The 144,179-nt window shown below is 44.5% G+C and overlaps 2 protein-coding genes across 4 annotated transcripts in view; both read left to right on the top strand.

Annotated features, from left to right (window-relative positions):
- The window catches only part of tec (tec protein tyrosine kinase), a 422,823-nt gene extending 364,755 nt beyond the window's left edge, over positions 1 to 58,068 (top strand). For all 3 annotated transcript variants that reach the window (XM_085969866.1, XM_085969857.1, XM_085969875.1), the window contains exons 12-18: positions 2,131 to 2,205; positions 15,033 to 15,204; positions 28,458 to 28,674; positions 36,708 to 36,772; positions 50,306 to 50,424; positions 51,703 to 51,860; positions 53,256 to 58,068. In XM_085969866.1, the coding sequence (XP_085825992.1) occupies positions 2,131 to 2,205; positions 15,033 to 15,204; positions 28,458 to 28,674; positions 36,708 to 36,772; positions 50,306 to 50,424; positions 51,703 to 51,860; positions 53,256 to 53,327 (878 nt within the window). In that variant the 3' untranslated portion in view covers positions 53,328 to 58,068. The remainder of the gene's footprint in view (positions 1 to 2,130; positions 2,206 to 15,032; positions 15,205 to 28,457; positions 28,675 to 36,707; positions 36,773 to 50,305; positions 50,425 to 51,702; positions 51,861 to 53,255) is intronic.
- Positions 58,069 to 65,608: 7,540 nt separating this feature from the next.
- txk (TXK tyrosine kinase) lies at positions 65,609 to 129,236 on the top strand. The gene is made up of 15 exons (XM_085969845.1): positions 65,609 to 65,703; positions 80,536 to 80,584; positions 80,708 to 80,810; positions 82,895 to 83,100; positions 85,224 to 85,289; positions 90,175 to 90,229; positions 90,734 to 90,813; positions 92,374 to 92,507; positions 93,346 to 93,420; positions 94,162 to 94,333; positions 97,528 to 97,744; positions 100,437 to 100,501; positions 109,498 to 109,616; positions 117,189 to 117,346; positions 127,928 to 129,236. Exons 1-15 carry the CDS (start codon positions 65,688 to 65,690, stop codon positions 127,994 to 127,996), a joined length of 1,584 nt encoding a protein of 527 aa, XP_085825971.1. The 5' UTR covers positions 65,609 to 65,687; the 3' UTR covers positions 127,997 to 129,236.
- Positions 129,237 to 144,179: the final 14,943 nt, after the last annotated feature.

Below are 144,179 nucleotides of genomic sequence, written 5' to 3'. Positions count from 1 at the left end.
ATGGAAAGGCGCTGGGAGTACACATTCAATGGAAAGGCACTGGGAGTACACACTCAATGGAAAGGCGCTGGGAGTATACACTCAATGGAAAGGCACTGGGAGTACACACTCAATGGAAAGGCACTGGGAGTACACACTCAGTGGAAAGATGCTGGGAATACACACTCAATGGAAAGGCGCTGGGAGTACACACTCAATGGAAAGGCACTGGGAGTACACACTCAGTGGAAAGATGCTGGGAGTACACACTCAATGGAAAGGCACAGGGAGTACACACTCAATGGAAAGGCACTGGGAGTACACACTCAGTGGAAAGGCGCTGGGAGTACACACTCAGCGGAAAGATGCTGGGAGTACACACTCAATGGAAAGGCGCTGGGAGTACACACTCAATGGAAAGGCACTGGGAGTACACACTCAATGGAAAGGCACAGGGAGTACACACTCAATGGAAAGGCACTGGGAGTACACACTCAATGGAAAGGCACTGGGAGTACACACTCAGTGGAAAGGCGCTGGGAGTACACACTCAATGGAAAGGCGCTGGGAGTACACACTCAATGGAAAGGCACTGGGAGTACACACTCAATGGAAAGGCACAGGGAGTACACACTCAATGGAAAGGCACAGGGAGTACACACTCAATGGAAAGGCACTGGGAGTACACACTCAATGGAAAGGCACTGGGAGTGCACACTCAATGGAAAGGCACTGGGAGTACACATTCAATGGAAAGGCGCTGGGAGTACACACTCAATGGAAAGGCACTGGGAGTACACACACAATGGAAAGGCGCTGGGAGTATACATTCAATGGAAAGGCACTGGGAGTACACACTCAATGGAAAGGCACAGGGAGTACACACTCAATGGAAAGGCACAGGGAGTACACACTCAATGGAAAGGCGCTGGGAGTACACACTCAATGGAAAGGCACTGGGAGTACACACTCAATGGAAAGGCACTGGGAGTATACATTCAATGGAAAGGCACTGGGAGTACACACTCAATGGAAAGGCACTGGGAGTACACACTCAATGGAAAGGCGCTGGGAGTACACACTCAATGGAAAGTCACTGGGAGTACACACTCAATGGAAAGGCGCTGGGAGTATACACTCAATGGAAAGGCACAGGGAGTACACACTCAATGGAAAGGCGCTGGGAGTACACACTCAATGGAAAGGCGCTGGGAGTACACACTCAATGGAAAGGCACTGGGAGTACACACTCAATGGAAAGGCACTGGGAGTGCACACTCAATGGAAAGGCACTGGGAGTGCACACTCAATGGAAAGGCACTGGGAGTACACACTCAATGGAAAGGCACTGGGAGTACACATTCAATGGAAAGGCGCTGGGAGTACACACTCAATGGAAAGGCGCTGGGAGTACACACTCAATGGAAAGGCACAGGGAGTACACACTCAATAGAAAGGCGCTGGGAGTACACACTCAATGGAAAGGCGCTGGGAGTACACACTCAATGGAAAGGCGCTGGGAGTACACACTCAATGGAAAGGCGCTGGGAGTACACACTCAATGGAAAGGCGCTGGGAGTACACACTCAATGGAAAGGCACTGGGAGTACACACTCAATGGAAAGGCGCTGGGAGTACACACTCAATGGAAAGGCGCTGGGAGTACACACTCAATGGAAAGGTGCTGGGAGTACACACTCAATGGAAAGGTGCTGGGAGTACACACTCAATGGAAAGATGCCTAAGGGTGTTGGGGAACAGCAACACCTATGAGCGCAAATACATAATTCCCAGGAAGTGCAACTGCAGTAGATATATAGCCATAAAAAGGCAATTAGCATTTTGAGTTTTATAACTAGTCGCATAGAATACAAGTGCTAGGAAGTGATAAACGTATACAAAACAGAGTTAAAGTACTGTGAGCAGTATTGGGTGTCCCATTGTAGAAAAGACATTAACGGCATAGAGGGGGACAAATTGAACATTGTTGTGCATGTTTTTTGGATGAAAAATCAACATTGCCTAAGAAAGGTGTTGGGAACCTTAAGCATGTATATTGGGGTCCTAACACTAATTGCAGGACACTGAATAAAAGTATATACACATATGTTGAAGTAATGCCTTGATTAACATCATGAGGTATTGTCTTAGGTCTTGTCACACGACTGCGATATCCAGTAGGCCGTAAAGGACGATCTGCACCTACAACTGCTGGCTTTAGCTATGGTAATGTACATGCCTAACTTTGCAGTAGCCGAGAAGCTGCTGGATTTTTAAAAATTTGTTAAGTGTTCTCAGTGACTAACATATAATTAATGCTGTATTAATTTTTTCTGTCAATTGAAGCTTTTAGTTAAGTATTTGCAGATCATCTGACCCAATTCAATCAAAAGGAATGCAAACAGAACCCAGTCTATTTTCTAGAGCAGGTCAGGCAGCATCTGTGGAGAGAGAAACAGAGTTAACGTTTCAGGTCGATGACCCTTCGTCAGAACTGGAAAAAGCTGCAGATGTAACTGGTTTTTAAGCAAGTGTAGGGGCAGGGAAAGGGGGGAGGGGAGGAAAGAACAAAAGGGAAGGTCTGTGATAGGATGGAAGGCAGGAGAGATTAAGTGACAAAAGAGATGATGGTGCAAGGCAAAAGGAGATGGTAATGGGACAAGTTAAGAAACATAAGATGACTCTAGATGAAGTGTAAATGGCACTGGCTGAATGATCGACAGCTGCCGTGTGAGAGAGAGAAAAAGAAAATGGAAAAAAAAGATAGGGGCAGAGGTTATTGTAGTGTATGTATCTTTAAGAGAGAACGACTTTTACAGCTCCTGTATACTGTAGTACCGGCAGTGACCACACCTGTATATAAGCCTTGAGTATGCCTCTGTACCCCCAGTCTTGAGACTACCCTACTCCAGTAAACACCTGTTGATTGTTAAGTTACAGCATCCGTGTGGTTATTGAAAAACAGCATACTCTCAGAATCACGGATCTAACAGTGGCGACGAGTGTCGATTCGAATCTACCTGCAACTCTGCATTTCCCTTCGAGGATTCGCTCCGGGAGGGCGGTGGAAGAAAGTCGAGGCCAGAAGCACGGGCGTCGACCACGAGCAACCGCCCAGTCGTCCGGCAGAGAGTGAACATCGCAGGGGAGGCTGTGGAGAGCCGGGCTTGGTTCCCCAGCCACGACGATCAGCAACAGACTAACAACAGGTACAGTGCAGACCCTTCCCGGACAGCGGCGGCTGGAGCCGACCGACGGCAGAGAAAAAGCCGAGCAGTGTCGACGGGTTAAGAGAGGGTGAAGCGCACAGGTCGCAGCCGGGGGTTGAAAACCGAGCGGCGTCGAGGAAAAACAAAACGGAGAGAGAGAGGGTAAAGCAGCAGCCGGGTTCAGGACCGAGCGGCGGAAACGGGAAAGGTGCACAGAAAAAAAAAAAACGTGCAGAGCACAGCCAGGGCTCAAGGGCTGAACAGTGTCCGCGGGGAGAAGAAGGGAGAGCGCGGGAGACGCCATTGAGCCGCAGAGAAGAAGGAACAGCGCGGGAGACGCCATTTTTAGAAGCCGCAGCGGAGAAGAAGGGCGAGCGCGGGAAGAAAGGAAAGCGCGGGAGACGCCATTTTGTGCCAGCGGAGAAGAAGGGAGAGCGCGGGAGATGCCATTTTTGACAGTTAAATCACACCCAGGGATGCAGAAGAGTGGCAGTATCTCTATGTTCGACAATGAAGTCGAAGATTGGGTGACATATGTGGAACGTATTGAGGTGTACTGCAGGGCGAATGAAGTGCCAGATGCTAGGAAAGCACTGGTTTTGTTAAATTCCATGGGTGCAAAAACTTATGGGTTACTGCGAAACCTAATAACCCCAGAGAAGCCCGTGAATAAGAATTTCGAAAGCCTAGTAGAAATCCTACAGGACCACTTAAACCCCACACCGCTGCTGATAGCAGAAAGATTTAAGTTCCATAAAAGGAACCAACATAAAGACGAAAGCAATGCTGAGTACTTAACGGAACTGAGCAAGCTATCGAAACACTGCCAGTTTGGAGTGGGACTTGCAGATACGTTAAGGGACAAGTTTGTGTGTGGGCTTCAAAGTGAAGGAACCCAGAAACGGCTTCTATCAGAAAAGGATCTTACGCTGGACAAGGCTTTCAGCATGGCAGTATCACACGAAGCAGCCGCAGGGGGGCGCTGCAGAGATACAACGGAGACCGCAAGAATATGGCACCAATGAAATGTCCTATGGAACAGGGAAGTGTTATCGCTGCGGCAGAACAACACAAGACCAGAAAGATTGTTGGTTCAAGGACCAAGTATGCAGACAGTGTGGGAAAGCAGGACACATAGCAAGAGTCTGCAGGTCTGGGAAGAAAACCAACAGCAAGAAATCTCCACAGGAGAAGTACAAAAAGGTACATAAGGTGATGGACAGTAGTTCAGACGAACTGAAAAGTGATACAGACTCTGGAAGCAAGGAGCTGGGTTGTCTGAAACTACATAAGGTAACCAAAATGGAGGATCACCAGACTATCTGGGTTACACTCAAGATAGACGGAGTCCAAGTGAAAATGGAATTGGACACAGGATCAGCCCTAACAGTCATAAATCAAAGGGACTACAAGCGGCTATTTTCACATATACCCTTGAAAGCTACAGAGATTGTCTTGAAGACATACACGGGGCAAAAAGTCTACCCCAAAGGAAAAATAAGGCTGAAAGTGATATACAAAGGCCAGGAAATACCTAAAATGGACTTATATGTATTGCCAGATGGGGGACCACCACTACTAGGACGTGAATGGATCCGGAAGATACAATTAGATTGGCATCCCATACAGGCACTGAAGGTTGAGGCCAAAAAGGATGACGAAGTCACGCCTGGACGAATGTCAAAAATGCTAAAGAAGTGTTCCAGGAGGGACTCGGAACACTAAAAGGCATAACAGCAATGATTAAAATAGAGGAAAATGCAAGCCCAAAGTTTCTTAAGGTCAGACCAGTGCCTTATGCGATCAGACCAGCCGTCGAAGCAGAGCTGGAAGGGTTGGAACGTTCAGGAGTACTGTCCAAAGTAGACTGGAGCGAGTGGGCTACACCCATCGTTCCTGTAATGAAGAGGTCGTTGAGTAATACGCCTGGGGAACCAAAGAAGGTCCGCATCTGTGGGGATTTTAAGGTGACAGTGAACCCAGTCCTTCACACGGTACAATATCCACTTCCACGAATTGAGGATATTTTCGCCTCGCTATCTGGAGGTAAACGCTTCACCAAAATTGATCTAGTCCAGGCGTACTTGCAAATGGAGGTAGAAGAAGCCTCGAAACAATACCTCACGATCAACACTCATAAAGGTCTCTATCAATACAACCGGCTGGTGTTCGGGGTAGCATCGGCTCCGGCTATTTGGCAAAGGGCGATGGATCAAGTCCTGCAAGGGATTCCAGGGACCCAGTGTTATTTGGACGACATCCTGGTCACGGGTGAAAATGACAGTGATCACCTCGCCAACCTGGAGAAGGTGCTCACCAGATTAAAGGAATATGGGCTACGAGCTAATCGCCACAAGTGCGAGTTTTTCCAGAAGCAGATCTCGTATTGTGGCCACGTTATCGATGAAGAGGGGTTACATAAGTCCCCTGAAAAGATTGAGGCAGTAGTCAAGGCTCCAGCACCGGAAAATGTGTCACAACTGAGGTCGTTCCTCGGGCTGGCAAACTACTACTGTGGTGTATGTAACCTGTTCCACCTTAAGAGAACTTAAGCCTGTTCCACCTTAAGAGATGTACTACTTTCTCTGGCTGCTGTATACGTAATACCGGTGGTGACCACCGGTATATAAGTACTGTGTAGTGATATTGCTGTTAGTATAGCCCTGACCTCCAACTAGTAAAGACCTGTTGAAACGTTATTCTTGTAGTCTGTGTCAGTAATTAATCTTAAATACAACTAGAACACACAGACTTAACAGTGGCGACGAGTCCGATTCTTACCCCGCGGCAGTTTATATCCACGGCGGCTTCGTCCACAGAACGGGCGTCGAAGAGAGGCATCCACCCTCATCACCCTGCTGGAAGACACGTCGCGCGGCAGGCATCGAGAACCCTGAGTGCAGAAGATATCCTGAACTCGAAGCCTCCATCAGCAGCAGTCAGCTATCTTCCTTCTACCTCGGTGGTGGGTAAGCCGGTCAGCGACACGAGCAGAAAGTCGGCCGCGTTGGCTGTACAGACGGGGAGGGAAGACGGAGGAATAAGGGTGGTGAGATCGATCGCGACCGGAGATAAGGGCCGGGCCGCATTCGGGCCGAAAGGCGCAGCGCGGGGACATCGATCGCGGCTGGTGATAAGGGCCGGGCCGCATTCGGGCCAAAAAGGCGCAGCGTCTGGGGCGACTGAAGGCACGAGAGCCGCGGTGAAGGCGAACGCAGCCGGTGCTAATAACCGGGCTGCAAGAAGGGCTGCAAGGCGCGACATCGGGGAAGCGCGAATGCCCGAGGGAGCCGCGGTGAAGCGGAGACAGCGTCGGGGGAGTTACTAACCGCTGGGAAAGGGGAGCAACAGCGGCACGCCAAACGCCATTGCAGCCAGCGGGTGAAGAAGGCGAGCGCGGGAAAGACCGCCAAGCGCGGGAAACCGCCATTTTGTAGGCGGAGGACGAAGACAAGAGCAGGAAGCCGCCATCTTGGAAAAAGGGAAATCACTAAAAAAAATTGCAGCGATGCCTAAACATGGGAACATTAATACCTTTGATAGCGACATCGAAGTTTGGGCCACGTATGTAGAATGCATACAAAATTATTGTAAAACAAATAAAATCCCAGATGATGAGAAAGCACTAACTTTATTAAACTTAATGGGTGCGAAGACATACGGGCAATTGAAACACCTTTTATCACCAGATGAACCGGCGGAGAAGACGTTCGAGGAGATTGTTACTGCCCTGAGAAATCATCTAAACCCCACGCCGCTGATGCTAGCGGAACGATTTAAATTTTACAGCAGAAAGCAGCTGAAAGATGAAAGCAATGCTGAATATTTAATGGAATTGCGTAAGCTAGCAAAGTACTGTCAGTTTGGAACGGGACTAACAGATGCGCTAAAAGATAAATTTGTGTGTGGATTATTAAAAGAAGATACACAAAAGCGACTGCTCGAGGAGAATGAGCTGACGCTTGAGAAAGCGGTCACTATGGCAGCATCACACGAAGCCGCAGCGAGAGGCACAGCAGTAATGCAGCTACGGTCACCGGAACTCAGTACAAATCAATTGGTTTTGAGTAGTGTAAAATGTTATCGTTGTGGAAAGACAACGCACGATCAGAACCAGTGTTGGTTTAAAAACCAAGAATGCAGAACGTGTGGCAGGCTTGGCCACATAGCTAAAGTATGCCAGTCAGGAAAGAAGACCAGCAACAAAAAGTCACCGCAAGGAAAATACATAAAGGTACACAAGGTGACAAAGAACAGTTCGAACGAACAGAAGTCAGATTCAGACGCCAGCAGTAATGAACTGGGTAGCTTAAGAGTACACAACATTGGTAAGGATGCAGATCTCCAGACAATTTGGGTCACTCTTCAGATAGCAGGAGTTCAAGTAAAGATGGAATTGGACACTGGATCGGCATTGACGGTCATGAATAAGAAAGATTACAAAAGGTTATTCCAACATATTCCCCTACGGGATACGGAGATTATATTGAAAACATACACGGGGCAAAGAGTGTACCCCATCAGAAAGATAGAGGTAAAAGTGGTCCACAAGGGCAAAGAAAGCCAAGTAATGGACTTATATGTGCTACCTGAAGGAGGTCCACCACTACTGGGACGGGAGTGGATTAGGAAAATGAATATGGACTGGCACTCCTTAAAGGCACTAACGGTAGATTCCGGGGAAACAGATGTCAAACCTAAACGATTGTCCAGAATATTGGATGATGCTAAAGAGGTGTTCCAGCAGGGACTGGGAACACTGAGAGGAATTACGGCAAACATCAAGATTGATGAACATGCACACCCAAAATTTTTCAAAGCCAGACCGGTACCCTATGCAATACGACCTGCTGTAGAAGCGGAACTGGAAGCGCTAGAACGTTCAGGTGTACTGTCTAAGGTAGATTGGAGTGAGTGGGCTACGCCCATTGTTCCCGTTATGAAACGTCCTTCGAGCAACAAGCCAGGAGAACCAGGGAAGGTTCGCATCTGTGGAGACTTCAAGATCACCGTTAATCTGGTGCTTCACACGGTGCAGTATCCGCTTCCGTGGATTGAGGATATTTTTGCTTCGTTGTCTGGCGGGAAACACTTCACCAAGATAGACCTGGCGCAGGCGTACTTGCAGATGGAGGTTGAAGAAGAGTCACGCCAGTACCTCACGATCAACACGCATAGAGGTTTGTACCGGTATAATAGGCTGGTTTTTGGAGTGGCATCGGCTCCAGCAATTTGGCAGAGGGCCATGGAGCAGGTATTACAGGGAATTCCAGGCACACAATGTTACCTGGACGATATTCTGATTACAGGAGATGGTGATGAAGAACACCTCGCAAACTTGGAACTGGTGCTCAACAGACTGAAAGAGTATGGACTTCGAGTTAATCGGCAGAAATGTGAGTTCTTTCAGAAGCGGATCTCGTACTGTGGTCATGTCATTGACCGGGAGGGGCTTCATAAGTCTCCTGACAAGATAGAGGCAGTTGTAAAGGCTCCCGCTCCGGATAATGTCTCTCAATTGAGGTCGTTTCTAGGATTGATTAACTATTACCATAAGTTTCTACCTAATCTATCCACGGTACTGCACCCGCTGAACGCTCTTTTACAGAAGGGGGTACCATGGGAATGGAGCGAAAACTGTAAGAAGGCATTTCGCAAAAGCAAAGAATTGATCACCTCAGAGGAAGTGTTGGCTCACTTCAACCCGACACTGCCTATTCGGTTGGCTTGTGATGCTTCTCCATATGGTATTGGGGCAGTACTCTCACACAAGTTGCCAAATGGCACGGAAAGGCCAGTCGCGTTTGCATCCAGATCATTGACCTCCGCTGAGCGCAACTATGCGCAGATCGATAGGGAGGCTCTCAGCCTTGTATGGGGAGTGAAGAAGTTTAATCATTACCTGCAGGGCCAAAAATTCACACTTCTGACAGACCATCAGCCGTTGGTATCCATTTTTAACCCTAAGAAGGGTGTTTCGGTGATGACAGCACAGAGACTCCAGAGATGGTCCCTTTTCCTAGGGGCACATCAATATCAAATAATATTCAAAGGTACAAAGCAGCATGGCAATGCTGATGTGCTGTCGCGCCTGCCACTACCTGAAGAAGAAGAGACGACGAAAGTTGACCCTGTTGAGTTATTTCATTCGACCATCATCGAGTGTTTACCAGTCACCAATGCAAGTATTGAAAGAGAAACCAGGAACGACCCGACACTGTCCCGAGTCTACGAGGTGACAGTGAAGGGATGGCCAACACATGGTGATCCTCTGTTACCGGCATTCTCGGCAAGGCGAGACCAGCTGTCCGTCTGCCATGGTACTTTGATGTACGGGGCAAGAGTGATTATTCCTCCCAAGTTAGGGGAAAGGGTTCTAAAGGAACTGCATGAAGGTCATCTGGGGGGAGTTAAGATGAAAAGTCTTGCTAGGGCTTATGTATGGTGGCCGGGTATTGACCAACAGATAGAGGAGTTGACGAAAAGCTGCGCTGGGTGCCAAAAAGTGCAAAATGCACCTCCGATCGCACCGCTACACCCATGGGAATGGCCTTCAGCCCCATGGCAACGCGTACATATTGACTTTGCTGGTCCATTCATGGACTCCATGTTCCTAATTGCGGTGGACGCACATTCCAAATGGCCAGAAGTGATCAAGATGAATACCACTACTTCAGAAAAGACAATTGCGGTGTTAAGAACAATATTCGCAAGGAACGGATTGCCAGAACAGATATGTTCGGACAACGGACCACAGGTCGTGTCGGAAGAATTCCAAAAATTCTTAAAGAAGAATGGGGTGAAACATTATACCTCTGCCCCATATCATCTGGCGACAAACGGGTTGGCCGAGAGATTTGTCCAAACATTCAAAAAGGCAATAAAGGCCATGAACGATGATCAGATTCCGCTACAACACAAGGTGGACAATTTCCTAATGGCATATCGAAACGCCGCTCATGCAGTAACTAACCAAAGTCCTGCCATGATGTTTTATAACAGGAGGTTGCGGTCCAGGTTGGACTTGTTAAAACCAAATGTGCGGAGGGAAGTGGAAAACAAACAGTTCCGGCATATTAATAACAAGACCACTCGAAGTTTCGACGTAGGACAACCAGTGTTGGCAAGGGACTATGGAAATGAAAAATGGCAGTCCGGAACAATTCGGGCCAGACAAGGACCTCTGATGTACACAGTGGATATTGGTAACAATGTGATAAGGCGTCATGCGGATCAACTGGTAGAATCGAGAGCAAGGGTCGAACCCATGGTTGCGACAGAGACAACTGTGGAAGACGTTAATGAACCTGAAGCATCTACCTCGGCAGGGAATGTACCTGATGATGACGTCCAATACATAGGAAACCAACTAGAGGAGTCACCTCAGCAACAAGAATCAGAGACCACTGAAAGGCATTATCCAACCCGAATCAGAAGGCCTCCTGAGAGACTGAACCTTTGAACTGTTTATACCTGAAGTTATATATGTATATATGTTATTATGTTATGTTAAATGGGGATATGACTGTTAAGCTAAAAAGGGAGGATTGTGGTGTATGTAACCTGTTCCACCTTAAGAGAACTTAAGCCTGTTCCACCTTAAGAGATGTACTACTTTCTCTGGCTGCTGTATACGTAATACCGGTGGTGACCACCGGTATATAAGTACTGTGTAGTGATATTGCTGCTAGTATAGCCCTGACCTCCAACTAGTAAAGACCTGTTGAAACGTTATTCTTGTAGTCTGTGTCAGTAATTAATCTTAAATACAACTAGAACAAACAGACTTAACAACTACCATAAGTTCTTACCAAATTTGTCTACGGTATTACACCCACTGAACACCCTACTGCAAACAGGGGTACCATGGAAGTGGAATGACGAACGTAAACGAGCTTTCCAGAAGTGCAAAGAATTGATCACATCAAAAGAGGTGTTGGCCCATTTCAACCCAGCACTACCAATTCGTTTGGCATGTGATGCATCACCCTATGGTATTGGAGCGGTGCTGTCGCACAAATTCCCAGACGGGTTGGAGAGGCCAGTAGCCTTTGCGTCTCGGTCACTAACCTCAGCCGAGCGCAACTACGCCCAGATTGACAGGGAGGCCCTCAGCCTAGTATGGGGAGTAAAAAAATTCAACCACTATCTGCATGGGCAGAAGTTCACCTTGCTGGCTGACCACCAACCGCTTGGCTCCATCTTTAATCCAAAGAAGGGCGTTCCGGTGATGACTGCACAACGGTTACAAAGATGGTCCGTGTTTCTAGGGGCGAATCAATATGAAATAGAATATAAAGGCACGAAACAGCATGGAAACACTGATGGGCTATCGCGCCTGCCACTGCCTACTGTGGAGGAAGCACCAGCAGTGGACCCTATCGAGATATTTTATTCGTCAATAATTGAACGATTGCCAGTAACTAACGCGGATATAGAGAAGGAGAACCGCAATGATCCGACGCTGTCTCGGGTATATGATTTGACGGTGAGGGGATGGCCAACACATGGCGACACTGTTGCCAGCATTCTCATCCAGAAGAGAACAGCTGTCAGTATGCCAGGGGACAGTGATGTGTGGATCCAGAGTGGTGATTCCACCCAAGTTAAGGGAGAGAGTGCTAAATGAGCTTCATGAAGGCCATCTGGGAGGGGTGAAAATGAAAAGCCTTGCTAGGGCTTATGTGTGGTGGCCGGGAATCGATCAACAAATCGAGGACCTAACCAAGAGCTGCTCAGGATGCCAGAAGGTCCAAAATGCACCACCACATGCCCCTCTACACCCATGGGAGTGGCCCTCCTCCCCATGGCAACGGGTGCATATTGATTTTGCTGGTCCATTCATGGACTCAATGTTCTTAATAGCAATGGATGCTCACTCGAAATGGCCTGAGGTGATAAAAATGTCCTCAACCACTACAGAGAAAACGATTGCAGTCCTACAGACCATATTTGCCAGGAACGGCTTGCCAGAGCAGATTTGCTCTGATAATGGACCACAGTTTGTGTCCGAAGAGTTTCGGAAATTTATGAGAAGGAATGTGGTAAGGCATTACACATTCGCCCCGTATCATCCAGCCACAAATGGATTGGCTGAGAGGTTCGTACAAACCTTTAAAAAGGCGATAAAGGCCATGTGCGACGATGAAATTCCACTACAGCATAAGGTGGACAATTTCTTATTAGCCTACAGAAATGCGACACATGCAGTTACCAACCAGACCCCGGCCATGATGTTCTTTAACCGAAGGTTGAGATCTTGTCTGGATTTGCTCAGACCAAATGTGCGAAGAAATGTTGAGGATAAACAATTCCAGCACATCAATGAGAAGCCGACAAGGAGCTTCAACGTAGGACAACCAGTCTTGGCCCGTGACTACCGAACAGAGAAATGGCAACCCGGAACGATATGCACAAGGCAGGGGCCATTAATGTACACAGTGGATGTCGGGGAGAACATTGTGAGACGCCACGTCGATCAGATCTTAGCGTCACAGGAACGAGTCAACCCCATGTCTCGCGTACCTGGGGATGAACCCGACATACCGGTAGCATCTACCTCAGAACCAGTAGCAGTGGAAACCGATGAACTAACCGACGAAAAGGGGCCAGAATCGCCTCCGCACCAAGAACAAGAACCGCAGGAAAGGCGCTATCCCGAAAGGATCAGGAAGCCGCCCCAAAGACTGAATCTATAAATGGACTATTGTTGTTTAATGTGCATGTTAAAGTGTTAATTGTTATTTGAATATTATGGGTACTGCTAATCTAAAAGGGGAGGAATTGTAGTGTATGTATCTTTAAGAGAGAACTACTTTTACAGCTCCTGTATGCTGTAGTACCGGCAGTGACCACACCTGTATATAAGCCTTGAATATGCCTCTGTACCCCCAGTCTTGAGACTACCCTACTCCAGTAAACACCTGTTGATTGTTAAGTTAAAGCATCCGTGTAGTTATTGAAAAACATCATACTCTCAGAATCACGGATCTAACAGTTATGGTCTGAAATTGTTGAACTCTATGTTGAGTCCAGAAGGTTGTAAAGGGCCTAATCGAAAGATGAGGTGCTGTTCCTCGAGCTTACGTTGAGCTTCATTGGAACAATGCAAGAGGCCGAGGATGGAGAGGTCAGAGTGGGAGTGGAGGGGAGAATTAAAGTGACAGTCGTCTGGAAACTCGGGGTCACCCTTACAAACTGAACGCAGGTGTTCCGCAAAGTGGTCACCCAATCTGCGTTGGTCTCCCCAATGTAGAGGAGACCGCATGGCGAGCAGCAAATACAGTATACTAGATTGCAAGAAGTACAAGTAAATCGCTGTTTCACCTGGAAGGAGTGTTTTGGGCCCTGAACAGTGGAAAGGGAGGGGGTAAAAGGGCATGCGTTGCATCTCCTGCGCTTGCACATGAAGGGTGTTGGGGGTGATAGATGAGTGGACCAGGGTGTCGCGGAGGGAGTGGTCCCTTCGGAATGCTGAAAGGGGAGGTGAGGGGAAGATGTGTTTGGTGGTGGGATCACGCTGGAGGTGGTGGAAATGGCGGAGAATGATCCGTATGAATGTGGAGGCTGATGGGGTGAAAGGTGAGGACAAGGGGAACTCTATCGTGGTTCTGGGAGGGAGGGGAAGGGGTGAGAGCAGAAGTGTGGGAAATGTAATGGACACGGTCGAGGGCCGTGTCAACCACAGTAGAGGGGAATCCTCAGTTGATGAAAAAGGAAGACATGTCGGAAGCACTAGTATGGAAGGTGGCATCATCAGAGCAGATGCGGTGGAGACGGAGAAACTGGGAGAATGGAATAGAGTCCTTACAGGAAGCTGGGTGGGAGGAAGTATAGTCTAGGTAGCTGTGTGAGTCAGTGGGCTTATAGTGAAATGTTTGTTTCTTAACTTGTCCCATTACCATCTCCTTTGGCCTTGCACCATCATCTCTTTTGTCTTTTAATCTCTCCTGCCTTCCATCCTATCACAGACCTTCCCTTTTGTTCTTCTTCCCCTCCCCCCTTTCCTTGCCCCTACACTTGCTTAAAAACCTCTTACAACTGCAGCTTTTTCCAGTTCTGATGAAGGGTCATCGACCTGAAACGTTAACACTCTTTCCCTCTCCACAGATGCTGCCTGACCTGCTGAGTATTTCCAGCATTTTCTGTTTTTATTTCAGATTTCCAGCATCCGCAATAATTTGCTTTTGTATTTTCTAGAGCCATAGCCAGGTGTTCTTAATTAAGTCGCATGCTGCTACCTTCTGATTTGCTTCCTTAATAAACTTCCGTTTGGTTTCAACTTTTATAATCTTTGCTGAAGAACCAGAATTTTTGATTTTCTATTAAAAGAATTACGTACATTGAAATATGTGCTTTCTTACTGTCATATTGACTCATCTGAAGTAGGAAAATAAACCTTTACTGATTTTAATATATATTTGTTTAATTTGATAAGTAAGATATATACACTTTTTCAAGCCATGCTATGTTGCAGATTACATGGAAAGGTAGATATCAGTGCATGATTTAAAGTACTTTAAATGCTTTTGCTTTACAAAATATTGCTCAAGTACTGATCTTTCAATTTTTTGTGTCTGTATATCAACTGATATTTGTAACAAAAATATGTTTTTATTCTTTAAATGCAGGTTCCTGTTATTTACATTTTCTCTATGTTTAATGCATTGTTATAACAATGATTTTGACATACATGTCAGTACTTTATGACTAAGGCAACTAACATTGATAAAATTAAAGTTATACTGATGCACATAATTTTAAGCAGGTTAATTTTTCTGTTGTAACATTGAAAGCTACTGTTCAGTTTACTTAGTTGAACATGTTTGATTATTGTTCACACAGATAAATGGGAAATAAACCCATCTGAGCTAACGTTTATGAAAGAGCTGGGAAGTGGACAGTTTGGAGTGGTACGTTTAGGAAAGTGGCGGGCTCAACACAAAGTAGCAATTAAAGCAATTCGTGAAGGTGCAATGTATGAAGAGGATTTCATAGAAGAAGCTAAAATCATGATGTAAGCAACAATGCATTAAGTGTGGATTTCTGATACTTTTAACATTTCTGCAAATTATAATAGAATTGCTCCCCAACTGAATCCAGTAAGTTGTTGAACCATACAGTCTGGTAAAATCCCACATTTGATTCCTAGTCTATGCTAAGTTAGCTGATCTCAGCCAGGGTACTACAATTGCAAGTGAAAATCAGCCGGAGTTGTTGTTTTTGATAGCTATCAGATGATCCCTGCAGTGACTCAGTGTGTATGGATGGCTGATGAGGCCAGAATTGGGCTCAGCAGTCATGCTTCGCACAGCCTGCTTGCACATTTTTTTTTAAATTCGTTCAGGGGATGTTGGCATCGCTGGCATTTATTGCCCATCCCTAATTACCCTTAAGAAGGTGGTGGTGAGTCGCCTTCTTGAGCTGCAGAGGGCAGTTAAGAGTCAACCACGTTACTGCGTGTCTGGAGTCACATATAGGCCAGTCCAGGTAAGGATGGCAGATTTATTTCCCTAAAGGACATTAGTGAACCAGATGGGTTTTTACGACAATCCGATAGTTTCATGGTCACCATTACTAGTTTTTTATTACTAGCTTTTTATTCAAGATTTATTTAATTAACTGAATTTAAATTCCACAGCTGCCATGGTGGGATTTGAACTCTTTGGATCATTAGTCCATACCTCTGGATTATTAGTCCAGTAACATAACCACTATGCTACCGTACCCTTATAAACTATACTACTTGAGAGAGACACCAGCAGGTGTAAGGTGCCATGGAGCTCACTCCAGAAATGTCCACGCTTCTCCAGAAGGAGGAGGAGAGAGAATTGGCAAGTTGAAAAAAAGTAACGGAATGCACTTAATTATGTGTGTGTGCCATTATAAAATTTAACGATTGTAACACAAAATTTTCAATTGAAGGGATGCTCCAGGATAAAGATTTACAATGACAAAATCCTAGTTATATTGATAACGCTGCCCCATTTTACAAACCTATTAAAATAAAAATGTTAATATTCCATCAGCACACAGCTAACCACCTGAATTGAGTCGCTTAAGATAGAGTCATAGGGCTCAACTTTAACTCAGCCGTCAGGCGGGCTTTGAGGCGTGTGGGGGGTTAAAATCACAAAACCTGGGGGTCAGGACCCCCCCCCTGCCTGGTTCCTGACACCTAGCCATTTTAACCCAGGCGTGTCTGATGGTCCCGAATCATTCCCGCCTGCAACAGGCGGGCCTGGTCTTTAGGGCCCTTAAACATTGGCCTTTATAATCCCATTTTAACAGGCCCTTGCCTGTTTAACCCTTTTCCCACGTAAAACACGCCTGGCGGGGATCACGCCTGTAAAACCTGGCGTAAGCACTATTGGCTTGCTGACTATCGGCTGCAGGTCAACCATTAAAGAGGATATTTGATCAGTCATCATTTGCAGGTGGCAGGACTTTGTTGTCTCAGGCCTGGGGCAACTTTTACCAGGCGTAACCACACCTGTGGAAGGTTGGAGCCTCACACACTTCTCCAGTGTGACCTCCTGCGAAACCCCTCTCGCCACCCTCACTCAGCGCTTCCTCAACTGAGGCATCTACCAGAAGCATGGGAGGCCTTTTTTCCCTTCCCTTCTTGGCATTGGAGGACCGCCAGCCCCATTCGCGAAATGACACACACCAGAACTGCAGCAGTTGCTATCAGAATTTTTATGCAAAACAAACAACTGATGGCGTTTTTACAAAATACACAACATTTCACCCAAGTGACTACCCTTGTGACTATTTGTGCTTTATTTTCCTCTTATGCCTGCTCCTACATCGTGGTTCCCCTGTGGCTTCAGCAGATGTGGAGGCTCCTTGCTCACTTTTCTGCTGCTCCTGTCTCGACACCTTTGGCTGGCGTCCTCTGGGGTGGCGAGCCTGTAAGGGCTCGTCAGCAGTCTGCTGCTCCTGCGGCTATGCAGGGGTTGAGACATCTATCTCAGTTGGGTGTGGACTCCGGCGGGGCTCTGACCGAGGGCTCTGCAGTGGCATGGAAGTGTGAGCGCTTGGAGAGGAAACCCCACTTCCTTGAGGTCTGCCACCAACCTCCCTCTCATGGGTCAGGTCCACCTCAGTGCCTGCAAGTGGCTTGAGAGCACCTTGCTGCACATCAGGGGGGGCCATGGGAACCCGTATCTGCAATGGCAGTCCTACTCAGAAGGACTTCCATGAAGGTCTGGTTTCTCTGTTCAATAGATGCCCATCGCTCCTCAAGAGATGTCATTTTATTCTGAACACTCACCATGTTTTCCATACCCTGGTGACTACCCTCCTCTCCTCAATCGTAGTCCTCCTCTCCTCTACCGTAGCCAGCCTTACCACAGAGGCAGCAATCATTTCCACGTAGGTAGCCATCCTTTCCGTGTTGATGCGTTCATGCACCACTGTCTCCACAAAGGCTCTGCTCATGTTCGCTATGGACTCCTCCATTCGCTCCACACTCGCAGCGACCCTGGAGACAAAACCTGCCAGAGACTCCAGCATCTGTGCATGGAGTTCCATCACCTCTGAACTTACGGATGGACCCAGAGGCAGAGGGTCGACATGCAGCTGAGCCGAGCTGGCAGAGTCCTGCGCCCTCCGACGAGGACTCTCCACTGCTGTCCCTGTCTCCACAATTTGCTGATGCTCACTTGTGAGCTGTGATACACCAGCTGACAACTCTACTCTATATCCCGAAGGTCCCACTGAGGTGTGAGTGTCTGCGCTGGTGCTGGGTGCGCTTATTTCTGCTGATGCTGCGCCCTCAGAGGGTGCAGATTCCTCTGAGGAGTCTGGCATCTCCGGCTCTTCCTCCTGCACAGTGGGAATGGCGGCTCTCGATGGTCCTGTGGGGGAATCGAGGAAAAGTTAGAGATGTGATGCCAAGGTTACATGCACATTGCATTTTGCAGATTATCATAAGTCCATATGATGTAGCTTCAGAATCATTATCAGCAACTCATGCAATGCCAATGAGAGGGATGGAAAACTATTCTGTCACCAGCTTGCAGGGATGCACCTGTCTGTCCTTCCCCAACTTCCGCATCTCTGTCAGCCCCGACAATCTCCAGGACGGCTTCCTCTCAGGGGATGAGCTGAGCTAATGAGGGCGGCCCTCCTCCTGTCCTGGCTCACTCTCTCCTGTTGTGAGCTCTCTTTTCCTGCAATGAGGGAGACAAGTGGAGGTTGAGTGAGAATGAAGGAGTGAGTGCAGAGATTGCATAGCATAGATACTTAGAAGGAGACAAAGATGGAGTGAGGTTGCAAGACCAAGGGCCCTCCCTGTGTGTTGTCAGTTGTGTTCAACGCATCAGAGTGAGAGGGAGTGTGAGGGCTGCATGGTGGAATAGTTATGTGAATGTGAGCATAGAGAGAGAGGGAATGGGTAACGGTGCATGGATGTGAGTGTCAAGTGGGATGTGGAGGAAGAGACTGCTAAAGCTGAGTGCTGGTGAGGAAAGGCAATGGGGATCAGATTGAGGGTGATGGAAACTTCATACAGTACTTACTTTTCCAGTGCGATGAAGGTCATGGAATCTTTTCCTGCACTGCATCCAGGTGCGCCGTGTGAGACCCAAGGAGTTGACTTCACCAGCCACCTGTAGCCACACAGCCTTGGTCTGACTGGGAGGCCTCTTCCTCCCTGAAGAAGTGAACAGGACGTCCCTGTGGGCCCTAGCACCATCCAGCAATGCCTGGAGTGAAGCCTCATCAAATTACATAGAAACATAGAAGATAGGAGCAGAAATAGGCCATTCGGCCCCTCGAGCCTGCTCCGCCATTCAATGAGATCATGGCTGATCATCCAAATTCAGTACCCTGTTCCTGCCTTCTCTCCATATCCCTTGATCCCTTTAGCCTTAAGAAATATATCCAACTCCTTCTTGAATATATTTAATGAATTGGCCTCTACTGCCTTCTGTGGTAGAGAATTCCACAGGTTCACCACTCTCTGGGTGAAGAAATTCCTCCTCATCTCTGTCCTAAATGACTTACCCCTTATCCTTAGACTGTGACCCCTGGTTCTGGACTCCCCGACCATCGGGAACATCCTTCCTGCATTTAGTCTGTCTAGTCCTGTTAGAATTTTATAAGTTTCAATGAGATCCCCTCTCATTCTTCTAAACTCCGGCAAGTACAAGCCCAATCAACCCAATCTCTCCTCATACGTCATTCCTGCCATCCCAGGTATCAGCCTGGTGAATCTTCGCTGCACTCCTTCCATGTCAAGAATATCCTTCCTCAGATAAGGCGACCAAAACTGCACACAATACTCAAGATGTGGTCTCACCAAGGCCCTGTACAACTGCAGCAAGACATCCTTGTTCCTGTACTCAAACCCTCTCGCTACGAATGCCAACATACCATTTGCCTTCTTAACCGCCTGCTGCACCTGCATGCTTACCTTCAGCGACTGGTGCACAAGGACGCCCAGGTCTCGTTGCACTTCCCCTTCTCCCACTCTATTGCCATTCAGATAATAATCTGCCTTCCTGTTTTTGACACCAATGTGGATAACCTCGCATTTATCCACGTTATATTGCATCTGCCATGCTTCTGCCCAATCACCCAACCTGTCCAAATCATACTGGAGTTTCTCGGCATCTTCCTCACAGCACACACGCCCACCCAGCTTTGTGTCATCTGCAAGCTTGGAGATATTACATCTAGTTCTCTCGTCCAGATCATTAATATATATTGTGAATAGCTGGGGTCCAAGGACCGATCCCTGCGGTACCCCACTAGTCACTGTCTGCCACTCGGAAAAAGAGCCGTTTATTCCAACTCTTTGCTTTCTGTCTGCCAACCAGTTCTCTATCCAAGTCAATACCTTGCCCCCAATCCCATGTGCCTTAACTTTACACGCTAATCTCTTATGCGGGACCTTATCGAAAGCCTTTTGAAAGTCCAAATACACCATATCCACTGGTTCTCCCTTATCTATTTTACCAGTTACATCCTCAAAAAATTCCAGTAGATTAGTCAAGCACGATTTACCTTTTGTAAATCCATGTTGACTTTGTCTGATCCGGTCACTGTTTTCCAAGTGCTCTGCTATTACATCTTTTATAATGGACTCTATCATTTTCCCCACTACCGATGTCAGGCTTACCGGTCTGTAATTCCCCGTTTTCTCTCTACCACCCTTTTTGAACAGTGGGATAACATTAGCTACCCGCCAATCCATGGGTACTGTTCCAGAGTCTATCGAATTTTGGAAGATGACTAGCAATGCATCTACTATTTCTAGGGCCACTTCCTTAAGTACCCTAGGATGTAGATTATCAGGCCCTGGGGATTTATCGGTCTTCAATCCCATCAATTTCCTTAACACCATTTCCCTACAAATACTGATTTCTATCAGTTCCTCCCTTTCATTAGACCCTATGTTCCCCGACATCTCTGGGAGGTTATTTGTGTCCTCCTTTGTGAAGACAGAACCAAAGTATGTATTTAATTGGTCTGCTAGTTCTTTGTTACCCATTATAAATTCCCCTGATTCTGACTACAAGGGACCTACGCTTGACTTCACCAATCTTTTTCTCTTCACATATCTATAAAAGCTTTTACAGTCAGTTTTTATGTTCCTTGCAAGCTTACTCTCATACTCTATTTTCCCCCTCTTAATTAATCCCTTTGTCCTCCTTTGTTGAATCCTAAACTGCTCCCAATCCTCAGGTTTACTGCTTTTTCTGGCCAATTTGTATGTCCTCTCCTTGGATCTTATGCTATCCCTAATTTCTCTTGTTAGCCACGGTTGAGTCACCTTTTTTGTTTTATTTTTATGCCAAACTGGGATGAACAAATTCTGTAGTTCATCCATGCGATCTTTGAATGTTTGCCATTGCCTATCCACCGTCAACCCTTTGAGTGACATCCCCCAATCAATCCTACCCAACTCATGCCTCATACCATTGTAGTTTCCTTTATTTAAATTCAGGACCCTAGTCTCTGAGTCAACTACTTCACTCTCCATCTTAATGAAGAATTCTATCAAATTTGGGGACAGCTCTTGCCCTCCTGCTGGCCGTTGCTCCTGCAGGCTCCTGGGCCATTTTAATGGTAAAGTTTGGAAGCCTGCAGAAGAAGCAAGGCTTGCTGTGGACCTTAAAAGCAGCAGCAATGATGATGTCATATTCTGCGACTTTCTGACTGGAAATACTCAATTGTCAAGGCTTCCCATACGTTGGAAATCCATTGGCCAATTGAGTTAAAATTGCCTCAATCTGATCGACGCATTTAGAATCGTGTGGGAAACACTAAATTCGGGGAACCCGACAATTCCCCGCACCTGAGTTAAAATCGACCCCATAGAGTTATACACCAGAGAAAGAGGCCCTTCGGCCCATCATGTCTGTACCAGCCATCAAGCCCTATCTATTCTAATCCCATTTTCCAGCACTTGGTCTGTAGCCTTAGAGTCATAGTCATAGAGTTATACAGCACGGATAGAGGCCCTTCGGCCCATCGTGTCCGTGCCGGCCATCAAGCCCTGTCTAATCTAATCCCATATTCCAGCATTTGGTCCGTAGCCTTGTATGCTATGGCATTTCAAGTGCTCATCCAAATGCTTCTTAAATGTTGTGAGGGTTCCTGCCTCCACAACCCTTTCAGGCAGTGAGTTCCAGACTCCAACCACCCTCTGGGTGAAAAAGTTCTTTCTCAAATCCCCTCTAAACCTCCCGCCCTTTACCTTGAATCTATGCCCCCTAGTTATTGACCCTTCTACTAAGGGAAAAAGCTCCTCAGTATCCATCCTATCTATGCCCCTCATAATTTTGTACACCTCAATCATGTCCCCCCTCAGCCTCCTCTGCTCCAAGGAAAACAAACCCAATCTGCCCAGTCTTTCTTCATAGCTGAAGCGCTCCAGCCCTGGTAACATCCTGGTGAATCTCCTCTGCACCCTCTCCAAAGCGATCACATCCTTCCTGTAGTGTGGCAACCAGAACTGCACACAGTATTCCAGCTGTGGCCTAACCAGTGTTTTATACAGCTCCATCATAACCTCCTTGCTCTTATATTCTATGCCTCGGCTAATGAAGGCAAGTATCCCATATGCCTTTTTTACCACCTTATCCACCTGTTCCGCCGCCTTCAGGGATCTGTGTACTTGCACACCCAGATCCCTCTGCCCCTCCGTCTTGCCTAGGGTCTTACCATTCATTGTGTATTCCCTTGCCTTGTTAGTCCCCCCAAAGTGCATCACTTCGCACTTTTCCGGGTTAAATTCCATTTGCCACTGTTCCGCCCATCTGACCAACCCATCTATATCGTCCTGCAGACTGAGGCTACCCTCCTCGCTATTTACCACCCTACCAATTTTTGTATCATCCGCGAACTTACTGATCATACCTTTTACATTCATATCCAAGTCATTAATGTAGACCACAAACAGCAAGGGACCCAGCACCGATCCCTGTGGTACCCCACTGGCCACAGGCTTCCAGTCACAAAAACAACCTTCGACCATCACCCTCTGCCTTCTGCCACTAAGCCAGTTTTGTATCCAATGTGCCAAGGCACCCTGGATTCCATGGGCTCTTACCTTCTTGACCAGTCTCCTGTGCGGGACTTTATCGAAGGCCTTACTGAAATCCATGTATACCACATCCACTGCGTTACCCTCATCCACACACCTAGTCACCCCCTCAAAAAATTCAATCAAATTAGTCAGACATGATCTTCCCTTGACAAAGCCATGTTGACTATCCCTGATTAATCCTTGTCTCTCCAAGTGGAGACTAATTTTGTCCCTCAGAATTTTTTCCAATAATTTTCCTACCACTGATGTTAGACTCACTGGCCTGTAGTTCCCCGGTTTTTCCCTACTTCCCTTCTTGAATAATGGTACTACATTAGCGGTTCTCCAGTCCTCTGGCACATCCCCTGTGGCCAGAGAGGTCCTGAATATATGTGTTAGAGCCCCCGCAATCTCTTCCTTTGCCTCACACAGCAGCCTGGGATACATTTCGTCCGGGCCTGGGGATTTATCCATTTTTAGGCCTGCTAAAACCGCCAATACCTCCTCCCTCTCAATGTTAATATGTTCGAGCATATCACAGTCCCCCCGCCCTATTTCTATGTCTACATCGTCCTCCTCCATAGTGAAAACAGATGCAAAAAATTCATTTAGAACCCCTCCTACATCTTCCGGCTCCACACACACATTGCCACTTTTGTCCCTAATGGGCCCTATTTTTTCCCTAGTTATCCTCTTACCCTTAATATACTTATAAAACATCTTAGGATTTTCCTTTATTTTGCTCGCCAGTGTTATTTCATGGCCCCTCCTTGATCTCCTAATTTCTTTTTTAAGTATCCCCCTGCACTTTTTGTACTCCTCTAGGGCTTCCTCTGTCTTTAGCCTTTTGTATCTGCCAAAAGCCCTCCTTTTTTTCCTAATCCATTCTCGTATATCCCCTGACATCCAAGGTTCCCTGTGGTTTTTGGAACCACCCTTGACCTTTACGGGAACATGTTGCCATTGTATGATCTCAATCTCCCTTCTGAAAGCCTCCCATTGCTCTGATGCGGATTTTCCTACAAGTAGCTGATCCCAGTCCATTTTGGCCAGATCCTGCCTTATCCTATTAAAATCGGCCTTCCCCCAATTTAGAACCTTTATTTCCGGCCCATCCCTGTCCTTTTCCACGACCACCTTAAATCTCACCATATTATGGTCACTGTCACCAAAGTGCTCACCTACTAGCACTTTTTCCACTTGGCCGGCCACATTCCCTAGAATTAGGTCCAGTACTGCCCCCTCTCTTGTAGGACTTTCTACATGCTGGCTCAAAAAGCTCTCCTGGATGCACTTTAAGAATTCTACACCCTCTGAGCCTTTCACACTTTGACTATCCCAGTTAATATTGGGGAAGTTGAAGTCCCCCATTATTATTATTTGCACATTTCTCTGAGATTTGCCTACATATCTGTTCCTCTATCTCCCCTGACTGTTTGGAGGCCTATAGTACACTCCCAGCAAAGTGCTTGCCCCCTTTTTGTTTTTAAGCTCCACCCATATGGCCTCATTAGAGGAACCTGCAAATATATCATCCCTCCTTACTGCAGTAATTGACTCCTTAATTAATATTGCGACACCCCCTCCTCTTTTACCTCCCCCTCTGTCTCGCCTGAAGATTCTGTACCCCGGAATATTGAGCTGCCAGTCTTGCCCCTCCCTCAACCATGTCTCCGTGATAGCAACAATATCATACTCCCATGTGTTTATCAACACCTTCAGTTCATCCACCTTATTTGCAAGACTCCTTGCATTAAAATAGATGCCATCCAGCCTTGCCCTTATATATTTGCCCTGTCTACCAAGCTGACTTGTTTTTTTCTCTATAATTGGCAGCACATCACCCCCTATTTCAGCTCCCCTCTGTATCCCATCCCCCTGCCAAGTTAGTTTAAACCCCCCCCAACAGTGCTAGCAAACCTCCCCGCAAGGATATTTGTCCCGTTCTGGTTCAGGTGCAACCCGTCCGACTTGTACAAGTCCCACCTTTCCCAGAAGCAGGCCCAGTGATCCAGGAAACTAAAACCCTCCCTCCTACACCAACTCTTTAGCCACGCATTCATCTGCACTATCCTCCTATTCCTATACTCACTAGCACGTGGCACTGGGAGTAATCCAGAGATTACAACCTTTGAGGTCCTGCTCTTTAATCTGTTACCTAGCTCCCTAAATTCTTGATGCAGGACCTCATCCCCCTTCCTACCTATGTCGTTGTATGCTATGGTGTTTCAAGTGCTCATCTAAATGCTTCTTGAATGTTGTGAGGGTTCCTGCCTCTACCACCCTTTCAGACAGTGAGTTCCAGATTGCAACTACCCTCTGGGTGAAAAAGTTTTTCCTTAAATCCCCTGTAAACCTCCTGCCCCTTACCTTGAAACTATGCCCCCTGGTTATTGACCCCTCTACTAAGGGGAAAAGTTCCTTTCTATCTACCTTATCTATGCCCCTCATAATTTTGTACACCTCAATCAGGTCCCCCCTCAGCCTTCTCTGCTCTAAGGAAAACAACCCCAGCCTGTCCAGTCTCTCTTCGTAGCTGAAGCGCTCCAGCCCAGGTAACATCCTGGTGAATCTCCTCTGCACCCTCTCCAATGAAATCACATCCTTCCTATAGTGTGGCGACCAGAACGGTACACAGTATTCCAGCTGTGGCCTAACTAGCGTTTTGTACAGCTCCATCATAACCTCCCTGCTCTTATATTCTATGCCTCGGCTAATGAAGGCAAGTATCCCATATGCCTTTTTAACCACCTTATCTATCTGTCCTGCTGCCTTCAGGGATCCATGTACATGCACACCAAGGGCCCTCTGATCCTCTGTCCTTCCTACGGTCCTACCATTCATTGTGTATTCCCTTGCCTTGTTAGTCCTCCAAAGATTTACCTAAGAAAGCTGAAGTGCTGTACCCTGAAACCTCAGCAACTATTAAAGTCCTCCTTATTGCTTAATACCATTTCTATCTTAATAGCGTGAGAAATCACTGGAAACAAATTAGCTAAAATGATTTTAAATATTTTAAAATACAATCTGGGTACTAATACACATGTCTGTAATTCAAATTGTGAACAAATGCAATTAAACATTGGGTAGGCAGGTTTTTACACACTGTAAAATTTCTTTTGTATGCTACTATTTAATTACTCTGATCCAGATAAAGACAACTTTACTGCAGATAAAAGTCACAGATATTAGTTTACGCCCGAATTCCCAGCGGCAATTGTGAGCCGCTGTAAAACTGATAAAGAAGAGGACCATGCAAAATTGTTTCTCCTGCATCATCGGGACCTGACTGGGACCCGACAGGTGCTGGGAAAGTCAATTGTGCCCCAACAGGCATGTGCAGCGGTCACGAAGAAGATGAAGTTTGGCCGGCAGGTACAGGGTTGGTGAGATCGGGAGGGGATGGCGAGTGGTAGCTGGCAGCATGCCACAGTTTTAATGTGGAGCCAGAAAGAGCTGGAGAGGTCCTTCTGGCTGTACGTTCGGGTAAGTGCATGTGTGGTCAGTTGCAATCCAATATCGGAAAACGGCCTGAAATAGACGTTGGGCCACCCCATTTGATTCCTGTTCCTGATGGCTATTCAATTACCCTTACTGGAAGTACATGTGTGTGGACACCAGGTGAGGATAGCATGGGGCTCACTTGTGATATCCCTGTGACTGCATAGTCGTCCAACACTCTCTGTCAAGGGTCGCACATAAATAATGGTAAAAGCAAAATACTGCGGATGCTGAAAATCTGAAATAAAAACAGAAAATGCTGGAAATACTCAGCAGGTCAGGCAGCATCAGTGGAGAGAGAAACAGAGTTAGTTTTTAGGCTGATGACCTTTCCTCAGAACTGGAAAAAGTTACAGATGTAACATATTTTAAGCAAGTTCAAGGGCAGGGAAAGGGGAGGGGAAGCAAGAACAAAAGGGAAGATCTGTGATCGGGTGGAAGGCAGGAGAGATTAAATGACAAAAGCTTTGATTGTACAAAGCAAAAGGAGATGGTAATGGGACAAATAAAGAAATGAAAGATGGCTCCAGAAGAGTTGTAAATGGGAATGGCAGAATCATCAACAGTGGCCATCTGAAAAAATAGGGGCAGAGGGTCTGGTCTGAAATTGTTGAACTCCATGTTGAGTTCAGAAGGCTGTAAAGTGCCTAATTGAAAGATGAGGTGCTGTTCCTCGAGCTTACGTTGAACTTCATTGGAACAGTGTAAGAGGCCGAGGACAGAGGTCAGAGTGGGAGTGAAGCGGAGAATTAAAGTGACAGGCGACCGGAAGCTCAGGGTCACGCTTACGGACTGAATGGAGGTGTTCCGCAAAGCGGTCACCCAATCTGCGTTTGGTCTCCCCAATGCAGAGGAGACCACAATTGTGAGCAGTGAATACAGTATACTAAATTGCAAGAAGTACAAGTAAATCGCTGTTTCACCTGGAATGAATGTTTGGGGCCCTGGACAGTGGGAAGTGAGGAGGTAAAAGGGCTGATGTTGCATCTCCTGCGCTTGCACAGGAAGGTGCCATGGGAAGGGGAGGGGGTGATAGAGGAATGGACCAGGGTGTCGCGGAGGGAACGGTCCCTTCAGAATGCTGAAAGGGAGGGGAAGATGTGTTTGGTGGTGGGATCACGCTGGAGGTGGCAGAAATGGTGGAGGATGATATGTTGAATGTGGAGGGTAGTGAAGATGCAACACTTTCCCTTTTACCTCCCCCTTCCCACTGTCCAGGGCCCCAAACACTCCTTCCAGGTGAAACAGCGATTTACTTATACTTCTTGCAATCTAGTATACTGTATTCACTGCTCACGATGCGGTCTCCTCTACATTGGGGAGACCAAATGCAGATTGGGTGACCGCTTTGCGGAACACCTCCGTTCAGTCCGTAAGCGTGACTCCCAAGCTTCCGGTCGCCTGTCACTTTAATTCTCCGCTCCACTCCCACTCTGGCCTCTCTGTCCTCGGCCTCTTACACTGTTACAGCGAAGCTCACGTGAGCTCGAGGAACAGCACCTCATCTTTCGATTAAGCAATTTACAGCCTTCTGGACTCAACATCAAGTTCAACAATTTCAGACCATAACCTCTGTCCCTATTTTTTCAGATGGCCGCAGCTAATGATTCTGCCAGTCCCACTTACACCTCATCTAGACTCATCTTTTGTTTCTTTACTTGTCCCATTACCATCTCCTTTTGCTTTGTACAATCGAAGCTTTTGTCATTTAATCTCTCCTCCCTTCGACCCGATCACAGATCTTCCCTTTTGTTCTTTCCTCCCCTTTCCCCTTTCCCTGCCACTGCACTTGCTTTAAAATCTGTTACATCTCCAACTTTTTCCAGTTCTGACGAAAGATTATTGACCTGAGACGTTAACTCTGTTTCTCTCTCCACTGGTGCTGCCTGACCTGCTGAGTATTTCCAGCATTTTCTGTTTTTATTTTTGAATAATGGTAAGTTGGGTGAGGTGTTCAAGATTGTTGTTCAAGCTGTATCCAGCAAGGACTAAAGATCTTCAGGAAAATAGGGAAGTAAAAATACAGAAAAATAAGTAAATAAGCAGTGCAAATAAAATTGCAGGCATTATGATATATACCTTGCATAACTACTTTTTGGTATTCAACTTTCTAATGGTCTATATTAAACAAGTTGTAATGTTCCACAAGCATAATTATAGTGATGTAAAAATATAATTCACTTTTTGAAGTGTCAAATGTGCACTGACATGATTGATTTTGTCTGTAGGAAGTTATCTCATCCTAAATTAGTGCAATTGTATGGAGTTTGCACACAGCAGAAACCAATATATATAGTGACCGAATTTCTGGAACTTGGTTGTCTGCTGAACTACCTCCGACAAAGAAGAGGGCAGTTAAACATCGAAATGTTACTGAGCAGCTGCCAGGATGTGTGCGATGGCATGTCATACTTGGAAGCAAATGGGTTCATCCACAGAGATCTGGTAATTCTTTTAGTTACTTTACATAAAATAATGCAAATTTATACCAGAAAGCTGCGCGGACCTCCAGAATCTGATGCTGTGGCAGGCTTAATTTTCTTGAGGGAAAAAAATTATACAACATAAGTAAACAGCACTTAAAAAAAAAAGGGTTTGTAATGTTTGATTATATGTTAACGTTAGTCATAACATCATAGAAATTTATGGCACAAAAGGAGGCCATTTGGCCCATCCTGTCTGTGCTGGTTGCAAAAGGGCTATCCAGCCTAATCCCACTTTCCAGCTCTTGGTCCGTATCCTTGTTGGTTATGACACTTCAAGTGCATGTCCAAGTATTTTTTAAATGTGATGAGGGTTTCTGCCTCTACCATCCTTTGAGACCGTGAGTTCCAGACCCCCACCATTCTCTGGGTGAAAACAATTCTCCTCAACTCCCCTCTAATCCTCTACCAATTACTTTAAATCTATGCCCCCTGGTTATTGACCTCTCTGCTAAGGGAAATAGGTCCTTCATATCCACTCTATCAAGGCCCCTCATCATTTTATTCTCCTCAATTAAATCAACCCCTGCTTATGCAATCTTTCCTCATAACTAAAATTTTCCAGTCCTGGCAACATTCTCGTAAATTTCCTCTCTAGTGCGACCACATCCTTCCTGTAATGTGATGACCAGAACTGTACGCAGTACTCTAGCTGTGACCTAACTAGTGTTTTATACAGTTCAAGCATAACCTCCCTGCTCTTGTATTCTATGCCTCAGCTAATAAAGGAATGCCTTCTTAACCACCTTATTTACCTGTCTTGCTACCTTGAGGGATCTGCGGACATGCACTCCAAGGTCCCTCTGTTCCTCTACACTTCTCAGTATCCTACCATTTATTGTGTATTCTCTTGCTATGTTAGCCCTTGCAAAATGCATTATCCCACACTTCTCTGGGTTGAATTCCATTTGCCACTTTTCTGCCCACTTGACCAGTCCATTGATATCTTCCTGCAAGCTACAGCTTTCTTCCTCATTATCAACCACACGGCCAATTTTTGTATCATCTGCAAACTTCTTAATCATGCCCACTACAATGAAGCCTAAATCATTGATATATACCACGAAAAGCAAGTGACCCAGTACTGAGCCCTGCGGAAACCCACTGGAAACAGCCTTCCAGTCATAAAAACACCTGTTGACCCATTGCCCTTTGCTTGCTGCCACTGAGCCAATGTTGGATCTAACTTGCCACTTTCCCTTGGATCCCGTGGGCTTTTACTTTTCTGACCAGTCTGCTATGTGGGACCTTATCAAAAGGCTTGCTAAAATCCATGTAGACTACATAAAATTCGCTACCCTCATCGACCTTCCTTGCTACCTCCTCAAAAAATTCAATCAAGTTAATCAGACATGACCTTCCCTTAACAAATCCACGCTGACTGTTCTTGATTAATCCGTGCCTTTCTAAATGATGATTAATACTGTCCCTCAGAATTTTTTCCAATAATTTGCCCACCACCGAGGTTAGGCTGATTGGCCTGTAATTACTTGGTCTGTCCCTTAGTCCCTTTTTAAACAACGGTACAACTCTAGCAGTCCTCCAGTCCTCCGGCACCACACCTGTGGCCAGAGAGGATTGGAAAATGATGGTCAGAGCCTCCACTATTTCCTCCCTTGCTTCTGTCAACAACCTGGGATACATTTCATCAGGCCCTGGTGATTATCTACTTACAATGATGCTAAACTTCTAAATATTTCCTCTCTCACTGTTTATCCCATCCAATATTTGCCACTCCTCCTCTTTGACTACAATGTCTACATTGTCCCCCGTTTTTGTGAAGACAGATGCAGTGTATTCATTAAGGGCCATGCCCACGTCTTCCGCCTCTACACACAGTGATCTTAGAAGGTTACCTCTATTATCATCCAAGACACTTTTTCCTGCATTATTTTTTTCTATATTTTGCGGTTGTTTTTGCTGCATGTTACGTGGAATTACGTAGAATATGCAGCACAGAAACAGGCCATTTGGCCCAACTAGTCTGTGCTGGTGTTTATACTTCACACGAGTCTCCTCCCATTCTATCTACCTCATCTCAGCCCTTCATCATAACTTCCTATTCCCTTTTCTCGCATGTACTTGTCTAGTTTCCTTTTGAAAGCATCTAAGCTATTTACCTCAACCACTGCCTCTGGTAGCGAGTTCCACATTCTAACCACTCTGAGTAAAAAAAAAAATGTCCTTATCTCCCTCATGGATTTATTAGTAACTATCTTGTACTTATGGCCCCTAGTTTTGGATTCACCCACAAGTGGAAACATTCTCTCCACAGCTACCCTGCCCAACCCATTCATAATTTTAAAGACCTCTGTTAGGTCACCGCTAAGTATTCTATTTTCTAAAGAAAAAAGCCCCAACCTGTTCAATCTTTCCCAATAGCTGTAATCTCTCAGTTCTGGTACCATCCTTGTAAATCTGTTTTGCACTTTCTCCAGTGCTTCTATGTCCTTTTTATAGTCTGGAGCCAAGAACTGTACAGTACTCAAGTGCAGCCTGACCAAGGTCCTAAAGAAGTTTAACATAACGTCACTACTATACCCCAAGTAATAAATCCCAGTGCTTTGTTAGCATTTTTAATTGATTTGCTATCCTGAGATGCTGCTTTTAGTGATTTGTTCACCTGTATCCCTAGATCCGTTTGCTCTTCTACCCCACTCAGTTTCTTATTTTTTTATGGTGTTGGTGATGTTTCTATTTTTCCAACCAAAGTGCATCACCCCACATTTATCTATGTTAAACGTCATTTGCCACTTAACTACCCAGTCTTCAAGTATTCTAATGACTTTTTATATTGTGTTGTATTCTTCCTCAGGGTTCGCTACGCCCCCCAGTTTGGTATCATATAAATTTCGATGCAGAGTTACGTGTTCCTAAGTCCAAATTATTAATATGAATTCTGAATAACCGTGGACCCAGCACTGATCCTTGTGGAACACTGCTTTCTACCTTTCTCCAATCTGAATAACTACCCCGTACCCCTACTCTCTGCTTTCTACCTTTTAGCCAATTTGCTACCCATTCAGCTATTTATTCCTGCCAGATTCCCCATGCCCTAACCTTTGTCGTGAGCCTACCGTGTGGTACCTTATCAATGGCCTTTTGAAAATGCAAGTATGTGACTTATTTTGCATTATCCTTGTCTACTCTTTCCATTACCTCTTCAAAAAGTTCTATCAGGTTAGTTAAGCATGACTTAGCCTTTTGGAATCCATGCTGACTTTTTAATTATATTTTCTGTCTCTAGATGCTCTTCCATCACTTCTTTTAGTATAGACTCCAGTATCTTTCCTACCACTAACATTAAGCTGACTGGTCTATAGTTCCCAGGTTTTGTTCTACCTCCCTTTTTGTATATTGGAACAACATTAGCTGTCTGCCAGTCATCTGGCACTATCTCCTCTTCTATGGAACTTATAAATATAAAATGTATATGTATGTATGTATCTTGAACCTTACTATGCTGTGAACAACTAAGATGCTCTCCTACTCTTACTACTTCTATCTGTTCTGGTTCATTACCCATTACAAGATCCAGCAGTGATTCTTTTCTTAAATAACAACAGAAAATGCTGGAAACACTCAGCAGGCCAGGCAGCATCCGTGGAGATAGAAACAGAGTTAACGTTTCAGGTCTGGGACCCTTCATCAGTACTGGAAAAAGCTGGAGATGTAACAGATATTAAGCAGGTGCAGAGACGGGGGGGGGGGGGTTGGTGGTGGGGTGGTGAGTGGGAGGGGAGGAAGGAATTGAAGGAACATACTGTGCTGAGGTAAGAGGCAAGAAAGATAAAGGCCTAGAAATTGGGTTCTGGTCTTGCCAGGGTTGTAGCGCCAGAAAGTTTGCGCCAGCGGTAATGCGTCAGCGCCCGACGAAAATTCGGGTGCGCCGGGCCCAGACGGCGGCGGGCGCTAAAACCCTCCTTTAGCGCCTCAAAACGGGCGTGAACTTGGGTTTCCCGGCGCTAATCCCCCGCTGCGGCACCCGATGCGGTGCGGCAGGCGGGGGAACTGCAGGCCTCCTCCTCCTGTTAAGGAGGAGCTGCCTGCAGCCGACAACTGTCCGGCGGATTGACCCGACGTCTGAGCCCGGCACTTCGGGGAAGTGCCGGGCTCGCATGAGACACTGATCAGGGCCGCGGGGGGGGAATGCAGGAGTCCGGGAAGGGAGGTGCGGGCAGGCGGCCGCCGGGAACGCGGCCGGCCGCCGCTCCACCTTTATGCGCCGGCGCACACTGGGGGAAGACTCTGTTGCCAGAGTCTTAGTTGCGCATGCCACGGGCGAGGCGGGCGCAACTGAATTTCGGCTTGGGGCCGGGTTACCACGGCAACCGGGACGCTGTGCACACCGATGACGTCATCGGTGCCGGCGCAGCGCTACCGGTCTACCGCCGCGGAAGGGCCCCAGGCAATTTAGGAACCGGCGCCAATTGCAGCGCTAGGCCCTCTAGCGCCGCAAAATCAGTGCTAAGGGCACTGAATTTCTAGGCCAAAATGTTGCAAATGGGAATGGCAAAATCATACAGCATGAAATTTGGGAGCAGGGGTTATAGTTTGAAATTGTTGAATTCAATGTTGAGTCCAGAGGCTGTAAAGTGCCTAATCGAAAGATGAGGTGCTGTTCCTCGAGTTTATGTTGAGCTTCATTGGAACAATGTAAGAGGCCAAGGACAGAGAGATCAGAGTGGGAGTGAAGCGGAGATCTGTTTGTCCCTATGCCAATTTGCACGTGGCTTGGGTAATAGTCCCAAGATTATTATCCGTGAGGTCCTACTTTTCAATTTAGCCCCTAACTCGTGATACTCCCTTAGCAGGACCTCTTCCTTAATCTTTCCTGTGTCGTTGGTTCTGACATGATACATATGAACAAGTTGGAGGTAAAGTAGCATTATGCAATTTTAATAATCTTAGTTGCAATGGTTAGCAGGTTTGTTATTAATATTGAACAGTACAACAGCAACCCCGAGAAGTGAGAATGCACCAAAAAGTATGGAAACAATGCCATTCTTTATTCCATGACTATATTCTGTAGTGGTTAACTAGAGCTGTGGGGAAGGGTTTAAACTGTGGAGGCTGAGTCAGTGAATATATTCAATGCGGAGATAGACAGATATTTGAGCTACAGGAGAGTCAAGGGTTATGGGGAGCGGGCAGGAAAGTGGAGTTGAGGCCAAGATCAGACCAGCCATGATCTTATTGAATGGCAGAGCAAGCTCGAGGGACCGAATGGGCTACTCCTGCTATTTCTTATGTTCCTATGTTATGTAAACTAATATGATAGGGGGAAGGGTAAATAAAGAGAGTAAAGTAGACTGCTTGGAAGAGAAAGTAAACAGTAGATGCATAGGTAATAAGTCGAAAGATTGAAAGAGATTTAACAACCGAAGATAGTAAAAAAAAAAGGAAATCAGGATATGGAAAGGCAAAAGAAAAAGTTGCAAAACTAAGGGAATCCAATGTGTATATATTGATGCATAGAGTATAAGAAACAAAATTGAAAAACTACATTTGTTGATTAAAATAAAAAATCATAATATCGTAATAACTGAAATGTGGCAGCAGTTGGATCTGGATTGGCAATTAAATATACCTGGGATAAGACTTTCAGGAGGGATAGGAAAGGAAGAAAGGGAGTAGCAGTATTAATTAGAGACACTAATCAATGAGTGCAATGATTTAAATAGCGAAGTGATCTAAACAGTATCTCTTTGGATTAAGATGAGGAATAGCGAAGTGTGAGTATATTGTAGGCCACTGAACCGTAGAAAGGAAACTGAGGTAAAATGTGTTCTCTGTCAATATGTTGCTACTCCAGCAAAGAATGAATCAATACTTGACCTGGATCTGGGTAATGAAATGGTGCAAGTAGGTGACCTAAAAGTAGGGAAACATTTGGGAGCAGTGACCACAATATAACTAGATTCAGTGTAAGGATAAAAAAGAAAAAGTAAATGATAATGGTACTTGACTGGGGAAAAAGCAAATTATGGCAAAATAAAAGAGACCCTACCCAGATTAAATGGAAGGAAAGTTGGCAAATAGACCGTAGATCAGATGCAAGAGTACAAATCAAATATATTTCAGCATGGGTAAATCTTTTCTGTTAAAATTAAATTCTTTAGGGAAAATAAGCGCTGATAGCCACACTCCTCTTGGTCCCTTGGATTCAAAGCAATGTCTCCCACTGCTTCTTGGACTTGAAGTTAAATCTCAGAGTTGCATGGTTGGTAAATTTTGCCAGTCACTCAATATCCAGATAACAGCTGCTCATACTGCAGGACCCAGAACACAGAGTGTATGTAAAATCAGTTAAAAATGCCATATTGAATTTTAGATGGATAACTTACAACTAAGCTCTGACTTAATCGAGATTGCCGATAATAGGATTGCTGGTAATAAAGGTTCCACCACTGCATAAATTAAGGTGAATTTCTGTGTGTATAGATATATATATAAAAATCTCCCGTGGCATTGTACATGGTGGAAGAGGAAATAAGACCACGGGGGGAATTTTGCCAGGCCTGGGGAGGCGGGTTTGGAGGCAGGACTGCCGGGAAAATGGCAGAATCTGGGGGCGGGTACCCATCCCGCCCCCAACCCGCTTCCGTGCCATCTTCCCAGGAAGCGGGTAGCCAACCCATGCTGGGAGCCGCCTCCCCGAGGCGGGAAGGGGATTAGTGCCAATTAACTGCCTGTTAACGGGCAGTTTTTTTGGCTAATCCCTATTTTCAGCCCTGAAGTGTGGGCTTCCCGACGGCTCCGAACCTCGCCAGGGTCAGCGAGGCGAGCCGTGGGTCTGCGGGGATTGGAGGGGCCGAGATGTCCAGTGTGCAGGTGAGTGATGGGTGCATGTGTGCAGAGGTAAGCGTGTGAGGTGTGTTTAAAATGTTTTAATATGTTTTACCTTTACTTCTCCCTGCAGGCTCCCTCCCTTCAGGTCTCGGAATCCCTCAGCTCACCGGCACAGAAAGCAGAATGGCCGCTGAACTGTCAAAAGCTGCAGCCTCTGCTTTCTGCTCAGGAGAGATCTCTAACTGAGTCTGAGTGACAGGACTGAACTTGGAGGACAGATTGTCAATGTTTGACAGCTTCACAGAGCTATCAAACGATGACATTTCATCTGTCAAAAGCTCTTGACAGATGAAACGTCACTCGCTGACATCACTTGTAACCGGCTTTCGCTTAATTGGCCTGCTAATCCTGCTGGGCGGGCTTAACAAGGTCAAACAAGGGAAAATAGCGTGAGTTGGCCACAAGTCGATGGAGGTGGGACTAAAACCTGACAAGTTGGGAGTCCCACCTCCAAAAGCTCCCCATTGACAAAATCCAGCCCCAAGTGTAGTCTTCAGGTGGCGGGAGGGTGTAATTACAATGTGCCAAGTGACAAGTTTGCATAGGCAGTTTCCATGATCAATGTAGATGCAGGAATTTATTCATGGAAAAGTTGAAAGTAAGTGCATGCAGGCGTAATTTAACATTATGTAGGGTCAATTTTTGCTCGGTATCATTTTTATGCCACTTTATATATACACTCCTAAATAATCTATTGATAAAAGCTTGCGCATAGTTCTGACTTTATATGATGATATTGATAAGAAATAATGGCATTGAATTTTCATGGGGTTAGGACTAGTTTGCCTGTTCTTTTGGGGTTCTGCAGACATTCTGCTGAAATGATGGTGGATGGTGGAGCGAATCCCGTGTAAGTTCAACCCCAATGTATATAACACACTAGTTAAATTCAGCAAGGTATTACTAAAAAAGTCAATGCCATGTAAAAGTGGCCATAATGCTAATTATATGGAATGCTAAGTAAAGCAAGTTGGTAGTGATTGTAGATTAAGTTTAATGACATATTGAGTGGTGTTTTCTCTACTCACCAGCCCACGATTGTCACCTGTTCATGTCAGTAGTTGAAAACTATGGGCTGGTGAGTGCAAAACTGGAAAACCTTGACCCTATATTTTAAGAAATACGATTTTTTTTTCTGTTCAGGCTGCCAGAAACTGTTTAGTGAGTGAATCACACGTAGTGAAAGTGTCTGATTTTGGAATGGCCAGGTAAGATCAAACATCAGTATCAAGCCTGTTCTTAGTTATTGGCTATAAGAAGTCAAGTGGAACAAATCCATTAAAAGAGTGCTTCTTATGATTAAAGTCCTTCAGTTGCTTAAATGTGTGTAAAATAAAATGTACCTCCATACATACATAAATATAATTCCATTTGTGTGTCTTACATATGGCACATACTTCCCGTGTATATTAGCCTTGCTGCCTGTGTCTTGCTTTTATAATGGAGAATCTGTATATTAACATGTCACAATAGAAAAATCCTATGTAAATATTTATCATCAGAAAACCCTATATGAATATATCAATATTTCATTGCCACACATTATATTAAATCACTCAATCATTTATATTAAATCACTCAATCATTTAAAAAAACCTTTCATCCACTATTTTTCTCTTATTAACATAGTAATTTGTAATATCTAAAATAAGGCTTTACACATAATTAAAAATTTTTAAAATACATATTTCACAGTAATATTATTAAATTTACCCATTGAATTGTTTGTTTGTATCTTAAGTTTTTTTGTTTAAAGCCTCAATCTGTCTTAAAAGCTTGGGCATCAACTGGGTATTTTTATCTCAGTACCTTTAGGCAGCGCTTTCAACCACATCTGTGCATTCTGAGCATTTGCAGTTTGCAAAATTTCCCATTCCCAGAAAAATGCCCCTCAATTCCAGCTCAGCTTCACTCCTCTGTGCCAGACGTAGGCTCCAATTCTGCTTCTGCCTCACTCCCAGCACTTCTGACTTGCTCCCGCCTGCTTGTTGCCCCATTTCTCTATCCCAACATGTTGTTTAGGCCTACTTCCCTTCCCGACATGATCCCAAGGCACCCTAATTCCCTGCCAAGCTCCTTCTCATCACTGGAATTGGAAAACAAGAGGCAGAGAGAAAACAGTAGCAAATACACAATGGAGACAGCTAGAAGACCGAATCCTCAGACGTATTGTGCACAATGCACGAGAGATCATAATAATGTCTTCTTGTGGCCGATTTTATTTTAATTCCTTAAGTGAATTATTGCCTTGTTCCTCCCAACCATCCATAATGCACATCTCTATGTTAGTAATGGTGAATAGCAGTTGTTGGTGAACTGCATAGCCATTTTTCTGTGGTGATTTCACAGAGCCAGGAGACATTTCACTTGTGATACTCTTAAAATCACCAGTGCAAAGCAAACTACTGAAGAACAAAATTGCAAATCTTAAGCCTACATACGCTTCCTGTCTACCAAACTTTACTTGCTGTTGCCACTATTTCTGGTGCGCTATTGTGCCATCTTTCTCCATATATGTCCACATTTATAATGGAAACTACCTATGTAAACTCAAAACTATGTAATTGTACAGTCAGACCACGGACTTTTGATGCATTATCATTGCTCCACAAATTGCTCAAAATGCTTTCTGAAAATGATTCAACTGTTTTGTTCCTCAGTAACTGAAATTTCTCATGTCTAAAAATAAAAGCATAAACAAATATATAATTTAAAATAAAATATTACCCATTTCAAAGTAACATGATGACATGTATCCATTGAATTGTCCATTGTGTCTTTTAATACCTTCATTAAAGTTTTTACTTAAAGGTCTTAGTCTCCCTGAAAAGCTTGGACCTGATATTTTTGCCCAGATCTGACACTGTGGCCTGAATTTGAATGGTGATTTCTAAACATAGATAATGGCTAATTTCCCAGGTTGAACTAGTACTGTACAGTCAGCGGTACTGATAGAATATTTTTATTTAGTCTCTAGCAGTTTCTGCTCAGTTTTCAGAATTATTTCAAAAATAGCTAGACAGCTAGTGTTTGTTTTTAAACGAGGAGAAATATGTGTGTGCCTGTAAGAGAGAGAGAGAGAGAATGACAATGTACCTGATAAAATACCTGTTGGTAGCTTTTGAAAGCTTATAAAGTGATACATTCTGCATGAAAATATTTTTTCAGTTTTCAAAAAAAAATAGTTGAATTTTGAAGCCAATTGATCTCACCTGTATTTCTTTTAACAGTTAGACGAGGTAAATGTTCTCATTGCTAACGTGTAAGACAGGGAGAGAGAATCAGACACTGATCATCCTACCTGTTGAGGCATTGGCTTGCAAGGTTATCTGGAGCCGAATAGGAGGAATCCCTGTTGCTACTGCCAGATCTACCCCTCAAGCTTTCATTAGCTGATCCAGATTGGCTAGTCAATCACTAACAATATAACAGACCTGCGTGGTACAGGTATCAGATTACATAAATTTATTCCCTGGAATATAGAAGGTTAAGGGGTAATTTGATTAAGGATTTTTGGATTTTGAAAGGATTTGATAAGGTAGATAGAGAGAAACTTTTTTCTGCTGGGGAGTCTAGGACAAGAGGACATAACCTTAAAATCAGTGCCAGGCCATTCAGGAGAGAAGTTAGGAAACACTACTTCTCACACAAAGGTTGGTAGCAGTGTGGAACACTCCCTCACAAAAAGCAGTAGATGCCAGCTCAATTAATAATTTTAATATGAGATCAATAGCATTTTGCTAACCAGGGGTATAAAGGGATATGGAGCCAAGGCGGGAGGATGGAGTTAGGATACAGATCAGCCATGATCTCATTGAATGGTGGAAAAGGCTCGAGGAGCTGAATGGTCTACTCCTGTTCCTATGTACAGGGGTGATTTGATTACAAACATCTATCAGGAGGCATGAGCAGTGGTGTGCATTCAAGGAGATAGTTCACAACTTTCAAGAAAAATATATTCCACTGAGGAAAAAGGGGCGTAAAAGAAAAGACAGCCATCCGTGGCTAAGTAAAGTAATAAAGGATAGTATCCGACTGAAAACAAGGGCATATAAAGTAGCCAAATCTAGTGGGAGGATAGAAGATTGGGAAGCATTTAAAAGCCAGCAAAGAATAACTAAAAGATTAATTAAGAAAGGGAAGCTAGATTATGAAAGTAAACTAGCAAAAAATATAAAAACAGATAGCAAGAGTTTCTACAGTTATATAAAAAGAAAAAGGGTGGCTAAAGTGAACGTTGGTCCCTTAGAGGACGAGACCGGGAAATTAGGTGGGGAACATGGAGATGGCAAAAACGCTGAACAAATATTTTGTATCAGTCTTTACAGTAGAGGACACTAAAAATATCCCAACACTGGACAAACAGGGGGCTATAGGGGGGGAGGAGCTAAACACAATTAAAATCACTAAGGAGGTGGTACTCGGTAAGATAATGGGATTAAAGGCAGATAAATCCCCTGGCCCTGATGGCTTACATCCTAGGGTCTTGATAGAAGTAGCGGTAGGGATTGCGGATGCATTGGTGGTAATTTTCCAAAACTCCCTGGATTCTGGAAAGGTCCCAGCAGATTGGAAAACTGCTAATGTAACGCCCTTATTTAAAAAGGGAGGTAGACAAAAGGCTGGAAACTATAGACCAGTTAGCCTAACATCTGTGGTTGGTAAAATGTTGGAGTCCATTATTAAGGAAGCAGTAACAGGACATTTGGATAAGCATAATTTAATCGGACAGTCAGCATGGTTTTATGAAGGGGAAGTCATGTTTGACAAATTTGCTCGAATTCTTTGAGGACGTAACAATCAGGGTGGATAAAGGGGAACCAGTGGATGTAGTGTATTTGGACTTCCAAAAGGCATTTGACAAGGTGCCACACAAAAGATTACTGCACAAGATAAAAAATCACAGGATTGGGGGTAATATACTGGCATGGGTGGAAGATTGGCTATCTAACAGAAAACAGAGAGTTGGGATAAATGGTTCATTCTCGGGTTGGCAATCAGTAACTAGTGGTGTTCCGCAGGGGTCAGTGCTGGGACCCCAACTCTTTACAATCTATATTAACGATTTGGAGGAAGGGACCAAGTGCAATATATCCAAGTTTGCCGACGATACAAAGATGGGAGGGAAAGCAGTGAGTGAGGAGGACATAAAAAACCTGCAAAAGGACATAGACAGGCTAAGTGAGTGGGCAGAAATTTGGCAGATGGAATATAATGTTGGAAAGTGTGAGGTTATGCACTTTGGCAGAAAAAATCAAAGAGCAAGTTATTATCTAAATGGAGAGAAACTGCAAAGTGCTACAGTACAAAGGGATCTGGGGGTCCTGGTGCATGAAACACAGAAGGTTAGTATGCAGGTACAGCAGGTGATCAGGAAGGCCAATGGAATCTTGGCTTTTATTGCAAGGGGGATGGAGTATAAAAGCAGGGAAGTCTTGCTTCAGTTATACAGGGTACTGGTGAGGCCACACCTGGAATACTGCGTACAGTTTTGGTTTCCATATTTAAGAAAAGATATACTTGCTCTCGAGGCAGTTCAGAGAAGGTTCACTCGGTTGATTCCGGAGATGAGGGGGTTGACTTATGAGGAAAGGTTGAGTAGGTTGGGCCTCTACTCATTGGAATTCAGAAGAATGAGAGGCGATCTTATTGAAACATATAAGATTGTGAGGGGGCTTGATCAGGTGGATGCGGTGAGGATGTTTCCACTGATGGGTGAGACTAGAACTAGGGGGCATAATCTTAGAATAAGGGGCTGCCCTTTCAAAACTGAGATGAGGAGAAACTTCTTCACTCAGAGGGTAGTAAATCTATGGAATTTGCTACCTCAGAGAGCTGTGGAAGCTGCGACATTAAATAAATTTAAAACGGAGATAGACAGTTTCCTAGCTGATAAGGGAATTAGGGGTTACGGGGAGCGGGCAGGGAAGTGGACGTGAGTCTAGGTTCGGATCAGCCATGATCCTATTGAATGGCGGAGCAGGCCCGAGGGGCCGTATGGCCTACTCCTGCTCCTACTTCTTATGTTCTTATGTCATCCTGAGCTACCTAGACACTTATCCATTTATTGGTATTAGTTGAGGAATGAATATTGGCTAGAATATTGGGAAAATTGAATGCTCTTCTTCAAATAATGCCATGGAATTTTTAACATCCACCTCAACCACTTGAAAAGGCAGACAGGGCCTTGGTTTTAACCTCTTATGCAAAGAGTAGCACCTCTGACAATGCAGCACCCATTCAGTATTGCACTCGAGTGTCAGCCTAGATTATGTGCTCAAGTTCTGGAGTGATGCTTCAAACCACAACTTTCAGAGGTAAGAAGATGACCAACTGAACCAAGTTGGCACTGAAGCAGTTTGAGAGTTTTTTTTTAATTTTATGCGTTCCTGGGATGTGGGCATCGCTGGCAGGGCCAGCATTTATAGCCCATCCCTAATTGCCCTTGAGAAGTTGGTGGTGAGCTGCCTTTTTGAACCGTGGCCATCCTTGTGGTGAAGGTACCCCCATAGTGCTATTAGGGAGGGAGTTCTAGGATTTTGACCCAGTAACAATAACGGAACGGCGATATAATTCCAAGTCAGGATGGTGTGTGACTTGGAGTTGAACTTGCAGGTGATGATGTTCCCATGTGCCTGCTGCCTTTGCCCTCGGTGGTAGAGGTCGCGGGTTTGTGAGGTGCTGCTGAAGAAGCCTTGACGAGTTGCTGCAGTGCATCTTGTAGCTGGTACACACTGCAGCCACGGTACGCTGGTGGTGGAGGGAGTGAATGTTTAAGGTGGTGGATGGGGTGCCAATCAAGTGGGCTGCTTTTTCCTGGATGGTGTCAAGCTTCTTGAGAGTTTTTGGAGCTGCACTCATCCAGGCAAGTGGGGAGTATTACATCACACTCCTGACTTGTGCCTTGTAGATGGTGGAAAGGTTTTGGGGAGTCAGGAGGTGAGACACTCGCTGCAGAATACCCAGTCTCTGACCGCTCTTGTTGCCACATTATTTATGTGGCTGGTCCAGTTGAGTTTCTAGTCAATGGTAACCCCCCCAGGATGTTGATGGTGGGGGATTTGGCGATGGTAATGCCATTGAATGTCAAGGGGAGGTGGTTAGACTCTCTTGTTGGAGATGGTCATTGCCTGGCACTTGTGTGGCTCGAATGTTATTTGCCACTTATCAGCCCAAGCCTGAATGTTGTCCATGTAATATATGTGGATAGAACAAATGAAGGACAGAGACATGAGGAGCTGCTTGTTCATGTGCTTGCTTTACTAGGCCAGAGCGCACTGAGCATGCTCATACTAAACCATGTGACAAACCATGTGATAATACATTACACTGCTTTCCCCTTAAAAAAAAGTATGTATTCCCCTCTTGATACAACCTTGCTCACAAGACAATTCACTATGACAGTTATGGAATGGTTTCAATTCTGTGTCCATACACTGATCAGTCAATTCAATTCAATTCAATTCAATTCAATGTTATTTGCCATATGTAACTAGTACACTAGTACAATGGAATGCTTACTCCCCGTAGGGACACGTCAGCTATTCTTACAGCGCCGTGTTCAGAAAGTCAATTCAATGGCATCCAGTGGCAGTGGGAGCACGATGTCCCTCAGCCGCTCCGTCCTCCTCGTCACTGCGGCCTCCTCCTCACTGTTGCCGGCTCCACGTGTGGTGGCCTGCTTCTCCCGCTCACGATCCGACCTCTGGCCACCATGCCCGGCTCCCCTCCTCCCATTCAAGTCCATCCATTCAAGGTGTTTTCATACACTCTTCAGTACTGAGCCCATTTGAGTCTCATTTGCAATCTCCATCGCATTGACGGGAAAGTCTTTGTCAACTGCACCTAGCGTGAAAATCTCACCTTCACTCCCAATGCGAGTCCTCATGTGGCAACCTGGACAAGGCACCTGCGATTGCCTTTTGCTTTGAAGTGTGATATTCAATCGTGTAGTCATATTGTGACAATAACACAGCCCAACGTTGCATTCTTGATGCGGCCATTGCAGGGATGGCAGATTTGGGCCCCAATATTCCTAGGAGCGGTTTGTGATCAGTTATCAGGGTAAACTTTCTGCCGATCAGGAACTGTTAAAATGTCTTTATTCCTAACACTATGGCGAGTGCTTCCTTTTCAATTTGCGCGTAATTCCTTTCGCTCTTTCAGGGTTTGCGTTGAGAACGCAATTGGGTTCTTTTGGCTGTCATCCATTATGTGGATTCTGTCAGCTCCCACACCATAGCTAGAAGCATCACACGCCAACTTAAACTCACACTCTGTGTCGTAGTGCACAAGTAGAGCATCGCTAGAGAGACTTCTCTTACAAGCGTCGTAAACTTCCTGTTGTGCTTTCGTCCACTTCCACTGGACATCCTTCTTGAGCTCGTGCAATGGAGCTAACATGGTCGCTAACTCAAGTAAGAAACGCGTGTAGTATTGGACCATTCCAAGGAAAGATCTTAACTCAGACACGTTCTGTGGCTTTGGAGCATTGATGACAGCATCAACCTTCTCCTTTACTGGTTGCAAGCCATTTGCATCAACTTTCAGACCAAGGTACACAACCTCGGGCTGCACAAATGCACATTTGTTCCTTTTCAATTGACACTGTGGGAATTCAACCTTTGAAGCACTAAATCTAATTGAGATCAGCCATGATCTCATTAAATGGTGGAGCAGGCTCGAGGGGCCGAATGGCCTACTCCTGCTCCTATCTTCTATGTTAACACTTCTAGATTTTCTTCCTTGCTGCTTGTTGCGATCGGCACATCATCTTGATTGAATAAGCAATTTGGAACTCCTTGCAAAATCTTACCCATCGTAGCCTGGAAGATATTGGGGGCGGACTTTACACCATATGGCAGCTTGGTGTATGAGTACAGTCCCTTGTGTGTGTTGATGGTGAGATACTGTTGACTCTCTTTGTCAACATTCAGCTGAGCGTGAGCGTGCGACAGGTCAAGCTTGGAGAAAACCTTTGATCCTGAGAGTGCTGCATACAAATCTTGCGATGTAGGTAATGGGTACTGCTCATCGTCAACTGCTTGGTTGATAGTAACTTTGTAGTCACTGCACAAGCGTACAGATTTGTCTGCTTTGGGCGCAACCACAATCGGTGTAGCCCATTCAATTTTGTCAATTGTTTCTAGCACTCCATTCTCTCTGAGCTTCGCTAGCTCTTCCTCCACCTGACTTTTCAACACATAGGGAACCGGCCTTGCCTTACAATAGATAGGCTTCGCTTTGGACTTGATGCGGATATGGGTGTCATACCCAGTGATGCCCTCATAACTGTCTGTGAACATGCTTTTGTACTTCTTCAACATTGTGTCGAGTCGGTTCTTTGAAGCATCTATGTTGAAGATGTTTTTCAAGTCTTGTTTTAACTTTCTCAACCAGTCTTTGCCCATTCACAATATATATTAATGATCTAGACTAGGGAACTAGATGTAATATTTCCAAGTTTGCAGATGACACAAAGCTGGGTGGGCGTGTATGCTGTGAGGAGGATACCGAGAAACTCCAGTATGATTTGGACAGGTTGGGTGATTGGGCAGATGCATGGCAGATGCAGTATAATGTGGATAAATGCGAGGTTATCCATTTTGGTGGCAAAAACAGGAAGGCAGATTATTATCTGAACGGCAATAGATTGGGAGAAGGGGAAGTGCAATGAGACCTGGGCGTCCTTGTGCACCAGTCGCTGAAGGTAAGCATGCAGGTGCAGCAGGCGGTTAAGAAGGCAAATGGGATGTTGGCCTTCGTAGCAAGAGGATTCGCGAACAGGAGCAAGGATGTCTTGCTGCAGTTGTACAGGGCCTTGGTGAGACCACACCTTGAGTATTGTGTGCAGTTTTGGTCGCCTTATCTGAGGAAGGATGTTCTTGCCATGGAGGGAGTGCAGTGAAGATTCACCAGACTGATACCTGGGATGGCAGGAATGACGTATGAGGAGAGATTGGGTCGATTGGCCTTATACGCGCTGGAGTTTAGAAGAATGAGAGGGGATCTCATTGAAACTTATAAAATTCTAACAGGGCTAGACAGACTAGATGCAGGAAGGATGTTCCCGATGGCGGGGGAGTCCAGAACCAAGGGTCACAGTCTAAAGATAAGGGGTAAGCTATTTCGGACAGAGATGAGGAGGAATTTCTTCACCCAGAGAGTGGTGAACCTGTGGAATTCTCTACCACAGAAGGCAGTCGAGGCCAATTCATTAAATATATTCAAGAAGGAGTTAGATATATTTCTTGAGGCTAAAGGGATCAAGGGATATGGGGAGAAGGCAGGGACAGGGTACTGAGTTTGGATGATCAGCCATGATCTCATTGAATGGCGGAGCAGGCTTGAGGGGCCGAATGGCCTACTCCTGCTCCTATCTTCTATGTTTCTATGAGAGTTGGCCTGTTGTTGTAGCCCACTACAATAATAGGCAGCTTTACTGACTGGCCATTGTGTTGAACTGTACATTCCATTTGTCCACATATCTCTAGAATTTCTCTGGAGTAAGTTTTTCACTCTATGGTACTCTTTGTAAGTGGTATTTGATTAAACCTATTCTCATATGTGTCCTTACTCATGGTAGAGCAGTCCGCTGCCGTGTCGATACACATATCAATATATTGGTCGTTGATCAGAAGTTTTGTATGGAAGTCTTTTTCACGACTGCTAGCATTGCCGCTAGTCGCATAGATACTGTAGATGCCTAGTTTTTCAACATCAGGCATGTTCACTTCAATATTGTGAACTCCTCCCTTTTGTTGTCACTGCTTTGCATTGCCACTAGAATGGTTCTTGCTTCCTGCTTTCGATTCAGCTCTGCACGCTGTTGAAATATGGCCGTGCTTCTGGCAGTGAAAACACTTCACATTTCTGTATTGGCAGGTCTGTGGTGAGTGATTTCCATTGCAGCGATAACAATTCACTGAACTGCTCTCACCGACATGCTTTTGACTTGGTCTCAGAGTTTTAGGTTCAACGGTGGCTTTGTGACCAATCCTCAGCTGCACTAGTCACTTGAGTTGGATGGAGCTCCCTAGCATTCTTAGACACAATCTCCATAGAGAGGGCAATTTTGCATGGTATGTCAAACGTTAGGTTCAGAGTGTTCAGTAACTTGGACTGTGTGCGCTGATCCACTAGTCCACATACAAACTTATCTCGCAACGCACGATCCAATAATGTGCCGAAGGTACAATGCAAAGACAGGTTCTTAAGAGCTGCAATGTACTCACTGATGGTTTCACTTTCTTTTTGGTTTCTGATACCAAACTTATAGCTCTCTGCTATTTCTAACGGCTTTGGGTCGAAATGGTCCTCGAGTTTCTCGACAAGGTCTTCAAACGATGCATCCTTCACTTTCCCTGGCGTGATTCGGTTTGTCAACATTCCGTACACATCTGGCCCGATCTGCGTTAGAAAAATTGCTTTCTTCCATTCATGAATTACTTTATTTTGATCTTGAACATTCTCATCTACACCTTCGGTCTCAATGTTATCGAGCTTAAAAAAAAAAAATCTCCATCCGTGCAATGTAAGAACTGAATGGCTTGCGAGCTCGGTCATGCATGCTGAAGTTCTGGGTGAATCCTATAGGCACGGCCATGATTGTCCAGATCCTGTGGAACAGTGACTCAGCACATTGCCTGTGTACATGAGAGAATCAATGTGCTGTTGCTGTGTATACATACACGCGAAGGCGAAGCACAGACAATTCTGCATCAGCATTACCAGTAAAAAAAAAATCGCAAAAATTCAGATTAGGTGTTACAAAGTCACCGTAAACTTTTCCACTCGAAGTTTGAACACTGTGTCCTTCCATGATCCCTAAAAATGGCTTTGGGATCCCATTCTCGTCGCCAAAATGTAGTATATGTGGGCAGAACAAATGAAGGACAGAGACACGATGAGCTGCTAGTTCATGTGCTTGGTTTACTAGGCCAGAGCGAACTGAGCATGTTCGTACTAAACCATGTGAGAAACTATGTGATAATACATTACAGTCCAGGTCTTGCTGCATGCGGGCATGGACTGCTTCATTATCTGAGGAGTTGCGAATGGAACTGAACGCTGTGAACATCCTTACTTCTGACCTTATGATGGAGGGAAGGTCATTGATGAAGCAGCTGAAGGTGGTTGGGCCTAGGACACTGCCTTGAACACCTGCAGTGATGTCCTGGGGCTGAGATGATTAACCTCCAACAACCACAACCGTCTTCCTTTGTGCTAGGTATGACTCCAGCCAGTGAAGAGTTTTCCCCCTGATTCCCATTGACTTCACTTTTACTACGGCTCCTTGATGCCACACTCGGTCAAATGCTGCCTTGATGTCAAGGGCAGTCACTTTCACCTCGCCTCTGGAATTCAGCTCCTTTGTCCATGTTTGGACCAAGGCTGTAATGAGGTCTGGAGCCGAGTGGTCCTGGCGGAACCCAAACTGAGCATCGGTGCCGACGATACCTTCCCTCACTGCTGATGATTGAGAGTAGACTGATGGGGCGGTAATTGGCCGGATTGGATTTGTCCTGCTTTTATGTGCACAGAACATACCTGGGCAATTTTCCACATTGTTAGGTAGATGCCAACATTGTAGCTATGCTGGAACTGCTTGGTTAGAGGTGCGACTAGTTCTGGAGCACAAGTCTTCAGCATGACAGCCAGGATGTTGTCGGGGCCCATAGCAATTGCTATATTCAATGCGCTCAGCCATTTCTTGGTATCACTTGGAGTGAATCAAATTGGTTGAAGACTGGCTTCTGTGAGGAGGCCGATATGGATCATCCACTCGACACTTCTGGCTGAAGATGATAGCAAATGCTACAGCCTTGTCTTTTGCACTTACGTGCTGAGATCTGCCATCATTGAGGATGGGGATATTCATGGAGCCTCCTCCTCCCATTAGTTGTTTAATTGTCCACCACCATTCACGATTGGATGTGGCAGGACTGCAGAGCTTTGATCTGATCCATTGATTGTGGAATCGTTTACCTCTGTCTGTAGCATGCTGCTTCCGCTGTTCAGCATGCATGTAGTCCTGTGCTGCAGCTTCCCCAGGTTGGCACCTCATTTTTAGGTATGCCTGGTGCTGCTTCTGGCATGCTCTTTTGCACTGTTCATTGAAACAGGGTTGGTTCCCTGGCTTGATGGTAAAGGTAGAGTGAGGGATATGCCGGGCCATGAGTTTACAGATTGTGGTGGAATACAATTCTGCTGCTGCTGGCCCACAGTGTCTTATGGATGCCCAGTTTTGAGCTGCTAGATCTGTTCTGAATCTATCCCATTTATCACGGTGGTAGTGCCACACAACACGATGGAGGGTGTCCTCAGTGTGAAGTCGGGACTTCGTCTCCCCAAGGACTGTGCGGTCGGCACTACTGCCAATACTGTCATGGACAGATGCATCTGCGACAGGTGGATTGGTGAGGACGAGGTCAAGTAGGTTTCTCCCTTCGTGTTGGTTCTCTCACCACCTGCCGTAGGCCCAGTCTTGTAGCTCTCTCCTTCAGGACTCAGCCAGCTCGGTCAGTAGTGGTGCTACTGAGCCACACTTGGCGATGGACATTGAAGTCCCCCACCCAGAGTACGTTCTGTGCCCTTGCTACCCTCAGTGCTTCTTCCAAGTGGTGTTCAACATGGAGGAGCACTGACTCATCAGCTGAGGGAGGGCGGTAGGTGGTAATCAGCAGGAGGTTTCCTTACCCATTCTTGACCTGAAGCCATGAGACTTCATGGGGTCCAGAGTCAATGTTGAGGACTGCTAGGGCCACTCCCTCCCGACTGTATACCACTGTGCCGCCACCCCTAGTGAGTCTGTCCTGCCGGTGGGACAGGACATACCCGGGAATGGTGATGGAGGAGTCTGGAACATTGGCTGAATGATATGATTCTGTGAGTATGACTATGTCAGGCTATTGCTCGACTAGTCGGTGGACAGCTTTCCCAATTTTGGCACAATTCCCCAGATGTTGGTGAGGAGGACTTTGTAGGGTCGACTGGGCTGGGTGTGCCATTGTCGTGTCCGAAGCCGGTGCCTAGGTCGATGCTGGGTGGTCCATTTGGTATTGTTCTTATTATTGTTTCTCGTAGCGATTAGTTACAACTGAGTGGCTTGCTAGGCCATTTCAGAGGGCAGTTAAGAGTCAACCACATTGCTGTGTCTCTGGAGTCACATATAGGCCAGAACAGGTAAGGACGGCAGATTTCCTTCCCTAAAGGACATTAGTGAATCCCAATGGGTTTTTACGACAATCCAATAGTTTCATGGTCACCATTACTGATACTAGCTTTTTATTCCAGATTTATTTGAACTCGCGTCTCTGGATCATTTGTCCAGGCTTCTGGATTACTAGTCCAGTAACATAACCACTATGCTACTGTTCCCCTTATAAATACTGTAAATAGTGAAATGTTATTTCCACCAGTCAATGAATCAGTAACAAGGAAGCATAAACACAGGGTTAGAACAAAAAATCTAAAAGGTAAGATTAGAAGTATTTTTTCATGCGTTATTATATGTAATGCATTCACACAAGTTCCTATTGATACCATGTTAATCGTGAAATTTAAGTGGCAATGGGATGAAGATTTGAGAAATTATTAGAGTGTGGGGGAAGAGCAGGGAAATGGATTGGTTCGATGTGGAGCTCGCACCAATGTGCTCACAATGAGCCAAATGGCCTCCTGTGCTAAAGTTTCTATGATTTGTTAACATATATAACTTTATTTAATTGCATCATCTTTAGGTATGTCTTGGATGATCAGTACACTAGTTCTTCAGGTGCCAAGTTTCCTGTGAAATGGTCACCTCCTGAGGTGTTACTTTACTCTAAGTACAGCAGTAAATCAGACGTGTGGTCATTCGGTAAGAGAATAATTTAATTTATATGTGCAAGCAGATACCTTGAAACATATTTCTCATTCAGATTCATTTGGAAGATCTGTAATAACTCCAAGCCATTTTTGAGATGAACATTATAAACAAAGCAATAATGGCTTTAAAAAAACAGCTGCAACTTGTTAAATAGAGACTCTGTGGGTCGTACATTTACCTCCTAGATTTTTCTGTAGTTTTCATGATATTGAGTAAACCCAAAATCAAGAATTGCCTCAAAGATAGAATCGATAGAGGATGAAAGGGGCCTCAGCAGAAGGATGGCCTGTGCCTTATTTCTTCCTTTTGTACTTCTAATTTAATTAGCAAAGGTAAAAGCTGACTTTTATTTCCTTTATCATATATTCCAGGTTTGCACAGCATTCTAGATGTTAAAAATAAACATACGAACCATACCCCTCTGACCACACTTCACTCCAGGGCTGGATATCTACCCCCTTATCATTCTGACTGCAGTATATTTTTGGGGGTGTGAAAACTGTAAAATACCTCTGATGAAAAATTGCCGTTTTCAATTAGGAGAATTAGCACAATGTTTGGCATCAGTAGCAAGTCCTTTGTTTCAATATGTAAGTTTTACAATTGAGGTGTTATGTCGTTTGTATACCTGACATAAAATCCACAGGCAAAAAAGTCAAATACTTCACCTACCTACTGTAAATCTATTTTATTTTTGACAGTTAAAGGTCATTTTCCAAATTCGCACTATTTCAGAAGGGGCTTCATCTGCCATGAGCTCATACACATGATTTTCTAACCACTTATTTAAATTATCAGTAAATAGTGTACAGCACATACCCAAATTTCCAATATTCTCAGATCAGCCATGATTTCATTGAATGGCAGAACAGGCTCGAGGTGCTGAATGGCCTATTCCTGTTCCTATGTTCCTGTACCAGCAGATGAGGCTCGCTACCAGCAGCGTAAAGTTGGAAAATTACCCCTTTCGTGTTATGGTATGAGATGAAAGGACAAGAAAATTATGTCCGGTCCACACACATTTGGCCCATTTCATGCTGGATATCCCCATGTACCTACCCTTTTTCTCACCATTTGGGGGAAGCAGAAAACACAGCTAACTAACCAATTCAGGAACCCGCTGCCAAAAGTTAGTTATTTCCCAGTATAATTGGGTCTACCTTCTTTCTGCCATGATGTTTTTATTTTTCATGTATAAAGTGGCTAATTTGATCTTAGACTAATTTGCACTTAGTAACTTCAAAAACAAACCTTTACTTTAATGTGCAGGTGTTTTGATGTGGGAAGTTTATAACGAGGGCAAGATGCCATTTGAAACCAAAACAAATTCTGAGGTGGTTGACTTCATTTCAGCTGGCTGTCGACTGTATCGACCAAAACAAGCATCAAAAGCAGTGTATGAGATCATGAATCAGTGCTGGCATGAGGTTGGTGTTAATGCTATTTTTAATCATGTTTAGCTATTACAGCAAAAAAAAATTATATTGAAGTAATTTTGAGATTAGTCAATAAATTACCCAAGTTATTGTTTATCCACTAGTGCTAGTTGTAGTTTGTGGTTTCCAATATCAGAAAATATGGGCACAACAAGCAAAAGTAAACTGTGTTACTCAGCATCACAAGTGATTTATTTTTCATGCAACCATAACTATCTCACTATATTTAAATTATTCTATTTTAAAATTGTGTTGCACTCAACAATGGCTATAAACAAGTAATATTTAAAATACAGAATTGGCAACTGTAAAGTCTGTGGGTTGTGCAGTTAATTACGACACAGACTTCAGGAGTAACATACAACAGGACTTTACTATTCGAAGGTCAGGGCGAATCTGCCCTATAAATCATGCCACAGCACTTATATACCGGTGTGGTCACCGTCGGTATTACCATATACAGAAGCCAAACAAGTAGTGCCACACCTAAAATAGTTCTCTTAAAGGTGAACGGTTACATACAATAGTCTCTTAAAGGTAGACGGTTACATACACTACAGCAACATTTAAAGGAGGATGCAATATACCCTGTAAAAATTTAAACTGAAAGGGCCATATTTTCTTTTTCCTAATTTTAGCAAAAGGTTAGTTGAATAAACAATAGTTCAACATGGGGAGAGAGCACTATTTTAGTGGTTTAGTGTTCTGAGAATTTCCCTGACTCCAAATTTCTTCTGGATATTAGTGAACAGTGAAAGGAAGGAAGCTAATTTAACGTATGTGCTGTGTCCAAAGTCAATTATGAGATGCTCGTACAGGATTGGGGAGAATAATAGAAATGTGTTAATTCCATGTCTGATGCGGAATTAGTGATCTGAACCAAGACAGCATTCCACTGTACCGAACTCCCAGTATTAACATTCATTAGCCAATGCAGGCAGGGAGATGAGTGTTATTGTGCAGTTCTTGCAGTGGGCTTTGCAGTTAGCCAATATTACTTTTTATTGGTTATATTTATAATCACAGAATTGGTGTTGGCTTTAGGTTTTGCAGAGAAGGGTGTGTGTTCTGTTCGGTTTATTTTTAGATAGCTGAGCCAGGATTTTCTGCTTTTGGTGCAGTTTACACTAGATTGGCTACTGACGGGTTTAAAACATCAACCTAAATCTAAGGCTGAAATTATTTCTAGTACAAAAACAGCACTGCTCATAACACATCCACTCTCGCAAAAAGCACAATTAAAATAATGGTTTTCTGGAACTGTGCTAAAGAGAGGAGAAAATGTTAACTTTGTTTAATACAGTTTCTGGTCAATAAATGCAATTTCAATCTATTGGATTTTTTAATTATTTTGCTAACTTATTGTTTCATTATTTCTCTTTTCAGAAAGCAGAGGGACGACCATGTTTTTCACACTTATTGCTAATGATTAATCAAATAATGGAATCTGACTGTTAAAGTGACTCTCGTGGTTGGTTATGGACTCCCTGAAATAATGCTGCAAATCCTGTTCTGTATTATGACAGAAGCTTTTTTAGATGATTCTCTTGGATTCAAAACATCAAGTGTAAGCTTTGTGTGTATCTGAATGGCAGTATGGTAATTATGCACTTGAGAAAGACTACCTGTTGATGCAGATGCACATTCGTCATATTATTTTAAACATCAATGTACTTATTTGTTGAGAAGGATGTCCGTTTTCTGTGATATCATCTTTTGTGCAATCTAGATTGGCAGAATCATAACACGATATCGATTGTCTGCATTGAAACGGATCCTAAATTACCACCATTGTTTGATGAGATTTTTTTTTCATTGCAAATTCCATACCTTAAGGGTAATTTTTAATCCATTGTCTACACCTGCCCACTATAAATTTGATGAGACTGCCAAAAATATTTTGCTGTTCAGATTCTGAGCAGCACATTGTCTCTGCCTGAGCTGGATTTTCTCCCATATTCCAGTAATGTGATAACATCATTCTATAACACTATGCCACATAATCTCCTTTAATTACTAAACTATTATCTGAATTGCTGAGTGACATAGACCATATTTGATAGCTCTTATTTAACAACTAGAGCAGCAACCCACAATCCAACTTAATTTGTATACATTTATTAATCTACTAGTGGTTCAAAGTCTTACAACAGCAAAGAAATAAAAAATGAAGGAAATACACATCAATCCATCAGCAACTGAAAATAAAATAAAATAGATTAAGGTTTCTGATGTCCTTTCATCAGACCCATTCTACATCTGAAATGATAACCTGCCCTTTTTCATTTCAGATTTCCAGCATTTTCTTTGTATGGTACAGAAAATATTTCCCAGCAAAAGAAAAGGTGATTTGGTTTCATTTGAGATGATCTGACGAGAAAGTCAAGCCATTCTCCCAAATTTAAAGCCTCAGTTTTCTATCAGAAGTTCACAACATCTTTCTTGAGCAGTAGGAAGACAACTGTAGATTTATATATAATTAACAGTGGCGAACTAGACCAATCTGTAACGAGGTTTTATGAAGAAAAGTAATTAATGGGGAAAGCTTCAATTGTTAGAACTATCTCTTTCAAAATTAGAAAGCCTGACTTTCCTCGGAACTTATGGCAGAATGCTGTTGCAAAACTGGTGGGGGTGGAAAATTAAGGGTGACCTGGAAACTCTGACCTGAATACGTCAGTTGGATTTCCAGCAGGGGCAAGAGCACGGTAGTCCCAGGAGCGGATTAGCACATGGGCCTATGGGACCTCTCTTGGCGTTGGGGTGCCCTGTCAGGTGCCCCGTGCAAATATGGAGCTTCTGGTAAAAATCACCATAACGCAGTAAAAAAAAACATACAACCACTGAATCAAAATATTCTAGCAGTTAAAATTATTGACAGAAGAGGATGAGGCAGAGTAGGTAGATTTGTTGCAATATAAATACAAAATTAAGTAGTTTATAATTTAAGCACGGTACTGTATATTATGATATGATTTGCGTTATTATTATTACAGGGTGTAAACATTCAGTGGACCTATTTATCATGTTTGTATTTTGATGGAGAGTTCCCATGGCTCCCACTTCCTAAGTGCCCAGTGATCTGGACACTGGAAGTATGAGTGCAGCCCACAGGGGAATACCAAGAAGAATCAAGGCAGCAGCAAGCAAATTTGAGCCTCTTATAAAGGGGGTCGATTTTTACTTATTTTGTACTTCTCAGGCAGTCACACCAGTTTCTGCCACGCACTTCCCCCCCAGCATCTGTCAGGTACTGCATCTTTCCACCACCCCCCCTCTTTAGTGAGTGCCCATGATGCACCCATACTGGCATAGATGCCACCAAATTTATTTAAATAAGGTGCGCCCTCCCTGACCTCATATATATTGGCAACATCAGGAGTGCAGGTCAGAGGTCAATTAGGATTCCCACTCCATTCCACTTAGTGAGCAGAGCAGTATCATGGCCCCAGAATGTGCATTGGCCAAATAGCTTTTCTGATTTAGCCATTGAATGAGAAAATATCACCGTTTGACCAACAGAAATTTTGTAGGGGAATTTTCTGGGGGGTCAGTGGGCGCGATCGGTGATGGGTCGGGTGGGAAAATGTTTTTTTTTTGACAGTGGGTCGGGACGCGCCTTTCCCAAATGTCAGGTCTGTCAATGCTGAGCAGATCCAACACGCAGCGGCGGGGGAGGCAATTAAGGTTATTATGACCTTGTTAACAGAGCATTAGGAACTATTTTCAGCTCACCTTCAGAGTTTACCAGGTCACCCACGGGGTCCACACTGCTCGGGGATCACGTCAGGTAAGCAGGGCAGGAGTTGAGTGGCCATGGAATCATTTCATTACTCATTACTTGACAGCTGCAAATGTGCTATAAAAGCTCCCATCTCACAGCTGTTCACCTTCCAAGCTCAGAAGCTGTTGCTCACTGCATTTGGAAGACAGTTTGAGCTTTATGCAGGTTGCAACTGTTTGAAGCAAACTCTCTGTCCAGTGTCACCTCATTGGAACAACCTCTCTCACCATTGACATCGCTTCTGTCATCTCAAGTTCACCTGCCATCTATTACATCAGAATGGGTACCGTTTCTACTGTCTCACCTTGGTCCTCAGAATCTGACCACGACCAGCCCCAAAACCAGCAGCACCAGGCACACCAGCAGCACCAACAACACCACCAACCTTCTCCGCAATCAACTGATGTTGCACAGGACACAGGGCATCAGCACCTGACCACATTGCTGCACATTTACTTCACTTGATGCTGTACACCCATATGGCTGCCACATGATGCGCCAGGTTGGCACCACCCCACACCAACACCATAAAGCATCCCTACAATGCCTAAGCCATTCCTTTCACACTCATCACCATTGCGGGGGGTACCGTTATGTCTCACCATTCACTGCAACTCACTAAGCCACTTCCAAAGGTGCACACAAATCTGTCCAAGAATGCAAAGTGTTCAAAATAAAGGTTTCAATGTTTGACACCACATTAACAGAAACTTTACATGAACATTGCGTAAAACACCCAAGTGCCTACCCTTGTGTGTTGTTAGTTGATATGATTGCACTAGGATGAGGGTGGGTGTGAGGGGTGGCTAGTGAAATGGGGAAGTGATAATGTAGATAGAGAGGGGATGGGTGGAGGTGCAAGGTAAGTTGGTGTAAGGATGTGCAGGAGTAGGGTAGGGAAGGCAGAGTGACGGGGATCTGATGAGTGGCATAGCAGATGAGGTTGAGTGTGGCTTTGCAGTAACGTTTCGTGATCTACTGAGATCATTGAAAGGTTTGCGCCAATGCAGCCAGGTCCCCCTGACAACAGCCCTGCTTGTGTCCTTCTGTGCAATGTGCAACCAAGCTGCGTTGGTCTCCTGGGGAGGTCTCTTCCGCCGATTGGAAGGGAAGAGGACCTCCCTGTGTGCTGTAACTCCCTCCATATATAAGTATATGAAGGGAGTCATGGGTGAGCCGGGGTGCAGCCCTGCACCTCTGTGCAGTGCTCGTCAGTGTTTGCAGCACCTCAATTCTGTAGAACACTGACAACACACATGTCAAAATAAATTTGCGAATGGTCCCTTTAAGGAAATCGGCTGATGACCCATCATCAAATTACATCATCAGACCCGCTTCCTTCAGTTGGCCGGCAAATGCGCTGGGCGGGCTTAATAAGCCCAATCAGGGGAAAATCATTTTGGACAGCGGGCTGAAGCCGGCAGCAAGGCCAGGGCCCGCAATGGACCCGCCGAGGTTGGCAAAATCCAGCCCAGTGTTTTTATGGTAAAATGGCACAGGTACACCAGAAAATAATAATAAGAAATTAGTTAGCAGTCAGGTGGCCATAGCAAGTTGGTACACTAACGCATTGCTGTACATTGGAGGAATCGGGCTTATATTTGCACTCTCAGTTCCTTTCTGGACAAGTTACAAAATTCAGCCAGGGCATGTAAACAACTCATGGAAAGGGAAAGTTAGGAAGTGAGGTAATCTGAGATGTTCTCACAAACTCTCCCAGAGGTTCCAGTAGAGAGCTTAGAGGACGTCCCTTGATTGTCCTTCCTGTTGGCTCGGCATTGCCGTGGGCATGGAACCTAAAGTTGGGGGAAATACCTAAATGATGGGGAGATCAAAACAGTTTAAAATACATATATATGATCCTGCACTGTATTATAATATTTATTAAATGTTCAATTATTGTTAAAATTGATTAACAAGCCAAGAGTGAATGTGTATCTTTCCAACACTAGAAAAGCATTACTGTAAGAGAACAATTTTAGTTTAGACCTTCAAGTTTAGAGTTTTGTTTATATTGTATGAAATAAAATTAGAATTTTGTTTATATTGTATTAAAAACATTTTAGAATGTTGTTAGAAATGTAACACTTACAAATATGATTTGGGAAATGCATATACATCAAGATTAATTCTTTTCTCATGCATTTTAATTTCCTACTTATACAGTAATCAAAAATGTGTACATTTCAGAAAATAATTGGCCCAGGGATGATCAGTCATGAATATATTCAATTATTTTAGTTTTCTAATTAGGTGATTAACATTTGTAATGAGTACAATACATTGTATTTTTCTGCTGCTCCTGCTGGTAATGACACTCAACTATTTAACAACAAAAAAATGGAAATTCCAGATATATTGCATTTTTTTCCACCTTTTTGCCCTTGTACATAAGCCAAATAAATACAATTAAATGCAGAATGTATAATTGTTTGTGCTTTGCTAATGAACAACAGGATTTTGAAATTGCAGTCTACCACAACAATAATATTCCCTTGCTACAAAGAGCGCAGCTCAGTTGCTCCTTCCAACAGGTTGTACATTATTAGCATTCTCATTGGATTTTTATTTTCTGCATACACAAGAAGTATTAGTCATACAAACATTTAGACATCACTATTCCCCATTGGATAAAAGCTACACAGTGTAAATTCTAGCATATAAAATCCCATAACTGATGTGTAGAATAACTATTATATATAACTATATGGAGCAAATTACTGTATCCCTGAATAGGCTATAAAACACTATTGGGTTGATTTTGGCTCCCTTGCACCTCATCAACAGGTACAATTGGTTCATATCAGAACAGAAATGTGGTCAGAAATAGTTATGCTGGAATTGCTTTTTCAGTCACATTTATGTCGGGTGCAGGAAGCTCCTGTCAGAAATAGGCTGAAGTTTCATAATTTTCATTTGGCCGTCAATGGTATTTCTCAACCTTTTATGTGAGAAGTACACATATATGAACATATAAAAGGGAACCGGGAAAGACCAGCTGGTCCATGAGCCTCTGCTTTACTGTCGCTGTGTAACTTCTACAAACCATCACTCCCCTTGCTGCCCCCTTCCCCCACCCACCAGTAATGCAATCTCCAGCAGAGGCAGATTTACTCCAATAGAAACAACAACTTGCATTTGAATCCCAAGGTGTTTCACAGAAGCATAATCAGATGAAAATCTATACCAAGCCAAAGAAGATATTGGGAGGGATGACTAAATGCTTGCTCAAAGAGGTGGATTTAAAGGAAGAGCAGGCGGTGGAGAAGGTAACGGAGGGAATTGCAGATCTTTGGGCCTTGATAGCTGAAGGCCTGGGTGCCAATGGTGGGGTATAAGGAGTAGGGGAGGATGTACAAAAGGTTAGAATTGCAGGGAACATAAAAACTCACTGTAAAAGCTTCTATAGATATGTGAAGAAAAAAAGATTGGTGAAGTCAAGCGTATGTCCCTTGCAGTCAGAATCAGGGGAATTTATAATGGGGAACAAAGAAATGGCAGACCAATTAAATACATACTTTGGTTCTGTCTTCACAAAGGAGGACACAAATAACCTCCCAGAGATGTCTGGGAACATAGGGTCTAATGAAAGGGAGGAACTGAATGAAATCAGTATTTGTACGGAAATGGTGTTAGGGAAATTGACGTGAATTAAAGGCCGATAAATCCCCAGGGCCTGATAATCTACATCCTAGGGTACTTAAGGAAGTGGCCCTAGAAATAGTAGATGCATTGCTGGTCATCTTCCAAAATTCTATAGACTCTGGAACAGTTCCCATGGATTGGAGGGTAGCTAATATAACCCCACTATTTAAAAAAGGTGGTAGAGGGAAAACGGGGAATTATAGACCGGTATGCCTGACATCAGTAGTGGGGGAAATGCTAGAGTCCATTACAAAAGATGTAATAGCAGAGCACTTGGAAAACAGCGACAGGATCGGACAAAGTCAACATGGATTTACAAAAGGTATATCATGCTTGACTAATCCACTGGAATTTTTTGAGGATGTAACTGGTAGAATAGATAAGGGAGAACCAGTGGATGTGGTGTATTTGGACTTTCAGAAGGCTTTTTATAAGGCCCCGCATAAGAGATTAGCGTGCAAAGTTAAAGCACATGGGATTGGGGGTAAGGTATTGACTTGGATAGAGAACTGGTTGGCAGACAGGAAGCAAAGAGTTGGAATAAATGGGTCTTTTTCCGAGTGGCAGGCAGTGACTAGTGGGGTACCACAGGGATCAGTGCTAGGACCCCAGCTATTCACAATATATATTAATGATGATCTAGATGAGGGAACTAGCTGTAATATCTCCAGGTTTGCAGATGACACAAAGCTGGGTGGGCGTGTGTGCTGTGAGGAGGATGCAGGGAAACTCCAGTATGATTTGGACAGTTTGGGTGATTGGGCAGATGAATGGCAGATGCAGTATAATGTGGATAAATGCGAGGTTATCCACTTTGGTGGCAAAAACAGGAAGGCAGATTATTATCTGAACGGCAAAAGATTGGGAAAAGGGGAAGTGCAACGAGACCTGGGTGTCCTTATGCACCAGTCGCTGAAGTTAAGCATGCAGGTGCAGCAGGCGGTTAAGAAGGCAAGTGGTATTTTGGCTTTCATAGCGAGAGGATTCGAGTACAGGAGCAATGATGTCTTGCTGCAGTTGTAAGGGCCTTGGTGAGACCACACCTTGAGTATTGTGTGCAGTTTTGGTCGCCTTGTCTGAGGAAGGATATTCTTGCCATGGAGGGAGTGCAGAGAAGATTCACCAGACTGATGCCTAGGATGGCAGGAATGACGAATGAAGAGAGATTGGGTCGATTAGGCTTATATTCGCTAGAGTTTAGAAGAATGAGAGGGGATCTCATTGAAACTTATAAAATTCTAACTGGACTACTCAGACTAGATGCAGGAAGGATGTTCCCGATGGCAGGAGAGTCCAGAACCAGGGGTCACAGTCTAAGGATAAGGGGTAAGCTATTTAGGACAGAGATGAGGAGGAATTTCTTCATGCAGAGAGTGGTGAACCTGTGGAATTCTCTACCACAGAAGGCAGTCGAGGCCAATTCATTAAATATATTCAAGAAGGAGTTAGATATATTTCTTAAGGCTAAAGGGACCAAGGGATATGGGGAGAAAGCAGGGACAGGATACTGAATTTGGATGATCAGCCATGATCTCATTGAATGGCAGAGCAGGCTCGAGGGACCGAATGGCCTACTCCTGCTCCTATCTTCTATGTTTCTATGGCGGGCAGAGAACTCTGCAGAAATTTTCTCCTGTAATGTCGTTGGGCAATTGGGCAAAAAATTCCTGTGAAAGCTGAACTTGCTGTTTATGAATTCAAGACATTCTGTTCTGCCCCCTATAGATCAATACAGTTCTGTGACAGTTGTTGAATTTCTTTGTTCTTTTATGGGATCCAGGCTCTAAACTAAGAATATAAGAAATAGGAGCAGGAACAGCCCATTTTGCCCTTCGAGCCTGCTCCGCCATTCAATAAGATCATGGCTGATCTTCTACCTTATCTCCACTTTCCTGCACTATCCCCATATCTCGTGATTCTTTTAATATCCAAAAATCTATCGCTCTCTGTCTTGAATATACTCAATGACCGAGCCTCCACAGCCCTCTGGGGTAGAGAATTTCAAAGAGTCACCACCCTCTGTGTGAAGAAATTTATCCTCATCTCAGTCCTAAATGCTGATCCCTTATTCTGAGACTGGCCCCTGGTTCTAGACTCCCCAGCCAGGGGAAACATCCTCCCTGCATCTACCCTGGCAAGTCCTGTAAGAATTTTGTATGTTTCAATGAGATCACCTCTCATTCTTCTAAACTAGAGAATATAAGCCTAGTCTACTCAATCTCTCCTCATAGGACAATCCCCCCATCCCAGGAATCAGTCTGGTGAACCTTCGTTGCACTCCCTCTATGGCAAGTATATCCTTCCTTAGGTAAGGAGACCAAAACTGTACACAATACTCCAGGTGTGGTCTCACCAGGGCCCTATATAATTGCAGCAAGACGTCTTTACTCTTATACTCAAATGCCCTTGTAATAAAGGCCCTTATACCATTTGCTTTCCTAATTGCTTGCTGTACCTGCGTGTTAACTTTCAGTGTTTCGTGTACAAGGACAGTCTAGAACCAGGGGCCAGTCTCAGAATAAGGGATCAGCATTTAGGACTGAGATGAGGATACATTTCTTCACACAGAGGGTGGTGACTCTTTGAACACCAACATTTCCAAATCGCTCACCATTTAAAAAAGACTCTGCTTTTCTATTTTTCCTACCAAAGTGGATAACTTCACATTTCTCCACATTATATTCCATTTGCCATGTTCTTGCTCACTCATTTAGCCTGTCTATATCCCCTTGAAACCTCTTTGCATCCTCCTCACAACTTACATTCCCACCCAGCTTTATATCATCAGCAAACCTGGATATATTACATTTGGTCCCCTCATCCAAATCATTGATATAGATTGTGAATAGCTGAGGCCCAAGTACTGATCCTTGTGGTACCCCACTAGTTACAGCCTGCCAACCCGAAAATGACCCGTTTATTCCTACTCTCTGTTTCCTGTCCATTAACCAATCCTCAATCCATGTTAGTATATTACTCCCAATCCCATGAGACCTAATTTTTTTTAATAACCTCGTGTGGCACCTTATCGAATGCCTTCTGAAAATCCAAATACACCACATCCACTGGTTCCCCCTTATCAATTCTGCTAGTTACAACCTCAAAAAACTTAACAGATTTGTCAAACATGTTTTCCCTTTCATAAAACCGTGTTGACTCTGCCCAATCCTATTATTTTCTAAATGCCTTGTTACCACATCCTTAATAATAGATTCCAGCATTTTCCTTACTACTGATGTCAGGCTAACTTATCTGTAGTTCCCCGTTTTCTCTCTTCCTCCTTTCTTAAATAGTGGGGTTATATTTGCTACCTTCCAATCCACGGAAATCATTCTAGAATCTATGGAATTTTGGAAAATGACAACTAATGCATCCAGTATCTCTATAGCCACCTCTTTCAAAACCCTAGGATGTAGGCCATCAGGTCCAGGGAATTTATTGGCTTTCAGTCCTATTAATTTCCCTGGTACTTTTTAAAAATTAATACTAATTTCTTTCAGTTCCTCATTCTCGCTAGATCCTTGGTTCTCCACTATTTCTGGAAAGTTTTTTGCATCGTCTTCCGTGAAGACAGACACAAAGGGGGCGATTTTCTGATGTCGGAGGAGGCGGGTTTGAAGGCGGGAAAATCAGAATCGAAGAGATTGGGTTCGGAACCTGCCTCCAACCCGCCTCCATGGGATTTTGCCGGTGATGGTTTTGGAGGTCGGGAAACGCTCCCGCCTCCAGCTGGCCATTGTGCTATTAAAGATCCTTAAATGCTCGTTAAGGGCCTCTCTAAGCCTATTTTGAGAGGCCCTCGTGATTTTTCCACCTTTTCGGCATGATCCACACACCTCCTAAACCACACCTCTCTCTGGGACTCAGCCTCTCTCTGGGACTCTGTCTCTCTGGGACTCAGCCTCTCTCTGGGACTCTGTCTCTCTGGGACTCAGCCTCTCTCTGGGACTCTGGTGGGTTGACTTGTGGGTGGCCTCCTCACTGCTGCAGGTCTAACAAGACATTCTTTATTGCAGCAAGGATTACTTGCAGGTGCCAGACCCTGGCTTTAAAGATCTCTGAGCACTTTTAGAAGGCCTTCCGAAGTTGGAGGTGCTGCAGCTTGACTCCATCAACTGTGGGACCTCCTTGGAAGACCCTCTCCCCGCTTGCAATGAGCGCTTCCCCAAAGGAGGCATCTACAAGCAGCAGGGGAACCATTCGTTTTCTTTCTAAATGGACCTCAGATGAGGATGAGGTCAGAGCGCTGGTGTATTGACCAGCGGCAGTGCCAGCACACGAGCACATGGCTACCCAGGTTAGCCAGGGATGAACTTATCATGGCCAGATTTGCATAGGTTGCCCAAGTTGGCACATGTCTTTCGCTCCATCCTAGGACATCATTGACAATGGACATGACTCTCTGGCCTCCTTCCACTCAGGCCATCAACCTGACAACATAAGTGTGGCGGTGCCCGCAACGTGGAGCTGCCTAAGACGAAAGAACAGATGGCATAACGCCAACATTTTGGCTTCAAATCATTTTAATGCTTTCCAACAGGGATGGCATTTCATCAATACACAGAAACAGTCTCCCTATCTGCACACAGATCTGGAGGTTATAGCCCTTGCCAGCTGTACCCACACAGCCTTGGTTTCTTTGGCAGGCCCCTTCCTCCGAGATGAGTGGAAGAGCACCTCCATGCTAGCTGTCACCCTCTCAAACAACTTTTGCAGCGCATCATCCGAGAGCCTCGGGTAGGCCCTTGCCTTGGAATTGGACATAGTGGTTTCTCAAAAGGTGTTGGAGGTGGTGCAGGAGATGCAGAAAGGCTGTGGAATCAGACAAGGGAGCAGGAAGTCATAAAATCAGACTTGAAAAGTGCTGTCAACAGAGGCGAGTTTCAGTCCCAAAACATTAATTGAGCAAGGGCATCCCACACCTCTGAAATCAAGTGGCCAATCATAGGTTTCAAAAATTTGAGATATTCCCATCAGTGGAGGCGAGGTTCAAACCCATCCAAACTGAAACCTGCCTCCATCTCGCCTCCAGTGGGAAAATCGCCCCCAAAATATTTGTTTAATTTCTCTGCCATTTTCTTATTCCCCATTACAATGTCTCCTGTCTCAGCCTGTAAGGGACCCACATTTACTTTCGCTAATCTTTTCCTTTTTACATACCTATAGAAGCTTTTACAGTCTGTTTTTATGTCTCTCGCTAGTTTACTTTCATATTCTATTTTCCCTTTATCAATTTCTTGGTCTTCCTTTGGTGAATTCTAAAATCCTTTGATCTAATACTATCTTTAACTTCTCTTGTTGGCCATGGTGGGACCACTTTTCCTGTGGGGTTCTTGTGCCTTAAAGGAATGTATATTTGTTGTAAATTATGTATTAATTCTTTAAATGCTAGCCATTGCTTCTCTAGCGTTATACCTTTTAATGTAGTTTCGCAATCTACCGTAGCCAACTCACCCCTCATAACTACGTAGTTTGCTTTGTTTAGATTTAAGACCCTAGTTTCAGATTTAACTAAATCACTTTCAAACTCAATATAAAATTCTATCATATTATGGTCACTCTTCCCTAAAAGCCCCTTTACTACAAGGTTATTAATTAACCCTTTCTTGTTGCACAATACTAGATCTAAAATAACCTGTTCCCTAGTTGGTTCCTCAACATACTGATCTAGAATACTATCTTGCATACATTCCATGAATTCGTCCTCCACACTATTACTGCAAATTTAGTTTGCCAAGTTTATATTTAAGTTAAAGTCCCCCATGATTACTGTATTACCCTGGTTACATGTGCCTCTAATTTCCTGATTTATACTCTGCCCTATATTGTATATCAAATTATAGTCCAGGTACTATTGTTTATAAGTAATCTAACTCCGGCATCAACAATTAAGGTTACAATTGCAAAAGAGTAATCAGCTGGTGCAAGATTTGAACCTTCTCAGCATAATTCTTAATGTCATTACCAAAATATTCAACTGTTCAAAAGGCTCAGCTCACTATCATTAGAAATGGGGTATTAAGAAGGGTAAAACATATTTTTCATTATTAAAAGTATTTTTCCTTCAAATTAAAGTACTTCACAAATTTTATTTAGTAGTAACTTGCTGATGAGCTTACTTAGTGTAGAGTTTAATTTTAAATTGGTCATGTCTTCTGTGAGGAGAATCATAAATGGAGTTAAATCTTTATTGCAGAATAAATGTAACTTGTTTAAATCAGACCTTTATGGTTATGTCACATCCTGGGTGTTACCCAGTTATTCAGTTATCAGCTAGAAACCTCAAAGGCTGCAAACGAGTTAAGCAGAACTTTGAGGATGACAAGAATTGAAAGGCTTAAGCAGTCAGCATTCAAAAGGAAGTTTTAAGTCACATTAAAAGAAACGAGATGATTCTTTCTACCTGTAAGTAAATTGACCTACTTCACATTAAGCAAAGATGTTTTACATATACAGAACAAAGAGGAAATGTTCAGAATGGTAATAAATAACAACTTTTTTTGAGTTGGTCAGATTGAACAAGCTATGCAAGTAGTTTTAATTTTGGATTGTATCGGGTGAAGTGCTTTTAACATAATACAATATACTTTATTACAGTTCAGCAATGCACATTCTCAGACTACGTATTTTGAAAAGCAGATTTGTGTCGGCTCCACACCAAACATGTAATTTGAGCAATACAAATACATGAAAATCCTTAAAATACATGCATTATTACCTGTAAATAATTAAAAAAAAAAAAAAAATTATTCATTGATGGGATGTGAGCGTCGCTGGCTGGCTAGGCCTGCATTTAATGCCCATCCCTAATTGCCCTTGAGAAGATGGTGGTGAGCCGCCTTCTTGAACCGCTACAGTCCATATGGTGTAGGTACACCCACAATGTTGTTAGGAAGGGAGTTCCAGGATTTTGGCCCAGCGACAGTGAAGGAACGGCGATACAGGTCCAAGTCAGGATGGTGTGTGGCTTGGAGGGGAACTTGTAGGTGGTGATGTTCCCATGCGTCTGCTGCCCTTGTCCTTCTAAGTGGTAGAGGTCGCGGGTTTGGGAGCTGTTGAAGGAGCTTTGGCGATGGTACACACTGCAGCCACAGTGCGCCGGTGGTGGAGGGAGTGAATGTTGAAGGTGGTGGATGGAGTGCCAATCAAGCGGGCTGCTTTATCCTGAATGGTGTCGCGCTTCTTGAGTGTTGTTGGAGCTGCACTCATCCAGGCAAGTGGAGAGTATTCCATCACACTCCTGACTTGTGCCTTGTAGATGGTGGAAAGGCTTTGGGGAGTCAGGAGGTGAGACACTCGCCGCAGAATTCCCAGCCTCTGGCCTGCTCTTGTAGCCACAGTATTTATATGGCTGGTCCAGTTCAGTTTCTGATCAATGGTAACCCCCAGGATGTTGATAGTGGGGGATTTAGCGATGGTAATGCCATTGAATGTCAAGGGGAGATGGTTAGAGTCTCGCTTGTTGGAGGTGGTCATTGCCTGGCACTTGTGTGGTGCGAATGTTACTTGCCACTTGTCAGCCCAAGTCTGAATGTTGTCCAGGTCTTGCTGCATATGGACACGGACTGCGTCAGTATCTGACGAGTCTCGAATGGTGCTGAACAGTGTGCAATCATATTAAAACAATTAAAAATATAAAATGTAGTTGATTCAAACATTTAAAGTTTCTCCTTGGCAATTATAACAGTAATACACTGAAGAAAAAAGCTAATTTTTAAATGACATTTTTATAATATTGTAAAATGAAATAGTTCTGCTTTTTACTTTTATTATTTTATATCAAGAATTAATTTTTTTCTGTATCTAACTTTGATAATTGCTATCTAACAAGCCCTTGAATTTATTTTGACAACTAAGTAAAAACCGGACGAATAAACCGCGAATTATAAACTACACTAGTCAGATCAGATTGTGAAAATGAGTATTCTGTATACCTCATCCCTAATGCTTCAGGTTTACATTTGGTTTAATTGTTAAAGCAACATTGGAGCCCAATTGCTTGTATATGTTGACACAATTGAGGAAGGAAAAGAATATTTTCCAGTCTTAATTCCTATTAAAGTATGTCTTGGTCGGTGATTTACCACAGGCCTTTTTAGTGGTATATAAATGATTTAATAATCACTAATACTGATACATACATATGTAAATACCAAATTTTCAGTTAGACCTCGCTAAAAGAAAAGAAGCTACATAAGATGCAGCTAATGAGGGTGTTAGTGTAACAGGAGGTATTTTTCTATATTCTGACAAATAATCAGACTGAATAACACTGCCCATTCAGCTGCTTTCTCTCCAGTATGAATTTCTGTTTAAATATGGTAACCATCTTACAGCCACTTATTATTTGGGTGGCAAGAGAGTTAACTTTAACAGATATGATGCATACTTTAGAGACAGGAAGGCTGGAGTTTCCGCTAATGCTGTAGGTTTTCTTACATTTTCTCTGTTTCCTGCCTTGACAACAACACTGATGAAATATGTACGCCTGGTTTGCATCTGACAGTGGAGCAATTTGCAAAATTCATTATATGACAGAAATGACCTTATCTGAGGAAGGATGTTCCTGCCATGGAAGGAGTTCAGTGAAGATTCACCAGGCTGATACCTGGGATGGCAGGAATGACGTATGAGGAGAGATTGGATCGATTGGGCTTGTACTCGCTGGAGTTTAGAAGAATGAGAGGGGATCTCATCGAAACTTATAAAATTCTAACAGGACTGGACAGACTAGATGCTGGAAGGATGTTCCCGATGGCCGGGGAGTCCAGAACCAGGGGTCACAGTCTAAGGATAAGGGGTAGGCCATTTAGGACAGAAATGAGGAGGAATTTCTTCACCCAGAGAGTGATGAACCTGTGGAATTCTCTACCACCGAAGGCAGTAGAGGCCAATTCATTAAATATATTCAAGAAGGAGTTGGATATATTTCTCAAGGCTAAAGGGATCAAGGGGTATGGGGAGAAAGCAGGGACAGGGTACTGAATTTGGATGATCAGCCATGATCGCATTGAATGGCAGAGCAGGCTCGAGGGGCCGAATGGCCTACTCCTGCTCCTATCTTCTATGTTTCTATGTAATTACCTGTGTTACTATTTGATTAAGAATGCCATACTAGTTAAAATAGTTGTTCCCTTTATCATTTTGACCTGTGTTCCCAACTATTATTGCCTAAGGTACCTAAGGACAAATAGAACAATGTTGAACAAGTAAATGTTCAGTGACATCAAATAATTAAATAGCTCCCATCTATTGGGCTCCGTCATTTACATAAAGTCTTTCTTCAGCTCTTCCAATAGCTCTGTGATTTTATCCAGTGATAGGAAAAATGATACAGATTAAGACGACCCAGGTACATTCCCGATCTGTCCTGAGTTAGTTTGTCTCAGATAGGGTTGTGGCAGTGGCACCACAATTAGTCTCAGTACCCCTGGATTAAGGAGGGGAAGCACATCCAGAGTTTTCCATTCCTGATCACTATCAAATGACCCATGTTGAAAGTGAATGTGTGTAGACGTTGCATGAGGATAGGATCAGGCTTGGCTGTGATGCCCTCCACACGAAATATCCGGCTGACAGCCAGTCAGTGTTAAAGCTCATATAAAAATCAGTTTTCCATGTATCCATACCCCAGCATGGAATAATCAACTTCAGAAGTAGAGAAAAATAACAAAGAAATTGCATTTCTTCAGAAAACTACATGCTGCAAATCTTTCTGCCTGAATATTCAAACTAACTATTAAACCAAGTACAATATAATGGATTTGTCTATGGTTATGATGTTTACGGTGCATCTTTTATAGAGATGTTTAACTTTAACATGCAATGTCTATATTACTTCCCAGTAACCCACTGAAACATGAGTATTGTGCTACATGTAATGTCTTCATCATAGAATCATAGAATGATACAGTACAGAAGGAGGCCATTCGGCCCATTGTGCCTGTCCGGGCTCTTCGAAAGAGCTATCCAATTAATCCCACTCCCCTGCAAAATTTTCCCCTTCAAGTATTTATCCAATTCCCTTTTGAAAGTTGCTATTGAATCTGCATCCACCACCCTTTCAGGCAGTGCATTCCAGATCACAACTCGCTGCGTACAATTTTTTTCCGCGTGTCGTCTCTGGTTCTTTTGCCAATTACCTTAAAACTGTGTCCTCTGGTTACTGACCCTTTTTGCCACTGGAACAGTTTCTCCTTACTCTATCAAAACCCATCATGATTTTGAATACCACTATCAAATCTCCCCTTAACTTTCTCTGCTCTAAGGAGAACAGCCCCAGGTTCTCCCGTCTCGCCATGTAACTGACGTATTTCATCCCTGGTACCGTTCTAGTAAATCTCCTCTCCATGTTCCCCTCCAAGTCCTATACCATCCTGACTTAGAAATATATCGCCGTTCCTTCATTGTCGCTGGGTCAAAATCCTGGCACTCTCTACCTAACAGCACTGTGGGAGTACCTTCACCATACGGACTGCAGCGGTTCAAGAAGGCAGCTCATCACCACCGTCTCAAGGGCAATTAGGGATGGGCAATAAATGCTGGCCAGCAATGCCCACATCCTGTGAATGAATAAGGAATAAATTAAAACTTTCTCTAATGCCTTAATGTCCTTCCTAATTGGCTACAGTACGCCAACTGGGGCCTTACCAGTGTTTTTATAAAGGTTTAACATAATTCATTTGCTTTTGTACTCTATGCCTCTATATATAAAGCCAAGGATCCCGCATGCTTTGTTAACAGCCTTCTTAACTTGTTCTGCCACCTTCAAAGACGTGTGTACATACAACCCCAGGCCTCTCTGTTCCTGCACCCCCTTTAAAGTTGTACCGTTTAGTTTATGTAGCCTCTCCTCATTTTTCTTACCAAAATGAATCATTTAACACTTCTCTGCATTAAATTTCATCTGCCATGTGTCTGCCCATTTCACCAGTCTGTTTAATTCGTCCTGAAGTCTGTTACGTTCCTCCCGGGTTTCCCGGTTGCTTTCTAGCCCACCCCGCTCCCGACTCACCTCCAGATTAAAATTCAAACCAGTGTCTTTGATGAATACTGCCACCCCCCCCCCCTCTGCTTTTTTTCTTGCCCTATCTCTCCTGAATACATTGTAGCCAGGAATATTAAGTGCCCATTCATCCCCTTGTTTGAGCCAGGTCTCCATTGCTTGTGCCTGTAGCTCACCAACCTTACCACACTCTGAGCATTTACAAAGTTACACTCTAAACCCATTTTAGTCTGCCTCGCATTCTAAACCCCCCCCTCCCCCCCGCACCATCTGATCCCTCCTATTTCTGAACTACTGAGCATGCAAATGGCATGTTGGCCTTTATTGCAAGGGGGTTGGAGTACAAGAGTAAGGAATTCTTGCTACAATTGTACAGGGCTTTGGTGAGACAACGGAGTACTGTGCACAGTTTTGGTCTCCTTATCTGAACAAGGATATACTTGCCTTAGAGACAGTACAACAAAGTTTCACTAGATTGATTCCTGGGATGAGAGGGTTGTCCTATAAGGAGAGATTGAGTAGATTAAGCCTATGCTCTCTGGAGTTTCAAAGAATGAGGGGTGATCTCTTTGAAGCATATAAGATTCTGAGGGGGATTGACAGGGTAGATGTTGAGAGGTTGTTTCCCCTGGCTGGAGAGCCTAGAACTAGGGGACATAGTCTCAGGATAAGGGATCGGCCATTTAAGACCGAGATGAGGAGGAATTTCTTCACTCAGAGGGTTGTGAATCTTTGGAATTCTCTACCCCAGAGGGCTGTGGATGCTGAGTCATTGAGTATATTCAAGGCTGAGATAGATAGATTTTTGGACTCTAGGAGAATCAAGGAATATGGAGATCTGGCGGGAAAGTGGAATTGAGGTCGAAGATCAGCCATAATCTTATTGAATGGCAGAGCAGGCTCATGGGGCTGTATGGCCGCTCCTGCTCAGAATTCTTATGTTCTTATGTACTCTTTTTATTCTAACGCTGTTTCTCTCTCCCAGTCCTCTGTGCACCGTTTATCTCCTCTCTCATGCTTCATCCAGGTGCCCCTCCCCCTGCCCAATTAGTTTAAACCCTCCCCCACAGCTCTTTAACCTCCCTACAAGGATATTGGTCCCAGGCCTGTTAAGGTGCAACTCATCCATCTTGTACATGTCTCTCCTGCCCCAGAACTGGTCCCAATGCCCCAGGAATCTGAAGCATTCCTTCATGCACCAACTCTCCAGCCGTGCATTAACCTGACTTATCTTATTGCTCCCATACTCATTAGCATGTGGCACTGGGAGTAATCCAGAGATTACGACCTTTGAGGTCATGTTATTTAACTTCCTCCCTAGCTCATGAAACTCTGTCTGGAGGACCTCAACACTTTTCCTATCTATGTCATTGGTTTCAACATGGACCACGACTTCTGGCTGTTCCCCTTTCCCCTGCAAAATGTTCTGCAGTGATGTCCTTTTATTGATCAGAAAAAAAAATCTGCAATTGAAGTTTTGCCATTACACCTGTTTCTTTTGCACATTTCTTGTCTTCCCAACAATACCAAAAACTATATCAAATAAACTGGTCTACTTTTGGCTGATGTTATCTGTGCATGTATGAAAACCCCAAATTCAACTGACAGCTGTTTTTCAAACAATTTGATGCTATCTATCACAGTATTAAATGTGATGATAAACACTGACAGCAATTGGTGTTGGTTATAATGCATTGTTAATGTGATTGTTCTTTAATGTAATTACACTTCATTTTAGATGGCAAGGTTGAGGGAGACCAGAGCAGGGAGAAGAGCAGTGACTAGTAGACATTAATGTAGCCTTAGAGTAATCAAAAAGAGAATGAAATAAAACAATTTTAAAAGCAAAAGAGGGCCAAGATTCTCTACATGCATATTATCTATTTCTGAAGTTACTTTGTCTCGTGTTACTGCTTGCATATAGTTTTGCATGCTTTAATGAATTTGGACTGGAAAATTTTGATTCCTAAAAATCAAAACCATGGAACAGCACATTGAGCTACATATGTTTGTACTACAGCCTGGAAAATTGTAGATTAAGGCCTAGAGTTATGAGTTATACACACAAACAGTGAGTTTCTAATCACTGACGGGAGGAGGTGTCAAGTGAAGATAAACCACTTCCACAGAGAGAAAATCAGATGGTGCGATAAGATGAGCCATTCTCGTGCACCTGCTGCTGGTCGGATATAGAGAGCACTTTTATATCGGTGGCAAGGCTCTGGGAGAGAGGCACTTGAGCAGAAACCTCACTCTTTTTACTGCACCCGTGCACTGCTAGTCCTCATTGGAGAGCCAATAGAAAGAACCCTGTGTTTTCTGCGCCTCCGATCTCAGGGCCCATGAAAAGTTGGGTTCATGGCACAGAGGTGCGGATTTTGCCTAATTTATTACTGTGCCAGCAGCAGGAGCACCAACACCGGCTGCTGGTGGCACATTATCAACACTAAAATGGCTTCTCAGAGTCAGATTCACGGGGGAGTGAGAGCAGGAAGTGAATGCTGCACACTATAAAAGAGAGAAAAAGAACATTTACAAAGGGTTTTATTTAATATCATTATTCCAGTTAAATGAAAGTTCTATTAAAAGGTGAAGAATACTTTGAGGAATTGCTCCAAATTCATAGCAGTAACCCTTTTATGCTTTAATGAGATTTAGAATCACCAATAGCTCCCCGATAGCTCAGTAGTAGTGTTTCTTATGGCACCAAACCACACAGACCAGGCGGGTCCCAGGCTCTATTCCTGGCCTGAGCTGAGTTGGTTGCTCTGAATTGGGATACAGTATCATTGGCCTCTGCTTCTTAGTTAATTAGGTGAAAAATCAGCTCGGGCTTCTGCTTCTGATTGCTAACCAGTGGTCCCTGTGTCTGTGTGGAAATCAGGTGATGACAATATAGAGCCACATACTCAAAGCATTAAACACCAGGACACCTACATCATGGATATAGAAACATAGAAGATAGGAGCAGAAGTAGGCCATTCGGCCCCTCGATCCTGCTCTGCCATTCAATGCGATCATGGCTGATCATCCAAATTCAGTACCTGGTCCCTGCTTTCCCCCCATACCCTTGATCCCTTTAGCCTTAAGAAATATATCCAGCTACTTCTTGAATGTATTTAATGTATTGGCCTCTACTGCCTTCGGTGGTAGAGAATTCCACAGGTTCACCACTCTCTGGGTGAAGAAATTCCTCCTCATTTCTGTCCTAAATGGCCTACCACTTATCCTTAGACTGTGACTCCTAGTTCTGGACTCCCCGACCATCGGGAACATCCTTCCTGCATCTAGTCTGTCCAGTCCTGTCAGAATTTTATAAGTTTCAATGAGACCCCCTCTCATTCTTCTAAACTCCAGCGAGTACAAGCCCAATCATCCCAATCTCTCCTCATACATCATTCCTGTCATCCCAGGTATCAGCCTGGTGAATCTTCGCTGAACTCCTTCCATGGCAAGAACATTCTTCCTCAGATAAGGCGACCAAAACTGCACACAATACTCAAGGTGTGGTCTCATCAAGGCCCTGTACAACTGCAGCAAGACATCCTTGTTCCTGTACTCAAACCCTCTCGCTATGAAGGCCAACATACCATTTGCCTTCTTAACTGCCTGCTGCATCTGCATGCTTACCTTCAGCGACTGGTGCACAAGGACACCCAGGTCCCGTTGCACTTCCCCTTCTCCAATCTATTGCCGTTCAGATAATAATCTGCCTTCCTGTTTTTGCCACCAAAGTGGATAACCTCACATTTATCCACATTATATTGCATCTGCCATGCTTCTGCCCAATCACCCAACCTGTCCAAATCATCCTGTAGTTTCTCGGCATCCTCCTCACAGCACACACGCCCACCCAGCTTTGTGTCGTCTGCAAATTTGGAGATATTACATCTAGTTCCCTTGTCTAGATCATTAATATATATTGTGAATAGCTGGGGTCCAAGGACCGATCCCTGTGGTACCCCACTAGTCACTGCCTGCCACTCGGACAAAGACCCGTTTATTCCAACTCTTTGCTTTCTGTCTGCCAACCAGTTCTCTATCCAAGTCAATACCTTGCCCCCAATCCCATGTGCCTTAACTTTACATGCTAATCTCTTATGCGGGATCTTATCGAAAGCCTTCTGAAAGTCCAAATACACCACATCCACTGGTTCTCCCTTATCTATTTTACTAGTTACATCCTCAAAAAATTCCAGTAGCTTAGTCAAGCACGATTTACCTTTTGTAAATCCATGTTGACTTTGTCCGATCCGGTCACTGTTTTCCAAGTGCTCTGCTATTACATCTTTTATAATGGACTCTAGCATTTTCCCCACGACTGATGTCAGGCTTACCGGTCTGTAATTCCCCGTTTTCTCCCTACCACCTTTTTTGAATAGTGGGGTAACATTAGCTACCCTCCAATCCATGGGTACTGTTCCAGATTCCATCGAATGTTGGAAGATGATCAGCAATGCATCTACTATTTCTAGGGCCACTTCCTTAAGTACCCTAGGATGTAGATTATCAGGCCCTGGGGATTTATCGGCCTTCAATCCCATCAATTTCCCTAACACCATTTCCCTACAAATACTGATTTCTTTCAGTTCCTCCCTTTCATCAGACCCTATGTTCCCCGACATCTCTGGGAGGTCATTTGTTTCCCCTTTGTGAAGACAGAACCAAAATATGTATTTAATTGGTCTGCCATTTCTTTGTTCCCCATTATAAATTCCCCTGATTCTGACTGCAAGGGACCTACGCTTGACTTCACCAATCTTTTTCTCTTCACATATCTATAAAAGCTTTTACAGTCAGTTTTTATGTTCTCTGCAAGCTTACTCTCATATTCTATTTTCCCTTTCTTAATTAATCCCTTTGTCCTCCTTTGTTGAATCCTAAACTGCTCCCAATCCTCAGGTTTACTGCTTTTTCTGGCCAATTTATATGTCATCTTATGCTATCCCTAATTTCCCTTGTTAGCCACGTTTGAGTCACCTTTTTTGTTTTATTTTTATGCCAAACTGGGATGAACAAATTCTGTAGTTCATCCATGCGGTCTTTGAATGTTTGCCATTGCCTATCCACCGTCAACCCTTTGAGTGACATTCCCCAATCAATCCTACCCAACTCGCGCCTCAGACCATCGTAGTTTCCTTTATTTAAATTCAGGACCCTAGTCTCTGAGTCAACTACTTCATTCTCCATCTTAATGAAGAATTCAATCATATTACGATCGCTCCGACCCAAGGGGCCTCGTACAACAAGATTGCTAATTAATCCTTTCTCGTTACATAATACCCAGTCTAAGATGGCCTGATCTCTGGTTTGCTCCTCGACATATTGGTCCAGGAAACCATCCCGTAAACACTCCAGGAATTCCTCCTCCACAGTATAGTTACTAATTTGGTTAGCCCAATCTATATGTAGATTAAAGTCACCCATGATGACTGCAGTGCCCTTATTGCACGCCTCTCTAATTTCCCTTTTAATGCCATTCCCAACCTCCGCATTACTGTTTGGAGGTCTATATACCACTCCCACTAACGTTTTCTGCCCCTTGGTATTTCTCTATATGCAAAGCCCTGATTAATAATTTGAGGAGCTCCATAAATATAGAGGTTGTACCTGAGGACTGGAGGAGAGCTATTACAATCCAACTATTTAAAACAGGAGTGAAACATAGATCAAGTTAGATCTGTTAGACTAACAATGTTAAATGGGAAGCTGATCAAGGCATCTTTGCAGGCACTAAAGTTCACCTAATGATCATAAAGCTTATAATGGGATAGTTAACATGTGTTTACTTGGCCTGTGTTATTTTTCAGTTAAAGGTGCAGGAGGTCCTACACCGTTCAAATTGGCAGCTACTTGCATCTTCTTTTGTGATGGTCAGTTTTGTAGTGAGATTGCTGGGACAGTTCTCATAGAAACAATTGTTAGAAGCTTTTTTTTAATCTTTGATGGCACTGCCATTGTCCAAGTCACCATCTTGTGCTTGATCAAGGATGAATGATCACAAGTAATATTTTCATTTCATAGCATTAAAGTTAAGCACATCAACAACAACAAAAAATCCCACCAATGATCTATCAGCTTTATATAATGTGCATTTCTCTGAAATTTTCTCTGAAATTTTCTCTGATTAATGTTCCACTTACTCATGAAGTGAGCAGTAAGAAAGCAAAACTACACCTCCTACTAACTTTGGTATAATTAGAAATCTATATCCTGGCTGATGTTGCTGATGTGTCATATCTAAAATATTAACATCTTTATGGTTCTGTATCTAAAAATATACCATCCGTTTTATAAAACTTATTTAAAATTATCATAAAAATTCATAAAGCCAATCAGTCTGATTTTATATCATTATACACTCCAGCCATAATATGACAGATTCATAGAGTCAAGAATAGATAATAAGGCATATGTGGTGGAATTGGTGTCTGATAACACCGTGTAAAACATATTTTGCAAAGCTAGAGTCAAAGTCTAGTAACATATAACTTATAGTGAAGATATAGTATATTAGATTATACATGAGGATAAGGAAGAACTCAGATTGATTGACAGCTCCTGTAACATTCCCAGTAAGTACACAGTTCATTCAGCCTTGGGTATTTCTGTTGATCTGTAACACAGTGGAAAACTCAAGGAAATCACAGACATCGGCTGAAAATAAACTCAAATATTGCATTATTTTAAGAAATATGCATATTCACCATCTAATGACAATAATGAACTTAATAACACATGCCTACAAGTTTCACGGTCGGGTCCATGTTAGTCCTTGGCTCTGCCTTGTGAAATACTCTGTAATAGACCTGTTCCATCTTACTCGTTGTTGCCTAATTCAAAAAATCTGCCAGATTAAGAATTATCCAGATAGAAGTATTTATCTTAACTCCAAAACATGTCAAAAGGTTACATTGTGATACTAACGTAAGATGCTTACTCCATTTGCATTTTAAGGTGAGCGTCAACTTAAAGCGGCCAGAAAAATCAAACGCTAATCAAGGTTTTGATTCAAATTCGGGTCTCTAACTGAGAGGTCCAGTGCTCTAGTCATGTACCTGCTGGTTTTCCCTTCACGTATGTGAATGGTTTTAGTTTTATTGGTGTGAATGACATGACCCAAACTGTAGTATTATCAACAAAGATTAAAACAAAAATCAGTGCCAGGGTATTGTATCAGTTTTGCACTCTCTGTCACTAGTATTCCAGACTCACCTCGTGAGCATCACAGAGAGAGAAGCACGATCAACAGCAACAAAGATCACATTTTCTCATGAAATTTACAAGGCAAAGAGATTAATGTTCTATTTCATTTTTCATCTGTAAATGTCATGGTAATTTTTTTGAAAAAAGCTTTTTTAGGACATATTTATAAGATACTAACTAATGCTGGTTTCTTTGGTGTTAATGTACTGGTCAAGTCAGGATTCAACAGGATTTTGGAGATTTGCGTTCGTATTTGTGCTTTGTGTTAGATTAGTAAACAAATAATAAAGTGGAAGATTTCCTCTTCACTATTTATAGTGCAATTGAACCTTTGTTTTGGAAGATTTCCTTTGCTGTTTGTCCTAAAATCCTCAGTCCAGTGTTTATGATTTTTCTAAAATAATTGAATTAATGACAACTTCCTCTACTACCTGCAAACATATAAATCTTTTGATTTTTTTGAGGGTATGAATTTCTCGCATTTTCTCTCCAGTTCGCAGGAGGGACAGCCATCTCCCAGGCCTCTACTGATGCCACCATCTGGCATATACTGCAGGTGCATGGGACCAGCATGGGAATAAACCTCCCTCCCATTTTGCCTTGTCTAGACTTGCTGCCTGTCCACAGTGACGTAGCTGAGATCAGCAGGACTTTTTTTAAGCTGCCTTTTCTGAGGCTGCTGAAATTAGCAATATTTTCCCAAATTACCACTCATATATATTTTAGCAGGCTAGACGTTTTGAAAATGTTTGCAAATCTTGCTTACTTTGAATATTTCATCTTTTCTCAGAATTGCAAACTTGTGTTAAAACTTTCAATTTTCTTTACTGAAAGAAAGTATTTTATATGTAGACAGTGATTTTGCTGTGAGACTGTTTGGTGATAATCAGACATTAAACCTTACATCATCAGAGAATTCTTGTTTCCTTTCTCCAGTCCCCTGCACCCTACCACCTGCCTCCCTGCTTTCAAAAATCTCCTCAAAGCATTGCTCTTCAGCTATGTCTTCAGTGCCCCATCCTCACCTCTCCAATCCCTTTCCTGTTTTCCCCATACTAAGTGTCCACTGTACCTCCTTTCATCATTATTGTAAAACATTCTGAGTGCTATATAATTACAAGTTATTGTTGTTATCCAGCCAGTTTTGGATAAGTTTTAATTACACAGTACTGCATTGCTGAAACAAGACCTCAGATTACAGTAGCAAAATACTGTGGATGCTGGAAATCTGAAATAAAAACAGAAAATGCTGGAAATACTCAGCAGGTCAGACAGCATCTGTGGAGGAAGAATCAGGGTTAACGTTTCAGGTCGATGACCTTTCATATCCCCTCTGATGAAAGATCATCAACCTGAAACGTTAACTCCGTTTCTCGCTCCACAGATGCTGCCTGACATGCTGAGTATTTCCAGCATTTTCAGTTTTTATTTCAGATTTCCAGCATCCGCAGTATTTTGCTTTTGTGTTAGTTACAAAGGGTTAGTTTAGTTCCTAGAGTTGTAGGGCAGAACTTTGAACTTCCGCAGTGTGTAAAACAGGTGGTAGCAGATTGGCCACCTGTTACATACCTGAGAATCAGGCAAATGTATAATGGACGGCCAATCCACTATCGCCCCAGTTTTGTGGGTGGGGATTGCTTTGCGCGAATTAACTTTTGAACCAATGTTAAAAGATCACAGATAATTCAACGTATAGTGGTTATGGGCATAACTCATTTACATTTCAAATTCTGCAATCTTTTGTGCTATTTCATTTCATTATGTCCAGATTCTGCTGTTATCTAGGCAGAAATCATATGGAAACTCCGAGCCTATAACTTTAAGTCTTTAGCTAATAACGGAGCCAAAACAAGTTTTAATTAAGGGAACTGTCCCACCCTGAGATCAGTTACTTTAATCTGCGTAGCCTCTGGGGTCTTTCCAAGGGCCTCAATCAAACACACATCAGCTCTTATAATAGCAAAATACTGCGGATGCTGGAAATCTGAAATAACAACAGAAAATGCTGGAAACACTCAGCAGGCCAGGCAGCATCCGTGGAGAGAGAAACAGAGTTAACGTTTCAGGTCTGGGACCCTTCATCAGAACTGGAAAAAGCTGGAGATGTAACAGATATTAAGCAGGTGCAGAGACAGGGGGTGGGGGCGGGTGGTTAGGAGGGGAGGAAGGAATAGAAAGATCATCCTGTACTTTTGTAAGAGGCAGGAAAGATAAAATGTTGCAAATGGGAATGGCAAAAATCATTTTTCATGCAACATTTTATCTTTCCTGCCTCTTACAAAAGTACAGGATGATCTTTCTATTCCTTCCTCCCCTCCTAACCCCCCCCCCCCGCCCCCTCGTCTCTGCACCTGCTTAATATCTGTTACATCTCCAGCTTTTTCCAGTTCTGATGAAGGGTCCCAGACCTGAAACGTTAACTCTGTTTCTCTCTCCACGGATGCTGCCTGGCCTGCTGAGTATTTCCAGCATTTTCTGTTGTTATTACACATCAGCTCTTAACTGGTGAGAGTTCCACTGAGGTTTTATAAGGGTGTACTGAGTGAAATTCCTGAAGTAATCTAGGAACTCCCCAGACACACTCCTTTAATGTACAGAGGGCAGAAGAGTTGCTTCTGGAATTTAGGTGGCTCTTTGCATGTAGCAGAATTGTGGTGGAATTGGGTTCCATGTTAGATTTGGCTCCTGTCGGTGACTGCCTGTTTTATGCCTTGGCCCTGGACTATAATTTCAGGGCCATAAACTCTGAATTCAATAGATCTCAACTCATCTCTTGGGCTAAGGCATGGATTCATTTGGAGTCCTAAGGAGGAAGTATCTATATGGGTTCAATTTCAGAATAACATTTGCCCAAAATAATTGTAGTTGTACATGCACAATATTTTTTTCCTGTTTTTTTAAAAAAAACTTTAATTTTAGTTTTAGACTCCCTTTATCTGCTGCATTTTGCTTTTGACTTTCCCGTAAAGCTAGTTTAATTTGCAGTTGAAAGAGTGTTGTTCTATTGAAATCTCATGTTTTCACAGACCATACCATACAGTCAGTGTTTTGCTGTTGCTGTTCTGTTCAGAAACGGTAAGCCTTATTTTTCAAATACCTTCCAAACAAAAGTATTTTTCTACCTTTATTGAACATATGCAGCCTATAATCATATAATTAATGTTATATTCATTATTGTTTATTTTAATTAAATTTCAGTGCAGTGACAACTCAAATGAGCTTAGACGATAATGCTGATTTCATGGATGGTTATCCTTTGAATGGCCGCCAGTCATCATATCCTTCTTCAAATATTTACCGAGTAGGTGATGTGCTTTCATTATATGTTCATGATATAGTAAACTCTTGTTTAAATGGCACTTCATCATCCGGAATTCTTTAATAACCGGCCAAATAGATAACCGGTAATCTTGCCAAATCCATCCATTTTTAGTTTTTCCGAGTCCAAGTTTCCCGCGGTGGCCAAGTTAGTCAGTGGTTTTTATTTTTTTTGTGTTAAAAATGGCCTACCTCTCTGTTATCCAGAATTTTTCGTCAACTGGCACCATCCTGGTCCTGTAGGTGCCGGATACGAAAGAGTTTACTGTAAATGGCATGGGACAACACCTACACATTATATGAGTCTATGTGTACTGTTGAGAGGAGAATTTGTTACATCTGTCACATAGAGGCAATTTTTATTTGACATTGACCGCATAAAAAGATAATTCATTAATAATACAGTATCTTTGTACTGGTAAGAAATGAGTATCAATAGTGGATTTTACTTAGGTTAAAATATGTATGTAAAAAATGTCAGTAAAGTGGCAACCACAAATGCTGCTGGAGGCTTATTATCTCAGATTACATATTGTCACTGAGAACTTCCATACTGTAATAGGATATTGAAGCAATACAAATAAATATTAACTGCATTTATAGTACTTAAAGCTGTAGTATATCATTGGGTCCATTATATTTGGGTTTTTTAATGTCTAAATCTATGCATCTATCATGGCCAAGTTTTTAATGTGTTTAGTCCTCCCAAGTGTAAGTTAGAAGTGTCAGTAGCTAAGAGCTGAACTGCAGCATCACGTCTGAGGGAGCAGGTTTGCCAGAAGCATGGTTTTCATGGTTAGAGTTGGCCTTGTGCACTGGGGTGGGAGAGGCACTGTCCCCATTCACAATGCTTGTATTACACACCAGCCAAGCTCCAGTGACACATCTGACAAACCATACAATTTCCTGTGATTACGTATATAGGTTTGCCAGTGAAGCATATAATTTACCTATACAGATCCCCTTTGTCTAGCTCACTGTTTAGGGTACAGCTGAAATTTGTTTTACAGTCAATCTCAACAAGTAGACGTATTAAAATCCTTATGAAAAAACCTCAGCTGCAAGACATGTGCATTTAATAACTCTAATGTTACATTTGTTTTTAAATGTCTAAGTCAATATATCAAAGGGCAGGATATTCTTGTACTAAAGTTGTGTCAGGGTAACACTTGGAGCTAGAAATTACACTTTGGGAATATTTAAAATAAAAGGTGTTCAAACAAGCTTCTGTTAAAATGGCAGATAAATTAATTTTATAGGACCACATTAAATGTTAGTGCACTGTTACCGCCTATTTTGAAAGCCTTTGGGGTGAATTTCGCTAAGATTCTCCCGCTTGTCCGCTGTAACTTTGGCCACTGTTTTTCCAGGGGTTTACGCTCTTTTGCCAAAGTTCTTGCGGACAAGTGGGAGAACTCCTCGTGGAAATTCACCCCTGTAGTGTTAGAAATACAGCGGAACTTGTGTTTCACCATCATCAGGCCAGTAGTTTGGTTTCCCTGAACTCTGTGATTATTACATCCCTTACTTTCTCAGACATTATCAGCATGTGTCCACAATCCCAGCCTAAGGGTGCGTTTACTCAACAACTTAAATGTCGCGGTGAAGCGGCTTCATCTTCATTGTGATGCTAAAGTTACAGTCTAGGACTGGAGTCGGGACCAGTCCTTGGAGAAGCAGTAGGAGTCTCCCTGGAAGAGATCAGGCCTGAAATTCTTGTAGGGCCTCTCTGTTGGGATAAATTTATCCACATAGCCTTCAAAGGGATCTTATTTTAATATTACATTATTAAATGCATTTAAAACGTAAATAGTTAATGCTGAAAGGAATTTTAACATATGCATTTATAAGATGTGCACAGTGTGTAGAAAATCTGTAACTCACTGCGCCTCTAAAGTATTTTAAATGGTCCTCAAAGATGTGAAAAATGTATTTAGCGCTGCTGAACTTGAAGGATTTGCCACTTTGGTTGAATTGATTATAATAAGGTACATTTTGGCACTGATTCTTATTATAGGGTCCATTATATTTACATTAAATTTTTGATGTTGTTGTGTCACTGTTCAGGTGAACAGGACAGTGGGGGTCCCATCGAGAAGGAAGCCTCCACCGCCTCCCCCTAGTGATGATGAGGAGGGAGGGGAGGCCAGGGTGATAGCGTTGTATGATTTCTCGGCCCGGGAACCTGCTGACCTGGCTGTCAGGAGGTACGAAGAATATGTTATACTTCAGAAACGTGACCCTCACTGGTGGAAAGCGAGAGATAAGCATGGGTAAGAATGATGTTTTACCATATCTGATACAATATAGAATTCATATTACTGAGTTACAACGGCCCTGTACTCAGATGTAGCAAGGAAATTGATCGCTGCTTCTCAGGGTCCACATCTAAATATAAATCACAACAGTTGTACAGAATGTGAAGTAGAAATCCTGTGAGATTCACCTGTAATGTGTATCTGAAACTGAATGACTTTAGCATTAAAGTTTTGTTCTGATTCAAAATTCAAAAGAGTGGAGTAAATACTAGTAAATACTAGTAAATACTACTACCCATGCTTCAAGTTCAAGAGCGATAATAATAATTGCATTTATTGGCCCTGAAATTTTGTGGGGGTCCCCCATGTCTCCTCCCAGAGTTACACGGGAGAATGCAACACCCTCTCTCCCCCCACCGCATCCCCCGCACCCAATACATATACAAAAATGGTAGAGACCCTGGGTTAATCTGGGCTGTACTGTGTCTCCATCTTTTCCATGGGGGATGCATCAGTCTTCCACCAGAGTTACAGAATGTCAGGGCAATTGCATCCATAGTGACTTATATCATTGAAACATCTCCAACCGCTTCATACCATGAATTTTGAAGTGCGGTGACTGTTGTTATGTGGCAGCAAATTTCCATCAACAAAGTTCCATGAACAGCAATGAGAGATAAGTCGTCAAATTTGTTTTTGCGGTGCTATTGTTCAAGGGAGGACAGCAAGAGAAATCCTGCTCTCCTTCAAACAGTTTCATGGGATCTTTAACATCCAGCTGATCTGGCAAAGTGGATCTCGGTTTAAAGTCTTATCTGAAGACAGCACTCCTCAATACTGTACTGGAGTGCCAACCTAAATTATCCACACAAACCTTGATGTGACACTACAACCTACAACCAGTGGCAGGAGTGCTATCAACTGAGCCGAGCTGAAAGGCCGCAGGCATAAATGGAAAAAATTGAAAAGTACATTAAAAAAATATCAGGAAAAACATCTTTACTCAAAAAGGAATAAATATTTAAAATAATCTATTTAAAATTTTTTACTTCAAATGCTTCTGGCATTCATATATTTATACTCAGTTTTAATTAATTTTTCCTATCTGGCTGTCTGGTCTTGCTGTCTAGGTAACATGACACTCTTGTCATGCTATACCCTTGACCCGGTCCTGACCAGCTCCATTATCCTGTCGGTCCTGGTTCATGGTTCTGACCTCTCCCTGCCTCCTTCCCCATCTCATCTAATTTATATGGTGGCATCCTATCCTATCTTTTCAACAGGATAGGATGACTTTACTGATGTAATCTTGTAGGAAAACTAAAATGGATTCTCAAAGTTTTACTTTAAAAAAAGAAATAGAAATAAGAACACTTGTCAAATGTTGTCTTAACTTGAATCTGGGCTGCTGGCTGCCAAATGTGTTGCGGAACACCTCCGTTCAGTCCGTAAGGGTGACCCCGAGCTTCCGGTCGCCTGTCATTTCAATTCACCGTTCCATTCCCACTCAGACCTCACCGTCTGCGGCCTCTTGTATTGTTCCACGGAAGCTCACCGTAAACTCGAGGAACAGCACCTCATCTTCCGATTAGGCACTTTACAGCCTTCCGGATTCAATATCGAGTTCAACAACTTCAGATCATAACCTCGGCCCCTATTACATTTTTATATTTTTTATCCACACTTTTGGTTTGAGACTTTTCCTTTTTTTTCTCTCTCCCACATGGCAGCTGTCTCTCACTGCCAGCGCATTTCACACTTCATCTAGAGCCATTGTCTGTTTCTTTACCTGTCCTATTACTATCTTGTCTCACCTTGAATATCTCTTCATGTCTCTTCTTTCATCCCCTCCCCCATTTCCCAGCCCCCAAACTGCCTTTTGTTTCATTTCCTGCCTTTTCTCTCAGTTCTGTAGAAGGGTTTCGACCCGAAACGTTGACTCTATTTCTCTCTCCACGGATGTTGCCTGGCCTGCTGAGTTTTTCCAGCATTTTCTGTTGTTATTTCGGATTTCCAGCATCCGCAGTATTTTGCTATCGTATTAGTGTTTCATTTGTGTTTTCCTTTTGTGTTCATCTAATCTGATTTTATTGAAAGGTTCCTAAGAAACAGAAAGTAATGAACATATATTATTTCAGAAATGAAGGATTAATTCCAAGCAACTATGTGACAGAGAAGAAATCTAATAATATAGAGGCATTTGAGTAAGTTCACTTTATAACTACTTGTTATTTGAATGCTAACAAGAGTGCTGTTGTGCTAAGAAAAACTAGCCCTTAAGAATGAATGGGTGCCAGAATATGGCTCTATTCAGCAATTAGCTAACAGTGTCATGGGCTGCACTATACTCAAGGCAGTAGTCACTCCCCTGATATATTTGTGTACTACAGACTGACCAAGGTGGCAGAGGTTTCCTGGGTGGCTTGGAAGGACGCAGTGGTATGAAAGCTTCATGCTTCAGTTACCTTCACTTCACTTCACACCCCTGAACCAGTTGTCGTGCAGATCATTGGGCGACAAATGGCACAACTGTGTGGCAGCCTGTTTCGTCAAGCAGAGGTGGTAAAGACGGGTCTCTTATGAAATGTCAGGTGCAGGACTTGGAATAGTGATGGGTGTTGCCAGAAGGCCTCAGAAGTTGTTACATTTGTTGGCCCCTCACAAGCTCCTTTTCTTCACCTCAATTTTGCAGCGCATTTGGGACTCCCGCTGGAATAGCCATCCTCACTACTAAGTAAAGTGACATCTAGGTAAACAGAAATCAAGAAGAATGAAGAAAAGTATTGTTGTGTGTGGGGGTGGAGTGGGGTGGGGTGGTGGAAACAAACAAAAAATGCAAGAAGGGAGGTCTACCCGGCAAAATGAACTAACGCATGGAACAAAATGCAGCACAGGCCACAGAACGCAAAAAAAATTACTTTTTCCCTTTAAGAGGGCTACTTCAGCAGGAGAGCTCTTTAAAAATCCTGTGCATCCAAATTTTATGAACAATACTCATATTTTGGGCAGAGCCTCATCTGAAGTGGTCAAAATTGGGCCTGGGAAGTTTATATCGGGATTTTAACATGTTAATAAGGCAGATATCAAGGCCTCATTCTTTGGCCTCAAATCAAATCAGGCATCCAGTGAATTGGACACTCCTAGTTTGAGTGCCCGATTTTACAACCTCCCCACTGACTGCACATGAGACCCAGCTAGTGGTGTAGGGCCTTGCAAGATTTATCCTATGGTGGGATCATCCATATAGAATCCAAAATAAAATACAATGGTGAGGAAATTTGACTGGGCCTGTTTTCCCCCACCCAAAATTGGCTCTTAGATCTCATTTCAATAAGTTTGGCAAAATGCCTGTCACACCGCCACAGGCAGCTTGCCCATTTCATACAATGAATTTTCGGCTGCTTGTCTTTCCTGCAGCGGCCCTCAGGAAAGTGCTGGGCGGGGCGTGTGGGGCGGGAAGCTGATCACAGCCGGCAGTGGCCGGCAGGAGTGCTCTGGAGCTGGGAGGAGCTCTCCTGTTCCTATCAGCTTCATATGAATTTTAAAAAAGTAAACTTACCTTGGCTGTTTGGTAAGCCCCATCCACGCCTAGAAAACCTGAGCAGAGCAGGCTTGGTGCCTTATTAGCATAGGAAAGGGGCCTAATGTCTGTTTTAGATGGCTGCTCCAGACTGCTAAAAATGGGGCACAGGGCATAGCTGTGTGAAATATTAACTTCGCTCGTTTTATGGAAGTAAAATGGGTGCAATGAGGACTAATTTCTAACGCAATTAATACTCCAATATATTCTAAAAGGAGCTGTCCAGAAGAACAAGGGGGGAAAAATTCAGTTGGTTGCGCCTCCCATTAGCGCCTTAAGAGTGTGCCAAGTGGGGCGCAAAGCAACTAGCGCCCGGGCGCGGCGATGTTTGTGCCGCTCGCGAAATTAACTAGACATTTTGCAGCAGCGCTAAACACTACCGCCACGATCTCCTGCGCCGGCAGATTGTGATGTCATTCGAGTACGCAACACCCCGTTAGCGCCCCGGACCGGATATTGAGTGGCGCCCCCTGCCTTACCGCCTGCCGCTAGCAATGACAGGTTGAGGGGAGCGTTATACTGTCAGAAAGGGACTAGGGGAGCGATATTTAAAGGCGACCGCTTCCTGCCTTTTTTTGTCCGTGACATTTTTGCACCAAGCATTCTGAAAGAGAGAGAGAGAGACTTCTGGAGAGATTCAACACTGTCTGAAGGAGTTTTGAGTACTGAGCAACACTTTGCAGGTTTATTTTGATTTGCCCTTCCTTGCTTCGCCAGCGCTCTGAGGTAGCACCTCGCTCCTCGGCCTTTGTGCCTTAAGACAGGTGTGAAGCGCCTGATTTAGCGCTCCAATCACCTCCAGGGGCAATAAAAGCCAAGTTTGCTGTCGGAGGCGATAATTAGCGCCAGGCGCTAAACTTTGCGCACCGCCAATAATGGTGCCCCAAATGGGGCGATGCCGAATTTTTCCCCCAAGATGTTTATACTCTATATGATGAGCTAGGGGGACGGCATTAAAATTTCAGAAACAACAACAGAAAATGCTGGAAAAACTCAGCAGGCCAGGCAACATCCGTGGAGAGAGAAATAGAGTCAACGTTTCAGGTCGAAACCCTTCGTCAGGACTGAGAGGAAACACAGGAAATGAAACAGATTAAAAGGCCAGTTTGGGGGCTGGGAAATGGGGATGAAAGAACAAAAGAGAAGTGAAGAGACAATAAGAGGTATTCAAAATGAGACGAGATGGTGATAGGACTAGTGGAGAGACAAAAGACGGCTCTAGATTAGGTGTGAGATGTGCTGGCAGAATGAGAGACAGCTGCCATGTGGGAGAGAAAAAAAGGGGTGTGGTAAACCACTGTTTGTATTCCACTGTGTACATGCCTGGACATGCCTCGGCTGACTCCTCCCACAAGTCCTAGTATAAAGGTGACTGCTCCCCAGCCCTTTGTATTTCTGGACCGGTCGACCACTCGAGGCAGACCTTCATTCTTTTGTTAATAAAAGCCTTTAGTTACTCTCTTAACTCTCAGTCTTTTATGAGTAATTGATAGCGCATCAAGGGGGAAGGGCCAAAACAAAGGTGTGGATAAAAAATATATGTAAAAATGTAATAGGGGCCGAGGTTATGATCTGAAATTGTTGAAGTCGATATTGAGTCCGGAAGGCTGCAAAGTGCCTAGTCGGAAGATGAGGTGCTGTTCCTCGAGCTTACGCTGGGTTTCCGTGGAACAATGCAAGAGCCCGAGGATGGTGAGGTCTGAGTGGGAATGGGGCGGTGAATTAAAATGACAGGCAACCGGAAGCTCGGGGTCACCCCTACGGACTGAACGGAGGTGTTCCGCAAAGCGGTCACCCAATCTGTGTTTGGTCTCCCCATTGTAGAGGAGACCACATCGTGAGCAGTGAATACAGTATACTAGATTGCAAGAAGTACAAGTAAATTGCTGTTTCACCTGGAAGGGGTGTTTGGGGCCCTGGACAGTGGGAAGGGGGGAAGTATAAGGACAGGTGTTGCACCTCCTGCGCTTGCACGGGAAGGTGCCGGGCGAAGGGGAAGGGGTGCTGGGGGTGATAGAGGAGTGGACTAGGGTGTCTCGGAGGGAGCGGTCTCTACGGAATGCTGAAAGGGGAGGGGAGGGGAAGATGCGTTTGGTGATGGGATCACGTTGGAGGTGGCGGAAATGGCAGAGGATGATCCGTTGAATGTGGAGGCTGGTGGGGTGAAAGGTGAGGACAAGGGGAACCCTATCGTGGTTCCGGGAGGGAGGGGCAGGGGTGAGGGCAGAAGTGCGGGAGATAGAACGGACACGGTCGAGGGCTGTGTCAACCACGGTAGAGGGGAATCCTCGGTTGAGGAAAAAGGAAGACATGTCGGAAGCACTGGTGTGGAAGGTGGCATCGTCGGAGCAGATGCGGCGGAGACGGAGAAACTGGGAGAATGGAATAGAGTTCTTACAGGAGGCGGGGTGAGAGGAAGTGTAGTCCAGGTAGCTGTGGGAGTCAGTGGGCTTGTAGTGAATGTTGGTCAATAACCTATCCCCAGAGATGGAGACGGAGAAGTCGAGGAAGGGAAGGGAAGAGTCGGAGATGGACCATGTGAAGGTGAGGGAAGGGTGGAAATTGGAGGTAAAGTAAATGAAATTGTCTAGTTCAGGGTGAGAGCAGGAAATGGCACCAATACAGTCATCAGTGTACCGGAAAAAGAGGTGAGGGAGGGGACCCGAATAGAACTGGAACAAAGAGTGTTCCACATATCCCATGAACAGGCAGGCATAGCTAGGACCCATGCGGGTACCCATAGCAACACCTTTGATTTGGAGGAAATGAGTGAAGTCAAAGGAGAAGTTGTTCAATGTGAGAACAAGTTCAGCCAGGCGGAGGAGGGTGGTGGTGGATGGTGACTGGTTGGGCCTCTGTTCAAGGAAGAAGCGGAGCGCCCTCCGGCCATCCTGGTGGGGGATGGAGGTGTAGAGGGATTGTACATCCATGGTGAAAAGGAAGCGGTTGGGGCCAGGAAACTAGAAACTGTTAAAGTGGCAGAGGGCGTCAGAAGAGTCGTGGATGTAGGTGGGCAGAGACTGGACAAGGGGAGAAAAGATAGAGTCGAGATAGGAAGAGATAAGTTCTGTGGGGCAAGAACAGGCTGAAACGATGGGTCTACCAGGGCAGTCCTGTTTGTGGATCTTGGGAAGGAGGTAGAAGCGGGCTGTGCGGGATTGGGGAACTATGAGGTTGGTGGCCGCGGGGGTAAGTTCAGACTTTGTTGCCCTTTGCATCCACCCCGTTCAAATATTGCTTATTTTGGTCATCAATGATGGGTCATTCCAGCCATTAGAAAGGTGGAACAGCCAGTGGAGTTGACCACAAAACCACACAGTACTCAATTGAGCATAGAAGGCAAAGCTTTAGAAGGGGCAACAATAAAGGAATGCTTGTTTGAGATAAGAGTACACTAAGAAACAAGCATTGGTCCCTCGGTGTTCATTGTAAATGCAGCACTGTCACATCAACATGATACATAGAAATTATGACAAAAGGATATCAAAATAATCTCTCTTTCTCTGCAGGTGGTATTGTAAAAATATAACACGGACCAAAGCAGAGCAGCTTCTTCGGCAAGAGGTAAATTACACAGAAATGTTATATAGATGTACATTTAAATTCAGGTTACACAATATAAATTAGACCTCTTATTTTGACAAAACATTCAATAGTAAAAAGCCAAAGTTTAAAGAAATGAGCATGAACAGCTGTACTACACACTTGTCTTATTACACAGGATTGCATTCAAATTACACAGGATTGCATTTAAATAAGCACAAATAATAAAGAGGTTAGTTGCTTCTGTTAATCGGACTGTTTCTATCTTTAATCTCTTTGTTTATATTTTCAGCAGTAAGGGAGTGAAATTGTTCTTCACCGGTAGCACGAATTGCCAGCCCGTTTTACGCCACTCTCGATTCTCTTTTCCTTTGACTTCAGTGGAGATGAAAATTGTGCGCGGTATAGAACAGGCTGCCGATTCGCTATAAGTGTGAAGACCAATTTCACCCCTAAATCTTTTGCAAGCTTTAGTTAGTAGTTTAAAAAATAATAATAATATAATATATATACATTTTATTTCAGGCTAAAGAAGGGGCTTTTATTGTCAGAGACTCCAGCCAGCAAGGGATTTACACCGTGTCTGTTTATACTAAAGCTGGAGGGTAAACAATGATTTTATATCATGAATTTTCAAATATAACTATTACTGTATGTGGTATTCATTTAGGTGTGCAAGTATATAAGTAGGTAATGTTTTGTGGAGTGTTTTTATTTTTTATAATTGTTATGTGTTTGCTTAAGTTAGGATCTGCTCAGGGGGAACAGTTCACTGTAAACGCACTGCATGAAGAGCTTTTTCAGTATTATGCCGCCAACCCTTTCACTTTGAGTGGACATGCCCACACTGACTCATGTCTATCCAATACCCTCACATTTTGAAAGCATAATTCTACTTCTTCATACTCTAAAGAACACATGGACAGAAAGTCTTTCCACTTCATAGAGGCTGGAGTTTAGTGAGTTTGGATAAACAATCATGGTATTATGACCAGTGTGCTTGAAGCAGATGTGCAGCCCATCATGTGGATGTCATCTGTAAAATCAGGACACCTCTCATTTCAGGTCATAGCTTAATTCAGACCTGTGATGGAGGATTTCTCACAGGTCCTGCTTCCTTACCTGAAAAAATGTTATCCTTCTGTTCCCAGGACAGGAGTGTCACAGAATTGAATAGTTACAGTTTCACTGAAATATAGCATTCAGCTAAATGGCTGCAGCATGTATAATGATGGTCTCAGAGGCCTGGAGTGAATGACATAGGCTTTTTAAAGATCCCGATATGGTTCTTCTCATTTTGTGTATTTGCATGGTCCTATCATACTTCAGGTACCAACTTGACACCACTGCTATATGCTTTACAGTGATGCATGTTGAAAGAATCATCTGCATCAACACATCCATTTTGAGTGACATGCTGACTCCGCTCGCACTGTAGTAAGGTGAAGTGGATGGAGCTTGGTGCTTGCATACTTAGAACATGTACACAAAACAGAGCTCCACTCATTTCTGAGTGTCCTGTTAGGTTTTTATGAATACTAAAAACAGCTGTCCAGTATACTATTTGTCTTATTTATTACACTTTCATTTTAAAGTTTAAAAAGTCAGTTTCATATCAGCTTCAGTTCTGCTACAGCTATTTGCTTACTTAACAGTCACTGTACTTCCAAATAATTCACTGCGTCAAGCATGTAAGATTTTTCAACATGATAAGGCATCCAAGTGTATATTATTTATACTGTAGCCTGTGTGAAACCCAAACTTTGTGAGACAAGCTGCTTGAGGTGGTCTCACACCTCCCGCCAAAAATTGATTTGCTTTAAAATGGATGACTTGAAAATACAGTTGCACTGCAATTTCTGATGTGGCACAAAAACCACAGTGCATTGATATAGAAATTGCAGAATCGTTAACTCATAAGAAAGCACAGGATATTTTTTCTGACAGTTTATCTTATTGACTTTTGCTACTAGGCAAGTAAATGTCACTGTGCAGTAGATAATATGGTGATATGAGAGGTCAACAATGATGACGTTGTAATTAATGGCAAATATTTCCCTTTGGTTACATTGCTTCCTGTAAGAAAATAGATGATCAAACGCTGTAAGAATGAAGGAGTATTTCAATAAGTATGTTTTAGTTATGATCACGATATGTTCCTACAGTGATCAGAGTGGATCAGTCAGACACTATCACATAAAACAGACGCAGACATCACAGAGAAAGTATTATGTGGCAGAAAAACACCTATTTGATACCATTCCTGAACTTATTGAGTATCATGAACACAACGCAGCAGGTATGGTGTAGTGTAAATATAACTCTATCCAAATATTTGAAATACGAAACTCGGTAAGTGTGGATTGCAGGTATTTTCTAATCTTGTGGCTAGATGGTACAAGAGTCCTGATCAGCAATAGACATGATAAAAGACTGAAGCCCTATTCGTATCTAAAATGATGGGTATGGGTATGGTAGCATAGTGGTTATGTTACTAGACTAGTAATCTAGAGGCCTGGACTAATGATCCAGAGACATGAGTTCAAATCTATCATGAGTTTAAATTCAATTAAATAAATCTGGAATAAATAGCTAGTATCAGTAATGGTGAAACTACTGGATTGTCATAAAAACCCATCTGGTTCATTAATGTCCTTTAGGGAAGGAAACCTGCTGTCCTTACCCAGTCTGGCCTATATGTGACTCCAGACTCACAGCAATGTGGTTGACTCTTAACTGCCCTCTGAAGTGGCCTAGCAAGCCACTCAGTTGTATTCAAGAAGGTGGCTGACTGCCACCTTCTCAAGGACAATTAGGGATGGGCAATAAATGCTGGCCTTGCCAGTGATGTCCACATCGCATGAATGAATAAAAAAAGTGTCAACTTGGCAATGCAAATTCTTTTCATTTAATCGTGGTGACTTCATATGCTGTAACATACTGCAATAGTTAGCCATGACTATGCAAGAAAAAAATGTACAGTTGGGTTTCACTAGAACAGATAGTTATTATTTTAATTGCATTTTACAAATACAAACCTTACATAAATCAGAGTATGATGATGAATATAAATAAATAATATTGGTGCAATAATAATCTTTTCATATTTATATCTTCTATTCCATATCATTGCCTAGGCCTTGTCACAAGATTTCGATATCCTGTTGGACTAATGGGAAGATGCATTCCTGCAACAGCTGGCTTCAGCTATGGTACTGTATGCCAGTGTATATAGATCTAATACCTCATTTCCCTTTGTGTTGAGACAAAAATATGAAAAGTGATCATGTTAAACAAAAAAAACTTTAAGATTTAAATATTTACTAGCTGATCTCCTGTAATGTTACTCACAGACAGTCTGGGTCATGATTGGATGGAGCAGTGCTTAGCCTGGCCTGTCTCACCTCACTAATCAGCCCCAGGATGGCACACCCATGCAGGAGCCCGCAATGGACAGAAAGCCAGTGTCGGTGCCGTTGTGGGTGTGTGATCCTCCCCGCCTTGATTTTCTTCTAATCGTTGTGCTTAGGCGATCCAATAGGCTCAGGCGTAAGGAAAAGGAAATTCTTCCCCTTTAACTTTCATGAAGATTATTCTGGAAGTTTCTCTTGCGGGTGGTATTAAAGGCTTGGAGGGTGAATTTCCACTGGGATTCTCTGGCTCATCTGTCGTAACTTTATGGCTCTTCCAGCGGATGAGTGGGGAAACCCTGCGTGAAAGTTCATCCCTTGAGCGCAGTCTCAGCATCTTCTACCATCAGTTCACACCCGTTGAGTGTCTCTCTAAGCTTTTCTTCTCTCATTTGTTGAGTGTGTTCAATCATTACAAGTAATAACATTACAATTATATGATTTTATTAATGTGATGATGCCATGAGATATTTTCATTTAGACTCTAGATAAATGCAAGTTGCTGTTAGTTGCTGAATGACTTAAAATTGTTTTTTTTAACAGAAAAATGGGAGATCAACACATCCGACTTGACTTTCATGAAAGAGCTGGGCAGTGGACAGTTTGGGGTGGTGCGTCTAGGAAAATGGAGAGCTACACATAAAGTAGCCATCAAAACCATTTCTGAAGGCTCAATGTCAGAAGAGGATTTTATCGAGGAAGCTAAAGTCATGATGTAAGTGTTGTGTGTGGATATGTGTGTGAGAAAGAAAGAAAGGAAGACACAGACGTAGAGTTTCCCTTTGCTGCATCAGCATCATGGGTAAGTGTGGTGGGGCAGAACCTCCATCCACATGATTTTGTGCTGTTGACCCTGGAAAATTTCAGATGTGCTTCCAGTGGTATTCCCGCCTTTGCTAGGAAAGCTGCTTTTGGAGTTTAAAAAGGGCCAGTAAAAGGGGAGGGACTTTTGTGCCTAAAATTTAAAAATCACAGGCTGGAGGAATGAATCAAGCTCCTGTCAATGATTCTAGTCCTTGAGGAAGGATTTAAAATGTAAAATTTTCTGCTGGCCCTTTGCAACACTGGACACCATTACCGCTGACATTATTAACGCCAGGGTTACTATACAAGCAATGACAGTCATTGTAATATATGGTGACGCCCCATTGTTACCACCGACCTTGAATACACTCCCTCATATTCGGACTGGCATATACAACACCTGTTGTTGCTTCCGATGGAAAATCCAGGAGTGGAAGAAATTGGCAGGGAGCTGCTATAACGGCTTTCCAGCCAAATTTCCACCATCACACACCCCATTAATGCCGCTAATGCAGCATAATTAAAGCGGGAATCTGCCTCATAGCAGAAATGTTTGTAACAGACTAACTATGAGAACCGTGAAGGAGGACATAGTCCAAGGACTAGAGTGAAGATAACGGTCAGCTGGCAAATCATAGAGAAATTAGTGGTTTCCACACAGTAGGAACCAAGACTAAAATATATTTGGTGTAAATATACTGGCGCAGAATTTGCGGTCAGGATGACAGCGAACTAGCAGCGTTCGCCGTCAATCAGCCTTTGAAACTGACCACAACTTCGGGAATCCTAAAGTTACCCTCTGTCATTCACAGCTGCGACACTGGCTGCGCTGTGCTCACCCCCCACATTTCTGCAATCAGTGTAATCACTCAAATCAGGGAAACTGACAAAAACTTCAGCTCTTCCTCAGTAATTACGCTGTTATATTCCCCATTACAAGCTAGACCTAAAGGGATTAAGTGTAACTGGGGTTTTAACAGTGTACTGACTGCTAAACAGAGATTAAGGGCCGGAAAAACTAATTTTAAATTTGTGCAGTGTGAAATTTATCCATTTTAATAAAAAATTTAAATGTTTAAGAAACTTTTAAAAAAATAATTTAAGTTTGTTCATTTTTATTTCAGGTTTACCGTTTCCCCATGTGAGAGACCCAATCTTTGTTTTGCTCTCTATAACATTTTTAAAAAGTTAGAAATTTAGGAGCTTACCCACTTCCTGGTTCGCTGTCTGTGAGAATTCTGCATTTTGATTGGCTGCTAAGACAGGTTATTGACGTCACAGCAGTTCGCACAAGGGGATCCCCACTAACCTCCGTGAATTGAATTGAATGTCGGAAAACCCAAGGTTTTCGACACAGGGATTGTGAGATCCTTGTGCGTAGCTTACTTCGGGGCCAGCGGCGAACGCCTTCACTTCACCGCTGACCATAAATTCCAGCCCATTAAATGTAACCATATTAATTTTGGATGTTTGCTAGCTTTCAGCATTTGTTGTGACTTTCTTGATCACACACAGTCTCATCGATTGAATATATACAGATTTATGTGGCCTCGGTAATATCTGCTGTAACACTGATCTCACTTGGGATAATCGGTCGGAATTTTCCTTACCTTGGCAGGTCCAGTGCGGCTGGTGTCCTTGGCGGATGCCGACCCCACTGCTGGCTCCATCCCGCTGTACAAAATGAACTTACCTTAATGGGGCCTATTAAGCCCGCCCAGCACATTACCAGGCCCAATGAGATGGAACGGATCTGGTGACATCATTCATGACACGTTTTAAGCCGGGATCCTTAAAGGGACACTGGTCACATTACATTTTAAGTTTAATCTAACATAGTGGGTGTTGAATCTTTACTATACAATAATATAATAAAAGTTATATATGAGTGACAAAGAAATATTTAAATAATATTATCATTAAGTAATATGACTCCATCTACAAACACGATCAAGAACATAATGAAAAAAGTACATTAATTGGGAAGTTATTGGTGCTTTAGTCACAAATCTATAGACTTTTGTATCAGTAACTGGTACAAATTAAAGATGTGTATGTATAGGTAAGACATAAAATTAAGCAGATTTTAAATGTAATTGTAAAGGGGTGGATTTATAATCTTATGCAAGTTTGGCGGAAGAGTTGCGGAATCCCTGACAAACAGTGCAAGTGGTGCTTACAATGTGTTTCTGGGATTTCTGCAGCTCTTCCGTTGAAGTTAACAATGGACAAGTGAGAGAACCTCTGCAGAAACTCACCCTAAAGTCTCAGACTGAAAAATTAAATGAGTCATATTCAGGGACTGAAAGCAAATTGAACCATTGGAATGAGTGATGAGAATGAAATTGTTACAGTTGATGACTTGATTTAATATGTAACTGGACAATCACAGTATACTGTGAGAAAAACCTGACCAGAAACAACACAAAAATGTATTTAAATGGTATATGTCATTTTTTATAGTGCAGATCAATTCACTGTAATTACTGTTGAGTTGGAAGGCAGCAGCCGAAAATGGCCAGTGAAAAATATATTTCCCTCACCATTTACATCCCTTCAGGAATTTCTGAATTAACATTTACCAGCAGCTTTTCAAGTAGAACAGAATCTCCATCAATCTGTTAGCTGATGTAATCAACATGTTTTTATTTTGGTTTGTTTTTCATGCTGTCAAGTAATCAGTAATGGCCACGGAACTACCGCCTCAGGTTGACAGACATGGTTCCCGAGCTGCGTGAATCCCATGGCCATGCAGAGAAATTTAAAAAATAGGGGGAAAAAGACTCTTAAGAGCCTGTAAAGTACTTCATAATTATTTCAATTGGGTCCCCCGCAGCTGCAGGTCGGGTTGGCTCCACGATGACAGATGCACCTGTGGGAAAGGCGCATGGGAGCGAGTTGACAGCGGGTTCCCAACCCGCTGTCAAAAAAAACAACTTTCCCACCTGACCCACCACCAATTGCATCCGCTACCACCATGGAAAATTCAGCCCATAGTCTTTGGATAGACTGGTCCAATTTAATTCCACACATTAAAAATAATAATCCAATACTAGCATATGCTGCTCAAAGTGACACTAAATCAATACTCTTTTCCTTCCTCAGGAGATTATCTCATTCTAATTTAGTTCAACTTTATGGAGTTTGCACACAAAAGAGGCCAATCTGTATAATTACTGAGTTCATGGAAAATGGCTGTCTGCTCAACTATTTGCGACAGAGACAAGGCCGACTCCACAAAGAAGCCTTATTGGGTATTTGCGAGGATGTGTGCGAGGGGATGCAGTATCTTGAGAGTAACCATTTCATTCACAGGGACTTGGTAAGTTTTCCTGCTAGAGTCAAAACTCAGTACAGGAGTATAAACTAGCAGTTTGTTAAGATGGTATCTAGAGTATCAGCGTTTGTTACAGTAACACTCAGTTGTAGGTAACGCTGTGCATGTCAAGCAGCACTGTCTCACTGTGCTCTTATGAAGGCCCAAGATCATGCGTAGTTTAGAATACAGGCCTGAAATAATATACTTTCAAATCAGGTGAAATTACCATCAGTATTACTACACATAAACATATAGGGTGAAATTGTGCTGTGTGATTTTAGTATATGAGCACATTAACAGTTAAAGCCTCTGGTAAAACATATGTATATGGATATAATGGCCCATATTTTCCAATCGCAGGCCTCCCACGGGCAGAGGCCTGCGATCTGGAAAAATCTGCACCCTTACCTGAGGGCTCCCGGGATGCGCACAGTTCCAATGCTGGGCCTCACCAAACTTGAAGTGCGCATGGCCCACGTATCCCAGAGGCGCAGGTAGTTCGCAGCGTCCCTGAGGTCACGTGGGCCATGGGGAGCCAATCACAGAAGGGAATCTCCCTTCATACATTTGACAGGAAGACCTGTCAAATATATGAATGGAAATCAATGAAAAAACACTTTAAAACATTAAATAATTTTTTTTTAAAATCACATTTTTAAAATGACTTGAAATTACAATAAATTAAGTATTTTAATCAAAAATTTAATTTTTTGAAAAAAATAATTAAAGTATTTTACAGGGCTAAAAATAAACTTACCTTTTTTAAAGTATTTTTAAATGATAAATCAGTGAAATGTTTTAAAAAAAACTTTTTTCTACTCTTATCCTGGTAAAAGCAGGCGTAAGGATTGTAAGGGTTTTCTGCGGGCGGAGGGTCTCCAAAAAGCGAAACTATCCACCCACAGAGACCCTGCTCCAGGGCAGCCAGAGGATCTGTCAAGAGGATTCTTGACAGATCGGAAATGCCCGTTTTCAGCACATGCGCTGTGCATGCCTGAAACCGGCATTTCCGATGTCCCTATGGGTGGGTTCACAGCGCGTACACACCCGTAGGGATCGGAATATCCGGCCAGTTAATATGTTCATATGCTAATATTGCAGGATGAATAGTGAAGGAAAGGGACAAATATTCCTCATGTGTTTTCCAAATTGTATATGCCTGTTTCCATTTTGCTCCTTATATTTTTGATTGCACATTGAGGTGAGAAATGCTAATGTTGGTGAATGAATCTACATTCCAATTGGGGCAACCAGCATCTGCCATGCATCAAGCCACTGCAGTGAGGTATAACATGGGTCAGGGCCAGAGCAAAGCTCCCTCAGAGTATTTCACACAGTATTAAGTACTTAAATTCCAAATGGTCAGCAATTGGACATTTTACTTCTGTTTTTGGTGCTGCCTGTTAGCAGTGACTATACATAGTCACAGTCAATCCCAATGGATCAGTAAGATTACTGTTGCACTAAAGACGAGCCCCAGAACTTTGTAAAGGTTTGGCAGTACTAACTGCTAGAAAAAACACTGAAATTGTCTAGCTATGAGAAAGAAGAGCATAATAGTATCTAATGGGTTATATTAACTAAAAAAAGTCTTTGAGCTTGCAAACCAGTAAATTACATTCAAAATAGAGGCAGATTTTCCTATTCCTACACCTGGCATATTATATCACCTAGGCAAAGCACAGAACAAAATCAGGTGAGGAGCTTCACATGCCTGTAAGTGAGGTCCTCTTTTAAATGGATGAGAAATCGTCTGAGCTCCCTTCCGGACATGTGTTCCTCCCTGTCCGATTTTCCTTTGTGTCCAGTCGATACAATGCACCCAGGTATATAAACAGGAAAATCTGCCCCCATAATCTTATGTCCTTGACCACTGTTCATGTTAAGCATGCAAAATGTTAAATAAAAGTATAGTTACCACACACCAATTGCTTGCAGTACAACATTATTTCGGGAAAATATTGATGTGATAAGGTTCCAAATTCCTTGTTTGTATTTAAGTTACAGTTCCAGCAAGCATGTGGTTTACAGTGGTACATAAAAGTACACTTTGAAATTTTCTCAAAGGAAAAAATAGCAATACTATTCCTGAAACAACAAGAGCTGTCCATTTCAACAAGATATTTTTTCTTAATAAATTAAACTCTATTTTAGCAGTAAAATGTAAGGAGAATGACTCTTCAATATTGAAATATTTTTGGCCATTCCATCTTATGTAGCCTTCAAAATGGTGACCTTAGCACTTTTTTTTTTCAGAAACCAACTTATAATTCTATGAATGATAACTGTGCAGGAAACTATAACATTGTATTTTAAATCTGTTCTCTCTGCTGTGAATGTTGATTTGCAGGTTCATGAAAAAGTACAAAGCCAGCTTCAGACCCATTGTTCTTTAAAACAATACCAAGTAACCTGGTTTCTCCTTTCAGTTATTGTTGCCTTGTCTCTAGGTCAGAAGGTTGTGGGTTCAGGCCCCACTCCAAGACTTGAGTGCATAATCTCAGCTGACACTTCCGTGCAGTACTGAAGGAGTGCTGCACTGTTGGAGGTGCCATCTTTTGGATGAGACTTGAATCCATCATATGTAAATGTTGTAGTAGCTGTCATAATACAATGTGAACAGCTTTAACAAAGTGTAAATCTGTTAATCAGCATGGAATTAATCTATGGCCTTGTTATTTCTTTTTATAACTAGGCTGCCAGAAACTGCTTAGTGGGCGACAAGAATGTGGTGAAAGTATCTGATTTTGGAATGGCAAGGTAACTTGTTTCTCAGATATGGAAATCTAAATTTAATTTTAAATTTCTATTAGATTACCATTGTTAATTGAATGTTTACAGACACTGATTAATATACTTGGGGGTCCTGCTGGAATCGTTGTTACTGAGTAATCTCACCAAGAATATCATAAATTGCAGAAATGAAATAATTTTGAAGTCATCTGAAGCATGAGATTAAATTATTGTTCTCTTCCATATATCTGTTTTTATAATAATTCATAAAATTGAATTCAATTCTTGTGTTTTCACGAGTGTCATTGGGCAACGTGCTTCATGTATTTAAAATAAAAACAGAAAATGCTGGAAATGCTCAGCAGGTCAGGCAGCATCTGTGGAGAGAGAAACAGAGTTAACGTTTCAGGTCGATGACCTATTGTCATGTATTTGTTGTGTAATTTTATCCTTGTGTAATGATTAGCAATTATGATGGAACTATTGCATGCTTATCAAGTGATAATCAATGGTCGGAAATAATACTTAATACAGTAAATTATCAACACATAAAAATGCCCCATTATACACAAGCTAGTTACTTACTTTTCAAATGAGCCAGACAGTTTGTAACCTCCAGGTCACTTACATGCTTTGTAGCTATTAATATTACTAAATGTCTATTGGCCAAAAAGATGTTGTAAAACAATGGCCTAGAAATTTGAGAGCGCCAAAAACGGATGGGCTGGGGGCGGGGCACGCGATATATGCGCCTGTTCACGTGGTCCCAGGAAGCACGTTAAATTCACACTGGGACCTCATTAAAATGATTCAGGTTTGCAGCCAGCGCTACTCGTGCTATTCATTGGCTGCTATTTTGTTTGATAATGCTCCCGTGAAGCACCTTGGGATGATTTGCTACATTAAAGGCACTGCATAAATGCAAGTTGTTGCTGTTGTAGTTCCTGTTTGCCCACAATTAAATACATGTGCTCATCACTGTGTGCTTAATACCGCTGTTACATCTTGATATCATCTCTGATGTGGTGTCTGTTTGTAAATGTAGATGTAGATGCAGGCAGGTGTAGACCGGATGTTATTTTAAAAAGCCTCTTTCCTGAGAGGCTTTTCAGCTACGGGTAACCTGAAGGAAATAGCTGTTCATTGTGGTACAGTTGCTGGCTGCTATGGGCTCAGAACATCAGTGTCTAAAGCAAATTACTAATAATTGTACGGTAAAGTAATTTAGATTTCTAAGCCTAAAAATAATGGCACCTCTAAAGAGTAATCAGATCAACTCTGATGTACTAAGAATTAGAGAAAATAATGACTGCACAGTTGCTGATTTTGCTAAAGAAAGTGACCTCTGTACCAGATAACATAACACTAGAGGCACAAGAGCCTAGAATATTTCTTATTTGTTCTTGTTCTGGCAAGGCGGTATTTATTGCACATTCCTTGATGCCCTGAGAAGGTGATGGTCGATCTTCTCCTTGAGCTGCTGCAGCCCCTTTGCTGATATTCCTTCTACAATAGGGTTTAGGTAGGGAATTCCAGGATTTTGACAATATGGGCTGGATTTTATGAACCTCGGCGGGTCCGTGGCCAGCGACATTGGTGGCGGGTCCCGACCCCGCTGCTGTCTCCATCCCGGCCTCTGAAATGAATTTACCATTGATGGGGCTTGTTAAGCTCACCTAGCGCGTTTCCCGGCCAATTAGAGGAAGCGGGTGTGGTGATGTAATTTGATGACGTGTCATCAGCTGGTTTCCTTAAAGGGACCATGACCAACTTTCTTTTGACATTTGTGCTGTCGATGTTCTACAGCATTGAGGTGCTGCAAACACTGACATGCACTGCACAGAGGTGCAGGGCTGCACCCAGGCTCTCCCATGACTCCCTCCATATGCTTATGGAGGGTGTCACAGCACACAGGGAGATCCTCTTCCCTTCCGATGGGCAGAAGAGACCTCCTCAGGAGATCAACACAGCCTGGTTGCATATTACACAGGAGGACACAAGCAGGGATGTCATCAGGCGGACCTGGGTACAGTGCCGCAAACGTTTCAATGATCTCAGTAGACCAGAAAACGTAAGTACAAAGCCACACTCAACCTCATCCTGCTGTGCCTCCCATCACATCCCCATCACTCTGCCTTCCTCACCCTACACCTGCACATCCTTACTCACAGGACATACCTTGCACCTCCACCTATCCCTCTCTTTCTACATTATCACATCCCCATCTCACATCTCCTCACACTCACCCTCATCCTAGTGCAATCATACCAACTAACAACACAAAAGGGTAGGCACTTTGGTGTTTTATGCAATGTTCATGTACAGTTTCTGTTAATGTGCTGTCAAACATTGAAACCTGTATTTTCAACACTTTGCATTCTTGGACAGATTTGTGTGCACCTTTGGAAGTGGCTTAGTAAGTTGCAGTGAATGGTGAGACATAATGGTACCCCCCGCAATGGTGATGAGTGTGAAAGGAATAGCTTGGGCATTGTAGGGATGCTTTATGGTGTTGGTGTGGGGTGATAGCCAGGGTGTACAGCATCAAGTGAAGTAAATCTGGCCATGGTGAGACCATCCCTGGCCTCCTGGGCAGCAATGTGCTTGGGTGCTGATGCCTGTGTTCTGTGCAGCATCAATTGATTGCAGAGAAGGTTGGTGTTGTTGTTGGTGCTGCTGGTGCTGCTGGTGTGCTTGGTGATGCTGGTGTTGGGGCTGATCATGGTGGGATTCTGAGGACCAAGGTGAGAGAATTTCAAGGGCACCCATGCTGATGAAATAGATGGCAGGTGAAGGAGAGATGACAGAGGCGATCTGTCAATGGTGAGAGTGGTAATGAGATCAGACTGGATGGAGACTTGTTTGTAGTGGAAATGCAGGTAAGAGAAGCTAGTGGTTAAGGGAATATTTCTCAATCAGCTGGGAGATTTGGCTTGACATTTGAAGCTGTCAACTCATCAGCTGAAACAATGGTGAGGGATCTCCCGCCTCAGCTTCACAGACAAGGTCTAGGCACAGCAGGAAGCTAGTGGGCGACCTGTCAAATTCAAAAAGCTGGGAAAAACCATTGATAAGTGGCTGTAAACAAGCCACTAATGATTTTAATTGCCTTCCCTGCCACTGCGTGTCGGGTCTGCTTAGCGCTGACAGACCCGACATTTGGTAAAGGCACGTGGCAGCGGGTTCACAACAGGGTCCCGACCCGCTGGGGGAAAAAATACATTCCCACCCGACCCACCACCGATCGTGCCCAAAGACAATGAAGGAACAGTCAGGATGGTGTGTAACTTGGAGGAGATCCTGGAGGTGATGATGTTCTCATGATGTTGCTGCTCTTGCCTTTCTTTGTGGTAGAGGTTGTGGAGCTGATGGGTGCTGTCAAAATAACCTTCATGAGTTGCAGGAGTGCATGCTATAGATAATACACACTGTAGCCACAGCGTCATAGAGTCATAGAGTTTTACAGCACAGAAAGAGGCCCTTCGGCCCATCGTGTCTGCGCCGCCCATCCATCCTAGGAGTAACCCCCCCACTCCACACTGACAATCACCCCCCCCATCCCCCGTTGCCTGTTCCAACCCCCCCATCTGAAACTTAGCTGAGGGCCATTGCCAGTGAGGCAGGTACCTCCAGAGTACACCTCTGACCAGAAAAGAAATCCAAACCTACCTGCTAACTCCCGGGCTTCAGAAACTTCAGGTCCTGGGCTTGCAGCGTATGCCTGTGTAAAGGCCCCCAGATCCCAGGGACATCGGGTTCGGAAGCGTCCCTGGGATCACATGGGCCAGGTCCTCCGATCAGAAAGGAGGATTCCTCATATGCTTATGGGGATTTGATTTACGAAGGGAATCCCCATTAGCATATGAGGAATCCACAAATAATTAAATCATTTACACAACTGCAATAAAAATAAATGTTCCCATTTTCACATTTAATTGAAAGTCTCATTAAAATAAAAATGTAATTTTTTGAAAAATAAATTTAAACATTTTAATCCGGGCTAAACTTTACATTAACTAATTTTAAATGTTTGTGGATGATTTTTTATCTTTAAATTTAATTTAACATTTATATTAACCCTTATGCGGGTGAAATTAGGCCCAATGCCTGCTTTTACCAGGCGTAAGGGTTTTGTGGGCATTAAAAATAAATTAATTCATAGGATGTGGGCGTCACTGGCAAGGCCAGCATTTATTGCCCATCCCTAGTTGCCCTTGAGAAGGTGGTGGTGAGCCGCCTTCTTGAACCGCTGCAATCCGTGTGGTGAAGGTCCTCCCACAGTGTTGTCCGGAAGGGAGTTCCAGGATTATGATCCAGTGACGATGAAGGAACGGCGATATATTTCCAAGTCAGGATGGTGTGTGACTTGGAGGGGAACTTGGAGCTGGTGGTGTTCCCATGCGCTTGCTGCCCTTGTCCTTTTATGTGGTAGTGGTCGCGGGTTTGGGAGGTGCTGTCAAAAAAGCCTTGGCGAGTTGACGCAGTGCATCTTGTAGATGGTACACGCTGCAGCCACGGTACGCTAGTTTTGGAGGGAGTGAATGTTTAAGGTGGTGGATGGGGTGCCAATCAAGCGGGCTACTTTGTCTTGGATGGTGTCGAGCTTCTTGAGTGTTGTTGGAGCTGCACTCATCCAGGCAAGTGGAGAGTATTCCATCACACTCCTGACTTGTGCCTGGTAGATGGTGGAAAGGCTTTAGTGAGTCAGGAGGTGAGACACTCTCCGCAGAATACCTAGCCTCTGACCTGCTCTAGTTGTGACAGTATTTATGTGGCTGATCCAGTTAAATTTCTGATCAATGGTGACCCCCAGGATGTTGATGGTGGGGGATTTGGCGATGGTAATGCCGTTGAATGTCATGGGGCAGTGGTTAGACTCTTGCTTGTTGAAGATAGTCATTGCCTGGCACTTCTGTTGCGCAAATGTTACTTGCCACTTATCAGCCCAAGCCTGAATGTTGTCCAGGTCTTGCTGCATGCGGGCATGGACTGCTTCATTATCTGAGGTGTTGTGAATTGCGCTGAACACTGTGCGGTCATCAGTGAACATCTCCATTCCTGACGGAGGGAAAGTCATTTATGAAACAGCTGAAGATGGTTGGGCCAAGGACACTGCCCTGAGAAACTCCTGCAGCGATGTCCTGGGGCTGTGATGAATGACCTCCAACCACCACAACCATCTTCCTTTGTGTTAGGTATGACTCCAGCCAGTGGAGAGTTTTCCCCCTGATTCCCATTGACTTCAGTTTTACTAGGGCTCCTTGATGCCACACTCGATCAAATGCTGCTTTGATGTCAAGGGCAATCATTCTCACCTCACCTCTGGAATTCAGCTTTTTTTGTCCATGTTTGGACCAAGGCTGTAATGAGGTCGGGAGCAGAGTGGTCTTGGCAGAACTCACTCTGAGCATCAGTGAGCAGGTTATTGGTGAGTAAGTGCAGCTTGATAGCACAGTCGATGACACCTTCCATCACTTTGCTGATGATTGAGAGTAGACTGACGGGGCGGTAATTTGACGGATTGGATTTGTCCTGCTTTTTGTGGACAGGACATACCTGGGCAGTTTTCCACATTGTCGGATAGATGCCAGTGTTATAGCTGTACTGGAACAGCTTAGCTAGAGGCGCGGGTAGTTCTGGAGCACAAGTCTTCAGCACGACAGCCGGGATGTTGTCGGAGCCCACAGCCTTTGCTGTATCCATTGCGCTCAGCCGTTTCTTGATATTACATGGAGTGAATCGAATTGGCTGAAGACTGGCTCCTGTGGTGTTGGGGACCTGAGGAGGAGGCCGATATGGATCATCCACTCGGCACTTCAGGCTGAAGATGGTTGCAAACGCTTCAGCCTTGTCTATTGCACTCACGTGCTGGGCTCCACCATCATTGAGGATGGGGATATTCATGGAGCCCCCTCCTCCCATTAGTTGTTTAATGGTCCACCGCCATTCAAGACTGGATGTGGCAGGACTGCAGAGCTTTGATCTGATCCATTGATTGTGGGGTCGCTTAACTCTGTCTATAGCATGCTGCTTCTGCTGTTTACCATGCCTGTAGTCCTGTGTTGCAGCTTCCCCCAGGTTGGCACCACATTTTTAGGTATGCCTGGTGTTGCTCCTGGCATGCTCTTCTACACTCCTTATTGAACCAGGGTTGGTCCCCTGGCTTGATGGTAATGTTAGAGTGAGGAATATGTTGGGTCATGAGGTTTCAGATTGTGGTGGAATACAATTCTGCTGCTACTGATGGCCCACAGCGCCTCATGGATGCCCAGTTTTGAACTGCTAGATCTGTTCTGAATCTATCCCTTTTAACACGGTGGTAGTGCCACACAACACGATGAAGGGTGTCCTCAGTGTGAAGACGGGTCTTTGTCTCCACTGTGCGGTGGTCACTGCTACCAATGCTGTCATGGACAGATGCATCTGCGATGGGTAGATTGGTGAGGACGAGGTCAAGTAGATTTTTTCCTCATGTTGGTTCTCTCACCACCTGTCGCAGGCCCAGACTGGCAGCAATGTCCTTCAGGACTCGGCCAGCTCGGTCAGTAGTGGTGCTACCACGTCACTCTTGGTGATGTACATTGAAGTCCCCCACTCAGAGTACAAATAGCCCAACTCTGCCTCAGTGAAAGTGATTTTACTTTCGGTTCGGAGGATCTGTCAAGGCGAACCTTGACAGATCGCAAGTTCTGGGTTTTCGCGCATGTGCAGTGCATGCGGAAACCTGGAACTTGCGGGGCCTTTTACAAGGGTTACGTCATCGGCCCTGAAAAATCCGGGCCAACATGTTCATGTCAAATACGTCTGTGTTATTTAAATGGAGACAAATAACCAATAAACTGGTTACTGACTCTTAGAAAATAGCAAAGGAATTTGATGCAAGTGCATTAGGAGCTTGTACAATAATGTCTCACACTGTCTCTACTCAGATTGTTAAAGGAAATGGAAACAAGACTTCATTGGTAGACTCAACTCCACCTACCCACATTGTCACCATATTCCTCAATCCCATCTCTCTTCAAAAATGCATTGAATTGCCTCGTGAACCTACCTATTCTACTTTGTCTACCTTCCCTAGTAACCTGTTCATACTAATTTATAATCATTCATTGGACATTTATCATAGAATCATTACAGCACAGTTGGAGGCCATTCGGCCCATCGAGTCTGTGCCGGCTCTCTGCAAGAGCACTTCAGCTACTCCCACTCCCCCACCCTTTCCCCGTAACCCTGCAATTTTTTCTTTCAGGTACTTATGCAATTCCCTTTTGAAAGCCACGATTGAATCTGCCTCCACCACCCTTTCAGGCAGTGTATTCCAGATCCTGACCACTCGCTGCGTAAAAAAGTTTTCCCTCATGTCGCCTTTGATCCTTCTGTCAATCACTTGAATCTGCGTCCTCTGGTTCTCGACCCTTCTGCCAATGGGAACAGTTTCCCTCTATCTACTCTGTGTAGATCCCTCATGATTTTGAACACCTCTATCAAATCTTCTCTCAACCTTCTCTGCTCTAAGGAGAACAACCCCAGCTTCTCTAGTCTATCCATGTAACTGAAGTCCCTCATCCCTGGAACCATTTTTGTAAATCTTTTCTGCACCCGTTACAGCGGATGACTAGGAGAACCCACGTGGGAATTCAACCCTGAAAATACTAGTTTATTAGTTTTTATAATGATTTGATGTGGCTCCAGCTGTCGTCAAATATTTTACAATAATGAACTACTCAGTGGTTGAATATTAATTTGGGAGAAATAGAAGTGAAGAAAATATTAAATCATTTATGGAGCTTTCTTTCAATGTACCAGGAAATTGTATATTTGGGAGTGGTACACAACAAGACAATTATGTACAACTTCCACATCAAATCATTGTAAAAACTAATAAACGAGTATTTTCAGGGTTGGATTCCCATGGGGGTTCTCCCAGTCATCCGCTGTAACTTTGGCAGAAGATCCGTGGAAACCCCGGAGAAATTATAAAAACATGGGGGCAGTAATTCGGCTCGGGTGATTGCCGCGCGTGCAAGGCCCCAAGGTGGACTTACCCGGCGCGCCAACATCTGAAATCTGGCCCGCAATGACATTCCTGTGACTGGCCAGCTTGAGGTCCTGCCGCGCTGTGCGTGTGTGACCCAGCGGCGTACTTAGTGCGATGAGCCGGCTGGGATCACGTGAGCACAGGGCAACCAATGGGAGGTTGCAAAAGTTCATTCATAAGTTTGACAGTGAGAGCTGTCAAACTCATGAAAACTCCTGGCCCCAAAACACTACTTAAACCTGAAAGAAAATTAAAAAAAACATTGCACTACTTAAATGAACCATAAATAACTATGAAAAACTATTTTAAACAATAATTTTAAAATTTGAAAAAAAATTTTTTATAAAAAATCGGGGCTAAAACTAAACTTACCTTACTGTAAATTCTTTAAAAATAACAAACCTGTGGAAAAAAAAATTCTAAATTGTATTAATAGACCACTTACCTGAAAAACTAAGTACTTACGTGTGGTTTTTCTGTGTGTAAATATCGGAGGCCTTTACATACGCGCATCTCTCTCAAAATACAGGAATCCCAAGGCGCACGCGCTGCCCGATACCGCGCATGCGTTCAGCCTCTGAACCCCTTTGTTCAGAGGACTGGAAATGCCGGCGTTCCCCGCATGCACGGTGTTTCCTGAACGCCGGCATTTCATCCGGCCAGATGCGTGAGTACCCAGACCGTACTCACGCATTTGGACCCGAATTACTGGGCCATGGAGATTAATGACAGTAATTTTCTTTGAATTTTAATGATTTTCCTCAATCAATACTAAACTGAAAAGTATTATTTCCATTTAAATGTCTGGTTACTTACGTCAGGACTGTGCACTTAGTGGTTCCGCAAATTAAAAAAAGTACAATTTGGAAAAGAATGATTCGAGTTTCAAGCATAACCTGATCTGACATGTAATTGGTTTCCTTAACAAACAATTTTTCTTGTCTATTAAACATGTGTTTAAAATGCACTTGCCTCTGTTTTCTAGGTATGTCCTTGATGATGAGTACACCAGCTCAACAGGCTCCAAGTTTCCTGTGAAATGGTCACCCCCTGAGGTCTTTCACTTTTCTAAATTCAGCAGTAAATCGGATGTCTGGTCATTTGGTAAGATGTTTATTATTTATTCAATGAAGTTGTGTAATTAAAATTCTTCATGCTGTATCTACATAACACAAAATACAATCAGAGGCTAGTTGGCAGTGAGTCACGGAGCTGTGAGTGCTTTGTGATGAGTGGGTAAAAAATGGCCCAGAAATTCGGGTCTCCACGGGTGAGTACGCACGGGGTACTCACCCGTAGGCCCAATGGAAGTGTCGGTTTCCTGCATGCACTGCGCATGCGCGGGAAACCGGCTCTTCTGTTCCCCTGAACGAAGGGGTTCAGAGGTCGAACGCGTGCGCAGGAGAGGCTGCACGTGCGCATCGAACTTACGTTTTTTTGCAGGTTTTCCCGGGAGGGTAATTCTCCAGAAGTTACACATATAAAAAGCAGTCGCAAGGCCTGCTTTTTACAAGGTAAGTGGTGAATTAATTAAAATTAAAACATTTTTTCCACAGGTTTATTATTTTTAAATACTTTAAAGAAAGGTAAGTTTATTTTTAGCCCCGTTAGAAAATAAAATTATTTTTTTCAAATATTTAATTTGTTTAAAATAGTTATTTCATGTAATTTATAGTTTATTTAAAAAATGTGATTTAAAAAAAAAATTATTTGAAGATTTAGTGATATTTTGGGGCTTATAGTATTGAAAAGTTTGACAGCCCTTCCTGTCAAACTTATGAATGAAGCATTCCCTGCTACCATTGGCTCTCCATGGCCCACGTGATCCCAGGGGACGCATCAAACTAACTGCGCCCCTGGGATACGCAAGCACTGCGCGCCGGCAGTTGGAGGAGGCCCAGGATCACAATTCCACGGGGGCCCACAGCTCAACGGCCGGCGCGCAAGGTAAGTGCAGGTCGGGGGCTTACACCCGCGGGAAGCCCCCGACCCGAATTTCTGGGCCGATTTCCCCCCTGTTTAGCAACCAACTGCCACCTATTCCTTTTTACTGATCACTGTACTGGAGTGGGTAGGGAATCTTGGTGGCAATCCTTGGGCATCCATGTAATGTGGCTGGGGGCTTCAAGACTGCCCCAAAGCTAAGACATTTTTTTTTTTTAAATACATCCTTAGCCTATGTAATCGATTAGCCCACAGCCCTTTCATTTTTAAATGCTCCCGCTGTTGCCTTGGATGCCAGGAATGTATAGATATTCCTGACACCAAATGTTGCTTAGGCACAATTGACCATAATTGCATCTGTTAGGTCCATGTATATTAATGTTGTGTCCTTCAATAATCAGACAACAGACTGCAGGGAACGATTCAACAGGTGTTTACTGAATGAGGGCTACTCTAGAACTAATTATACAGATCACTACTCAGGGTTTATATACAGGTGTGGTCACTGCCGGTACTACAGTATACAGGAGCTGTAAAAAGTAGTTCTCTCCCTTAAGGTATATATACATTACATACATTACAATTCCTCCCCTTTTAGATTAACAGTACCATAATACTCATTTAACAATTAACATTTTTTAATATACAATGTTATATGAAAATAGTCCATTCCTGATTCTTTCTGGATAACGCCTTTCCCGAGTGTCTCGCTCTTGGTGCGGAGGCGATTCTAGCACCCTGTCGTCAGTTGATTCATCAGCTTCCAATGCTATTGTTTCTGAGGTAGATGCGACCTGTACGTCGGGTTCCTCACCAGGTACGTATGGCCGAGACATGGGGTTGACTCGTTCCTGTGACTCTAGGATCTGGTCAGCATGGCATCTCACAATGTTCTCCCCAACATCCACTGTGTACATTAGTGGCCCCTGCCGTGTGCATATCGTTCCTGGTTGCCATTTCTCTGTTCGGTAGTCGCGGGCCAAGACTGGTTGCCCTACATTGAAGCTCCTTGTCGGCTTCTCATTGATTTGCTGGAATTGCTTACTCTCAACATCTCTTCGTACATTTGGTCTGAGCAAATCCAGACGAGATCTCAACCTTCAGTTAAAGAACATCATGGCCGGGGCCTGGTTGGTGACTGCATGTGTCGCATTTCTGTAGGCTAACAGGAAATTGTCCACCTTATGCTGCAGTTGAATGTCGGCATCGCACATGGCCTTTACTGCTTTTTTAAAGGTTTGTACGAACCTCTCAGCCAGTCCATTTGTGGCTGGATGATACGGGGCGGATGTGTAATGCCTTACCCCATTCCTTTTCATAAATCTTTGAAACTCTTCAGACACAAACTGTGGTCCGTTATCAGAGCAAATCTGCTCTGGCAAGCCGTTCCTGGCCGTGGACTGCAATAGTTTTCTCCGTGGAGGACATTTTGATCACCTCAGGCCATTTCGAGTGTGCATGCACGGCTATTAAAAACATTGAGTCCATGAATGGACCAGCAAAATCAATATGCACCCGTTGCCATGGAGATGAGGGCCACTCCCATGGGTGTAGAGGGGCATGTGGTGGTGCATTTTGGACCTTCTGGCATCCTGAGCAGCTCTTTGTCAGGTCCTCGATTTGCTGATCGATCCCCGGCCACCACACATAAGCCCTAGCAAGGCTTTTCATTTTCACCCCTCCCAGATGACCTTCGTGAAGCTCATTGAGCACTCTCTCCCTTAACTTGGGTGGAATTACCACTCGGGATCCACACATCAAGGTCCCCTGGCATACTGACAGCTGTTCTCTTCTGGATGAGAATGCTGGCAACAGTGAGTCGCCATGTGCTGGCCATCCCTTCACCGTCAAATCATATACCCGAGACAGTGTCGGGTCATTTCGGGTCTCCTTCTCTATACCAGCATTAGTTACTGGCAAGCATTCAATTATAGTCGAATAAAATATTTCGACAGGATCCACTGCTGGTGCTTCCTCCGCAGTAGGCAGTGGCAGGCGTGATAGCCCATCAGCGTTTCCATGCTGTTTCGTGCCCTTATACTCGATTTCATATTGGTGTGCCCCTAGAAAAAGGGACCATCTTTGTAGCCGTTGCACAGTCATCACCGGAACGCCCTTCTTTGGATTAAAGATGGAGACAAGTGGTTGGTGGTCAGTCAGCAAGGTGAACTTCTGCCCGTGCAGATAGTGATTGAACTTTTTTACTTCCCACATTAGGCTGAGGGCCTCCCTGTCAATCTGGGCGTAGTTACGCTCGGCTGAGGTTAGTGATCATGACGCAAAGGCTATTGGCCTCTCTGAGCCGTCCGAGAATTTGTGCGACAGCACCGCTCCAATGCCGTAGGGTGACGCATCACATGCCAACCGAATTGGTAATGCCGGGTTGTAATGGGCCAATACCTCTTTCGATGTGATTAGTGTTTTGCTCTTCTGGAAAGCTCGTCTACATTCGTCACTCCACTTCCATGGCACCCCAGTTTGCAGTAGGGTGTTCAGTGGGTGTAGTATTGTAGACAAATTTGGCAAGAACTTATGGTAGTAGTTTACCAGCCCGAGGAACGACCTCAGTTGTGACACATTTTCCGGTGCTGGAGCCTTGACTACTGCCTCAATCTTCTCTGGGGACTTATGTAACCCCTCTTTGTCGATAACATGGCCACAATACGAGATCTGTTTTCTAAAAAACTCGCATTTGAGGCGGTTAGCTCGGAGCCCATATTCCTGCAATCTAGTGAGCACCTGCTCCAGGTTGGAAAGGTGATCACTGTCATTTTCGCCCGTGACCAGGATGTTGTCCAAATAACACTGGGTCCCTGGGATCCCTTGCAGGACTTGTTCCATTGCCCTCTGCCAAATAGCCGGAGCTGATGCTACCCCGAATACCAGCCGGTTGTATTGGTAGAGACCTTTATGGGTGTTGATTGTGAGGTATTTTTTTGATGCTTCTTCTACCTCCATTTGCAGATACGCCTGGGCCAGATCAATCTTAGTGAAGCGTTTCCCTCCAGATAGCGAGGCGAAAATATCTTCAATCCGCGGAAGTGGATATTGTACGGTGTGAAGGACCGGGTTCACTGTTACCTTAAAGTCCCCACAGATGCGAACCTTCCTTGGTTCCCCAGGCGTGCTGCTCAACGACTTTTTCATCACAGGGACGATGGGTGTAGCCCACTCGCTCCAGTCTACCTTGGACAGTACACCTGAATGTTCCAGACTCTCCAGCTCTGCTTCGACGGCTGGGCGGATCGCATAAGGTACCAGTCTGGCCTTAAAAAATTTTGGGCTTGCGTTTTCTTCAGTTTTAATCATCGCTGTGATGCCTTTTAGTGTTCCGAGTCCTTGCTGGAACACTTCTTTCGCATCAGTTAGGATCTTTGACAGTCGCCCAGGTGTGACGTCGTCATCCTTTTTGTCAGCCACAGTCAGTGCCTGTATGGAATGCCAATCTAGCTGTATCTTCCGGATCCATTCATGTCCTAGTAATGGTGGTGCTCCATCTGGCATACATATACGTCCATTTTTGGTGTTTCCTTGCCGTTATATATAACGTTCACCCTTATTTTTCCTTTGGGGTAGACTTTTTACGCCGTGTACGTCTTCAAGACAATCTTTTTATCTCTCAAGGGTATATGTGAGAATAGCCGCTTGTAGTCCCTTCGGTTTATGACTGTTAGGGCTGATCCTGTGTCCAATTCCATTTTCACTTGGACTCCTGCTATCTTGAGCATGACCCAGATAGTTTGGTGATCCTCCGTTTTGATCACATTATGTAGTTTCAGACAACCCAGCTCTTTGCTTCCGGAGTCTGTATCACTCTTCTGTTCGTCTGAACTACTCTCCCTCACCTTATGTACCTTCCTGTACTTCTCCTGTGGAGATTTCTTGCTGCTGGTTTTCTTTCCCGACCTGCAGACTCTTGCTATGTGTCCTACTTTTCCACACTGTCTGCACACTTTGTCCTTGAACCAGCAATCATTATGGTCATGTGTTGTTCTGCCGCAGCGATAGCACTTCACTGTTCCGTATGACATTTCATTTGTGCCATAGTCTTGCGGTCTCCATTGTATCTCTGCAGCGCCCCGTGCTGCTGCTTCGTGTGATACTGCAATGCTGAAAGCCTTGTCCAGCGTAAGATCCTTTTCTGATAGAAGCCGTTTCTGGGTTCCTTCACTTTGAAGCCCACACACAAACTTGTCCCTTAAAGTATCTGCTAGTCCCGTTCCAAACTTGCAGTGTTTCGATAGCTTGCGCAGTTCCGTTAAATACTCAGCATTACTTTCATCTTTATGCTGGTTCCTTTTGTGAAACTTAAATCTTTCTGCTATCAGCAGCGGTGTGGGGTTTAAGTGGTCCTGTAGGATTGACACTATGTTTTCAAAATCCTTTTCTACTGGCTTCTCTGGGGTTACTAGGTTTCGTAGTAAGCCATACGTTTTTGCACCCATTGAATTCAACAACACCAGCGCTTTCTTGTCATCTGGCACTTCATTCGCCTTGCAGTATACTTCTATGCGTTCGACATATGTCGTCCAATCTTCGACTTCATTGTCGAACGCTGTGATACTGCCACTCTTCGGTATTTTTGGGTGTGGTTAGACTGGCTTATAACGGTGTCTCCTGCGTTTTCCTTTCTTCCCCGCTGCGGCTTAAAATGGCATCTCCCACGCTGCTGCCAACGCCGCTCTCGGCGGTCCTCGTGGCAAATGGCGACGCCCTGTGGGTTTCGTGCGCTGCTCCTGCGCTGCTGCCAACACCGCTCTCTGCGGTCCTCGTGGCAATGGCAGCACCTTGTGTTTTCCTGCGCGCCTCTCTCCCCTGTTGACGCTGCTTGGCCCTTGAACACCGGCTGCGCTCTGCTCTCTCGTCTCTCTCCCCCGTTGACGCTGCTCGGTCCTGAACACCGGCTGCGCCCTGTGCGCTCTGCCCTCGCTCTCTCCCCCGTCGACGCTGCTCTGCCTTTTTCTGTGCCGCTCGGTCGGGCTCTAGCCCGCCGCTGTCCGGGAAGGGTCTGCGCAGTACCTGTTGCCAGCCCGTTTCGCTGGACCACCGTGACTGGAAAGCCAAGCCTGGCTCTCGACAGCCTCCCCTGTGATGCTCAAATCTCCGCTGGATGACTGGGCGGTTGCCCGTGGTCGCCGCCCGTGCTTCTGGACTCGACCTTCTTCCACTGTTCTCCAGGAGCGAATCCCTGGGAGGTGATGCAGAGTTGCAGGTAGGTTCGAATCTGCCTCGTCGCCAATGTTAGGTCCGTGTATCTTAATGTTGTGTCCTTCAATAATCAGACAACAGACTGCAGGGAACGATTCAACAGGTGTTTACTGAATGAGGGTTACTCTAGAACTAACTGTACAGATCACTACTCAGGGTTTATATACAGGTGTGGTCACTGCCGGTACTACAGTATACAGGAGCTGTAAAAAGTAGTTCTCTCCCTTAAGGTATATATACATTACATACATTACAGCATCGTATTGCACCTTGTTGTGATTTTCATGCCTTTACAATACGCTCACCCATATTTCAATGGACATATTATTTGACCCCATCCCTTTGTCCCTTTTGGTGGAAAATCTGAAAGAGTTGGCATGCCTCCAATGGAAAATCCTACCCAGGAACTCAATACAAAGTGGTCAAGTTTGTAGATGATACTGCTCTGGCGGGCTGGCTTGGGGGGTGGGGGGGGGGGGGTAGATTGATTTAAAGGGAAGCCAGGACCTACAGAAGGAAAGAAATTAAATCTGCAATGGGTACAACAATACCAGATGAAATGTAAAACACAGATATAGATATAGGATCTAAATATTGGAAGAAATAATGGGTGACATTATTTGCCATGTTGTTTCTGCATGTTATTGAAATAGCTGAAGGCGAGGTTGAAAGAGATCTGTTGGTGTTAGCATTTGACAGTCACCATATCAAAGCACTGTGGAGGACCAATTAACAAAGCAGTAGAATGCTGAACTATGTTGCCAAATCAGCCGAGTATAAATGATAGGCAATCATGCTAAAACTGTATAGTTTCTTGGTCAGTCTTCACCTTGAGTGGTTTTGATCACCAAGGCACAGGAAATATTTAAACCTTGGAGGCAGTTTAAAGAAGAGGCTTGGGACTGATCTCCATTACAACTACTACAACTTGCATTTATATAGTATATAAAATAAAAAGAGAAAATGCTGGAAACAATCATGTTAACTCTGTTTCTCTCTCCACAGATGTTGCCTGACCTGCTGAGTGTTTCCAGTATTTTCTCTTTTTATTTTAGATTTCCAGCATCCGCAGTGCCTTGCTTTTGTTTTTCATTTATATAGTGCCTTCTCCAACATTACAGGACCGAGCTGTGAGGGTAGCTTGGAGAAAATGGGGCTCTTTAACCTCGAAAGAAGGCAATCCTGGTGGGATATTATAAATCTAGATGATACTAAATGTTATAGAAAAAGATGAACCTGGAATATTGCTTCAAGTTAAGCCAAGACAGTAGCGCACGGTGGAATAAATTCGCCATGGTCAAGGGTCAATTTAGGCCTGATGTCAGGAAAACTTTCTTTACAAGGTCCAATTTTGGACTGGCCTCGACCCTCCTGGTTGGGGCGCCCACTGCCTGCAAAGCGCCGAGTGCAGACACATTTCCATTCCCTGCTCTCTCTTATTTTACTTCTACTGGGATGAATTAAAGTGATTTTTTTCCCAATAATTCTCTGCTGATCTTCTATTTTGTTTCTTTTCTCTTTCAGGGGTTTTGATGTGGGAAGTTTTTACTGAGGGTAGAATGCCCTTTGAGAACAAATCAAATGCTGAGGTTGTTGACGAGATATCTCGAGGAGAGCGGCTCTACCGACCCTCACTTGCATCACCCATGGTGTATCAGATCATGTACAGCTGCTGGCACGAGGTTGGTTGATATTGCAACTCTTTATATGCACTATTTTCTCCTTGTCACAACAGGATACAGACTTAATTCAAGTCATTTAGTGTTCCTGCAAGTCTCTTTTTAAAATAAATGCAGCAAATAATTGTATATATTATGGCCCTGAAATTCCTGGGTTTGGGTAGGGCAGAAAAGAAGATTTCCATGTGAGGGGACTGGAATTTGGGGCACAACCTGGTTTCGCCTGGACTCTACCCTTCTTTAAAGGGGGTATCAGTGGATCATTCACCTGTTCCCTCTCCTGTACTATTAAAGGGGGCATTGGTGGATCATTCACCTGTTCCCTCTCCTGTACTATTAATGGGGGTATCGGTGGATCATTCACCTGTTCCCTCTCCTGTACTGTTAATGGGGGTATCGGAGGATCATTCACCTGTTCCCTCTCCTGTACTATGAATGGGGGTATCGGAGGATCATTCACCTGTTCCCTCTCCTGTACTGTTAATGGGGGTATCGGAGGATCATTCACCTGTTCCCTCTCCTGTACTATGAATGGGGGTATCGGAGGATCATTCACCTGTTCCCTCTCCTGTACTATTAATGGGGGTATCGGAGGATCATTCACCTGTTCCCTCTCCTGTACTATTAATGGGGGTATCAGTGGATCATTCACCTGTTCCCTCTCCTGTACTATTAAAGGGGGCATTGGTGGATCATTCACCTGTTCCCTCTCCTGTACTATTAATGGGGGTATCGGTGGATCATTCACCTGTTCCCTCTCCTGTACTATTAATGGGGGCATCAGTGGATCATTCATCTGCTCCCTCTCCTGTACTATTAATGGGGGCATCGGAGGATCATTCACCTGTTCCCTCTCCTGTACTATTAATGGGGGTATCAGTGGATCATTCACCTGTTCCCTCTCCTGTACTATTAATGGGGGCATCGGTGGATCATTCACCTGTTCCCTCTCCTGTACTATTAATGGGGGTATCAGTGGATCATTCACCTGTTCCCTCTCCTGTACTATTAATGGGGGCATCGGTGGATCATTCATCTGTTCCCTCTCCTGTACTATTAATGGGGGCATCGGAGGATCATTCACCTGTTCCCTCTCCTGTACTATTAATGGGGATATCGGTGGATCATTCACCTGTTCCCTCTCCTGTACTATTAATGGGGGTATCAGTGGATCATTCACCTGTTCCCTCTCCTGTACTATTAATGGGGGCATCGGTGGATCATTCACCTGTTCCCTCTCCTGTACTATTAATGGGGGTATCAGTGGATCATTCACCTGTTCCCTCTCCTGTACTATTAATGGGGGCATCGGTGGATCATTCATCTGTTCCCTCTCCTGTACTATTAATGGGGGCATTGGAGGATCATTCACCTGTTCCCTCTCCTGTACTATTAATGGGGATATCGGTGGATCATTCACCTGTTCCCTCTCCTGTACTATTAATGGGGGTATCGGTGGATCATTCACCTGTTCCCTCTCCTGTACTATTAATGGGGGTATCGGTGGATCATTCACCTGTTCCCTCTCCTGTACTATTAATGGGGGCATCGGTGGATCATTCATCTGTTCCCTCTCCTGTACTATTAAAGGGGGCATCGGAGGATCATTCACCTGTTCCCTCTCCTGTACTATTAATGGGGGTATCAGTGGATCATTCACCTGTTCCCTCTCCTGTACTATTAATGGGGGCATCGGTGGATCATTCACCTGTTCTCTCTCCTGTACTATTAAAGGGGGTATCGATGGATCATTCACCTGTTCCCTCTCCTGTACTATTAATGGGGGTATTAGTGGATCATTCACCTGTTCCCTCTCCTGTACTATTAAAGGGGGTATCGATGGATCATTCACCTGTTCCCTCTCCTGTACTATTAATGGGGGCATCGGAGGATCATTTACCTGTTCCCTCTCCTGTACTATTAATGGGGGCATCGGAGGATCATTTACCTGTTCCCTCTCCTGTACTATTAATGGGGGCATCGGAGGATCATTCACCTGTTCCCTCTCCTGTACTATTAATGGGGGCATCGGAGGATCATTTACCTGTTCCCTCTCCTGTACTATTAATGGGGGCATCGGAGGATCATTCACCTGTTCCCTCTCCTGTACTATTAATGGGGGTATCGGAGGATCATTTACCTGTTCCCTCTCCTGTACTAGTAATGGGCTATTTCTGGAGAATTCTCAGGCAACGCATTTCAACCTTGTAAGGCCTCAGGGGAACTCATACCCGTTGAGAACTGATGAGATTTCCCCTGGCAGCTTTATGAAGGACTGAAACCTTTACTAGGAAAAGATCATCGATCCTATAGGGCATCATTTACCTTCTTGAGGAAGCCTGCTTGCTCCATTGAAGATTTCAAAACAAAGATTTTTTGCAAGGTCCTTCCAAGGTCTCCAGTTAGCTGAAGGTATGGTGCCGCTCTGGAATTCCAACTGGTGGATTGAGGGGGGCACCAATGAAGCACCTTTGCAGATGTGATGCCCCCACCCCTAGCCATGAAAATTACCTTGCCCCCACAGCTTAGGATGGAGTCATGGGGTGTCTGTGTCTTTGGGAGTTGGCGATTGGGGTTCTGCTCCACTGCATTTACGCCAGTGGATCGGGTCCCCAAGAATTTCAGACCTTATGGCTGGAATTTTTTGGGGTGGTAGCAGGCGCGATTGGTGGTAGGTCGGGTGGGAAAGTTGTTGTTTTTGACAGCAGGTTGGGAACCTGCTGTCATCTCGCTCCCACGCGCCTTTCCCCCAGGTGCATCTGTCATCGCCTACCCGACCCAACCGGCAGAGGCAGGTGACCCAATTTAAATAATTATTTGCTTGTTGTCAGATCCTTAAGAGTGTTTTTAACCTTACCTTTTAAATTTAACTGGATGCCCAGGGGGACCACGCTGCTTGGGAACCATGTCTGTAAACCTAAGGCGGGAGTTGAGTGGCCATTGCTCTTGCTGATTAGTTGACAGGATGAAATGTACTATAACAGCTCCCATCTGACAGCTGGTCACTTTCCTCAGGCAGACGCTGCTTCTCATTGCATTTGCAACACAGATTGAGCTTTCTGCAGGCTGCAAGTCTTTCAAGCAAAGTCTCCATCCAGTGTCACCTCATTGTAAGAACCTCTCTCACCATTGACAGATTGCATCTGTCATCTCTACTTCACCTGCCATCTATTCCATCAACATGGGTGGCATTTATACTCTCTCACCTTGGTCCTCAGAATCAGACCACGATGAGCCCCAACACCAGCAGCACCAACAACAACACTAACTTTCTCAGCAATCACCTGATGCTGCACAGGACACAGGGCATCAGCACCCATCGCATTGCTGCCCAGGAGGCCAGGGATGGCCTCACCATGGCCAGATTTACTTCACTTGACGCTGTACACCCTGGCTGCCACATGATGCGCCAGGTTGGCACCACCATACACCAACACCATAAAGGATCCCTACAATGACCAAGCCATTGCTTTCACACTCATCACCATTGCGGGGGGTACCGTTATGTCTCACCATTCACTGCAACTCACCAAGCCACTTCCAAAGGTGCACACAAATCTGTCCAAGAACAGAAAGTGTTGAAAAATAAAGATATTTATGCTTGACACCACATTAACAGAAACTTTACATAAACTTTGGATAAAACACCCAAGTGGCTACCCTTGTGTGTTGTTAGTTGGTATGATTGCACTAAGATGAGGGTGAGTGTGAGCGTGAGGGGTGGCTAGTGAGATGGGGATGTGATAATGTAGATAGAGAGGGAATGGGTGGAGGTGCAAGGTAAGTTGGTGTGAGTAAGGATGTGCAGGAGTAGGGTAGTGAAGGGGATGTGATCAGAGGCACGTTTCCTGATCTAAAGAGATAATTGAAACGTTTGCAGCACTGCACCCAGGTCCTCCCGACCACATCCCTGCTTGTGACCTCTTCTGCAATCTGCAACCAGGCTGTGTTGGTCTCCTGGGGAGGTCTCTTCCGCCCATCGGAAGGGAAGAGGACCTCCTTGCGTGCTCTGACTCCCTCCATAGGCATATGGAGGGAGTCATCGGAGAACCTGGGTGCAGCTCTCTGCCTCTGTGCAGTCATGGTCAGTGTTTGCAGCACTCCAATGCTGTAGTGCACTGACAGCACTATGTTAGATTAAACGTCAAATCTCACGTGGCCATGGTTCCTTTAAAGATCCTGACTGAAAATGCGTCATGAGTGACGTCACCAGACCCGCTCCATTTAATTGGACTGGGTAACCCGCTGGGTGGGCTTAATAGGCCCCATTAAGGTAAGTTAATTTTCAACAGTGGGATGGAGCCAGCAGCGGGGTCCCAACCCCCCATGGACACCGCCGCACCTGACCCGCCAATGTAGGCCAAATTCCAGCCTGTGTATTTAACTAAAAAAGATGGTTAGGCTAAAAGATTTTATGAATTCAAGAATATAAAGCATGCAATAAACATTTAACAAAATTAGAAATCTGCTGAAACTCTAATGATACTCATCCATTTGGTTAATTTAAACTATGATCCAACACAATATAAATATGATTACAGACCCTGAGGCTGATTGAAAAGACTTCTGTTATTGGTGACTAATACAAGGGGAACTTTAGTGCTTCCATTTTCACCTACTAACAAACTATAGTTCTTATGAATATTGTAGTGCTATTCAATATTAAAAACGCAAGAAAGGCTTGCATTTATATAGTGCCTTTCATGACCACCGGATGTCTCAAAGCATTTTACATCCAATGAAGTACTTTTGAAGTGTAGTCCCTGTTGTAATGTGGGAACTGCAGCAGCCAATTTGCGTACAGCAAGTTCCCACAAACAGCAATGTGCTAATGACCAGATAATCTGTTTTTGTTATGTTGGTTAAGGGATAAATATTGGCCAGGACACCGGGGATAACTCTCCTGCTCTTCTTTGAAATAGTGCATGGGATCTTTTACATCCACCTGAGAGAGCAGACAGGGCCTCGGTTTAACATCTCATTCAAAAGACGGCTCCTCCAACAGTGCAGCACTCCCTCAGTTACTCGAGTGTCAGCCTAACTTTATGTGCTCAAGACCCTGGAGTGGGACGTGAACCCACAGCCTTCTGAGTCAGAGGCGAGTGTGCTACCAACTGAGCCACAGCTGACACTATTAAACATCATTTTATGTAGAGGGACAGTATTCATATTAGTTTTTCTCAGATGTCTCTAACATTGCATGTATATTAAAAGCACAAAAAACATTATGGCAGTTCAGACTGTCCAAAGATTAAGAGGAGCTAGGGAGGAAATAGTGGAGGCTCTGACCACCATTTTCCAATCCTCTCTGGCTACAGGTGTGGTCCCGGAGGACTGATAATGTTGTACTGTTGTTTAAAAAGGGAGAAAGGGATAGACCGAGTAATTAAAGCCCAGTCAGCCTAACCTCAGTGGTGGATAAATTACGGGAACAAATTCTGAGGGACAGTATTAATTGTCATTTAGAAAGGCACAGATTAATCAGGGTAAGTGAAGGCACTTAATCATAGAATCACAGAAATTTATGGCACAGTAGGAGGCCATTCAGCCCATCGTGTCTGTGCTAGCCGAAAAAGAGCTATCCAGCTTAATCCTACTTTCCAGCTCTTTGTCCGTAGGTCTGTAGGTTACGGCACTTCAAGTGCATATCCAAGTACTTCTTAAATGTGATGAGGGTTTCTGCCTCTACCACCCTTTGCCATGCAGTGAGTTCCAGACCCCCACCATCCTCTGGGTGAAAAATGTTTCCCTCAACTCCCCTCTAATCCTTCTACCAATTACTTTAAATCTATGCCCCCTGTTTATTGATCCTTCTGCTAAGGGTAATAGGTCCTTCCTATCCACTCTTTCCTATCCTCATAATTTTATACACCTCAATTAAGTCTCCCCTCAGCCTCCTCTGTTCCAGTAAATCATGGCTGTATTAGCCACCAGTAATAGAAGTCTTTTCAATCAGTCTCAGTGTCTGTAATCATCTTTATACTGTGCTGGATCTTAGTTTAAATTAACCAAATGGATAAGAATATCATTTGAGTTTCAGTAGAATTCTGATTTTTTTTAAATCCTACTCCAGGGACTTGAGCACAAGATCTAGGCTGACATTCCAGTTAAAAAAGGAGGAAGAGAAAAAACAGGGAACTATAGGCCAGTTAGCCTGACATCAGTAGTAGGGAAAATGCTAGAATGTATTATTAGGGATGTGGTAACAGGGCACTTAGAAAATTGTAAAATGATTAGGCAGAATCAGCATGGTTTTATGAAAGGGAAATCGTGTTTGACAAATCTGTTAGAGTTTTTTGAAGATGTAACTAATAGAATGGATAAGGGGGAACCAGTAGATGTAGTGTACTTGGATTTAAAAAAAAACTTTTGATAAGGTGCCACACAAGAGGTACAAAATTAGGACTCATGGTATTGGGAGTAATGGATTGAGGATTGGTTAATGGACAGAAAACAGAGAGTAGGAATAAACGGGATTTTTTCAGGTTGGCAGGCTGTAACTAGAGGGGTACCGCAAGGATCAGTGCTTGGGCCTCAGCTATTTACAATCTATATTAATGACTTAGATGAAAGGACTGAGTGTAACATATCCAAGTTTGCTGATGATACAAAGTTAGGTGGGAAAGTAAGCTGTGAGAGGATGCAAAGAGGCTGCAGAGAGATATAGACAGGTTGACTGAGTGGGCAAGAGCATGGCAAATGGAATACAATTTGGGGAAGTGTGAAGTTATCCACTTTGGTAGGAAAAATTAAAAGCAGAATATTTTTGGTGAGAGACTGGGAAATGTTTGCCCATGGGTGTCCTTGTACATGAATCACAGAGAGTTAACATGCAGATACAGCAAGCAATTCGGAAAGCAAATGGTATGTTAGCTTTTGTTAAAAAGGGATTCGAGTACAAGAGTAAAGAAGTCTTACTACAATTATACAGGGCATTGGTGAGGCCACACCTGGAGTACTGTGTACAGTTCTGGTCTCCTTACCTAAGGAAAGACATACTTGCCTTAGAGAGAGTGCAGCGAAGGTTCACTAGACTGGTTCCTGGGATGAGGAGAGATTGAGTAGACTAGGCCTATATTTCTTAGGGGGAAAAATTCGGTTGATTAGCACCTCCCGTTATAACGGGGCGCAAAGCAACTAGCACCCAGGCGCAGCAATGTTTGCGCTGCTCACGAAATTGACCAGACATTTTGCGGTGGCACTAAACACCACTGCCACGATCTCCTGCGCTCGCAGATTGTGATGTCAGTCGAGCGTGTAGCGCCCCGGACCGGATATTGAGTCGTGCCCCCTGCCTTTCCGCCTGCTGCTAGCAACGACAGGTAGAGGGGAACATTTTGCAGTCGGGAAGGGACTGGGGGAGTGCTATTTAAAGGCGGCTGCTTCCTGCCTTTTTTTGTCAGCGACATTTTTGCACCACACATTCTGAGAGAGAGAGAGAGAGACTTCTGGAGAGATTCAACGCTGTATGAAGGAATTTTGGGTACTGAGCATCACTTTGCAGGTTCATTTTGATTTGACCTTCCTTGCATCGATTTAGAAGAGACTATGGGGGCTGCACTCTGAGCTCTTTCCCTGGGCTTCTCCATTGTTCTTTCCAGCACAATTGATGTACAGGTTGCTCCAGGCCAAGATTCAAGGCTGCAATGAGCAGGGTGTTGCTGGAGAGCAAGATCGACCCTCCCCTTTAAGAACTAGCTGGCACCAGTGTGTCTGTGTTCCATTGCTAACTGACATCACATGAGCTTCGCCAGCGCTCTGAGGTAGCGCCGCGCTCTGAGGTAGCACCTTGCTCCTTGGTGTTAGCGCCTTAAGAGAGGTGTGTAGTGCCTGATTTAGCGCTCAAATCACCTCCAAGGGCGATAGAAGCCAAGTTTGCAGTCAGAGGCGATAATTAGCACCAAGCGCTAAACTTTGTGCCCAGCTGATAATTGTGCCCCAAATGGGGCGATACCGAATTTCTCCCCCTTAGAGTTTAGATGAATGAGAGGTGATCTTATTGAAACATATAAAATTCTTATGGGGCTTGACAGGGTTAATGCTAGGAAAATGTTTCCCCTGGCTGGAATATCTAGAACACGGGGTCACAGTCACAGAATAAGGGGTAGACCATTTAGGACTGAGCTGAGGAGAAATTTCTTCACTCAAGGAGTTGTGAATCTTTGGAATTCTCTACCCCAGAGAGCTGTGGATGCTCAGTCGTTGAGTATATTCAAGACTGAGGTCGATAATTTTTTGGGAACGAAGGGAATTAAGGGATATGGGGATAGTGCAGGAAGGTTAGTTGAGGTAGAAGATCAGCCATGATTTTGTTGAATGGCGGAACAGGTTTGAAGGGCCAAATGGCCTACTGCAGCTCCTATTTCTTATGTTCTTATGTACTGAGGGAGTGCTTCACTGTCGGAGGTGCCGTCTTTCGGATGAGACATTAAACTGAGGCCCGTCTGTTCTCTCAGCTGGACGTAAAAGATCCCATGGCACTATTTCGAAGAAGAGCAGGGGAGTTATCCCTAGCATCCTGACCAATATTTATCTCTCAATCAACATCACTAAAACAGATTATCTGATCAGTACTGCATTGCTGTTTGTGGGACCTTGCTGTGCGCAAATTGGCTGCTGCGTCTCCTACATTACAACAATGACTACACTCCAAAAGTACTTCATTGGCTGTAACATGCTTTGTGATGACCTGAAGTCATGAAAGCCGCTATATAAATGCAAGTCTTTATTGTAATGCAGTTGGAGTATTTTTCACAGGTCGAGTAGTGCTGAACAATTAGGAGCTGGTAGCTGCAAGTTATATTTCTGACCCCCATGTTGCTATCTATCCCAGCACAATGGAGTTGTGTTCATGCTTGCTTCCCCACTGCTATGCCAGTTGACATTTTATTGTTAGAAGAGAGCTGACAGAACTGTTGCTTTTTATTAACATTAAAATTAAGTTTGAAACATTATGAAGAACCTCTAAGGGAAATCCCATAGTCACATATAGTATCAAAGGCCATCTTTGTTGTTGAGACTTCACTTTACAGAGTGTATATACTGTGCCCTAATCCTAGTTCATCACCTGTACATTGATTATACATTGAAGGGAGAAATTCCAGCCAGGAGTCCGGGGGGTGGGGGGGGTACATTTTGGGGCAGAACCCAGATCCACTGGGATCTCACTCCTCTTAAGTCCCCCATCAAATTGCACTCCAGGTGGGCAGATGTTTTTTAGGCCTGCATCTGTAACATTGAAAGACAGCTTTCAAGGCATTTCTGGGCTACCCTGGGAGTTCAGCCCAGCTCTCCTGGGCTACCCTGGGAATTCAGCCCAGCTCTCCTGGGCTACCCTGGGAATTCAGCCCAGCTCTCCTGGGCTACCCTGGGAATTCAGCCCAGCTCTCCTGGGCTACCCTGGGAATTCAGCCCACCTTTTTTTTTTGCTTGCATTTAAAGCTACTCCTTTTCCTTTGATTTTTTTTAATTTTTCAAATTAACACCTCTTTCCTTTATTTCAGTCTTTTCCCTACTTATACCTGTATCCAGTACTCCTGTTATTCCTTCTGGACTCTCACTTTGCCTAAATTCTTTTTTATTTCTATATTAATTTGATCAATTTCTACTTTCTCTACTTGCTCTTTTTGATTATTTTTATGTTCCCTGCCCCCTAGTTTAAATGATTCTTCATTAACATATTCATCTGTTTTACCACTTTATTAGCTCCCTTCCTGTTCAGATATTTGGGTGCCCCTTTTGAGAGTAGCAGGGAGCCATTCAGACTTCTCTGAATATTACATAGAAACATAGAAGATAGGAGCAGGAGTAGGCCATTCGGCCCCTCGAGCCTGCTCCGCCATTTAATGAGGTCATGGCTGATCATCCAAATTCAGTCCCTGTCCCTGCCTTCTCCCCATATCCCTTGATCCCTTTAGCCTTAAGAAATATATCTAACTCCTTCTTGAATATATTTAATGAATTGGCCTCAACTGCCTTCTGTGGTAGAGAATTCCACAGGTTCACCACTCTCTGGGTGAAGAAATTCCTCCTCACCTCAGTCCTAAATGGCTTACCCCTTATCCTTAGACTGTGACCTCTGATTCTGGACTCCCCCACCACCGGGAACATCCTTCCTGCATCTAGTCTGTCTAGTCCTGTTAGAATTTTATAAGTTTCAATGAGATCCCCTCTCATTCTTCTAAACTCTAGCGAATATAAGCCTAATCGACCCAATCTCCCTTCATATGTAATTCCTGCCATCCCAGGTATTAGCCTGGTGAATCTTCGCTGCACTCCCTCCATGGCAAGAACATCCTTCCTCAGATAAGGCAACTGCACACAATACTCAAGGTGTGGTCTCACCAAGGCCCTGTATAACTGCTCCTGTACTCGAATCCTCTCGCTATAAAGGCCAACATACCATTTGCCTTCTTAACCACCTGCTGCACCTGCATGCTTACCTTCAGCGACTGGTGCACAAGGACACCCAGGTCTATTGTAATGACTCAGTCCCTGGGATTTGAGATAGGGATCAGTGCCACAATAAACTAGCGGGCATTTCCTGCGCAGATGATCACTAATATTTTTTAAAATATTTTTCAGAAACCAGATCAGCGCCCTGGTTTTCGTAAGTTGTTGGACTTAATCAACGAGGTCACAGTGAATGAATAGGAGTAAAAAGACTTCTCACATGTTCAAAATCCTGGATGTGGAGTGATAATATATTGAGAACCTTCAGAAAACATTCTGTGCAGATGTTTTGTTTATTCATGTTTTACGGGCAACATAATTTAACAAAAGAATGATGTGCATCAATCTCTGGAATGGTGGTGCCTTTCTTTTCTGCATCAGAGTGCCCAGCATTTAAGTGCAATATTAGAGAAAGTTTCAAGAAAGGATGCAGGACAATCATAAGACAAAATATATAAGGTGTGTTGGTGATTTTGTTTATAAAACTGTACTGGTAAAACAATGTACTGGAGCTATGGGGGTATTTGTAAATTCTATTAATATTGGTATTCTCATTGTCATATTTCTTTGTGCTATTATGTCTTAGTTATTTAAATATACTTGACTATGGTCATGAAGGTAATTATGTAACAGCATCGCCGCTACCATAGGGTCAAAATCTGACATATTTGCTAATAGAGTGTATGCAGGTAAAGCTAAACTTTATTATATTTAATAAAATTACCTTTAGCTATTTTAACTGTGTAACAACTTAAGATCATAAACAAAAGGGGCAACAGAAAGCACAGCATTAAAACCAGTACTGCAGAATGTATTATTTGGTACTGTGGAACTGTTCCTTTTGGGCAACATCCAGTAAAGTGGAGCAATCATTAGTAATTATCAGAAACAACAGCAATAAACTCACTGTAATGGCTCGTGGAGGAGTTGTAAAATATTTATTATTTAAAAGGGAATCTTTTAGGCAAGGCAGTAAGTAGAATCCAGTGATCATATGAAAATAGATAAATTGGGGTTAATGCATAATAGTATTAATATCCTTTCTGTTCTGTGATGCCATGAGCATTTTGGGGCAAAGGTGAGCTTGTTCTAGGGTCACAAGTACTAATTTATCTTTATATGTTCCCCACTTTTATTATAATATGGTCTATGGGCTTAAGCAGTTTTTTTAGCCTCTGCATCCTAGAACAGGAAAAAAAAGTTAATTCCTATTTGAAACAGATCTTTGTATTATATTGTAAGGTTTTAGTGCTTCTGTATATAATCCACCTTGTCTGAAAAATGTCTTTTGTACAATATCTACAAGTTGTATGTAATAATGAAAATATAGCAAAATTGTAAGAATTTCTAAAGTAACTTTTATTCTGTTCAAGCAAATGTGTAGATAATGAAGGCTGGTCCTAGAATTTCTATTTGTTCAAATAAACTTGTTGACAATGCACTAATATTTTCACTGTGTTGCTGGTGGGGATTGGGGGGGGTGTGGTGGAGGTAATAGGGTTTAACATTAAATGGCAGTTTGCAATTTAAAATTAATATCCAACAATGCTGTTACTCTATTTAATCCATGTATATATATATTCCTTTTTTGTATCATCAAAGGTCTATATATTTGCATGTAGACATTTGCTAAAAGCATAATCAAACATTGCTATTTTGAAATAAAGACGTGTATTTTATATAGCACCTTTCATGACCACCAGCCGTCTCAAAGTGCTTTACAGCCAATGGAGTATTTTTTGAAGTGGAGTCACTGTTGTAATGTGGGAAACGTGGCAGCCAATTTGCACACATCAAGCTCCCACAAACAGCATTATGATATTGACCAGATAATCTGTTTTTATGTTGGCCAGGACACCGGGGATAACGCCCCTGCTCTTCTTCAAAATAGTGCCATGGGATCTTTTACATTCACCTGAGAGAGTAGATGGGCCTCGGTTTAACGTCTCATCTGAAAGACAGCACCTCTGACTGAGGAAGTTCTGCACTGAAGTGTCAGCCTAGATTTTTGTGCTCAAGTCCCTGGAGTGGGACTTAGAACCCACAACCTTCTGACTTAGAGGCAAGGGTATTACCAACTGAGCCACAGCTGACACACGTTTTCCTTAATACAATATTATTGGTACAGATCAGACTCTATTTAAATATTGGTTGATAAGGTGGTTAAAAAAGCATATGGGTTACTTGGGTTTATAAACAGAGGAATAGAATATAAAAGCAAAGAGATCCTGCTAGAACTTTATAAATCACTGGTTAGGCCTCAGCTGGAGGATTGTGGACAATTCTGGGCATCACACTTCAGGAAAGATGTAAAGGCCTTAGAAAGGGTACAGAGGAGGTTTACCAGGATGTTACCGGGGACGAGGGACTTCAGTTACGAGGAGAGGCTGGAAACATTAGGACTGGTCTCCTTGGAACAGAGAAGGTTAAGAGGGGACCTAATAGAGGTTTTCAAGATGATGGGAGGTTCTGATAGAGTAAATAGAGAAAAGCTATTCCCTCTGGCGAGTGGGTCAATAACCAGAGCTCATCAATTTAAAATCATTGGCAAAAGATCTAGAAGGGAGATGAGAAATGTTTTCACTCAGTGTTGTTGGGATCTGGAATGTTCTACCTGAAAAGGTGATGGAAGCCGATTCCATAAAAGGGAGTTGGACAGATACTTGAGGATGAGGAACTTACAGGGTTACGGACAAAATGTGGGATGTGGGAATGAGAACGACTGTTCTCAAAGAGCCAGCACAGGCATTAAGTTTCAATGGGCTGAATGTTAACTTGCAAAAATGGGTGAGTTGGGGTCGGGTCAGAGGTTAAAATTCCAAAAATCTGAAATGGGAACCCAACACGTTCATTTCAGGTCACGGAGGCAGGACGAGGGGCGGGTGACCAATCTGCTCGCAGGAGGTGGGTTGGTCATTTAAATATTATAAGAGGTTGCCTGCCTTCATTTGAACAGTAATTCTATTTTTAACTCATGCTGGCTGGGTTTCCCAGGCCTCGGGTAACCCGCCAGGTGAAAGGAGGCGAGAAGAGCTGAATCCATGAGGTAAGTGCCTTTAAAGCACGAGTGTTTCCTCCAGGCCCAACAAGCTACCCAGTATACCACCCCATCACCCTCCCCAACAGCCCCCCCACCAACATCTGCTCCCCCAACCATCGACCCCCCCAACATCTGCCCCAACAGCCCCCCTCCAACATCTGCTCCCCCAACCATCGACCCCCCCAACATCTGCTCCTCCGACCATTGACGCCCCACCATCGACCCCCCCCACCATCGACCCCTCAGCATCGACCCCCCTACCATCGACACCCAACATCTGCTTCCCCCACCATCGAACCCCCAACATTTGCTCCCCCAACCATTGACGCCCCACCATCGACCCACCCCACCATCGACCCCTCAGCATCGACCCCCCTACCATCGACACCCAACATCTGTTCCCCCAACCATCGACCCACCCAACATCTGCTCCTCCGACCATTGACGCCCCACCATCGACCCCCCCCACCATCAACCCACCCAACATCTGCTCCCCCAACCATCGACCCCCCCAACAGCCCCCCCTCCAACATCTGCTCCCCCAACCATCGACACCCCAACATCTGCTCCTCCGACCATTGATGCCCCACCATCGACCCCCCCCCACCATCGACCCCTCAGCATCGACCCCCCTACCATCGACACCCAACATCTGCTCCCCCCACCATCGACCCACCCAACATCTGCTCCTCCGACCATTGACGCCCCACCATCGACCCACCCAACATCTGCTCCTCCGACCATTGACGCCCCACCATCGACCCCCCCCACCATCGACCCCCCTACCATCGACACCCAACATCTGCTCCCCCCACCATCGACCCCTCAGCATCGACCCCCCTACCATCGACACCCAACATCTGCCCCCCCACCATCTGCTCCTCCGACCATTGACCCCCCACCATCGACCCCCCACCATCGACCCCCCCACCATCGACCCCCCCACCATCGACCCCCCCCACCATCGACCCCCCCCACCAGCGACGCCCCACCATCGACCCCCCACCATCGACCCCCCGCACCATCGACCCCCCGCACCATCGACCCCCCTCACCATCGACCCCCCCCATCGATCCCCCCACCATCGACCCCCCACCATCGACCCCCCACCATCGACCCCCCCCACCATCGACCCCCCCCACCATCGACCCCCCTCACCATCGACCCCCCCCACCATCGACCCCCCTCACCATCGACCCCCCCCACCATCGACCCTCTCACCATCGACCCCCCACCATCGACCCCCCCCCACCATCGACCCCCCCACCATCGACCCCCTCACCATCGACCCCCCCCACCATCGACCCCCCTCACCATCGACCCCCCTCACCATCGACCCCCCTCACCATCGACCCCCTCACCATCGACCCCCCCACCATCGACCCCCCCACCAGCGACGCCCCACCATCGACCCCCCACCATCGACCCCCCCCACCATCGATCCCCCACCATCGACCCCCCCCACCATCGACCCCCCCACCATCGACCCCCCCCACCATCGACCCCCTCACCATCGACCCCCCCCACCATCGACCCCCCTCACCATCGACCCCCTCACCATCGACCCCCCACCATCGACCCACCCTCACCATCGACCCCCCACACACCATCGACCTCCCAACCACCATCGACCTCCCACCATCGACCCCCCACCATCGACACCCCACCATTGACCCCCCACCATTGACCCCCCCACCATCGACCCCCCCACCATCGACCCCCCTCACCATCAACCCCCCCCACACCATCGACCTCCCACCATCTGCTTCCCGACCACCATTTGTTCCCCTCCCTGCATCATCTGCTCCCCCCTGACCACAATCGCAGCCCCCCATCTTCAGACCGCCCCCCCCCCCGATGGCCATCAAACACTCCGACTACCATTGGACACCCACCGTGCGATCGGGACCCCCACCCCCACTACACCAGAAATTTTTTTGAAGGTGCCCTAGCTCAAAACAGTGCCAAACCCCCCCCCCCCCCCCCCACCCCACCCCCTGGCCCCGGATGCAATGCACCTCGGCTAAAATCCAGGTTCTATAATTCTATCCAAAATAAAAGTTACGGAACTCTAAATTTGGAGTCCTGTTTTCCATCTGCCACTGTTTGCATCAGTTTCAAATCATACATAATACAGGTCTGCACTGTAACAGGTCTGCCAGGTTTCAGACCTTGAGCACTTACATGGAGCTGATCATGCAAGTTGGATGGCATTGTGGTGACAACAAAATGGAATTTCACCAGACAAAAGTTCAAGAATATTGATCCTTTAACAGAATGAACTTTTCATTGAACTTAGGTATGCAGAAAAAAATGGGGGAAAAATTCAGTTGGTAGCGCCACCCATTAGCGCCTTAAGAGGGCGCTAAGTGGGGTGCAAAGCAAGTAGCGCCCGGGCGCGGCGATATCTGCGCCTCTCGCGAAATTGACTGGACATTTTGCGGCGGCGCTAAACAATACCGCCCGCTCTCCTGCGCATGCAGATTTTGACGTCATTCGAGAGTGCAACGCCCTTGGGGCACCCCGGACAGGAAATTGAGTGGCACTCCCCTCCTTTCCACCTGGCGCAACCAACGACAGGTTGACTGGAACGCTTCCCAGTCGCTATGGCGCTGGGGGGGCGCTATTTAAAGGGGGCCTCTTCCTGGCTTTTGTGTGGTAGCCATTTTTGCACCACTCATTCTGAGAGAGAGGTGAGAGATTTTGAGAGAGACAAAGAGAGAAAGAGAGACTTCTGCATTGAGTCAATGCTGTCTGAGGTAGTTTTGGCTTCTGACCATAACTTGCAGGTACTTTGCTTTTTGACCTTCATAACTTTGATTGCCTAGATACTATGGGGGCTGCAATGGATGGGAACGTCATCCTTCTCCATCGCATTCGGAGGGCACAGAGACGCAGAGAGAGAGTGGCAATCATGGCCAGCCAGAGGAGGGCCAACAGGCCTCGGTACAGGAGACCATACCCTCCCAGGGTTTTTCGCCAACTGTTCTCCTACATTAATATGTCTGAGGAAATTAGGGATAGCATAAGATCCAAGGAGAGGACATATAAATTGGCCAGAAAAAGCAGTAAACCTGAGGATTGGGAGCAGTTTAGGATTCAACAAAGGAGGACAAAGGGATTAATTAAGAGGGGGAAAATACAGTATGAGAGTAAGCTTGCAAGGAACATAAAAACTGACTGTAAAAGCTTTTATAGATATGTGAAGAGAAAAAGATTGGTGAAGTCAAGCGTAGGTCCCTTGCAGTCAGAATCAGGGAAATTTATAATGGGGAACAAAGAAATGGGTGACCAATTAAATACATACTTTGGTTCTGTCTTCACAAAGGAGGACACAAATAACCTCCCAAAGATGTTGGGGAACATAGGGTCTAATGACAGGGAGGAACTGATAGAAATCAGTATTTGTAGGGAAATGGTGTTAGGGAAATTGATGGGATTGAGGGCCAATAAATCCCCAGGGCCTGATAATCTACATCCTAGGGTACTTAAGGAAATGGCCCTATAAATAATAGATGCATTGCTGGTCACCTTCCAAAATTCAATAGACTCTGGAACAGTACCCATGGATTGGCGGGTAGCTAATGTTACCCAACTGTTCAAAAAGGGTGGTAGAGAGAAAACGGGGAATTGCAGACTGGTAAGCCTGGCATCGGTAGTGGGGAAAATGCTAGAGTCCATTATAAAGGATGTAATAGCAGAGCACTTGGAAAAAAGTGACCGGATCGGACAAAGTCAACATGGATTCACAAAAGGTAAATCGTGCTTGACTAATCTACTGGAATTTTTTGAGGATGTAACTGAGGGCGTGTGTGCTGCGAGGAGGATACCGAGAAACTCCAGGATGATTTGGACAGGTTGGGTGATTGGCCAGAAGCGTGGCAGATGCAATATAACGTGGATAAATGCGAGGTTATCCACTTTGGTGGCAAAAACAGAAAGGCAGACTATTATCTGAATGGCAATAGATTGGGAGAAGGGGAAGTGCAACGAGACCTGGGTGTCCTTGTGCACCAGTCGCTGAAGGTAAGCATGCAGGTGCAGCAGGCGGTGAAGAAGGCAAATGGTATGTTGGCCTTCATAGCAAAAGGTTTGAGTACAGGAGCAAGGATGTCCTGCTGCAGTTGCACAGGTCCTTGGTGAGGCCACACCTTGAGTACTGTGTGCAGTTTTGGTCATCTTATCTGAGGAAGGATGTTCTTGCCATGGAAGGAGTTCAGCGAAGATTCACAAGGCTGATCCCTGGGATGGCAGGAATGATGTATGAGGAGAGATTGGGTCGATTGGGCTTATGCTCGCTGGAGTTCAGAAGAATGAGAGGGGATCTCATCGAAACATATAAAATTCTGACAGGTCTGGACAAACTAGATGCAGGTAGAATGTTCCCGATGGTCGGCGAGTCCAGAACCAGGGGTCATAGTCTAAGGATAAGGGATAAGCCATTTAGGACAGAGATGAGGAAGAATTTCTTCACCCAGAGAGTGGTGAACCTGTGGAATTCTCTACCACAGAAGGCGGTTGAGGCCAAGTCTTTAAATATATTCAAGAAGGAGTTAGATATATTTCTTAGAGCTAAAGGTATCAAGGGATATGGGGAGAAGGCAGGTACGGGGTACTGAGTTTGGATGATCAGCCATGATCTCATCGAATGGCGGAGCAGGCTCGAGGGGCCGAATGGCCTACTCCTGCTCCTATCTTCTATGTTTCTATATGTTTCTATGCTAAAGCAGATAAGGGAGAACCAGTGGATGTGGTATATTTGGATTTTCAAAAGGCTTTCGATAAGGTCCCGCATAAGAGATTAGCGTGTAAAATTAAGGCACATGGGATTGGGGGCAAGGTATTGACTTGGATAGAGAACTGGTTGGCAGACAGAAAGCAAAGAGTTGGAATAAATGGCTCTTTTTCTGAGTGGCAGGCAGTGACTAGTGGGGTACCGCAGGGATCAGTCCTTGGACCCCAGCTATTCACCATGGGGCAGTAATTCCTCCCCAAACGCGTGAGTATGGAAGGGGTACTCACGCGTCTGGCCGGAGGAAATGCCGGTTTTCAGCATGCACAGCGCATGCGCTGAAAACCGGCATTTCCTCTCCTCTCACCCAAGAGTTGAAGAGGCTAGCGCGTGCGCTGTAGGGGGCAGCGCGTGCGTCTTGGATTTCCTCTGTTTTGGGGGGTTTGCGCATGTGCAAAGGCCTTCGGTCTTTACGCTTGTAAAAAGCCCACGTAAGTATTTATTTTTACAGGTAAGTGGTGTTTTAGTGCAATTTAGAATTTTTTTATCCACAGGTTTATTATTTTAAAGAATCTACAATAAGGTAAGTTTAGTTTTAGACCCTTTTTATTAAAAATTTATTTTTTTCAAAAAAAATGGTTTAAATTTTTTTTAAAACTTATTTATACTTAATTTAATGATTGGGATGTTTTTTTAAATTTTATTTAAAGTTTAAGTAGTGTTTTGGGGTGCAGTACTTCTCATGAGTTTGACAGTTCTTACTCTCAAACTCATGAATGAAGTTTCCCCTCCCCTGATTGGCTGAACAGTGCTCACCTGATCCCAGCCGGCACATCGCACTAACTACGCCGCTGGGTCAGGTTAGCACAGCGCGCCGACATCAGAACCTGGCCACTGAAAGGAAATCCATTGCGGGCCAGGTTTCAGATGTCGGCGCGCAGGGTGAGTGCACATCGGGGGGTTTGCACACGCGGCAAGCCCCCGACACCAAGTTCTGGGCCAATATATATTAATGATCTGGATGAGGGAACTGGATGTAATATCTCCAAGTTTGCAGACGACACAAAGCTGGGTGGGCGTGTGTGCTGTGAGGAGGATACCGAGAAACTCCAGCATGATTTGGACAGGTTGGGTGATTGGGCAGAAGCATGGCAGATGCAATATAATGTGGATAAATGTGAGGTTATCCACTTTGGTGTCAAAAACAGGAAGGCAGATTATTATTTGAATGGCAATAGATTGAGAGAAGGGGAATTGCAACGCGACCTGGGCGTCCTTGTGCACCAGTCGCTGAAAGTAAGCATGCAGGTGCAGCAGGTGGTTAAGAAGGCAAATGGTATGTTAGCCTTCATAGCGAGAGGGTTTGAGTACAGGAACAAGGATGTCTTGCTGCAGTTGTACAGGGCCTTGGTGAGACCACATCTGGAGTATTGTGTGCAGTTTTGGTCACCTTATCTGAGGAAGGATGTTCTTGCCATGGAAGGATTGCAGCGAAGATTCACCAGGCTGATCCCTGGGATGGCAGGAATGACGTATGAGGAGAGATTGAGTCGATTGGGCTTGTACTCGCTGGAGTTTAGAAGAATGAGAGGGGATCTCATCGAAACTTTCAAAATTCTAACAGGACTAGACACACTAGATGCTGGAAGGATGTTCCCGATGGTCGGGGAGTCCAGAGCAGGTGTCACAATCTAAGGATAAGGGATAAGCCATTTAGGACAGAGATGAGGAGGAATTTCTTCACCCAGAGAGTGGTGAACCTGTGGAATTCTCTACCAAAGAAGGCAGTAGAGGCCAATTCATTAAATATATTCAAGAAGGAGTTGGATATATTTCTTAAGGCTAAAGGGATCAAGGGATATGGAGAGAAGGCAGGGACAGGGTACTGAATTTGGATGATCAGCTATGATCTCATTGTATCGCAGCCTGTACCTAAGTCCAGAGTCTAGAACCAAAGGGTGTGGGAGCGATTCGAACTGCTCAAATTGAATTGTGGAGCAGGCTCGAGGGGCCGAATGGCCTACTCCTGCACCTATCTTCTATGTTTCTATGTTTCTATGAGGAGCACTGTTTGTGAAGGCTGCGCTTCAGAAAGGAGGTGGTCACTGAGCTCTGCCAGCTGCTTCAGCCAGATCTGCAGCCTCAACTGAGGAGCAGGACGTCTCTGTCAGTGGCAATGAAGCTAACAGTGGCTCTCATCTTTTATGCCACCGGCTCATTTCAATCAGCTACTGGCGACATCACCAATATCTCCCAGTTCGCGGTGCATTGCTTCATCCGTCAGGTAACAAATGCCCTCTTTAAAAGGAGACGAGAGTGCATCTCTTTCCCCATGACCCCGGACAAGCAGCAAGAATGTGCAATGGGCTTTGCAATGATAGCGGCCTTCCCCATGGTGCAGGGCGCCATTGACTGCACGCATGTGGCTTTGCGAGCGCCGCAAGAGAATGCCGAGGATTTCCGTAACCGAAAGGGCTTCCATTCCTTAAACGTCCAGTTGGTCTGTGACCACAGACAACTGATACTCGCTGTCAATGCCCACTTTCCTGGCAGCAGCCACGATGCCTTCATCCTGCGCCAGACTTCTGTGGCAGACCTTTTCCAGGCACCGCATCACCCAGGAGGTTGACTTTGTAGGGGGTGGTGTGTTGAGTCAGCTTTGCCCCTGACTGTTTTGAGCGGTTCAAATCGCTCCCACACCCTTCGGTTCTAGACTCTGGACTTAGGTACAGGCTGCAATACAAAATTGGAGTAGACAACTGGTTTGGTACAAGAAAACTGTGTTTATTAGAGTCACAATAAAATTACACACTTAGATTACTGGAGTAGTTACAGGTATTCAAGAGTACACTGAATTAAGAATGGGGAACACACGGCACAACGAGGGAAAATCACATTAATTATCCCCCTACCCTTGTCCCACCCCCAATATCTAACTAAATTGTACTAAAAAGAGCCAGGGATCATGCTCACCAATAGGGGTTTCTTGACAGTTCGAATCCTGTCAGTTAAGCCGGTTGCATTTTGGGGTTCGCTCTTTGTGTCCTTTGGGGCCTGCCGTCCCCACGTGGTGCTAGTCTTAGAATCTGCGAAGGTTCTTCAGTTGGGTGGAGTCCGCTGATGTGGTTTGGGCGCGGTTGTGGGTTTGTCTGGTAAGTACCCACTTTTATTCGTTAGAAATAGGGAGAAAAGTCTTTGTTGGGTACTTTAGCTTGTAGAGTGGAAAACTGTGGGTTTTGTTCTTCCGGTGGTGGTCTGGTCGTCGAGTTTTGTTGCGGTTGGGGTTCGGTTGGCGGTCTTCGGTGTCGGCTCGGTTGCAGTGGCCTAGATCATTACCTGTGTAGTGGTAATGATCTGAAGGTATGGTTTTACCTGGCCCTTTTGTTACCGCGGTGCTCGTGGTCGGTCCTCATGTCAGGCTGCGGTTGCGGCCTTGTTGTCTTCAGTTGAGCCTGCCCCACCGTGCTCCCTCGCCGTGATGTTGCATGAGCCTTCCTGTTGGCTTCCGAATGAAGATGCAGGGTGGTGTTTCCGTTGTGTTTGGTTACCGGTGTGCCTACAGTTATACTGTTTTTGAGTTTGTTATCTGTGCGCCAAATCAGGGTTAGTTCTTTGTCTGATTTTTGGCGGGCTCGTTAAGGTGATTATAGCCATTCACCTTAACTGGTTTTTGGGTGGTTGTCTCGTTGCTAAATGGCTTTAATATCTTGGGTGTTTGTTATGCATAATGTAAATCGGTGTCTTCCTGGCTTGGTAGCTAGTTCGAACTGTAAGTGATTATATATGCATAGTCTTGATGGGCTTTAGGTTTGTGCAAGATTAAGGCCTAGAAATTGGCCTGAGGCGCCCAAGCGGCGCAAAGTTCGTCTGGGCGCTGGAATTTGCGCCGCGATCGCCGCATTAGCGATCGCCGCAAATTCAGTTGAAGTGCCCCTAGAGGGAGACGGGGCGCGGCGTCCCTCTTAGGGCGCTGAAAGTGAATTTAGCAGCGCTACGTGCCGCAGCGCCACATGCTGCGGCACGGCACGCTGCAGTATTGCAGGCCTTCCTCCCACTGTTAAGGGGGAGGGGCCTGCAGCAGCGCGAGCCCCGATCGCGAGTGCCGGCAAAAGAGCCCGGCACCAAGGAGAAGTGCCGGGCTCTCAGGAAACAGCCGGCAATGCCGTGGGGGGGGGGGGGACCAGGAGGCCGGGGACGGAGATGCTGGCAGGCGGCCGCCAAAAAAGCGGCCGCCCCGCACCTCCACCTTTAATTGTGGCACTGCTGGCGCAGCAAGGCCCCGTGGACCGGGCACGGGTAGCGAATGGCGCTACAGCGGCGTTTGCTACCAAATATCGCAATCGGGCCGCGAATGGGGCGCTGCGCACACCGATGACGTCATCGGTGGCGGCGCAGCGCAAAAGGCTAACGCCACCATTAGCGCCCCTGCTGAATATCACGGGAGGCACAGCCAGTGGCGCTACAGCCACGGATTGCCTCTTTAGGCGCTAACAGGTGGCGCTACTCACCCAATTTCTCCCCCTAAGTCTTTTCCTGAGTTGATTTGTTTAAAGGGAAGAATGCGTGTTCTGTCTCCTCCAGTTGTCTGGTTTTGAAATAACAAATCAAAGCTGTCTCCCACAGGCCCAGGCATGTCAAGTTTTTAAGCTTTTGAACTTGACATCCTGCCTACTGGGTCCCACTTTAACCTTGCAGTTTTGCCATGAAGTCCAAAAGCCATTCTCTTCAGGGTCCCTTATTAAACGCATCACCCAGGAGGTTGGCTTCTCGGGGACAAGGGATATCCTCTGTGCACCTGGCTGATGACACCGCTCCGTTCGCCCAGCACCCTTGCTGAGCTACGATACAACGAGAGCCATCAAGCTACCAGGAACATCATTGAGCACACAATCGGCGTGCTCAAGCAACAGTTCTGCTGCCTGGACCATTCTGGAGGAGCCCTGCAGTGCTCGCCTGAGCGAGTCTCCCACTTCATTGTTGTGTGCTGCATGCTGCATAACCTTGCAATCCTCAGGACCCAGCCAATGCCACCAGGCATTGGAACACCAGCAGAGGAGGAGGAGGAGGAGCAGGAAGATGAGGAGGATGATCATCAGCAGCACCAAGGCACAAAGTGGAAGGGCTGTCCGTCAAAGGCTCATAGCAAGTCGCTTCTAGGCCCCCTCTGAGGAAATGGCTTCTGCCATTCAAACAACCTGAATGAAAGTATCCCGCAACCCCTAAGCCGGTCAAGGCAACAATGAGTGCAAAGACCAAACATGTACATTTTGAATACAGACACTTCTTTATTTCACAAACTCTGTGTGTCTCATTTCCGCATGACAAAGTAATAGAAAGAAACACAAAAAAAAGCAGTCATTCACATAACTGGCTCTCACAACCTGGAGACAATGTCCAAAACTGTTACAAAAATTTGACCACGAACCTCGGCCTTCAATAAAACAATGAAAAACATTTTGTCACACCTCCTACTTTTTGCCCTTTGAGGGTGATCTGCTTCCCTTGCGAAATTCCCCCCTTCCCACCCTGCAGCTCTTCCGTAATGGGACCCCAGTGGCTGGAGCAAGGCTGGGGGAAGGCTGCTGAGTGTCAGAAACTGAGACTGTAGAGGCCCTTGAGGGATGGCCTGGACCAGCTCTGGGCCTGGAGGGCCCGGCTGCTGACTGCACCAACTCTCCATGGGTGGCAGCAGTCTGTCCTACAGGTGGTGGCAACTGCATTGAAGAAGTGCCAGTGGTGGCAGCAGGAATGCTATCATCTTGAGAAAGGACAGCAACTCCCTGCTGAACCGACACACTGGCACTCCCACGGGGCAGCACTTCAGCATTCGGAGCAATCTGATGGAGCACAGATTGCTGGCCTGCTGCGGCGCGATGACAGCCCCGAGGAAATCTGCCCGATCCAGCGAGGGTGGCAGCAGTCAGTGCTTGCGTGGCCTCAATCTGCATCTGCATGAGACCAGCCACTGACTGCATTGCAGCACTAAGCATTTGCGTGGCAGCTGCCTGTGCTACAGTGAAGTGCTCCACACTCCTTGCTAGTGATTCAATGGATTCGGGCAACCTTGCCACTGCAGCCATGAGCTCAGTGTGCCTGTGCTCTGCCTGGGTGCTCATTTCAGCGAGGACCCACTCCTCCTCTGCGTCCAGTGCAGCAGGACTCGAAGCCATACTCTACCTCCAGGGAGAATGCTCCCGAGCTTCCCTACCCCCATCGCGTTGCTGCAGCCCGCTGGGTCCTGGAGCTTCACCCTCATCAGACCATTCCCCCCTGCTCCCCTCCAGGGAAGGCGTGTTCCCAGTGTGGGCATGGGCTGCCTCGGTAGAGGGTGGCGTTGATGGTCCGGCTTCCTCTTCCTCCTTGCCTTCAGCTTCACGCTCACTGGCAGCTTGAGGGCCCGTCTCCTCACCTGGTGAATCATCATATGAAAGCAGGGAGGTACAAGAGTGGCTTTAGCGTGAGGACAGGGTGGCAGCAAGGGAGGCATCAGTGCAGCGATTTAGTGATTTGGATTTAAGTGTCAAAGGCTGCTGTTTTGAGGAACAAGTGGAAGGAGAGAGGTCAAAAAGGTGATGACCTTACCATTGCAGTCCAGAACAGGGTCGGCATCTCCAGTGGCGACGGGACCAATCACCCGGCTTGCCACAATCCTGTAGACGTGCTCCTCAAGATCGCTGAGGGGTTGCAGCTGAGGCCGCCCTCCACCGGTCCGTTGCTGCTGTCTCCTATTAGGAGACAGCTTGGCCTGCAAGAAAAAGGATGGCGTCTGAGTAAATATGCAGCCATGGTCTTGCCTGAAATGCCTCCCATGGTTGAATAGCCCTTACTGTATGCAGCCATGGTCTTGCCTGAAATGCCTCCCATGGTTGAATAGCCCTTACTGTATGCAAAGTGTGCAATGTGCGTGTGTGTTTGATGAAAGGGCCATAGGTGTTGGATGAGTGTTGGGCATTGGGGACTTCAAGACCCTCTGGCCATAAAGTGAGGTTGAGATGGAGGGATGAAGAGGTTTTGAAAAAAAGGCACTCATCCTGATGACCCGAGTGAGGTCGTTGAACTTTTTCCTACATTGGAGATGGGTCGTAGGCACCATGCTGCTTGAGGACACTCTCTGAGCCACCTCCCTCCACACTCTTCTGTACTCACGTGGCAAAGGCCTCCTACCACTCTCTGGGTACAGAATGTATCTTCTGCGCTCCACCCCGTGAACCAGAGCCTCCAAAGCCCGCTTGCAGGAGCGCTGTGCTCACTCCCTGGCTCTTTCCATAGTGTCTGGCTGCTAGATTTAGCCACAGGTCTGCCCAGGCCAAGATTCAAGGCTCCAATGAGCAGGGTGTGGCTGCAGAGCAAGATCGACCCTCCCCATTAAGAACTGACCGGCGCCAGTGTGTCTGTGTTCAATTGCTAACTGACAGCACCTGCGCTGCGCCCACCCTCTGAGGTAGCGCCTCGCTCCTCGGCCTTAGCGCCTTAAGAGAGGTGTGTAGCACCTGATTTAGCGTTCCAATCACCTCCAGGGGCGATAAAAGCCAAGTTTGCTGTCAGAGGTGATAATTAGCGCCAGGCGCTAAACTTTGCGCACTGCCAATAATGGCGCCCCATATGGGGCGATACCGAATTTTTCCCCCAATATCTTTGAGAACGTACAAAGTCTTCAAGGTAAAGCAGGGCACTGGAGCTCCAATCCCTTGTACTATCGGATGTTAACGTGTTCGTGCCAATGTTCCCCATGTGATCCCAACCATTCTGTTGTGAGGGATATGCTGACTTAAAGTAAGGTCCTTCCCTCAGGGAGAGACAGATATTGAATGGTCAGTCACCCTGAGCTGCATCCTTAAACAGTCATCTACAGTGTGGGAGCTCATAGGATCATTGAATAAGGACATTTGGCCTGTGCTGGATTCCACTTCTTTCCTTCAGCCTGGGAAAGTGTATGATGGCAGAGATACCAGAGAGAGAAAAAGAGAAAATCAAATAATTATAAAAAAGTGAAATCACCTCCATTTATCCAGTTCCTCTATTTTTCTCAGGTTAAATTGGACAGATAATTATAAATTAAGGGAAATCTAGCAACTGATAAAGGAACTATTTGAAGAAATGCCAATTATGCCCCCTTCAGCATAAATCTTTATCAAATGAGAACATAATGTGCATTGAATACAATAACTCAATATAGGCTTTAAGGGACTAAAACATTTTGTAGCATCATAATCTTTGGCAATTGTTGCACTTCAGTGGTGCAATTTAAAAGTATAAAATGTACATGTGGCACACTGCAACCATAAGAGATTGTGTGAGAAATGCGTAGGTGTAAACCTCCGGTTTCCTGTACAGATACGACACAGGTTTCCACTGCCAATTCAGATCACCAGTGTATTTCCTGTCAGTTGGTTTGTGTAAAAAGGAATTGAGGAGGAAGGTAGAGAGAAGAAAATGGAGGCAGACAGAAGATGACCAAAGATAACCTATGTGTGGAGGTGGAAGATGTGGGTATGGTTCTTAAAGAATACTTTGCATCTGTCTTCACAAAAGAGGGGGACAATGTGGACATTGTAGTTAAGGAGGAGAAGTGTGAAATATTTGATGTAATAAACATAAGAACATAAGAATTA

This window comes from Somniosus microcephalus, chromosome 2, assembly GCF_052327205.1.
Source record: "Somniosus microcephalus isolate GS21.2 chromosome 2, FLI_Smic_1.0, whole genome shotgun sequence".
NCBI classification, from domain to species: Eukaryota; Metazoa; Chordata; class Chondrichthyes; order Squaliformes; family Somniosidae; genus Somniosus; species Somniosus microcephalus.
Note: the sequence above shows the minus strand (reverse complement) of the source record. Positions and strands in the feature narration are given on the sequence as shown.

Excerpts from the sequence above, each read along its gene's own strand:
- txk (XM_085969845.1), top strand. Across the intron at positions 100,502-109,497 it reads TCTGATTTTGGAATGGCAAG|GTATGTCCTTGATGATGAGT; the intron begins GTAACTTGTTTC and ends TCTGTTTTCTAG. Across the intron at positions 117,347-127,927 it reads TGTACAGCTGCTGGCACGAG|AAACCAGATCAGCGCCCTGG; the intron begins GTTGGTTGATAT and ends AATATTTTTCAG.